Source organism: Hippocampus guttulatus, chromosome 11 (assembly GCF_054856545.1).
Source record: "Hippocampus guttulatus isolate MCC_2025c chromosome 11, RoL_Hgut_1.0, whole genome shotgun sequence".
NCBI classification, from domain to species: domain Eukaryota; kingdom Metazoa; phylum Chordata; class Actinopteri; order Syngnathiformes; family Syngnathidae; genus Hippocampus; species Hippocampus guttulatus.
Genome location: NC_141271.1, coordinates 17,018,465 through 17,134,727, shown reverse-complemented (window position 1 = coordinate 17,134,727; position 116,263 = coordinate 17,018,465). Strand labels below are relative to the sequence as shown.

Genomic DNA, 116,263 nt, shown 5'->3' with positions numbered 1-116,263 from the left:
AACTCAACACCATCGATGATTAATTGTGCGGAAGAGCTCAATGCAAATCCCCGACAGAGAAGCCACTTCATCAGACTCCGAGATACCACAGAGTCTTAAAAGCCGAAGCACCAACAACGCTTTTTTTTCTTTTTTTCTGGGCTCGCAAGAAAAGCTGCAACAAATTAAAGTCAATTTCATCACGAAAGATAAATGACCGGCATGTGGCTGCAACAGCCTGCGCCGCGACAGTGATGTATGGCGCGCCGCCATCGTGATTTGCGATTCATAAGCAAGGTCGGAACGCGGCGAGGCACGCGCGCATGATTGAAATATCGGATATTGATGCGAGCGCAAGTTTAACTGGGGATTATTTCAAACTCTGTGACACGATGCCATTACCTGATCAAACATGCCGCGGCGGCTGAATTCGTGACCCGGGTGTTTATTTAGGACGACGACAACACCGGGTTGTCGGCGAAAGGATGGATGAAAAGTAATTATCTAAATGCGCCGTCATTCAATGGATATCCTAATCCGACATGGCCGTCCTGCGGTCCGCTTACGTCTCGTCGACACAAAAATTCAACAAAGACGCCACGACGGAAACAAAGCCCGCGATCACTACCCCCGAATGGTCGAGTCCAGCTCGATCCGGAGGTGCATTTTGGGCCTGCTCGTAGATCTCGACGTGGCAATCACCGAGGGGAAAAAAAACAGAGTCGTCTACGGCTGGCAAACGATAATTAGAATGTTTTATCTCAGTGTGGCGAGACAAAGATCAGCGAGAACAAAAGCGCTCAGACGGTGACGGATGGCTCTTTGTGTCTTGGCTAGTTTGGCAACGAGTCAGGATCCCAATCGCATTCTGATTTCGCCGTTGCCCGAATAATTTAGTCGTTAGGCCTGAAGCGTTTTAACTGCATGTCAAATTTCAAGACTTGGATTGATGAAGGCAAAATTTGGAACATATTTTTTTTTTTCCTCCAATGGGGGTGTCTTTTAACCCTTTCGGGGGCAGCGGTTACTACAGTGGACAGTTTAGCATGTTTATCAAGTTACAGGGTGCAGGAAAAGGGTTGAAACACTTAAAATGTACTGAAATGGAACTTGAAATCCCCGTAGCCGAACATATTCTGAGAAAGAAAACCCATTCGGTGACAATATTTCGCAGGAGTTGCAGCTCATGTAGCTGCGGGAACAGCTGGCGGCGACTCACTTTTGGCAGCGGGGCTCGATGACGCAAAGGACGCAAACCTGTGGCACGCCGAGCGTATTGCATCTTATGTTTCGCTCGCCGCAAACAAACAGCATCTGCTCCGACTTCCGAGTTTCCCAGGAGGGCGTTTTGGAGCCATTGGAATTCTTTTATACGGCGCCGATTGTCTAATTGGTTTGGGTTAGCTGACCGGTCACACGCGGAGTCGATGATGATTTGACGTTTTCGAGGTATCCATGTCAAGGTCACAAGGGTTTTCTCCGCAAGACTCGTGTACTGCCGGTTGATCAACAGCACGACGTCGATGTGCAAAAGCTGGGGGCTGGTATTTTTCGGCCCCCCCCCCCCCCCCCCCCCTCTGATCGTCCTCCTTTCTGGCGCATCCAAGTGCGCCCAGAGAGCCGCAAATGCATCGCGGATGACTAATGCATGAAGAATGTATAACAGCACTATTAGTTTCCGGCGCTTTGAGTATCATATCGGAGCGTGACGATCACCCACGAATGTTTTTACTTACATCGAACCTGTGACTGAACAACTTGCCCATTATCCCGACAAAGAGCAGGCAAACGATTCCTACTCGAACTTGGCTGTCTGGCATCGAGGAAAACGCGGTGGCCTTACATAATATCCCGAAGAGAAGGCGTTACACAAGCATCGTAATCTGTCAGGATTTTCAAAGAGCGATGCCTCGCTTTCAACCGCTGAGGTTGAACTTTTTGTGATCTGATCCGACCTTGTTTTTGAGCTCCTTTGGTTGTGCGACTTCATCGCGGCGGCACCATTGCAGAGAGCCATTTGTCCGAGATAGTCCAACATCCCCCAAGCATGCTCAAGAGTGCCACTTTTTTTTTTTTTTTTTTTTTTTGTAACGTCCTCTGCAAAGACGAACGTCGTTATTGTTGATACGAAGCCTCGCTTGCCGCTGGCTCATTGTCCACTTTCGCACGGCTCAACTTCCACTCGTGGCTTGTCCAAAATAAATATACAACTCAAACTTATCAGGGATCGGGGAAATAGTCTGTTCTGTAACATCTCTCAGAGATAAAGATGAGAGTAAGTGAGCCCCCCCGGCAACCCGGCACATCAGTCAGCATCCACCACCTTTGACAAAAGAAAAGCAGAACGGTGGGCTGCACGGCATTCGCTCAAACCGCAACGAGAACGTTATTTGCTGCGGGGTCTTAATGGGCCGACTCGAGAGCAGCGCTGCACAATAAACAAGGAAAAAGGCAGCGTCTGTCTGGGCAGGTTTATGACTCGGTTTGAATGAATACAGATAGCGTCTCCCTAATCCCATAATATTGCTTTCTTGTCCAGGGAACGCTGGAGTTACCATCTTACATGTGACCCGCTCCAGGAAGATAATACGATTTTTTTTTTGTTTTTGTTTTCGGAGACATGTAATAAAAAAGGATGAACAGAGCACAAATGTTTACAGAGATCAATACTTACCATCTACAGTTGAATCCTGGTAGAACGTACCTCGAGGGATATAACGAATCCGGATGTGATGATGGTTGTTCGTGGTAACTATTTCCAATAAAATGGCCGCCAACTAAGACAGTATGAACATTTTATAGATGTAAAAAAATAAAATAAAAATAAAACATGAACATGTTGTACAGTATAAACGCGTCAATTACAAATACGTGTGTATACGGTATGAAGAAAACATTTGGTCAACAAATGAGAAGTGCCGTCTCCAGTTCCGGAGGTGCCGCGCCCCGAAGCCGTTTACGATAATCTTTTTTCATCTTTTGGCGTCAAACCATTGCCATGATTTTGTTGCTCAATGGATGATTATCGGAATTGTTGACCTAGCTAAGTTGTGGTCTCGGCTGAGAGACAACGGAAGAGATTCCCGCGCTGTAATTTTGTTCATAAGATAGGTCGCGGTGGAAGTTAACTTCTCACGGCTCGTTGTGACAAAGAAATTTTCACTATTTTGTTGGAAAAATCCGGTCGCGACAATGACATTTACGTTAAAAAGGCGTTTGTTGTAAGCAAAATCGGCAAATGAAAAACGTGAGATCGGGACTTCGAAATGTGAACGTTATAGTGGGTGAAAACATTGTAAACGGGCTACATTGAAAAGAGGTTCCGCTTTAGCAACATCTTCCAGAGAAGAGACCAAAGACGAGGCCGCGAGGGTCATCAGGACTGCACTGCCTTGGCGAAAAATAGTGTTCCTCGAAGATCTTAGCGAGTCTTGTCCTTTGACCTCTTTGACAAAACCCGGATCATTCGAACAGGTTTGTTTCACGTTCAAAACTCCTTCCGGCAATTTCCATTTTGCCAAGGTGATATTTCAAAGGATTTGAAAGAGGGCCTATGGCCACTTTTAATTGTTTGAATCCAAATGATGGGAGTCTCTGAAGTGCCTACCCACCAGTCAAGAGTGAAATTAAGACAAGGAAATAAATCCCGTGCCTATCTGCCTATTTCTGAAGATGCGTTTGTGAGCGAGCTGTTGTGAATTTACACCACCAAATTGGATTTTTTTTTTCCAGTCATGACGCGATCTGCTTGGCTGAGTATAAGATCCAGAGCCACGTCAAGCAAAAGACAAGAGTGGGGGGGGGGGGGGGGGGGCACTCTTGTCTTTTGCGTGGACTGTCGCAAACATTCATGCGACGGCATTCTAATGCACAAACATCCCACATCCCTCGCAGGCTGCTATCATGTCAAATCCAAAAGGTAAGCAGAGCTGCAATGATTCTTCCCATTGGCTTTCTGTGTGTTTTCCGATTCCCCCCTTTTTTTTCTATCCCTCTAGCCGTTGATGTAATCTTAAGAAAAAAAAAAAAAGAAGCAACAAGTATTTCTTAACGTTTGTGACATTCATGTCCCCAAAACAGCTGGCCATGTTGGCTAAGCAAACACCGGGTGCTTGTTACGTTACGCTCGATCTCCCAGATCGAAGCGTCCTTTTCAGGTTTACCACCAGCTGGTCGCACAAGGCGAGAGTCTATTCCCTGCGTTCTCGTCATCAGTCACAGACTTTATGGACCCGGCTAGTGGTAGCGCCGCCTCTTAAAAAGCAGTGACCTGGCAGCCCCCCCGACTGTTTTGTCTCTGGGTCAAGCTCATAATCTACGCCCCTCAGTAGCTTCACTGGGACATTTTATAGGAAAGAAAAAAAAAATCCCAGTTTAGCGGTGCCTCTAATCCCATGAAATTAACTGGCCTTGCATGAGAAAACGAGCACAGGGCCGTGCCGGAGCTCAAGCGGACAGAACTAATTGTGGCAAACTGGGTGGATCTTCCAACATGTTGTTAAGCACCAACATGAACATTTATTGGAACCCAGCCAGTTGATTTATGTTGAGGATAGTCCAGTGAAGGGCGTCTGAGGCGGATATGAAACTGGTCATTTATTCGGACGTAGGAACTCATGGGCCACAACAGGAGGTCCTACTTTGATGTCTTTACTTTTCGATGTCTTTTGTTAATGTCTTTAAATGCTCTGTCTACGCTTGTGTACGAAACGTGCTACATCCCCACGGAACCTTTTCTAAGGCTGGAAGTCAGCAGTGGTTCAATTTAAAATAACGTCAAATGATAGAGGGAAATAAAGAAAATTCCAAAATCCAATTTTTTTTTTCAGCCAAGACCGATCAGGTAAAAATCTTGGGATCGGCCCTGATTTCTAATCACATGATGGTATTGTGGTAACTCCACTGAAAAAAAATGAATATACACAGACCGAGAATGAAAAATAAATAAATAAAGCAGTGGACTGGCTATTGACATGCAGGATATTTGTTTGGATTTTTATTTTCCATTTTTTTTTTGCTTTTTCATGGCAATTATGTTATTCATAAAACTTTATTTTTAAAAAAATTCAACAAAGAATAGAAACAATGAGCATTATTTTTGTTATGGAAAGTCGGTAAGGATTCACCTTCAGAAAAGTACAGTATTTTTTGTGATTTAATTAATCTACAATTATCCCAGTTTAATTTTAAATTTTTTTTTATTAAAATGCTGAAATAAACTGCTTTTTTAAAAAAGATGCACCTATGTATACAAAATTGTACCAATTCAATTAAAAAAAAATCAGCTCTGCTTGAACTGAGCAATATAATACCATTCGACACAACTGCAGTCAAGATATTAACACTTTTCTAAATTATTCCTCCGCTGTGACACATTGCCACCGCCCAAAGTCGGCTGAGGTAGTCCAAGTCCAAACAAACATGTCAAAGTAGCCGCCTGAAAATGTTTCATCTTTGAACGTCGGGGTTACGAGATCGAGAGGCTCAATAAAAGCCAGCGGACGATATGACGAACGGTGCAACGAAGGCGCTAATGAGGGCGATCACGACGGCGAGAGAGCCAATCAATCAACACAACTGCGCTTGCAAAGACGTAATCAGTGGTCAATGCATGGGACAGGGAGGAAGGCGGGGATTGGGTGGGGGTGAGGAGACGGTGGCACGGAGGGTGGGGGGGGGCAGGTGTGCCACTGGTTGACATTGTAATGCGGTCAATGTCAGCGAGCACGCGGGGGAATGTTTTACAGCCTCTAAAAGAGCATCGTAACATTTTATATGCTGAATATGAAATCGAGGAAGAACCTACGGGATGAGGGCTGTTTTAATTAAAAAGCTGAACGGGAATGTGGTCATCATGGCAAGTCGTAGCTCACGGGAACAAAACCACCCTGGGGTCCTCGTGCTCCTATTTAACAATCGGCGCGAGTGAGCGAACGTGTCAAAGTTCAGTCGATGCACTTTTCTGCCATCAGAGTTTCCCCATCCGTTGGTTTTCGATCGTGCTTAACAAGGCCCGCATACTGCAGATAAACAAGCATTCCACCGATGGGGAAAATGGTAGCTTTGCATGGCAAAAACATGCAAACTCCCCCTGCAACATGCAAACACGGCTGAAATTTGAACCCATGACCTCCAAACTGCAAAGCAGAATTGGTAGCCACTAGCCCCCCCATCGATCAAATTGGGCCTGAAATAAACTGCACGTTGGGTTTGTGTGGAGGAGGTTCAGTGTGGATGAATATAGGTATAAATACCCTATATAAGTACATAGTAGGGCGGCCCGGTGGTCCAGTGGTTAGCGCGTCGACCTCATAGTGCAGAGGTCACGAATTCGATCCCGGCTGCGGCCTTCCCGTGTGGAATTTGCATGTTTTTCCCGGGCCTGCGTGGGTTTTCTCCGGGTACTTCGGTTTCCTCCCACACTCCCAAAACATGCATGACAGGTTAATGGAACACTCAAAATTGTCCCTGAATGTGAACACAGGCTTCGCTTTATGAAACTAACATGTCAGACGCAGCACGGTATGAGCGGCATGCAGCCAATTGTACAAATTGCATGCAAGGGAAGACAATTGTGCCGATGCAGCACAAGAGCGACTAGACTAAACCGGCCTGGCATGAATACTAATGCGAGCTGCCAATGGAGGCGACCTCCTGGAGCCTCTTTCAAAGGCCAATGCTCGGGGGGAGGGATCGGCGGAATGGAGCGCGTGTATGTGCCCGCTAGGGCTTTGCCTACCCAACACTACTGCTGTGCCTCTCTAAAGAGGAAAAAAAAAAAAAGCCATTTACTGTATTATGCTTTATAAAACCAGACAGGAATAACAAAATTGAATGGAATGTAACAGTTTGTACATCATGATCATTCAACGGGCATGGTGCTGCTCCTTCTGAGTGTGCGCCCCTTGGCCACAAGGGGGCAGAACGGAAATACATACAGAGTAAATACACAAAGAAGACGGTCACATCAGTAAGCTGCAGGAATCTTTTTTTTTTTTTTTTAAATGCCAAAGAACAGCGAAAGCTTTTATAAACCCGCAACCAACAGGGTCCAGAAAAATAGTGTCCAGTGCACTCGCAATGTAACTTTGTATGGTACCTTTCAGTCTATTAGTACCAATATTTCCAGTAAGCGGTGGTCTGGTGATATTAAGAGCTAAAAGAGTGGTTGCATGTTTCGGGGTTGCGCTTCAGTCCTGTAAAAGACAGACAGACTTTGCGGTAGACTCGAGCAGGCTAAAATGTGCGTCAATATGGCGGCCACATTGGCGGGGGCATTTAATTTTTTTTGGTCATTTTTTTAACTCGGGTGCGAAGGGTTAACATGGTAGGGCTCATAAACACGACCGGATAAACCGGTACGCTTCTCCCGTGGGTAAACTACATCAAGCTTTTCTATATTCATCTACAATATTTTTGTACTGTATTGGGCATTTTTAGACTATGGGGGGGAAAGTACAAAATAATAATTTTTTTATCGTATTGTGTGTTTTTAGGTCATGGAGAGTACTTCAAACGTAATGGTCGCCCCCTTCCCCCAACCAGTCAGTTAAATCGAGATTCTACAGCATTTCTAAATCCACCACTTGACTGGAAATTTGCCATTTCTTTGCAATCGTCATCCCGTCCAGGGCGAAAACAGTCAAAAGTAGCTGGCCAGTCACTCCTCGTTGTGATTTATCATCTCTCATCTGAGCTTCACGACTGAATAAATGAACGGCCACATTATGTGCGAACGAAATCTTCTCCTCCTTGACATTTGCATCATAATAGACGCCATCTTGAGTGGCTGCTGCGGGCAGCTTGTTCCTGTTTGGTTTGGGACACAAGCAGTCTATTTACATAATCTGAATTAAATGTAAATCGAGCTGTTTCATCTCCGTCTCCCCGGATTTGAGGGGTTAAAGCCGGTTCTGAGAAAAAAAAAGGCACTCGGCAGCTCTTCATTGTTAGCCTGCGGGCATCTTTTATTCACCAGCCTGCGCCTTTTTTTTTTTTTTTAATTTACCCCTCATGCCCCCTGAAGAAAAACAAGCAGGGTGTCGCTTCGTTTGTATTTATGACACATTTGCCTGTCAATGAGGCTGTTTGGCCTTAATCCTCGCTTAATTAAAAGTGCTGCTCCACACGGGCACACCGCTAAGGGTCAAACGCTCGCCACGTTATGGAATCAATCTGCCTGTCAGTACATCATCTGGCTGTTTTTACCTATACATTCTGTTTGTTATCTCTCATACAAAGTGTGTTGACTACGTGTGCCAATTTAAATCAAGATGAAACTGCCCCCCTACCCCCGGCTCCCAAAGCAAACATGTTATTTGTGAATGCCGTGACCCACATAGTAATGTTGGTGCGATCAGGAGCTAATCAAGCATGGCCTACTTATGCACCATCCAGAAGCGCCTTGTTGCTATTCAGAATTCAGTAAACGAGTAAATTCATATCCTAACTCATTATTATGTTGATTTGAGGTCAAATGTGTATCCGGGCATCCGTTTTTGGATCCGCTTATCCTCCCACGGGTCGTGGGCGTGCTGGAGCCTATCCCAGCCGTCTTCGGGCCGTAGGTGGGGGACACCCTGAACTGGTTGCCAGCCAATCGCAGGGCACACGTAGACGCACAGCCATTTGCGCTCACAATCACAGGGACAATTTAGAGTGTTCCATTTACCTGCCATGCATGTTTTTGGCAAGTGGGAGGAAACCGGAGTACCCGGAGAAAACCCACACAGCCACAGGGAGAACATGCAAACTCAACACAGGAAGGCCGGAGCTGGAATCAAACCGGCACTTGTGCACTGTGAGGTGGATGCGCTAACCACTCGGCCGCCTCTGTTAAAATAGGCCAACAATTTCATTTCAAGTATATTTGAGGGAAACAGGGGAACTTATTAAATTGCGTGTCATTCAACAGCAAGTGTAAACGTATCAACACTTAATTCCAGTCAAGCTATTTGTGTTGTGGAAGGTCATTCTCCTAACCATCCTGTCGACAGGAACGGTCCACTTCAGTCACACCACTCCCATACGTTTGAAGGCAGCGCCACCTGGGGGAAATTTGGTGCTAGAGCATTTCTCTCACCCGCTTAAAAAAAACAACCTTTCTATCTGGATATATATATATATATATATGTTGTTGTTGTTGTTTTTTTTAAGAGAGACAATTCACCATTGCAAGAATATTAAAAACATCTATCCACCATTCTCCGCACCACGCGGGAAGGACGAAACCGGGATTTGAACGCACGACCTCTAAACATTAACATGAAGAAACAATCAAAATGATTTTTAGTATGGAAATTCCGTCGAAATTGACCTCCTTTCCTTCGTGTTTGATGAAAAAAAAATAAATGAACGTCAGTTTTTTTTAAATGAATTACAACAATGAAATGAACTTTTTCTCTTCTAATTTCCCGAGATGCACATGAATGGACCAAAAATCTGTGGGAATGTTTGGTTTACGAGTAAAACATTTGCCACAGGGAGGGACACCACCTTTGAAATGGTCCAACAGGAAATACAGTACTTGACTTTAACTGGCTCTCATTTCTATATAAAATGCATTTCAAATTTTGTTTAAATGCTTGACGTTATGGTGCCACTGGGTGGCAGTAGACACCACAAAAAAAATGACATGAAATACTTCAAATCATTTTTTTGACTGTGGGAAAAATCCAAAGCAAGATGTTATTGTGATAGCTGTTCATATCTTGTGCAAAAAAACAAAAACAAAAAACTAGCAATATTTCTACTTCTGCCCAATTAAAAAGAAACAGAGACGAATGTAAATAGCTATATTAAAAGGTTTATTTCAACAAGTTATCAATTGAAATTGATAAAGAGAACGTTCACGAGTCACAAGTACACACTGAACACGAGATCACACCCTGGTTTAGTAGTACAACTAAAACAACGCCGCTTGATGACTTGACAGTTGACTGAAACATTGTTGAATTCTCGCAGAGAATCATAATGTCATGCAGAGAGCACAAACCCGAACAAGAAAAGAATCATCTTGGATGACTACACAGTAGTAAGCCAGTAGAGAATACATTTTAACATCAGTGTGGGACCTATTTAATTTCTGCTCGTTTTCTCGAAAATTCCGCAAAGCAAACTTTGGAACCTGTCAGCTATTAAAGAACTATGAAGCACAACACCTACAACATACAAATGTATCCGTGATGTTTTTCCCTATGTGATTTCCTTGAAAAGGAGCAACCGGAGGAGCATCATCTTGTCACGTGTGCGGCATGAAGCTATTTACACTCAACTTCAAGAGGAAAAGGAAGCCGCCCCCACTTTGTGTCAACCGACCATGTCTACCAAAACAAGAACGGGCGTTGAATCAGGAGGCCATCGCCATGATGACGCAGGCAGACAATCACAGGCAACAATCAAAGTGTGTGTGTGTGTGCGACAAAAGCTGCCACTGCTTGAAAAAAGGTAAACCCGTTGTTTCTCTAAAATGTGCAAAATACAGAAAGCAAATCAAAAACAACAACAAAAAGATAGATCGATCGCGCTGCTTTATATAATGAAATAAATACAACAAATAAAATGTGCAAACACACTTGTATTGCAACCACTTCACGAGGGATGGGCAGTGGATTATTTTCGAGACAGTAAATTAATCAGCAACGACATGACTGAATGTTCTGAACTCCCTTTTCCATGCCAGTGTCTTACCAAACAAATTGGTGCAGTTGTGTCATCTGATCTATAAGCAGTGAAGAATCCTCCAATATTTGTTGGATTTATTGAAGGATTCCTCTTCCCTAAAATTGGTCCATCAAATATATTCTTGGTTTTAGTACTCATGATTCTGCTTAATTCCTGTTTCACAAATGCAAGAATAATCAGAATCCGATGTTTTTTCAACATGTAAACATTACAGTGGTCAACAAATTTTTACTTCATGTTTTAGTCAGAGGCAAGTAACCGTTTCAAGATGATTTTTCTTTTTTTGGGGGGGGGGGGCTGATTCCGAATCTGCTCTTGTTTTTCCCCTAGCACAACAGCTTTTCAGAATAATAGTGACATAATAATAATAATACAATAAGTAATATAGTCATATAGTTAGTAATATTGACGAATTAAGGTTTAGGAATATCTTTCCGAAACGTCAGCTAAAAATTACAACGCAGAATTAAAAAAAAAAAAATCTATATTGGCCAGCATTTATAGGTCAAGCTTAAAAACAAACAAAAAAATAGCTGAAAACTAGATATGTTAGAAGGGGGAAAAAAGCGAAATCAGCTTCAAAAATACATTTGGGGACATATAAATCCAGTGGCGGGCCGTGCATTTCAACCTTAGGCCTTCAGTGACGTCACATACATTAAAACAATATAGGCTCGTCAGGCAGGACTTAATTTCAGGAGCATTTAAAACCATCAAGTCTGCATTCACAATTAAGAGCAGGTAACTAAATTTACAGATATTGTCAAAAATAAAAAGATTTAAAAAATACTAAATAAAATGCCACCCAAATTACGCTGTGTGATCAGAAACAAGTCTGTCCAATAAATTGCGCAATGTCGCAGTTTCATATAAGACACCAACCACACAATAACAAAACAAACGATTCTTTGAAAATAAAATGAACATTTGCATTTTGAGAATAGGCTATACAACAGCAAATAACTGAAAATGTTGAGCAGCTGAGATCGAACGAATTTTAGTGCACGAAGCTGACTACAATGCGCCATTATAAGTTGCAGGTGAGCTGATTTATTTGATAATTTTTTGTATCTTTGTCATTTTATTTCGTGACCATTAATACTAACGAAATAAATTAACAAGAATAAATGTAAAATAAAATTCATTTACTCACCAATGTAGTGCGAGTTCACCGAGCTGCAGATCTACGCGAGTGTCCCCAAACGTTTTTAAACGCACCGTAGCTTGTAAGTTCCCAGCCGTGCTCTGATATTTCCTCGCTGGCTTGGTAAAACAATTTAAATTCGTAATTCCAGTGGAAGGTCCGTCTTGAAAATTGTTTGGAAAGTAGTCTTGCAACCAGATCAACGTCTTCTGCTTCGGCCATTTTGGGTCAAAATGCAACAACAGCTTCCTCTAGCAATCACCGAACGCGCACGTCCAGTGTCGACGTAAGCCCTTCTAGCTGGCCCTGGTACGCAGACTCGTGATCTGATTGGCTATTGCAAGCTGACTATGCTCGTTAATTTACAGCGCATAGTCTGTTCTGAGCAAGTTTAGTTTACCTGGCAACACAAGCTATCTGAAATATGATTGGTTAAAAACTCTACCATAATAAATAAGTTATCGAGTGGCTTTCAATGTTATTTAAAATAACATTGAAAGCCACTCGACTAAGTGGAAATAATATGACGTAAAGAATACAGAGAATAATTTTGTTGACATATTTATGAAAATAAAATAAAATAAATTTATGTTATTCTCAGAAAAGTAAATTTATTAAATTTACTTTTCTGAGAATGTTTAGGCCAGCAGAGAAGGCCTTGCGGGCCCTGACGGAACGCCACTGTATAAATCCATCTCTGACTAAAATTCTCTGTCGACCAGTATTACAGTAAAGAACTTGATTTTCCTTTAAGATTAATAAATTAAGTTATAATCGCATTCCAATACAGTACTCGTAAAGTGCCATTTCCTGTTGTCTCCGTCACATCACTGTTGCCTACAGAGAATAAAATGGACCCAACGTAAGGAGAGAATAAATAAATATGACAATCGTCCAAAGTGAGGCAGGAGGACAAGCCCTTCCCCGCGTTTGTGTGGGAGACCGGGACACATCGAACAGGGGTGGGGGACATTCAGCTCCCCGAAGGCAGAGAGTTGGCGGCGCCACTCAGTGGCTGGTTGTCGTCTGTGCTGTGGTTGGACGGGGCGGGCGCCGAGGACGAGGAGGAACTGACCCCGTTGGAGGTGCTGACGGAGCTGTGCTGGATGGCCTCGCTCTGAGGGCTGCCGGGGAGCGACATCTCCTCGCAGCTCCCGTCTTTGTCGGCGACTGCAGTGAGGGGGGACAAACGTCTTGGAGGACTGCGAAAGGCGCCAAGCGGGACGCCCAAGTGCGATTGGCCAGCTCTCAAAAAGCTTTTCCGTTCGTCGCGATTACGCGGCGTCTCCGCACCCTTCCGTTTCATGAAAGCTCCCAATGTCAATTTAAATGTCTATCATGAGGGCACCCCCTCCCCGCCCCCACCTAGATCCCATTTGTTTTTAGGTTACCCTGCCAACGACTGCAGCGACAGATGATTACAGCACCTGATTTTAATGATGCTCACACTCGAGACTACGCAAGACTTGGAGTCAAAATGCCACCAGCTGTTAAGGCACTCGCCTTGAATTAATTGGATGATGATGGGGAGGAGGGAGAACGAAGGCTCGGCTCTCCGGTTTGTGCCGAAAGAAAGCGGGCTTGAGACCCCGTGCATGCAGAGGGAAATAAACATGACCGTGCGTGTGTTTGATGCTCTTATCATGTGCGGTGCAGTGGAGAAATAAAATCTATGATATGAAATATCAACACCACACCACACATAACCCAAGAAAGAAGAAGAAGAAATTGAAAAAGCCACTTTGACTGTTTTCATATTTCGGCTAATACAGGCCTGAACAATATTTATACTTAGAATTTGGGAATTATGTGTCGTTTATGGTGGGGAAAACCTTTTTACTCAATCATACACAGTACCTTTAGGTGGAAACTTTTTTTTTCTTCTTCCCGCTCACATTTAAGAAGTGAAGAAGGCAACTGTCACTGTTCTCTTTTCTTCACAGCTTAAAAAGTTATACATTTACAAATATCTCTACATGTCCTCATATCAATCAATCAACTTGCAAATCGGGAAAAACTGATCATTGCACTTGTCTCAAATTTTCCCATAGCTTTCAAAAGTGTGTGTGTGTGTTTTAAAAAAAAAAAAATCAGCTATATTAATACCTAGCAACGTCGCAACAATTTTTGAATCCGTGGTTCCCGGGATCATCTTGAAGAGAAAACCCAGCGTTGGGGCCTTTGCTTTCGTTCATCCCACGGGAAGTGAAATGCTTTATTTTGGCCCTCATTGTTGCGATAATGCGGTAGCTGTTTATTTACCCGACTTACAGAGCATAATGGAAGCTAATGCCGCTCATGAAAGGAAGCAGCTTGTTTTTGCAGCCATCTTGAGAGTGCGCGGATTGCAAATTAAGGTGCAAATGTCCTGACTTTGACCCATTCATTTCGCGGTTTCATCATCTCGAGGGTCAACCTTCTCAATATGTCGTGTTTGACCCAAGTTCAGGTGAGCATAATCTGCTCCTCCAAAAAAAAAAAAAAAAAACGTGAGGTGATGTCACGGGCCTCAAATAAGCTTCTACCTGCTCTCGCGGCGAGCAGATGGCCGGCGAGTGTGCCAAACTCAAGTTGGCTAACTGGAAGGACAGTCTTGAGTAATTTCTTCCCACTTGCCACTGCGCAAAGGCACAACCATGAAGGAGGAAGGATTATTCGGGTCTTGTGGGTGAGGCAGCCGCGGATCAGCCAGAATGAAATGAGGCACTTTACCAAATCAGTCATGCCAGAGTCTGACTGGACTCCAACTGAGATTTCGAGCCCGTTTGCTTCGCTATGCTCTATAATGAAAAGTGATTGGGTTTCATATCTAATAAGAGTTCTTATGGACAAATGAATCAAATATCACTCGCCTCAACCCTTTATTGGACATCTGTAATTTAAGGAGGTGCTGGAAAGCGTGTCATAACGGAATTATATTCATATGCTGCTGATGAGGAATTCTGCTAATTAAAAAAAGGCAAAATTTGTCACATCAATCTATTCACTCATAAACGAAGGAGTATTAGGGAAGGCAAAAAAAAAAATTAATAAAGTTGTAATATAAGAAGTCGTAATGTTTTCAAGACTAAAATGTATCATTGGGCAGAAAAGTTAAGATAATGAAGACATTTTTCTTTTCGTCACAGCCTAATGATGCAGTAAAAGATCTCAACATTTGGTAAAAAAAAAAGAAAAATTGGGTCGGCTGACCAAATATTTATTTAGGTGTCATTTAAGAAGCTTAACAATTGGTTGCTTATAGTTACACCACCTGTGGTCCCTTAGATGGATTCAACGACCGTAGCGAGGATTTGTTTCAAAGTACACCTGTCTCATAATATGTCAACCTTTGCCAAGTTGAGGGAAGACGGACGGGGGAGTGCGCGCATGTTGTCAATATCTGTTCCCATTGCTGGCTGCGATTCGACGGAGCTCTTTTTTTTTTTTTTTTTTGGAGGAGCTGGCGGCAAGAGGCCCGGGAACGGAGAATAATAGCGCATTACTCACTGTGATAGCCGGACTTCTTCTGCATGGCCGTCACAGGGCAATCTTTATGAGCCAAGAGGAGCTGCTTCAGCTGAGCCACTTCGCTTCTCAGCAGGGTGACTTCACTCTTATTCGGGAGACAGGAGACACACGGCAACGCTGTCAAATGGCGCCAGTAGTTGGACGACTGGCACAATATGCACATGTCAGAATGAGGGGGGGGGGGGCATTCTACAGTGGTACCTTGACATATGAGTTGTCCAACTTACAAAGGTTTCAAGTTACAAGCCGTGGCTTGGTTGATTTATTTTTTTTCTAACCATATTGTGTATTCTGCCCTCCCTGAGTGAGTGAGCAGTTTGATCAGTTTTCCCAAAAGATCCCCAGTGTGCTCACTTCAAGCTTTTTATGGCCACACCCAAAAAATAAAATGTCAATATTCTCCCGCCTGTTTTTTTAAGAAACCAATCTTTCATTAAAAAAAATAAATGACATTTTTTTGCATTTTTTTCTCCCCCCTGTTGTAGATTCAGTAAATACTAAATACAAAGTCATGTAAAATGTTTTTATACTCACCGAACGATTACCGGTAATCATATCTCAGACTTTTATTCTGCCATGTATCAACAGCAGCCTCAACAAATAAATAGATCCAGATGGCTTGAGCCATATATAAAATTATGCAGTGTGCTGTGAGGACGGCTGGAAGGGATCGCATGGCATTTCCGTTCATTTCGACAAGGAAAGCTAATTTGAGATCGGAGTGATTTGTTCACAGAACGAATGAAACTCAGAAGTCAAGGGATCGTACTGCCATTGTGCTCCCAAACAACTCTCTGCACATTTGACACTTCGATCGCTTAAATGTACAACAAGCTAATGGCAATCTATCTTCAATAACCCAAATCTGCAAATCCTCGGTCCGGTCAAAGCTCACTCGTGCTCTATGAGGCGAGCTCTGTAATTGTTGGTGCACCTTCGTAGATGCTGCCGTGATTTACATTCGTGCGTTAGGGCTCCCAGCGGAGCCGGGGATTTCTGCATGTTGTAAAAATGAAGAAAAAAAAACCCCAGACGTGAGGCTGAAGGTGACTTTAACTGGATTTAGAGCAAACCGGGCACGTGGAACAACCGGTGGCAGATTTTAACTTCTCTTCCCCCCTTAACTCATTCAGTACCAGTCAATTCTGGACCAACTCTGAAAAGACGTTTGAAAACGTCTTTGGGAGTGAATGAGTTAAGAAGCGGCAAGTGACTCAATCGATTAGTCGAAAAGGCAGCACTATACAGTATTTGAATCCATCTGTTTAACTAAGCTGGGGTTGGCAGGATCAAAGTATTGTAACACAGATTCAAACACAGCCGCAGTTACCGTTTGTATTACATTTGCGCCGCGACCCTGATTAATACGATACACTCACGCCGTCTCTCCACATTCAGCACGACGCACAAGGCAATGAGATCCAATACAAGGGCGGTATTGAAAACTGCCTAAGTGTTGCTTCATCAATGTTGTTCACAATTGTAAGTTTGGAAGGCAGCCAAAACATTCGAAAACAGCTCTCGGTGCGACGCGGTGAAATTCGACATCTGTGCAAACAACAATAACAGAACAATATTAGGTATTGTATTTATATAATTTTGACAAAAATCAATTCAGACTGAGGATCATTATTTTCCTAAAAGATGATTCTATTGATCAACCCATCCATAAATCAGATATAAAATAAAGTATGCTCCTCTTTGGTTACTTACGGAGGGAAAAGAGTCCCGGCACAATAACATTTATTTACGTATTACACTACATCGCAACGCAGAGCCGTAAACTTGCTTCGGACTCAAGGGCGAAACGAGTTTGGGCAAATGGGTTTTGCGCGATGCTGGGAGTCCTGAGAGCTGCTGGCTATGACCCTCGTTAAAAAGCGAGTTAACGATGATGTTTGAGTAATTGTGCCTCATTAGAGAGAGTTTTGGTGATCAGCTGGGCCGTGTCTGTTTCAAAGTGCGCTGCTCATTAATGTCTTTGTACAAAATGTTCTTTTGTACTCTTTCCATGTGTCATTTCCTTCTTTGTACTTGAGGCATAATACTATCTTAAACGTCCCTCCTATTATCCCCTTGATTTGACATCGCATTTCCTTTGTCAACTTGCTATTCACCTAAACGTCAACTAATTCGACCTTCTTGATGTCGTCCCCCCTTCTTCAGCATCTACTCCCCCTCACCTCCGCAAAGATGGCACCGCGTAAACATGATTTAATTGTCTGGAACACTGATGTGCCGAACCCCCCCCCAACAAACATATCAACAGAGACGATACATGACCTGCTTCGAACTTGTCAGCATTGCATTCTTAATTGCTTGTAGCGAAATGAAGGTTCAAGCAGACACCTTTCCCTCCGAGAGTTTTGAGGCCATTCGGTAAACTACCGAGACAGAAGCGAGGACACGCTTCTGCGCGGCTGACATCTGGAGGATACATCTTTATTGACAGCCACGTATCGATGTAAAGGCCCCCCCCAACGCATACGCTGTCGTGCGGCATCACTTATTAATGGGCTTTAATGACTTCATCACGACAGCAGGCAAAGTCTGCGCATGTTAACGGGAGAGCGCACACATGCGATGATCAGCGGCGGAGTACCTGAAGTTGTCCGTTTACGGAGTTGAGGTCGTCGGCCTTCTTCTCCAAGGATTGCACCCACACTTTCCTCTTCTGTCTGCAGCGCGAGGCTGCCGCCCTGTTGCGCTCCAGGAACTTGCGCCGCTTCTCATCTGGGTCGTCGCTCGTGGTTCTGCGCCGCCGACCGCCGGTGCTTGGAGGGTTTGACGCAGGGGGCGCCGGGGAAGCCTGCGACAAATTCATAAATCACACGCGGGGGAAAGTAAATAGTGCGAAACCCTTTGTGTTTGTTTTTGAGAGCCATGTAGGGACGTAGGCAGTCATTCATTCATTCTTTCTTTCTTTGGCTTATCCTGTTCAAGGTTGTGTGCAGTTGGGGCCGATCGCAGCTGACTCGGGACAACAAGCCATGTACACTCCGGAATGGTCACCAGGTGAATCACAAAGCACAGAGAGAGACGCCGAGTCAGAATTGAACTGACACTGCTTGCACCAAACTCAGATAAGTGAACCACTACACCGCAGGTAACAAACTCTTTGAAGGCCGGTATCCTGCATATTTTAGATGTTTTGTCAGTAAGCTCCTGATAAGGATCTGAAACATTTGAAATGAGGTGTGTTGGACATGGGAAACATCGACAACACACAAAAAAATGTATATTAGACCCGCGCGTGTGAGTACTTACGGGTGTCTCCGTGGTGGAGGTGGCTGGTTGCTGAAGGGAATGTGTGGAGAGTTCTTCACTGGTGGGTGGCGGGTTGGGGGCCAGACCGAGGGATGTGGATGGAGTCGGAATGGGGATGGAGGCCGGAGAAGCAGGAGCAGCAGTGTGCGTTATGGCGCTGCTCTGGACTTCACCGCTGTCGCCGTTGATGAGTGGAGGAAGCTGCTGGCTCGGTGAGCCTTTTGGCTTCCGAAAAAGAAGACGCATCACAAGTTTCCATGAATTTCATCGTTATTGCGTAATGTTGATGCCCCTTTGGAAGGGGCGCATCGGCACAAACGCCCGGACACCATAAAAAAGTTTTCACGTTAAGGACTTCACAGGAGCGCGAAAGCTTCATCGCTAAAATTTCACATATTCACATCCCAAGGCCTGGCCTTCATTCAGAAAAAAAAAAAAAAACATTCATAGAGAAGTTTCTGAGTGACTCAACACATGAGCTGACACCCATGTCACTCACCAGGCCAGGCCGCACCTTTTAAAGCCGTACACATACAAAAGTCACAGACGCGAAGGTTGCACATCACACGCATACTATTGTGGCGAACAATGAAAATGGAATTTTAATCCGGTGACTTGATTCATCGATGGGATGCTCAACTCTAAAACTATTTGACTGCCGCATTCCGAAACGGCGTCCATTCTTAAATGTACTTTCTGAAGCTCTCTAAGCGTACAAAAAACTGATCAGCAGGTGCGGGCAATTGCTAGCAATGATAACTCAACACAGTAGCGCCCACGAGAGCACAGGCATCAAATCAAAGCGGCAGCCAACAAGGTGAAAGAGAATGAGCCCTTCGAAACACTAACAAAGTGAGAGGCGATACATTTACATGAGAAAACAGAGGAGAGCATTATTCTAACAAGTACCTTTGCCAGCCCAATCTATCTACCAAATGGGTTTATGGTGTAATACCCTTCCAGAAGCTCTTCTGGCAGAAACAAGATATTATTCTCTTGGAATGGCCCCGAGAAAGAGGGGGAAGCCAGTCACATTCATATTTCATCTCTGCCATGGAAAGCTCATCAGTGTAATAACCCTCCCTCTCATGGGTGTTATTCAACCATCTGCTACTATATTACTTATCTTTATTTTGCAAGTAATTAACAGTATAATCTTCTAAATTCAGCAAGTTAATTATCATTATTGTGGTCTTTGCAGCATCATCAGTCCTTGTAAAGCGCAGTCGCTGCGCCGCCCTCCCTCAAGCATCCCCCCCCCCCCCCCGTTTCCCTCTCAGGTTGAGTAGGGGTCTGTTTCCTTGACGTGGGCTCATTAGGTGTTTGCTGATGAGCTGAGTGCAGTGGGAGGCGCCAGGAAAGGGAGGAGGTGGGGGATGCAGGTCAGGCAGGATTCTGCTGAACTAAAAGGTTCCATGCAGGGTGAGGGCGACTTCATGCGTCTCGCTGAGCGCGTGCCAGGATGCCCCCCTAGCTGGCTTTCGCTAGTAGCCCCCCGCAGTCCCCAGTGAAGTGTTGTACGCCATCTCCGCGTTTGTCATCTCCGCACCCCGCGATTCCAAACAACACCCCCTTAGCCGTCCTCCTCCTCCTCCTTCTCAGTCGGGATCAATTTCGCCGTGCCAACAAAAACGCCTCCTGTCCACAGTTTATCTGTTAATTTCAAGCAGCAAGGCATGCTGAGAACGCCTGATAGGTTCTGCGAAATGTGCTTCATCACAGTGTCACATATATAAAAAAAAAAATTAAAAGAAAAAAAAAATCCAAATTGAGCAACATTTTTCACATTTTTTAGACACTATTACCTAGGCGGTACCGAGCGGTTGTTCAAAAATAATAATAGAATCATTGATTTATAGCGCATGTCGTACGCAACAAAACATGCTTCACATAGTGTAAATAAAACAACATTTGAACAAACATTCAAACATTTAAAAGCAGAGTGAAAGAGCTTTAAAAGCAAAGAAATCCAAATTTGCTTACCAAAATTACTGAGTTCGATAAGAGCCACCCCCCCCCTCCCCCTCCCCCGCACCCCAAAAAATGAATAAGGCATACATTTAAATAAATAGATCTCAACAAAAAGCCTTTTAGTCTTTTGACAACTTCTTATGTGTTTTCCACTTCCAAAACATACTTTCACTCAAAATTTGGTCAGGTCATGGAGAGCGGAAGAACAAAGAATTTAACAAGTGCTTTCGCAATATAAACAAACGCCATTGAAAATATTTTCTCCTTTTGGAAGAAAATGAAGTATCTTCATCCCACCAAATGGATACTGGCGTGTATGGAATGTTATATTCAAGTGAGTCACAAATATTTGATGTAACGCAAGAACAATGATAAATACCAGCTTTGCCTCAGACTGGGCGGGCGGCGGTTGTGGCGAGGGGGGTCCGGGGATGCCGGGGACGTTAGGCACTACGGTGACAGGTCTGACAAGCTGACAGCAGACACACAGAGAGACGCAGCAGCACAAAATTAGTCTTTCCCCAGTAGAAGGCGGACTCGTGCACCCCCCCCCCCCCCCACACACACACAACACACACAGGCAGCAGAGTTCCCTCATATCTCAGCCTCATTATGTCGGATAGCCCGTTATTTTGTGGAGGCGGCGCCACATGGAGATGCCGCGTGCGTATGTGTGTGTGTGTGTGTGTGTGTGTGCTTGCTAATGAACCTCTGCCTGACTGCGTGAGAGCATATGGGCAGGGAGGCTGAAGAGGCGATGAGAGAGCCAAGTTGGAGGTCCAGAAGCAGGACTTCTCTCAGAGCCGCTGATGAGATGTTGCTGGGTCGGCGGCAGCGCTGAATGATTTTTGGTTTGATATTGCGATTTAAGATGCGATTCTGATTTTTTTTTCCAAGGTCACCTTCCCATCTTTTTTTCTTTACAAACAAGCAATATATTCATCTGTATTACGATAAACAATTTGGGATTTATGATACACAAATGGTTTGGTCTTTGGTCTACAATAAAGTGTTTTATTAGGTCTGGTGTGGATCGATGACATTTCAGGGAATGTCAATGGGGAAAACTGAGTAAATGTACAAATAAATTGAGCTTGGTCGCAAAGCAAACTAAATTCGCACGTCCAGGTAACATTTTATCGACAACCACCTTTTGCCGCACAAAATTCCCAACCTTAGCCCGAGCCGCACTTATAACGGGATTGCAAAAAACGCATTAACGCAAATCCAAGTGCTCTGCCAGAAATCAAGAACGTTGATTCGACATGAACAAGGACAAATGACAGAGTGTGTTGGACGGGTTCCTGTTGCGCTTCAGCCAATTCCCGCGTATTTGTCACGGCCATACAAAGTCCATTACTTTCCTCGCGCGCTCCACGGATCCAAATTGACTGCCAAATCTGCCGTGCCAATGTCGTAAATAGTCCCCGCTGTCCAAGAGAACGGGAGACGAGCAAGGACAAAATGTGGCATTAATCAATCACTAAGTGTTGTCTGAACAGCACTTGAGGAGCACTTGCGTTCGTTGGCACGCCGAGTCGCAACATGACCCTCATCTCCCTCACTGGCCGATCACAATTAAGAAGCGGCTCTAATGTTTTTGAAAGTATGTCGGGAGGTCAGGTGAGAGCAGCTCGCTATGCGCATTCACAGTTAACATTTTTCCTGGGAACAACAGGGAAATACAGTTGCGGTCAATGTAATTCATACAGAAAATAGTACAGGAGAATAATCCGTTTGATAAACAAAAGTAATTGTCGAGTGTGATCAGATTTTGGCAGGGAAAGGAAGAAATGCATTTGCATGCAAAAACTATGCAGATCATTTCCAGTTCTTTGAACACGGGAGTCAATACTTGAGAATTCTGACCAGCGGAGCACTCACTGGGATCGCAGTGGGAATATGTACACTGGAACTGGTAATGGCCGCCGGAATGGCAACTGGCATGGTCTGGCCGTTAGGCAGCTGTAAGAGGACTGGAAAGGTGCCAGACACTGGCCTGCAGCAGGAAACAAAAAGACACCGTGGTCAGGCTCCGCCCCCCCCCCAAAAAAGACAGTTCACAATTTAAAGAAAACACAAATTAGTGACAGTGGTGGCAAAAACGTTCTGTCACATTCAAGCACCAACTGATGAGAATGAAGAAACACCCAATAAGCTCAAGCAATGCGACTGCGTTTTGCTGGGATGTTACCGGTAAATGATATGAATGTTGATTGTGTTTAGCAAGTAAGCCTTTACACCTATTCGTTACTATCTGATCAACAAATCACACTGACACACGGCACGGCACGCCACCAACAGGCTGTTTTTCACGACATGGACTACGCACAACCTTGCATGTGAAGAGCAATTCTATTCTTGAACGGAAATACAGCCGCTTTCTTGAGCGTTTAAAATTCAAGTCAATGATAACAACACACTGGGGGTTGGCATTTTTCATTTGGAAAGAGAAAAATAATAATTATGACAGCCAAAATGAAGATTGTGTAAACTGCACTGAAATTAAAGACAGAACAAGCACATGCCCCACTAAGACAAAACTAGCACACACCAAAAAATAAAAATAAAAAATAAAGTTACAATGAAATAAGATTTGAGTAAATCAACTACGATTTTGTTCTTTCTAAAACGGACATTCTGAGTTACTTACACTATCGGCCTACTAGTGGAGGGGACCTGGGTAATAACAGAGCTAGATGTTGGCGATGGGAGCGCTTGCTGTAAAACAACATTAGCCTCTGAGGTTGCTAGGAGTACATTGGGAACTTGGAGGGATGCAGGATGGACTATAGTGGATGTTGGCAGCGAGGCGGGCTGCAAACATAAGTCCTGGAAACACCACACAACATCTCAGCTGCAACAAGAGCGGACAACACGTGTCCTTGTTTTTTGACTCGATGTTTACAAGGAAAGAGATGAAGAAGAGAGAAAATGTGATTAGTTTTCTGAATATTCGCATAACAATTCCCTATTGCTATCAGAAACATCTTTCACCCTCAGGTAGTGATGACAAATACAGTGGAAGGTCCAAAGTTGAACACGCTGGTTTGCTTTGAAATTCGTCCAAATTTCAAAAAGTGATTGTCCTTAAAACGAAAGCCCTGATTCCTCCCAACCCGCAAAATCTGATTTCCAATTTCCAGCCTAATGACTGATTATATGGACATTAGTAGGAGTGGATCAAAAGAGGCAGATTAGAAAGATATGCACTCCGTGACTTAAGTCTCGCAAAGAATAAAAGAAGTATTTCACCTTGTCGTCATCGGTTGTAGATTCCGGGTGAGGCAGAGGGCTGCCTCGATGGGCCTCGAGGGCGGCGCTTTCTTCACTTTTGTTGCGTACGACAGGGGTGGCGAGCGGTGACAAATCCAGAGGTAACTACAGAAAAGTCATGTCAATGAGCGTGTTAGGAATGAACAGCAGAGATACAAATTCCAGATGAGCTGCTGGGTTTTCAACCTTTTTAAGATCATCTTCAGCCCCCTTTTTGAAGTCGTGATCGAAGGGGCTTGTGAGTTCATTGAAGAGTCCCACCTCCTCACAGTTCTTCAAAAAGCGGGTTGGGGTGGGTGTTTGGTCTGCAATGGAAGGAAAGGTTTCAGGACATACACTGGGTGGTAAAAGAAATCGAGCACGTTTCGGTACTTTGTTAGGTTTTACCAGCAATTATGACACTGTCGGTCCTGGCTGGACCAAATTTGAGGGTCATCTCATGTTTGTGCTTGTGGACAGCCAAATGGTCTTCATTTGTAAATCTCTGGTAGAACAAACAACAGGAAAACGACATGAGGCATTCAGACAAATATGCTTTATTACTTGAAGTTAGTTCATTTGAATCATGCAAGTACGGAGGGGAACAGCTTGACTGATTCACTTCATTATTTTAACAGTTTGTGTTTTAAGAGAACATTTTTCCAAGTGTATTTTTTCATTTTTCCAATATTATAGTGAACCCTGGATTATCACAGGATATTTATTCCAGGCCCACAGGCAATAGGTGAAAATCTGTGCATTGCTTTTTCTTTGTCATTTTTTGACACTTCAAAATCTTCATCAAGGGGTATTAAGAAAAGACAGAACAGCCAATGGACTGGTTGGTTAATATAACTTCTATCATCGTTGTTAAATACATGACTATCAACCAAAATTGACCACTTTCTAAAGAGAGCTGTGTGACACCTTGTCTATCATTGTGAAATTTACTGCACAATTATTTTGTTCTACAAAGAAACAAAGTTGTATCATTAAAAGTGGAGTTACCTGTCCACAGCCAGGAGCAGTACATTGGAAAGGTTTATCATCACTCATATTAAGCGTTTCCAGTTATGTCAGCCTGTAACGGGATCAGAAAAAAAAAGTGTTTAACCAGTCATGTGGTGTGTTTATCAACGAGACTGAATGTTTCGTGTGTAGACAGAATTTTTATTGCAATTTAAATTGTAATAGACAAACGGGAAGCAGGCTGGCTAACAAAAAAAGAACAAAGATGTGGACAAAGCAAGTCAAAGATGGGCGGTTACTACAGTTGTTGACACCTATGGCTCTTTATAACACCACCACATCCTCCTCCGTCGTTATTCTTGCACAGGGCGACTGTCACATCTCGCTCCAGTCTACGTTTGAGACTAATACACTCAATTGGTCATCGTACGAAATGGTACAACCACAGCATCACACAACGGCGTAAATTCAGTTGTTTTCATGAAAATAGCCTTAGCCCCGCGTGAACATACAACCGTCGCCATATTTGGATTTAAATATTGCCTTAACAAAGGGAGTGCGTTTGTTCAATTAAATAGCAAAGATCACACATAAATTTGCATCACCCAGGCACGACGTGATGCTAGATAGCGTTCTAAACATTCCTCCATAGATGTGGACTCCACTTACCCTCACAACCAGCCACTACCCTGATAGATTTTTCCAAAATCCCACGTCTGGTGCAAACTATCGCGAGAGGTGGTCGGAAGTTTCCGCATTCGTCACAAGAATGACATCATTCACAGCAAGAAAACATCTCTCGAAACGAAGCGTTTCAAGGTTCCCATATGAGCATAACTTTCTAAAAAAAAAAAAAAAAGGCTGCGAGTCGACAGTACGCATTAAAATTTATCTTTATAATTACACAAACCGGAATGTGCTATTAGACGTAATTAAAAACATTGTATTGTATTTGGGCTCTTGGTTTCGAAGTACTGTACTACATACAGTATTGTTCCTTCCCTTCGTTTTGAGTATGCCAGTAAACCTTAAATGTCTTTTTTTTTTTTTACATTTCATTCAGAGCTGGTTTTCTTTTCATATTTCACGGATAGCTTTTCTAAAGACTTTGGCAATTCAGAGGAACTTATATATTTCAGACCCATCGTGACCAGAAGGTTTGCCAGAGCTCCTCCTTGTACAGTATAAAGACTACCATCAACTGCATTTTTTAAGCATCTGTTAATTTGTCATCATGTTTAAGGGTAGTGTTTGCATCCTTGTAAATCCTTCACACCAACTCAAATAAAACTAGAGCCAACATTCAATAAAAGGTCAAGCATTATATCCTGAGGTCATTTTAAATGTTCTAAATTTATTCAATGCCATTTACAAAAGCCACTCACCTGCTGACCAAAAGCAGAACTAATAAACCGCAACTCAACCACTGACTTATGGAGGTGAACCCAAAAAACAAAAGCTTCCATGAGATCTCTCAGGAAGCAAGGCAAGTCTTTGGCAGCTAATCACATAATAGATGACATTCAGACCAGCTGCTTTTGGTTGTTTCCAAACTATCCCCAAACACAACTTTGTTAAATAGCCAAATACATGCATTTTAATCTTGTAATGTCTTACATTTGTAAAATACATGTTTTCGCTCATCTTGACAGTGCCTGAACGACTTTGAAAATGTACATTTCCTTGACACCAACACGGAACAAATTTAGGAAGCCACAAAGTGTAGTCACATCTGTAATGAAAGTTGGACAGCAGAGTTTTACATTGCAAACAGGATCAGGAAAGCGACCATCAAACAGAACAGTCCCATGGCTTCAGACAGGGCAAATCCCAGGATGGCATAGGAGAACAGCTGCTGCTTCAGGGATGGGTTTCTTCAAAGGTGGCGAAAGAAAAAAAAAAAGAATGAATTATACTGCATACAATGTTGATCTATAGCAGGCATACATAAAACTGAGGCGCACCTAGCATAGCCAATGATCAGACTGCCGAACACTGTCCCGATTCCAGCACCAGATCCGGCAACACCGACTGTGGCGGCTCCGGCGCCGATAAACTTGGCGGCGGTGTCGATGTCCCGGCTCACTGCGCTTGTCTGGAAGCCCCTCAGTGTGACCTGAGCGAGGGGGCTCTGTGGCATCACAGCAACAGTGCTCTGCATTGAAAACGGGTGTTTACAGTGCCTCCTGCCATATTCGCAGATCAGCATACATGAATTCATAAATTTGTGGATTTGTTTTAGGGAATCCTTCTCAGGTTATTTGTGGAAAGCCACACTTATTTACTTTTAAACTTACAGATTTGCCTTTAAAAGTAAAAAAAATCATGGGAGTGATAAGCGAGTCAATTCAGAGATTTTTTTCCTCTTCACACTTGGGCGTGGTCAACTTTACTGTCAATTTGGAACTTCTGTTGTGTTACAAATAATTCATCTTCCTTTATCTATGCCAACGACAGAACAATTCAAAGCTCTTCCACTCGATCCCAAAGGGGATTCCACTATCCAATGAACCGCTGTCTTTCGTGAATTCAACCCTCCATTATTAAATAAAAATATTGCTTAACAAGTCAGACAACATTGTTTGCTATATGTTGAGGTGTTAAGTCGTGACAGGTATGGATCATGTCTATGGCTAAAATATTTTAATGATTACCTTCTTTCAATATTGTCCTTAGACATATTTTGACAAAAAATGTTTTCCTTAAACACCTCCTCAGGTTGCTGGTCACCTCTGCAAAAAGCAGCTACATCCATAGATAAACAGATCCTTCTACTTCTAAACTGAATGAGTCTACTCAGTATTTTCAAGTTCCTTCAAAAAAAAAAGGGGGCGATGGGTCTGAGGCATTATTTTTAGGAAGGTGGTGACAGTTCACATATCTTTAGTCACAGAGAGGCTACAAACAACCTGATTGAGTTCTTGCTCTTTGAGTATTAAAACCGAGGAATTTTAAATAATTTCACCAAGACAGCAGCAGAGAGGCTGGCTGTCTTGATCAAGAGCCACAAGCAAACATGCTTACCTCTGTTTTGACCTCAGGCCTGGACAGCACAGAGGCAGACAGGGGTCTATAAAGAGCCCGGGAACCAGCACGGACCTGCAACAGCACAACAGAATCACTCTGTATGACCAGCAGTATAGTACCAAGTCGGTGTCATGTGGCATATTTGTAGCAAGTGACATCAATTATGTGTCACTTGCCCATGAGGAGAAGCTAACAGTTTGAAAAAAAAAAACCCCCTCAGCAATGTTGATTAAAGCGAGCTAGAACAAGTGTAAAAACTTGTTTGATAGAAGCTTGGTGTTCTATGGTGGCATAGGCTAAATGACCTTTGCCAGTAGCTCCCCCATTGCTCATGACTGCAGCAAGCTCACAGTAAAAGCAATTTTGGAAAGTTTGTAATGAATGCAAGATTGCATTGTAGAAAAAAAACACTATGAAATGCTTGTATGACTACAACTGTCAAAGTCCGTGTTAGCATTAGCCACCTAGCAAAGCTGCAGATACCCTTGCCATTCAAGCTAGTCAAGTTCATTCAAGGCCCGCCGCGGTTTGACGGCGATATTCAAAGCGCAGGGCTTCAAACACAAACAGAGGGAAAAACTCACCAGAGCCGGCGAGGAAACGAACTTTGCACAGGCGTACATTTTCTACTTCAAGTAGTTTTTAACCGGTTCGGTCGAATCTGGTTGAAGCCCGGGTCTCTCTGAGGAGGGAAGAGCGGACAGAACTAAGGTCAAATGGGTGTTAAAATGCCACACAGAGAAAATAAAGCAACCGGTATTTAGATCAGTATATATTCTACAGCCTTTCGCACTTTGCATGCAGCAATCCTACGTTTGATGAAAGGATGATAAGGGATATCGGATTATGTTTCTCGCACGGACGACCATTTCACTTACCGACTGCAGAGGTCGAACCACAGTGACAGAGTGCGCATGCGTAGCGGGATATATCCAGAAACCCGGATGATGACAGGAAGGTCATTTTGAATACAACTTTATTTACACGTACAAATTGGCACTTAGGTCACCAATTTCGTTAACGGTAATATTGTACACGAATGCAAACAAATAAAAAAAATTGTGATTCATACAACTATAATAAATGTGTAGTAAATTATCACAATGATAATTTGTTTTAATGAGACGTTGGTCAATTAATTATTATTGGGGGTCAATTTTGCTTTGGTGGGACCTATCCAGTTGTTTTTGTTGTCATGCCAATGAAAATAATGTAGTTTTAAAGTGCTTTAATATGAAAGTTGTACACAGAAAAAAAAAACTGTTGTGGCGTCAATTTAGCACACCGTCCAGAGGGAGAGGTTTCTCACGGCAGTGTGGTTGCAGCTCAGCTGACCGGTACTTCCAGGCTGATGGTGGAACTGCAGGCTCCCGTCGTCACCAGGTGGATTTGTAATCATGACGAATGACTTGGCAGCAGCTGCTCTGTAGTGGAAAGGTAATGAGCGCAGGGGGTCACTAGTTGCCGCATGCTCACTTTTAAGGGAAGTACAATAGCTCCGCAGGTATGATTGCTTCACTTTCCCTAAAATCACGACACTATATTACACCTCACGCACAGACAGAAGAATGATTGATGCATAATAATCATCAAGGGCTAACAATCAGTTCATTTTCCAATAAAGTCACAGATTTGTGATTGAATATTTATTTGACCTTTATAATAGTTTAATATTTAAAAAATGTTGTACTCAGAAGCTACTTCGTTTCTCTGCACACATAAAAGAACTCCAGCATTTTTGTGCTCATTCATTCCCATGCATACACGAACGTGAACTGAAAGTATGACCTGCAAAAATAAGGCCATTCAAGCAAATGCCCAGTAGAGGCCGCAATAGAGTCTAATGAGCACTGCTTTTTTAATGGTGCTGGACTCCAATGGCAATTGGGCAAATGCCATCAGCAGAAAACGTTGCTTGACAGCTAGATATGTGATCCTCCTGATATTCAACTCAATAATCACCCCAAATAAATACTAACTCGACGACACCCACCCGCCAGCCTACAGACAGACAGACAGATGGTCAGATAGATACTACTAATAACACTGGTCAAGAGCAACTTTTAATCAGAGATGGCTTTTTGTGTGTTTGGATGCTGATTTCAAACGTTTTTAGCGGGCTCATCAGGTTTTGGAGACATTTTCATTTTTTTGTTTTTAATATTGACCTGTAAAAGTTTGCAAAACGGATTTTACAATGTGTTGTAAATTATAGCTGTGACGTTTCAGAAAAAAAATGCCACCTGTTGCTGAACCTAAAAATTCATCAATATTACAAACCGTTACTATATTCCATTTTATTTTATTGTTATATAATCATTCTTATGAAAACCGCAAGTGCTCGAGAAAAAGATGAGAGCAGATTCAGAATCAGTGCAAAGAAAAATTAATCTGGAAAAGTTTAAAATACTTGTTGACCATATGTATGCAAGTGTTTGAATAGAATAAAATGAAATGCAATATGAAAAAAAATCCTAATTTCCCTCACATGAATAATAAACTACTGAATATCATACAGTACATCTAAGAAACAAAACGCTTCAAATCCAAAGTATTCTACATCACATCATGTTTCAATCGATCGATCTCTCGCTCTCTGCATCCACACATCCATCCAATTTTCTGGGCCGTTTCCAAAAGCAGATTATTTTTTGAAAGTGTGCTGCTAATTTCCTACGTCTGTGAAGTGAACTCTCCACTGTAGGGCTTGCGCCAGTAGGTTCCCACTAGAGGCAGCCCCTTACAGGTCAGAGCTCACCATATGATAAAACATGAACTTTACAATGAATTAATTGCAAGGCGGCGAATATCAAAGCGGCCGTTAACTACGCCGGGTCAATGTCACACTGTCTAATTAACCGGGCCCTGGCTGTGTGGTCCTACACGGCTGTGGAAGGAAGGTGGAGAGAGGCGGCCATCGCACACTTACACCCCCCCCCCCACTCCCCCACTCAACACCTTCCACTTCCTCCCATTCAGAAGCAAGCACACACCCGCTGTCTTGACTTCTTGCATAGAACACTCGGAGACATTCCATTTGCATGCCGGCCCCATCAAGCTGGATGCACTCAGACTGGTAATAAAAGGCATTGACCCCCTTAACCTTTATGAATTACAATTTGTGCCTGCAGCGCGTCCTGTCAAGAGGCCTCAAAAAAGCAGGCACCTCGCTCGGGCGGGGTGTGCGCGTGTTGTTTTGCAGTTGTTAAGGAGAGGGGGAAAAGGTTTTTACAGCTCCTCGTCGGAGCTCCTGACAAGCCGGGGAGGGTTTGGGGTTGGGGGGGGGGGGGGGTCTGACAGCGGAAGCGGCGTTGGGGAGGGACTGCAGCCTCGCTGATGGCTCAATGCTAATCTCCATTCCTGGATGCTGCATGGAAATACACGCACGGGCTCTTTTCTTTTGTGTATCACTGGCTGTAAGGCTACACTTGATCTGTGTTCCACTTCGCCACTCTGCCTCACACATACCAAAGCAGCCTCTTTCTACTTTTCCAAGTTCAACTGCACGCAGCGAGAAGACTTCAAACCAGATAGACTGTCATGAAAGCATATGGCTGCCTTTTACGCAGCAGCTCGTCTGCATGATAGAAAATAGCAAGCGACATTTGTTTTAGATACTCCCCCCCGCAAAGAAAAGAAAATAACAGTAGTTTACTTGAAAGATATGCGCATGTTGCTCAATGACATGTTGTTCCAAAGGTCTACCACATGATTATTGTTTTTGCCGGGCCTCTATGATTTGTGGCTTCTGTTGCTCCAGTCAATTCTTTGATTTGGTGGGATTGCCAGTTGGGTGTTGACGTTTTCCTTAAAAATGATTTTTGCTGTTTGCTAAGTGTTGACAGGTTTATGAATATTTAAACATAGCACTGATCACCATGCAACTTCTTCCAGACCTTCAGACCGCATTGGAATTAAAAGTCGGGGGAAAAAAAAGACCTGTTTTATATGGCTGCTATTTTACTTTATTTTTAATATTAGTAACTTTGCATCGCTGCTTTGCTTTGTGGACAAGTCTTTTAAAAATAGTGTATCTCTATCTATCTATCGATCTATGGTTCTGCTGCTACAGAACAATTATTTGCTAAAGTAAAGCAGTTGCTAAGTAAAAGTGAAAAAATGAGCTCCAACTGAAACAACACCGGTAAGCATCACAATAACATTTTAGTACATAAATAACAGCAAATCATGTATGAAAAGTATTTTTTTCTCCTAATACTCAGTTATAATTCCAGCAAGACATTGTCTTTTGGTTTGTCCCTATTTGCAAATTATGGAGGGGAGGACTTATTGTCTGCTATTTGCGAAAAACTGACCTATTTGCTGCTTGACTACTCAGCCCAGTATTACCATAGCACCATCTGGTAGCATCTTGGTGTCAAGGAAATACGTTATATAAGTTATTTGCGGTGCTTTATTTTGCTTTATTGCCATCTAAAGGCAATTCCAAACCTTTGAAACGGCATTTATTGTATTTTGTTGCAAACAGAACCCGCTGATTCTTTTTTTTCCTTCACATTCTTCAATCTAAAGCTCAAATCCATCCATATGCGTGTATTTAAATCAGTGGCAATATGAACGATGGCAATTAAAAGGATTTCTAATGACAGGATAGCCGCTTTTAAAAGCGCGCTATGTACTGAAGCCCCCCCCCCCCCCACCCCAAACGTGAGCAGAGCTCCTCCTCCCTTCCTCTGCTCAACATCAGGAAATGCAGACAGTGACTGTGTGAACACAAGCGTGGCTGACAGGGGCAGCTGTGCGATGATTGGTTTACGGAGCGGCGCTTTCTCCGGTGTCTTCAAGGTCACCGAGATTTACAATCAAAACGCCTTATGACACTTCAGTAAAAGCTGATGACAGAATAAGAAAGCAACACGGCCCTTCCGAGGAATCTTCTTGACCTCGTAGTGGGCGCCATTACGGGGATGTGCCGTTGTCTGTTTTTATGGCGTGCCGAGCAAAGATATACACGCCGGTTTTAGCAGAAGGTTGTTAAGGCGACATATGGGGAACGGATTTGATTGACAGAAATATGACACGCGCTGGATAGCAGATTAGGAGATTGCTGTGTTTCCATCTGCAGTCAAAAATGTACTTAAGAGTCTCCTTACAAAAAGAGCAATTAAATATTAAGAACAATGTGCGATACTGGTGTGCTGCCCCATTGTTGATGGGTATTTCCTGTTCTATTGCGCTGCTGTTCAGTGTGATGCACAGCGGGCACTTGCTATGCGCATGGCTCTTATTTCCATTTTGATTTTGGTGATTTACATATTAACAGTCCAAGCAATGTAAGGATCTTGAATACAATGTAATATAAACTCGGGTTGAAACTATCTAATTGTGATTCCTAACCTAAGACCACGACCAACCAAAATGAATCGCCCCCCCCCCCCCAAATTGCAGCGTTTGCTAATTGAAAATTGCGTTCTACAAAATCTCAATGTCGATTTGAGTTCAATTGACTGTTCAGCCCCAATCTAAATGCCAAGCTGTGTTTAAAAACAAATACAGCATCAACACAGCATGTAAAGCATAAACTGATTTGTTTTTTTAATGGGAGGCATATGGTTGCAGTTTATTGCGCTCAATGAAATCATTTTAAGCGAGGATTAACTTTTTTCAATTTCTTATACTGGATGCGTTTACCTCGAGTATTGACTCCAAACGTGTCTGGAGCACATCGCAGATTTGGGGCGTCGAATATGAGGGCCGTCCCAACGATACTTAGTGGGAGAGCCCCTTCCTGCTTTTAATGGCCTGACCTACATCCCAGTTCAGAGAGCTAATAAAGGTAGTCTGGTGGAGGTCCTGGAGCTGCACAATGTCACACACAGATGCCCGACTCAGCAAGACCTGGAATGCTCAATTAGTTGCTTTTATTGGCCCCATTAATATACATTAGCTTTCTTTCAAATGGTGCTCACAGACGAACGAACGGCTTGCTGCTAGCGACTTATCAGCCAGGTAACGCTTAAAACCTTTTTGGGCAGTTAAAGATACTCAAGGAATTGTACGAGGAGAGGAAAGAAAGACCAAAAAAAAAAAAGACTGGCAACTACAAAGGTGAACACAAACATGAAGGCAGCAGGCATCAAGTATTGAGCTGTAAACACTTTTGTCATTCTTTTTCAAAATGTTTTATGACCTTGTTATTTATAATAATGATAGGGCAGATCTCTCCAATAAAAGACGATTCGATACGTATCGATATATTTTACAGCGGAATGCTGTGGTTTGGTTTAATTAAATAAAATGTTACTCCTCTTTCTGGGGGTGCGCGCCATGGCCACCGCGAGGCTGTTATAATACACACATACGGATAAACATGGAGCCCGTCACGACTGCTCACTAAGCTGCTGCAGTAATATTAGTTGTTCTTTGCAGAGGATAAAGGACACATGCCTATGATTATTGTTATTTATCTGCTCTCCAAAATAGGCCAATACGGTAGCACACAGCAACAACATTATCACTTGCCCACTATTGCTCAGCTCCAACAAATATTTCTCCTACAAGGTCTAAAAAAAAAAAAAAGCACAACATGCTAATTACAGCTGTAGCAAATATGTGGCTTGGCTCAATCACATACATGAGAGTAAAAAAAAATATTAGGATCACCAGTCCGTATGACGCAGTACCGTTCTCCAACATTGCAAGCTACGACGACATTTATACAGCAATAGTCCCGATCAAAAGTGGGAATTCTTATACAGTACTGCTCTTATCTTACGGCTGCAACAAGACAACAGAAGCCCACACACAATCTGGTATCACTCCTCCCTCACAATAAAGCGAGCTGGCACCCCGACAAGCTGAATCGATCGCGGCACTTTATTATCCTGTCACCGGTGTGCTTCCTGCAAGTGTGTTTACCCCGTCCATGGCCCGGCCCGGCGTGGCTGTTCAGTGTACATTAAGACGGACATAATTGAGATTGTGGGCGTCCCAAAGTGCAGGGCTCAACCTGTTGTCGTTAATCTGTCATATTGTGGCGACTCGCGGCAGCGGTCACCCATAGGAGGCTCCGCCTTGAAGGCGCGCATGGCGCTTTGTTGTTCAAGGCAGAGGGTCTCACCTATTTTAAGTTTACGGCTTTGCCACCAACGGAGAAGCCAAAGAAAATGTCATCAATCACCTGAGCCCAGACTTCAATTTCTCCACTGTGCTTCTAATCCGTGTTAGATGCTTTATGATTCTGTTGAAAACCCATCGGTGGTTTTCATGAAAAATATGTTGGGTGAGCGTCATTTCTTCATTCATCCTTGTCATCTGCTAAATTCTACAAGCAATCAATGTGGAATAATTGCTCACAGCAACAGTGTCACGTTCCCTTTTGTAAATGAGTTAGTGGTGCCGAAATGTACCTTCCTCACCTCACAGCAAATTACATCTCTGGGAAAGAATTTACCAAATAAGCAGGTCTAAATGAAAGCTTCGGCTCTGTTTGAAAGGATGCTTTATGGAATCACACAACTCATTAGAAATAAAAGCTCATTCTTGCCTCGGTGGCCTGCTATTAATTACCTGGTAAATGGGACCTGTCGGTTCTCAAAGTGGTGGTGAGGGATCAGCAAAGAAAAGCAAGTAGCCATCAAAATACATTTCCATCACTATAATTCTAATAGTCAGCATCACCTTTTCCAAGATTAGAATTGCATCTTTTTTATTAAGTGGCTCAATTCGCCGCCGTTTCGCATTCCTCTCCTATTATGACAGTGTCATTCATGCGGGCTTGTTAAATCCTCCCGCGCGACATGATTTACTCGACACGGAAGCCGGAGAGCCCTGCCATGAAACTGCATTTAATTGTCGGCTATAGAAAACATCTAAAAAGGTAATCTGGTGTCTTTACACTCCAAAAAAAAAAAACCAGCGGCAATAACCACAGTTGGGGTTTTTCATCTCATCATGCCAACCTTTTATCCAGTCGTGATTTAATTCACACTGAAAGAAAAAAAAAAGAGAGAGAATGTAAGACTCTGGCTCTGTGTCTTCAGAATCAGGCTACTTTTATAGCACGCTGTTATATCAGCACCGAGACTCGTACGTTATGAAATGTCAGGATCCTATGCATTCTAATTGAGTGTGGAACAGTTAATGGCTGTGGAAATTCAGCCGCTTGACATCTTATTCCCCCGTGTGCTGTTACACAGCCGAGCCCATGAGCCTCAATTAAACGACAAAATGGGCCCATTCTTGAAAATAACAATAAAAACAACTGCCTGTATGCCGATAATACCGGGATCTCACCTTGAGTCAACAATGGCTGCATGCTGCAAAATGGGGAGGAAAAAATAGGTGAGAAACAAAATGGTATCGGTGATGATAAAGTAGCTGAATGTGATAAACTGTATATTTGGTTCAATCAAACAATGTGCTGCTTTCAATTATTAAATTTATGTCAATGTGCCTTGAGATACAAGCTGGGAATTTTTCAGGATACTAGCCATCATTTGGCAGATTTTTTTGCTTCGAGCGCAACGTCGTGGCAGTGATTCATTTCACACCAAGCAGCAGTTTGGCAGAACAAATGAACAATTCTTGAAAAAAAGCGACTTCAAGCTGTTTAGTGCCACTCCCAGTTGAAGTTTACGATCAAGCGAAACATAAAACAAAGAAAATTACACGTGTTGAATTTAAAAGAACCACATTTGCCTTGGGAAATTCCACTTGGCATAAAAACTAACAATGCAGAGCACCATAGAGGAGCTCACGGATCGCATCAGTGTTGCAGTGTAAAAATTTTGAACACAAGTGGTAGAGCAACACACGTAGAAAGATACTAGAACAATATTTCCAGTCATGTATTCTTTATCCTTTGCAAACAACTAATATTACTGCAGTTTACTGAGAGCTGCGACCTTCTCTATGTATACCTGTATGTCTGTATTATACTGCAGCACAATTTCTAGTAACTTGAAGCAAAAAAGTGATGTCATTACTCTCAGGTTTTGTAAAGCATAGTATGATCCAATGCTATTTTTCTGATTAGAAAACATTACAAACATTATTGCCATTTTTACAGGGGGGTTGTGGGGGGGGGGGGTGCTGGAACAGATATGTTCATTCACTTCAATGGAGTACAAAATGTTCTGAGTTACAAACATGATCACAGAACGACGTGAACTAGCATCTCAAGGCACCACCGTATCCTCAAACTGTGACACACATACAGCAGGTAGCGCACCATTTTTCTTCCCTCAGATTGAGGCCTACTTTTTCTGCCAAAGTAGAACATCTCCCTGAATAATAAACATGAGCTACCCCCATACCTTACTGCGTACTTTTGCCTTAACTTTTAAAAACCTGGGATCACTAAAGGCCATACAATCTATAAATATACAGTAATCTGCATCAACTCTGTTAAATTCTGTCACGGGTTTTGAAACTAAAAATTGAACCTAGGATAACTCGAGTGTTTTTTTAGGAACCTTGCTTTGCGTTTTTTTAATTCTTTGACTTAACCCCTTTTACTACATGACTAATGCCATGCACCCCCCCCCCCAAAAAAAACCAAAAACAACCATTGCTTTTCAATACAGTACTTCAATTTATAGGACCCATAAATGGAATTCAAAGTACAATGCAGTTGGAAACGAACACTGACAAAGCTTTTGGCTCCAGCGTCATCGTGGTGGCCAGAAGAAGAAAAAGAATATTCATTTTACCGCTGGCTCACAATCCCATTAAAAGGCAGAAGCTCCATTTCCACGTATGCAGTATAAATGTAATGTACGAGAGTGGGAAGGAGACAGATGGTGGAGTGAAGCTCTCACGTGGCAACACCGTGTGGCCAATGAAGAAGACCACCAAGCGCCAGCTAGGGCCAGATTAGCTCTATGAATACAAGTTCATGTGCAGGCATGATGTTCCCATTCACACGTGCTCCGAGTTCACGTCGGATTGTGCCGCGTCTCAATCGTCATTTGCTGTCACGGCAAAAAAAATAAAATAAAAAATCCCTCCAAAAAAAAAACCCAATATGGCATGAATCCAGCACAGCAACGAATTACCGTCCTATTTATTTATCCCGGCTTTTCTGCCACTCACAGCAATAATCACTATAACTGATTCAAATTCGGAGAAAATGAAGGATGCTTTCCGTCCAATTTTCAATTTGGACGTGGCAACTATGGCCATGATGAATGTCTGAATAGTCCATCTTCTTCCTCTCATTTCTGCTAACCTTTCCTGACAGCTTAGATATTGCCTACCTGGTAATTTGCTCGGCAATAATTGGCATTGTGAGATTTCGCCCGCTTTTTTTTTAACAAGGATTCTTAACACCCTCTGTAGGTAAAAAAATGCAATTACAAACACAAGTGGCCTAGCGTGACTGGTCATCAGCAGCTGCCGCCTCAGTTCCCCAGTCCAAACTGGCGCCATCAATGAAAAACCAAAACGACACGTGTATAGATTTGGCTAACATTTGCAGCAACTAAAACTTTAATTAAAATATATGAAGCCATTTTATTGATTAACAGCATTGGTGATTAAAGTGAACGTCTGATCCCTTTTTTTTGGTCCCCTCTCCGAGATCATTTATTGTCGCATGGGCGTGTTTATTGATAAGCGCTTCGGATGAATACAGATGCAGCTCTCGCTGATGGAGAGATCATATTGTGCCAAACATCGGGCTGAAGCAAGAACAGCTGTTGCGGCTCTTTGCGCTTGAGAGCCCGTCTTGCGACATCATCGCAGCGCCCGAACATCTCTATGAATTTTATGACACATTACCAAAGCTCCCTCATCTCTGTCCAGCACTAAAACCTTAATCAATGGGCTAATTGCAAAGGCTATATTCGCCCTCTTTAGCTCTCCGTCCTTGGGTGATTGCATTTTGTGTTCAATAGCAGGCGTATCCTTTAATAAAAAGGATTATTACCCTTTAAGACAACCACGTGAGGGTACATGTGACCAAGGTAGCATATTCCCTTTTCAAGAAAAGATACGAATGAGGTAAAAGTATTTTCACTGGAAAAGCACACGAGAAAATGCAATTTACTTGTGAATGGCTATTAAGCGATGCTGTTGGCAAGCTCAAATTCCAGGGAAAGAAAATAATTAACCGATACGGCAAAGCATACTACAGCAATCCTCACGTCATGCTAAATCCAGGATAGAAAATCTGTAAAAAATATGCAATCTGTCAAAAATATGCAATATGTACAATGCACTCATCCTTCGAAATGTGTTTTTACCGTAAAGGTATTGAAACACACCAAATAAGACAAATAGCAAGCATAAAATGTATATAAAATATTGTACATATCGGCATGTCTGTGTATGTGACTTTAAGAGTCAGGGCCAGGTGTCGTGATGTGTGAGTGTCTGGGTGAGAGATGTGGTCGACAGCAGCTAAAAAAACTAAAAATACAAGTGACGCAGCTGGGGAATATTTATACGCACAATCGTTTTACAATTTTAAAAGATTTCATATCACATTTCATGATCAAAAGTGTCTTTTCAAGTCTGGTGTAGTACCCTGACTGACCAGCAAGCAGTAGAATGATGTCATCAAGACTGCCGCAAAATACAAAGAAGAAAGAATAGTGGTGGTCACAATAGTCGCTGTGTCGTGGTATTAGTCGTAAAAGTAGTCACGGTAGTTGATGCAGTAGTCCTGGTGATCATGATAACGTCAGCAGTAATGGATGGAGAAGAAGCTAGGCTAACCATGAGCTCATCTGGTAAAGGAGTTAAGATAGAGCAAGACGGTAAGCTAACTCCACCTAGCATGTATGTTTCTTTTTTGTTTTTTGCCACGTATCATCAAATGTTACAATTTTGTGGCAATAAAAAAAAAATGTTTACCACAGAAGCAAATTAATCGACAAATCTGTGGAAATTATTACAAAATCAGGAGTAGATGTGGTATTAAAGTTGTTTCCGTTGGCGGCACAGAAAAAAGTTTCACTATTTACTCTGCTACATTCTGTCTTGTACTCATACTGCACCCAGTTGGATATTTTTTTGCGCTCTGGTTTTACCTATGTAAGTTCTGGCGTTTTCCTGGTAGTCCTCATTTAGTCACTGGGTTGTTGGACTTTATTGGTTGCTATTGTCCTTGCTTATTTAGGAGTACTTTACGTTTTATTTGTCTTTTGGGTCTTAAACCGGACAGTGATTTTAAATTGGACCGGCAAATTCTATTTCGATGCTCCTGCAGCTTGAGGAGCCCACCAGTTGCAAATCACTACACGATTCAGTCTTATCAATGACATACCAAATACCATCAAAATCAAAACGGAGTGCCGAAAAGCTTTTCTTTTTTTAGTCAGATCATCCATAACATCCATATGTTGTTAAAATTACAGCCTACAGAATGCTGACTCGTGACACTCACAAGCATACCAACAATCACTAAGCTCTGGCTAGCAAACAGACAAGCACAAGGGGAAGCGGCCAAAGTATCAATGCTACGGAAACTAATTAGAATACAGAGAATCAAACGTTTGCCATGACTTGGCTTCAAGGACTTTCACCTTCGGATCAGATGAATTCAGAGGTCAAAGTCAACCTCAGTGGGACGTGACAGAAAATCATTGGGAATCTGGGACTAATAACAAGGAGTTTTGGGGCACTGAAGAGATAGACGGACGATGATGACGCCTCATTGATCTACACGAATACGTGCGTGCGAGAGAGAGAGAGAGAGTATATGCTCTGATTCGTATTTGAATTTATGAATATCATTTAAGCTATCAGTGTCACAGTACTGCAGCATTTTGCAGGGGTGGTAAAAGTACTCAGCAGGACTGATACTTGTGTGTTAAAAAAAAGAACTAAATCTACGGCTGTACTTGATGAAATAAAAGTACAGACTCTGAAATATACTGAAGTACAAAAATGTGATAACTGGGCACAACACCACCAAATTTCTCTGCACAAAAAGTTTGACATCGTGTTCTAAATTACATTTGTATTATGCTAGCAAAAAAACGAGTTCCCATAGCTTTGCTGACGTTGTGAACTAAAGGCTAAATTAAAAAACGATAACAGAAAATAACAGTGTATAGTATGTTTTTTTTAGTTTAAATGGCACATTTCTGAATGCGAGAAATTTCTTTTGAGGCACGAGAAAATGCATTAGCATTGTCGTCGACAACATCAAACTATTCTCTTAAAAAAAGCCACAGATGGGAATTCTCGTATTCGATATTCGTTTTCAAATGTAGAGAGTAAAAAAAAATGTCTTCAGCGTAGAAACACTCAAGCAAGGCACATATAGCTGACAAACTTATTGAAGCACGGCGATCAACACCCCCCCCCCATCACTACATGCAAACACAAACCATGTGCGCTGCTAAGCAGAGTCATGAGCTGTTTGCCCATTCCGACGCCACGCTGCAAGTGTTCATTTGAATGTCCTAATTAGTTAATTAGTTGGTGGTTAAGGACGATATGAGCCTCTCATCAATCTCTTGATCTCGAAAAATAAACACACTGCGATGGCGGTGGCGAGTCACTTGAATACTGATGACTGCAGGAAGAAGAGGACCGCATGCGACACCCCACATTTCCACGCAGCAGGCGGCTCGGAAAGAAGAAGCGTCACGGCTGTGAGCGTTGCACGGATGACAGACCAAACATGGCGTGACAGGGCTGCAATTCATGTTTTGCGGGGTTTATATTTGCTTGTTTGTAACCGATTAGGGGGGCGGCCCGGTAGTCCAGTGGTTAGCACGTCGACTTCACAGTGCAGAGGTACCGTCCAGCTCCGGCCTCCCTGTGTGGAGTTTGCATGTTCTCCCCGAGCCTGCGTGGGTTTTCTCCGGGTACTCCGGTTTCCTCCCACATTTCAAAAAACATGCATGGCAGGCTGATTGAACTCTCTAAAATTGTCCCTAGGTGTGAATGTGAGCGTGGATGGTTGTTTGTCTCTGTGTGCCCTGCGATTGGCTGGCAACCGATTCAGGGTGTCCCCCGCCTACTGCCCGAAGACAGCTGGGATAGGCTCCAGCACCCCCCGCGCCCCTAGTGAGGATTAAGCGGTTCGGAAAATGGATGGATGGATGGATGTAACCGATTAAGGGGACGGTATTGCCCCGCTAAGTCGCCGTTTATCGTTCGCACCCCTGCTAAGATGTCGTTTTTTTTTCAAGCAATCTTTTCTATGCCCTTGCCAGTGGGAAAGGAGAGCCAACGTCACCAATGCACTTTTCACCCATACCATGAGAACAGTAAACCAGTGAATTACAAAAGTGGGTTGGAACGCGTTACATTTACTCTGCTACATTTCCTTAAGTAACTTTATGGATGTACCTTTGAGTATTATTGTGAAGAAAAAAATGCTAAATTAAGCTACATTCCGCTCAAGACTTATATGTAACAAATAGATGCTACAATTAGATTATTGCACAATAAATGAGAGTTGCGCATAATGTAAAAAACAAAGAATAGAGAATAAAAATGATGGTCATTTAACTTTTAACTGCGTCCTCGTCGTTTTTTTGCCCTATTTTGTTCATGTTCTCTCTCAGAAGTGATTTTCTCCTGGCGTTTTGTAAAGAACTGATACAAGGACGTTTGCTTTTTTCAGCTTTGAACAATCTTTCGAAAATGACCATGGCAAACATCAGCATAGTGAGCGATCGTCCGACTGATGAACACTTTTTCTGAGTGACTCACATTTACGGAAAACTATTGGAGCGCCACATGGCCCGAGGGGCGAATGATGAGAATGCCGCATAGACACATGTCTATCTATCTACACAGGTCCCTCTTAGCCAATGGGATGCCAGGAAGATGCTCGGTAATAGCCAATGGCAGAGCAGCTATAAGTATGTTGCGTTCAGGAAATTCTGAGCAGCGAGTAGCATGCCATACTCTATTTTTAACTTTCGTATCTTGAAATTTCTTTCGTAACAAGAGGCAATATTTTCCTGTTGAGGCGTTTCGTGACTTGAAAATTTCATATGAAGAGATGTTCGTAAGTAGAGGTACCACTGTATATTTCATGATTTCAACGTGTTTAATTTAAAGACTGTGTTTTAATACGTTTGAAGCTCAGTATAGAAAGAAACAAAAGAAGCCATGCCTTTTTTTTTCTCCATTCCACACATTTTTCTAAGTAGCGCTTCACCCTGACTTAGATGTCGTGTAGGCTTTTAGCAATGACCTCGGGCACTGTCGCAGCGGTGGAACAGAAGACTACATTAAGAAAAGAGCAGAAGGAGAGCAGAGGAAAGGGAGAACTAACAGGTTAAAAATAGTTAGCATACGGCAGCATATGATTGAGCTCGTTGGGCTCCGAAAAGTCCCTCTAATTATTCAACGGGATCCCTATTCTCATCGCTCCCTATATGCTTTCCGTTGCGTGGAAGTGCAAGTGGCTCCAACTAATATACATAATTCTGCTACTTAATTGGCACGGATCTGGGAAGGAAGTGGGCTAAGGAATCTCCTCAGAGACCAATGGGGGGCACATATCATTGGCTCCATCAGAACAGCAGTCCCATAGGTGATAGATATCAGCAAATATTTCACGAGCAGTTCTATCAAAGTGTCGACTTCTGTGCACCATCTTGCAAAAAAGTACAAGCGAAAGACTGCTGCCGGCAGGTGCCGACCGTACATTTGTAGCAGGTCGAGCCATGACTGATGGTAATTCTGTGGGAATTATGTCGTGCGCTGTTGCTGTCACAACAGTATGTTAGGCTTAATCAGGAAGGTTAACTAAACTACTCATCTAAGTTATAAGTGGGCCACCGCTGAACAGTCGTGCTTGCAGAACTGCATTCGCTCTCCACTTTTCTTTCGTTTTTTTTTTTTAATGAGTTTGAGGCAAATTTACCCGAGTGTTGATGAAGATTGCAAAGTTCGGCAAATTACAGTGTGAGCGAAAAATCTTCAGGCTTCTGCTCGAAAGCAGGCACTATAAGCCAACTTAACAGCTGAAATTTACTGAAGGATAATCAGAGACGCTTGACTTGGTGGCAGGTATGTGCTGCCTCCCATTTAATGACTTTCGATGCGATGTTGTCATTTTATCTGTGCATCATCATTTGAATGTTGTTATAATTATTATGATTATTGCTGTTGTAAAAAAAAAAAAAAAAGAACTTTGAACAAACCAGACTTTAGATGAATGGGTAAACAGCAAAACATGTTATTGATTTAAAAACACGCTACCAACTAAAATAATTTAACTTTGCGTACACGAGGAAGACAATAGCATCCCGATATGACCCCAGAAGGACACGTAGATGTTTTCATCAAGCGTCCCATCTTGCGACAATTCCTTCAGGACAACTCCCCTTTGACCTCCCACAAATATTGAAATGACGGCTTGCTTCCTCTTTTTAAATTCACTGTAGACAGCAGGAAGCAAAACCTTTTCGAACCGCCACACTGAATAGCAAAAGCGAGGCGCGGTAAAAAGGCACACTACATCAAAACAAATTGTAGCCACTAAAAGAATCAATTGTTGACACCTCACCTCTATCTATCGAGAGTTCAGTGACCCTGGCCCATAAATATAGCGCTATGTGCGGCCTCAATCAAAGTGTTTGACAGAAGCACATTTGGCCGCAAGTTTCAGTGTAGCACGCTGCAGATCATGATACGTATGGATTTAATGGGCCCCTGAGCCCCTTACATACAGTATCTCATATCATTCATGCGGGGGGGGGACAGCTCAGCTTTCAGTGTAATAACAAGGGTGGAGATTTGTGGATCGGACCCCCCCCCCCCCCCATTTCTAATCTGAGATCTATTAAGGCGCCTCAGGATGAATCATCAGCGCCGTTGATGTCACTGCTTGTTAGTTGTTTTCCGGAGTCAATCGCAATTTGTGAGTCACAATCAGTTCCACTGTAGTGTGTATGTTGTATTTCAAAAGGAAGATTTGTGCTTCGGAAAGGTTATGGGATGTAAAGACAAGAGTTTAAAATATGATGACTAGTGTAATTGGGTATATAGTTTTTCTTTTTTTTTCCCAGAAGGTTGTGGATGATGGGAGTTAAGGCAGGAAGTGGGGAAAAGTCAGGGAATCGCACCAACAACTCTATGCTTTCTGGCAAGCTAGCTCTTTTTCTACTTCACATAAGCGATCATCTTTATCATCCGTAAGATATAGTTAATTTATCAATTTTGTAGTCCCTCTACTTTTAAAGGGACTGAGGGGGAGATGCTTTGATAGGCTGCGTTCCACCCCACAACGGCGCAAACGCCCCCTTCTACCTGCACAGGTCTCCGAAAATACCCAAAGAAAACTCCAACCATGCGAACAGTGAGACTACACTTTGCGCCGGGCACAAGAAGTGCGCTTTGAGTTGCAGTCTTGTCAACGATGACATCTTCAGAAAATTCTACCAAATAAGCACGACATAAATATGACTCGGTGAGTCAAATATAAAACAAATACGTGGCTTCATCACTTCAACTTTTCATCCAAGCAACAGCGATGGCTTCCATCATCCCGAGAAGTGGTTTGGCCCACAGAGAGTTATCATGAGCACAATATTGACTTTAAATTACAGCTATCGCTGCTGCTCATGCTGTCTCAGGACCATGCGACGGATCAAACGCAAAGATCAGACCAGGATTAGGAGAAAGCCACTGACGAGCAGCGAGCCGGCTCTCGGCTGCCACAGAGCGCGCACACTCACGCTGAACCGGCCAAATCTCGTGCTTAAGCTCCCCCCCACCACCTAAACACATGTAACACAGATCCCTCACACTTGGCTAATTTGGACTTCAAAGCCAAAATTGATCGCAACCGGAATGATCCAAGGGTGAGGTCAAAGGCAGAGGATCGCCTGTGTCGACTTTGTCAGGCTGGATCTATTCTGAGAGCTCCAAGGCTGCAGCGTTTCCTCCCTATAGGTGCATAATGTTACGTTTGCTCACAGGATGCAGCCATGTCCGTGCAATGCCTTGTAACTCGGGCTTTTAATTCCCTTTTCCTGGCAGTTGAACACAAATAACAGCACGCATGATCCGCTGGGAGCCGACATCGCTGCTCAGGGAGGGGCGCAGGATATGAGTGGAGTGATAAATGATGAGGCCTTGTGCCTGATGTGACTTCAGAAGTGCCGCGCGATCTGCATGTGCTCCATCCTCTCACCATCATTAGGTGTAATTGGGACTCAAGGCGAGGCATGTCCTCTTCCCTCTGTGGAACGAAGTGGCTATTCCTGGTAGGATAAGCCTACAAGCCATCGCTACGCTAGTGACCCGTCCTACTATCACACCGACGGGCTAGATGGGAACTCAACATGTACACTATTGTGTCAAATCACAGTCTGGTGTCAGGTAGACTATTATCACGTTGAACGAGCCTTTCTGATGCTGACCTTCACGGCTTGGCGGCATCTTATCGACGGCATCTGTCTGAGGCGGCGGCACAGGTTCCATCACATCATATTGCTTATTGAAAGAAGAAGGCAAAGGAGTAAAAAAACGAAGTTGATACTAAGCTGGTAAAGTAGGAATACACATGTGTAGGGCTGAATTATTAAAAAAAAAATCTAATTGGCACCCCCCCATATTGTGGCTGTAATTTCATATGCAATTATTTTTCACTAGGACAATAAAATTGGACTAGACCAGTATTTTGCAAATGTCAGTCAGAGAATCAGAGAGTCAAAGGACAACAATAATGCCAAATAAAACTGCAACTTTATCTGTTCAACTTTTCATGAAGAAATGATCCGTAAACATGCGGATTGCGCTTCTGAAGCACTGACCATATGAAGACACCAAATAAATAAATATTATTGATATATAAAATAAAGCCTACCATTTACCCCCCAAATGCAACCTTTGCAATTCGAAAGAAATTTGCATTCTCCTACAGTGCGATGCCGATTTGAATTTGAGTAATTGTTCAGCCCAACACGTGGGCGAATAAACGGACTTGCAAGTTGTCCATCTTGTCAGCCAAATCTAAAGGGTGGGGGGGCATATTATATTTAAAACCAGCTTCAGTCATCTTTTGTTTCGTGACCTCCGTCTGTGTACCTTTTCCCCACCTTCGTATCAACGCCCTCTCGCCATCTTTAGCATTTAGAATTAATTGCACAGTTATCCTCAAATTAATTCCTAACTGTTTTACAACACACAGAGAGAAAAGGGCAAGCCAATTATTATTCTGTTTTCACCTTACAGAGCGGGATATTATGCAAATCATCCTCACTACATGTGAGGGAAAAGGGGATTTATTTTCCTCAGCAGATGCTGCCGAGACAGTCATGCATTCCGTGGGGTGGTGGGGGGTGGCGAACAGGAAGTGAGGATGCTGTGAAGATCCGTTCACTCCGCCTGGCCTCCTACGGCCTCCTTATCCAGGCAATCATTTAAAACAAACAGTTGATTGTTTCCAAATATCGGGCATCATGATTTAATGCTGCAATCGCATTAATTGTGGTGCTCCCTCTGGAGTGCCTGCCTTGGCCACAAGGAAGCAATATAATACGACAATACTACTTCTACTATTGCTGCTGCAAGTGTCCTGGTAAAATTTTGTGATATGAAGTGATTTTTCATCAAGGACAAAGAATATGTGGCTATGAGTATTGTCGATATGTACATTATAAAGCAAACGTAAGTTGCTTCTCAACCTGTGACTGATGATGCTAGTAGGCCTATTGCATTGTCTGTTAGCATTAAGCTAAGTGGACTATCTTAACTCATTCAGTACCAGCCAATTCTAGACCAAGTCTGAAAAGACGTTTAAAAATGTCTTTGGGAGTGAATGAGTTTTAATGCAAAACTATGGTTGTTTTAAAAACACAACTTGTAACTCTTTCTTTTATGTTTACTTTGACAGTAAACTTCAACTGGCGGTGGCAAAAAAACCCAAAAAAAAAACCCAGCTTGAAGCCTCTTTTTTATTATTTGTTCGTAATTTTGCCAACGTGCTGCTTCTTGTGAAGCCGACTTGTTCACCGCCACCAGACAGTGCTCGTATCTCAACTTTGTACAACAACAAAAAAATCAGATCGATGGCTCGTACTCTCCGAAACCTCTGGGCACAACTGTGACACTTTGTGTTTTTTCGCCATTTCGCCCTGGACAACGAAGGGTAAAAAGAATGTTCCAAGCGCTGTCTGGAAGTACTTTACAACTTCTGCGCTTACGAGGTGGAGGTGTTTCGTGATGGAAGACAAAGTCCATTGGCTACACGGACCTACAAAATATTTTATTTGCTACTTTCCCAGGGAAGAAAATACATATTAAGGCCAAGCAGTCCGCCTGTTAGCCAGGCCTCAAGACGTGGCTGACAGCATGCTAACATCAGCAAAGACAGGAAAGAGGCTGAGCACACTTGTGACCGCAGCGAGCGTTGATTAATATGAGACCTCGAGACCCACGAAAGAAAAAAAACCCCCTGCAACCTTGATTGCATAGTTTCTGACTTAGTGGTAAACAGCTTGGTTTGCAACGAGACCATCTCCTTCCAAACAAAAGTGCTAATGAGCTGTAATGATGAGTTAAGGTCAAAGCACTTATCATCTTTACAAATCAGTAGAAAATGCGCTGGTGGAAATAAGCTCCCATGAGTATCCGTCACGGGCTCAAAAAACTCGACGCGGTGGCACAGCTCCAGGTGCTCGAGCAAATTGGGCTCTGCATGTAGAATGGATCAAACGCAAAGCTCAATATTCATTATTCTCCGCTCTGACTGTGATCGGCTTGCCGCGGTGCCGCGCTTGGGCGTGACGGTAATTGTGTACTTCATTGTGTGCGTATTTGGACCCGACTTAATCATGATGTCAGGCTGTTTAATAAAAGGTTATTAAAGGAACAAAGATCCAGGTTTTACATATGTTAGGCAGGGGGAGGTGTCGAGAGCCGCCGTCTCGGAGGTAAACGCGGGGCCGTCAATGACAAATGATGCCCGCGCTGAGATCAGATAGTTAACAAGCGATCCCCTTATTAACCAGGTCTGCCGAGATAATTGGCACTTGAGCCTCACGTTTTGAATCCGGCTTGAGCAGCGTCATTTATCAAGAGCCCAAGCAGGCTGTCAGGGCTCCATAATAAGCCTCCGTAACTGATGAATCAAGATTAAGCAAATAGATGGAGAGTGAGGGAGGGGGGGGGGGGGGGGGGGGACGGGACTAGCTTGGTATTCATAACATTAAAGCGGTGTTATTTCTTACCGGGACACGGATGCATGCAGCACTCAAAGCTATGGTTGTAAAACAGCTTCGGGTCGACAGCGTTGTGATGATGAGTCTGGTGGTAAATTGCTACACTTTGCTCCCATCTGCATAGACGGGCGGCAAGCTGTTCAGCCTGAAGATGGCGAATTTGGCGTTTGTTGACTTGATGGAACGTTTTTGACGCACTTTGTTGGTATTTTTAAAGCATGTGATGATTTGCACTCCTAGGTTTAGTTATTAAGAATTTTGTCAAGATTTGTCCTGATATCAACTAGCTTAACATTTAACGTAGCAAGAGTAAAGGTGAAAAATTCGAGTTTTTTTTTTTTTTAATTAACAGTCATGTATTGGGGGTGGGGGACAATTGCAGGGAACTCAATTAACCAGTACTTGTATTTGGGAACAAACTACAGAGTTAAGACAATATGTGTTTTATTAAGTGTGTTTTACATACCGGTACTTTTAATGTGTTTGACACATGTTGGAGGGGTAACACTTTTTTTTTTTTTTTTTTTTTTTTTAAAACATGGTCCCCCTACATCATGAATTTCAATTACTGTTGATAAATGTGGATTGACTACATTCCACGGAGGGAACCCAAAAAAACGGAAAAATATTCTCTCTGCTATCATCATTCGATAAAAAAACAAAATAAATGGTATCATTGTCTCAATTGGAATTGACATAAACAACATTTTCTTCGACTGCTACCCAGTTACAGCATACTTTGTAACACAACATAGGAGAGTGATGATTTACAAGGATACTAAATTGCTTTTAAACGTGTATGTCCAGACGCTTCCCCGCTCGCTGCTCGAGATAATTACAGATGATGGGCCGGTGATCAGCTGCAGGTATGGGAGCCACCTCAGGCCTGGCCCAGCCTTGCACCTGCAGCACCCCCCCCCCCCCCCGCCCCTACTCTGTCAGCCCGTTTTGGCAGTGGCTCCTCTCCCTAAGTCTCCAGCTGTCCAGCGGGGTGCGCCAAGTCACAGCAGGAGTGCCCCCGTCGCGTCATCTCGAGCCCATCTTCTCCTACCAATATATGTGTGTGTGTGTGTGTTGGGTCGGTGTGCGTTGCCTGTACTTGCATTACTCACAAGCAGACGGAGCACGTTGCCAGCGCCCAGCATGTCCATGCACACACCCCTGCCCTGCCAGTTAGACCTCACGGCTGGAGGAGATGATGGAGAGAATCTGGCATCCTTGAAGAGGAAGAGGAGGAACAGGAGGGGTAGATCCAGAGGAATCTGCAAAACAAAGTCCCGAAGTTTACATGCGTTCTACTGGCCAAAATTTGGTAAGCTCATCCTTAAAACAAAAATGTAGAAAAGCCACATGATTGTTTTAGCTTTATATTAATGTTCACAATGCAATTTGATTGCTTTAGCTTTATGATAATGTTCACAGTGCAATTTCAACTTCATAATGTCACCTATTTAGAGTACTCTGGCTTCCTGACACATTCTCCCAAAATGCAAGTTTTTAATTAAAGACTCAGAATTGTGTGAATTTGCCCAGCCTCCTGCCCGGGGGTTGGCTGGAAAAGGCTGCAGCTCACCTGTGATCTTCATACATGGAGGAACCTCTTTATGGACTTGTTAATTTTTTGAGGAGACACTAATGCAATGTTATAGAAACTATCACAGATTTGGACAACGTTTAGAAAACCAGTCACATGTCTTTTCATCCATTAGCTAAATATGGCACATCAACTGAAGATTAGCAGAGCGTAATTCTGAAATAGCTAAGAAACAATAGGAAGAGCAGTCAGATAATGACAAGCATTTGGCCAAATCATCCAAGCGGGGCTCGTTAAGCAGCAGCCGGCAATACCGCCACCTACCCAAAGGGGGCTCTAGTGTACCACATATTTTTGCAACCAAGTGTGGTGGTTGCTGCTTCAAGGAGAGAGGCACTGGCCGTGTTATAGGGAGACCTTTTGAACTGCACTGCTGTGCCATTGATACGCACATTAACCAGTCTTATACGCAAATCACAACATAAGCATGCTGTAGGAAAGCACGTAAAATGCAAAACAGGGTGAAAACAGTTCAAACGGATGCAAAAGATGGTCACGGTAGGATATACCACTGCATCGGAGAGCTTAAAGAGAGTTGATGGGACTAGTAAGTATATAGTAGACTCGTTTATGGCAGGAATAGGTCCCAGACCCACCCACCATAGCTGAAAATGTGCAATCTGACGACTACATAAAAACATTTTATCACATAGTTGTACCCCCCCCCCCACATGCTTAATTCACATTGAAACTATTAAAACACACTTCCTGAAGTATTCCTCAGCAACTGTTCTCGCAGTCCTCCAAGTGGCACCGTGTGTTTGCTTCAACCTGATTTCCACCCCCAGTTGACATTTACCGTAAAACTGACACTTCAAACGCAAGAGAATTAAACATTCGATATTTAAACGTCAAAATGGTCAACCAAACCATGTTATTTCATTTAATGAAAGTAAGCTAGCTTAATGCTAACATAATGCCAAATGCCATTTGGCAGGGTTAGCATAGAATAGCATGCTGTTGCTATTGGAGTAACGCTTGTAACTCAAAATATTAAAATTTAAAATATTTTCCGATTGAAATGAATGAAACAGCCTTTCATCCGTTCTAGCCACATACACAAAAAAAAACCCCACTCCGATTTTCTTTTTTAAAATAGTATTATGCTGTGCTGTACTTTATCAAAATTTTCATCAACTACATAGTTAACAGAATGTAAATAATAAAACAGTTTATGAATCATTATTTAAAGGTGAGGTCACAAATTTTCCCAATAATTTTGCTACTTGCTGTCGACTGAAAATGACATCACAGTGCCCCATGGTTCAGTTTGCGAATGTTATATGACTAAACCCAAAACGGGATTTGTGATGGGTCGTAACTTGAGCCCTTTGGCACTGTGATGTCATTTTCAGTCAACAACAAGTAGATGATTATAGAAAAAAAAAAATCGAAAATGTTTGACTTGACTTCCCCTTTAAAGGTTCTGACCAGCGTAACATCGATGCTTTCGTTAGCTTACGTATGGCGTTTTGTACCGTGTGTTCGCATGAAGCTTGCAGTATTTCTTTAGTTGGGTTTTCTCTCTTGGTTTAAACTTCAACTGGGAATGAAAAACAAAAAGCTTGAAGCAAGCACTTTCAAAGTCTATTTTTTTTCCACGAAATACTAATGTCAAGTTCGCTCACAACTCAAGACAGCCAAAATAAATAAGTAAATATCAACCAAGTGACATCTAGTATTGCAAAAAAATCGCAACAGGTCACAAAGTACTGCTGAATATTGTAAAACTCAATAAAAACGATCGCTTGAAAATCCTCGATAAAGCGAGGGCGTGCATTGATGAACTGATAAAGCGAATAGTTCACGCAACATACCATATCTGGTTATTTCTGACGCTGCTAGATTTTGTGTGTGGGTGTGTGAGTGTGTGTGTGTGGGCGCGCATGCGTGCATGCGTGCGTGCGTGAAATTCCAAGGTGGTGAACAGTACTTGATGAACTAGCTCTGGAGACCTCTGAATTTTAATGATGTTGGAGATGATATTGTGTGTCCTTCAGCTTGTTATACTGACACAAGCACTCCATAAATCATCATACCTAGCTATCGTAAAATCAATAGCAAAGTGCTACCTCAGCGCTAAGCTGTAATAAGTTTTTCAGCCATCTAACGGCTCAAACTTTGCTGTTAACGCCGTTTGACTTATATGTTAAGATTAGAGCACGCTTAATTTGTTTTGTAATAGAGACTTTCTGATCCTTAATGAACCCGCTATTAGGGAGGCTTTTGTTGCAATGTCGGTGATCAGTCGGTGGAACAGCCGCTGCAATTACGTTTGAATCTTTGTCCTGAAGCAAAAAAAAAAAAAAAAAAAAGGGGGGGGGGGACCAAAGCTTGAACAATTGTCAATAAATGTTAATCCAGTCAGGGGTCATCTTTGAATAGGATTCACCCTGTTTTTCCCCCTTCACATGCACTTGCTTCATCCTTGCCATCCCTTAAGGATACTGTTGGTGATCCCGACATCAGACGTCCCCTCGCTAACAAGAGCCCAGGTGTTAAGTAATTTTGTCCACATCAAACACATCAGTACCGAGCTTTGTGTAAATCATCAGCCTTAAACGTGCTTGCTGAGATAGCTCTTTAGGAAAAATACAGAGAAACCTTCATTGAGGAATTTGTTTCATTAAGTGGATGTTCAAAATGGACCCTGCATGCCTTACTGTAATAAGTGAGTTCTCACCCCCCACCCAAATAAATGCGTGGAATGAAAAGTGTAAAATACTTACGCGAACATAAAGCAATTCTCAATTGCCCCCCCCCCATAAAAATCCTATTATGCTGGACTGAAAGACCAAAGAAGGCCCAAATAGAACAAAATGTTAAATGACAAGCCCTATCTATGTCTGACGTTGGATTTTTTTTTTTTTTGTAAGAATGATAGCAATAACTGGGGCAGCAATTCTGAAATACACAACATATGTAAAAGCCTTTGCACAAGAGAGAAGCCACTGCCACAATTTCTGAAGCGTAAACACCTCATGAAAGTCAAATGGATGGTGTGGCATAATCTGACACGGAGATTCGCCGCTTCAAAAACATCTCTAACAAACCACCGTGCCACACAACAGAGACGATAGGTACACGTCCGCCCCCCACCCCACCCCACCCTCCAATTCTTTTTTTAACAGCTATCAAGCACTCACAAGTCAGCAAATGAAAGAAAGTGGCTATTTGTACTTGACGGCACAAGTTTCTCCAAAAAAATTGTTCTGAGCAGAACTGTATATTTTATGAACGCAGCCCTTCAATGTTGCGTGCCAGAGATCGGACGCTGACATGAGTCATAACCCCAAAATTTCAACTTTCAAAGCAGTGGAGCGTCATAACCCCATCGTCAGATTGTAAATCTTTTTTTGGGGGGGGCGAGAGGAACACCCACATCACCGTGAATTCGGGGGCACTGATGTTGGCTGTGATTTACATACATTAGGAGCTGGTGACCAATTGTCTGAAGTCCATTTATTTGATGTGTGCGGTCAAGACGATCGTCAAGCCGGCCGCAGCAACAGATGTTCAAGATATGCATGACGGGGAGACGCCGCTAAAGCAGTGAGAAGGCTACCTTAAAAATAGTATCTTACAAATAATACATTGCAACCACAATCAACAACAACGTCATCCTGAAATGATGTTTAATCACCACTTAAGGACGCTAAAACAATCTCAAATTAATCAACGCTGACATTGGATAATACGTTGCCTGTTACCAGCGTTACTGGCTAATGGCTACCAGCTAGACGCTAAGCGAGTGCCCAATATTAGCTGGCAAGAGCCGTCGAACTATTTCAAAAGTAAATATGATTGGCGAAATTGACTCCGCAAACTTTGATGCGGACACAAAGACAGATGTAATTCCTACTGGTAATTTTCTAACAAACCAGGCTTACTCAAATGTAATGTGTTAGTCAGCAAAATTGCTCCTGTGGTTCTTATGTCACTTGAAAAAGAAAACCAATTAGTAGTTCACTATTAATTTTGTCTACTGTCTTCATAATTGCTCTTAAAAAAACGTTTAAATTTCGCAATGATCAGATCAGATCAGTGGCTAGTTTGATAAAAACGGTCGTGACTCTTGTGGCATGTTTTGATGATGTTGGTGTTGAGTAAAAGAGGAAGTAGACGGAGGGTGATAAATTCTCACCATGAGGACGATGCACGTGTTTTGCTGAAGTTTAGATTTTTGCAGCATCGAGAGTGTGTGCCTGCCCTCCCTGCTGATGGAACCAGTCATGAACCTATAAAAAGATGTTGACATGGTGACTTTGCAGAGAAGCGCATGCTTGAATACAAGTGTAAAAGTTGAGCCGCGATCTGGCGTGGCTGTCACAAGGCTCCCATGTGGCTCTGATCGGGCTGTTAGGGACTGAAGGGGCCAAGCGGGCAAGCAGCGAGGGGGGAAGGGAAGGCTCGCACGGGGCTGACCAGAACTGGAACGCGTCAGTGTTGCACGGGGGGGGTTGGCGTGACCTGCCACCTCTGACAGAGATCTGAAAAGTGCAATCTGACCCGCACTCTGAGCAGTCGTCCCTCACTGTCACCATCACGCTGTCGACTTCGTGCACCCTGTCGTGCACATTGCTTTGGTTTAATCATACCCGAACCGATGTGCGAGAAAGGCCTTCTTAAAAACATAGCTATGCCGGCATCGCCAAGACGCCAATTAAACCAGCGCGGCATTGATGCAGTTTTTCAGAAGTGTATGACCTGCCAAAAAGTCCAGTCTCGCCCTTTGTTGAGCATCCAGAAACACAGATAATAAAGGTCTCTTTATGATGAGGCTCCTGCACACAGAGCCACACACAGAAAAAAAACTTAAAAGAAAAAAGATCCATCAAGAGGTGGGAATTACATTGGCCTGTGCTGGGGTGGGAAAAATGAAGCAGGCAATTGTGAGCTGGCTGGCAACGTAACCTTCAGAAACATCCTATTTTTCATTAGAGTTGTGTCAGACAGCTATGCTTTTAATAACATTCATCCCCGCACCAAGGAGAGGATAACTCAAGCTTTAGGCACATAATGAATGGGAGAAAAGGCCCCGGCACTGCACTGCTGCACACTGAGCGAGCCTTCACGGCACTCCATCCTTTTGCATTATCGTCATGCAAATGAAGAATCAGACGCCTCCTGTCGCGGTGCTCTACTGCGGACCTGTTAATTACAGCCATTAGAAGACTAACAAGCCACCGTGCTCATGATCTCTGCATTTGAACATCATCTCTGGTGATAAAAATATGTCAAACACACACACCCAGCCACACCCCCACCGTCTGTATGGAGATTGCAAATTGGCAAATTTGCTGACAGTGTGGAAAAAAGGACAATTCGGCTGACTCGGAGGAGCGTGCCAATGACGGATGCATTCTTGACACAGTCTCGGTGTTGAGACTGAAGAAATAATGAGTATCAATGTCCCAGGCATGCAGGATGAAAGAGCGCTGTGTGTGTTTAATTAAGGCGAGCAGAGTCAGGGGCCTGTCTCAAACAGTGACCCGACATGATCAGGTTCTTATTGCTGTCATTTCTTTGGGTGCTGAAATATGGACGATAAGGCTCAGGCAGCGCTTTAATAAGAGTCATGTCATAGCAAGTGAGTCCTGAGGCTGTGCGTGCACTGTAAATAAATGTAGCCCAAAGATATTCTTGCGTGACATTCATGTCTTGGTTCAGAAACATGTTGACATGTAGATCATTTTAATCGTGACCATACTATTTAATATATATATGTGTGTGTGTGTGTGTGTTCCACAGCAATGTAATGTCTTGAGAGATCATCGCCAGTGCAACAATTTTAGATTTTACAAACTACAAATGATTTCCAATCTATTTAGTAGTAGTAGTATTTTGTAGCGTGCGTGGTAACATTTCATGTCAGATAAATTGCAATCGTGACTTTCAGAAGAAGAAGAAAAAAAATCTCAATTAGATTACTTTTCTAAATCGCGCAACCCTATTACGAAGCACTATTGCGGTTTGCACCTGCTGAGCAAGTCTTCTACTCCATAGGTGTCCAATCGTAAGTAGCGTGTCAAAGTTGTGTCGCTGGTCTTTGAGGACGCTGCTCACGTTGAGGAGTGTTTCACAGTTTTAGTCTGCCGAATAATGAGCTGCGTTTGAGGGAGATATCACTCTATGTTGCTCTATTATGATTAGATTTCTCCTTGACAATATGAAAAGACCAAATCAATAGCTACTGAGATTTTAATGATCCGCGATCTATCCGTTGTACCCCTCCCCCGGTGCAATTGAAAGAGCATGATCTGACACCAGCATGCACCGCAACACAAGGCCTTTTGCTGTTAGTCTGCTGAAATATAACACCCGCTTCAATTGGCATGCTCGAGAGCTAAATATTTTGGATTTTTTTTCCCCCCTCCTAAATGTTACCGTCTGGTTACTGGTAAAGGGATCTGCTGCGTTTGACTGTAAAGCAATTCAATTAGGAGTCATTAGTCCTCTTGAGTGATTACCAGTGGCCTATCGATAGCTACGAAGGACACACTAATTAAAGGGCATTTAGATGCTTCTCTGTGAAGAGTAAAGAGGAGAAATGGGGCATTTAAAAGCACAGTTTGTCGGAAAATATCCTAGCACAGCAAATGACCGACATAACATGTTCACTTTGCTCTCTTCAAATTCCCTTTATAGATGTGTATAAGGGGAATGGACCCCAGAGGAATACTAAAATGTGTTCTCGCAAGAAGAGCCAAGCTGCTAGCCCTTTGCTGAAAATTCAGGTAAATATTCAGATGTGGGGTGATTTGATTTAGTAAACACGTTGAAATTGAAAGAACATTAAGGTGAATCGTTAATTGCCGGTGTGTGTATAAACAAAGTGAGTCATTTTACTTGCTATCCCGCGGAAATTTCCGTAACCTTTCATAAGGTTGCTGTTTATTTTGAATGCAGCAATATAAGTAAACTTAAGCAAAAAAAATAAAAAATAAACCCCAAATAACATTCCATTCTGTTTTAAGATGTTGACAGAAATATGTAATGTGGAAATATAGATGGCATCCTTGGAAGGTCAGAAATGTTGTATATATACAGTATGTGTATTCACCACTAATACTACTTATCCACAGAACAGGGATGCTGCGCCCTTGCATTGAAAGTGTGCTTTGTGTTAACATGGAGGGAAAAAAATATTGATTTAAGAATGATAAGAGGAAGCTCCAGTCCCAGGGCAGAGCCGCCGTGATTAAATCTGTTGCGCCAGTGTTAAGACCTACAGTATTTCTCAGCAAGGGAAGAAGCCCTCTGTAAGTATGGCAACATATGTTTACTCTGGAATGAAAAACCTGTCAGAGCCTGACATTAATTTAATAGTTCTGTGTTTTATAAATACCTATACCATTTTTTTAATCATTACAACATACAAACATAACCCCCCCCAAATTGCAGATTTTTACTCACTGTTGTCAAGTTTAAGAAATACTAATGGACAAAGTATTATAAATCAGTCAATTGTTCCGTAACTTCAGAAAATTCAACTAAAGATGTGTAGCGTAAACTTTAGTCAGTCGTAAATTTAGTCCGATTCCAACAAGAATGCAAACAAATCTCCGGCTTCAACACTTGAACTTCAAACAGGTTTCATGAAACAATAATATGTCAATATGTGGACTGCGCTTCATTTGCACCAAACTTATCTTGACACTATAGACACTAAAATAAAGTCCACATCAGAAATTCGACGATACAAGCAAATAAGTTGTTAGTTTGCTGCACAAGGTTTCATGAAGCATTTATGAACGTCAACTTTCTGGTGCACGAGAAAGCACTCTTGTGACAGACATGAAAAAGAGCCGTTTTGACGGATTGGAAGAAAAACACTATTGTGGAATATTGCTCTGGGGCGTCCCCGCCTCACTGTTTCTCCCCCTCCGCATGCCACAATAAAGTGCTTGTCCTTCGACATAAATGCCATGTTACCGACATAAAAACCTGCTGGGATCATAACAGAGTTATGCCTTTAACGTGACAATAAGTCAGTCGAAGAGAGTAGGAAGATGTTGTCCCATCTCAATTCCGAGGACGTTTTAGTCAAAAGCTCATTCGTTGCCAGACATTAAATTCCAGATGATCCAAATTGCGCGGGCCGACCGCATTGCTCAATTTGTGCTCGTCGGCCAAAACAACAGTGAGAAATGTCCCCTTGGTCTGACTTTTATTCCTCACCTCATTCCCAATGTCATTCATTTGCCACTGAAGGTAACAAGGCTTTTCCACTCGCTGCTCTGTAACGGCAGACCTTTAATAGCCATTTCCCGGTGTGGCGAGGGGAGAGAAGTGGGGAACGTGTTTATTTGTGCCTCAGCACATGCCTCTCGGGCGATTCTCTCTGCTCCACTCACCCTGCTGCTGGCTGCAGGAGTGATTCATGGGCCTGACAGATGCCTGGTGCAGCTGGATCTGTCCTTGATCATCCCAAAAGCCTGGACAGCACTGTCATTCACCATTGCCCAAATTATCTCTGTATTGACTGCAGAACCCTCTGTGACAGCACCGTAACGGCTAATTACCCAGCATGCTTAGGGTACTTTTAAACCCCAGGGTGTTCTCGTGCTGCCTTTTGCCATAAGGCTTCGGCCGTCGCCGCTGCCAACACTTGACGCTCGGAGGGCCTGCGATTTCTCTACCCCACACCCGAGTAGCTCGCTTTAAGGGACTCACAGCGCAAGACATATATGATCCTTCGGCAGAAATGTTGCTAATAACTTCAAGATCAAGTTTCACCTCTGAGCGAAGAGCAAAATTGAAGAGTTTGCATTTGGAAAGTACACATAGTAAAAAGCTGGCCGTTTTCCAAGCCCAAAAAACTAGTATTTTTTTTAACCATTGTAACCATTTCTTGGTAGATTTAACTGATCAGTATGTTGTTTTTTTTTTAACCCTATGTTGGGTCAAAATCTTGACCCGATGTGGTGAGGCAAATCCTCAACCCAATGTGTTGGGTATAAATAACCCAGAAGTAGCTACGTCCTTTTTATACCCAGCACTACGTTAGCTATTTCACCTAATTTGTGTTACTTTCAGCCCAGCAGTTTTAAGAGTGCAGATACACACTTGAAATTAAAAATTAGACGGAGATACATGTTGCCTGGACATACAAGTTCAATTCATTCGGTGACCACGCCCGTAACACAGAACGGTCTGTTTTCAAATCACCTTTTCCCATTTAAATGAATGGAAATGCCATCAATCTGTTTCATCCCCTCAACCCCTTTCAAAAAAACGGAACGACAAACATTTTTATTGCCAGTGCTAATATTAAAAACTACTACATTTCCAAGATGTGGTCAATTATGAGATGCCTTTAGGAGCGGTGTCAAAGAGAGGTGAAAGGATATGAGAGCCAAGTCAGAAAGGAGCAAGGAGAAAGTGCAGGGAATAGAGGGTACAAAATCCCATCCTGACTGTTAGAGAAGATGATGAGCTCCCTTGAGAATGAACAGAGAGAGAGAGAGAGAGAGAGAGAGAGAGAGAGAGAGAGAGAGAGAGAGAGAGAGAGAGAGAGAGAGAGAGAGAGAGAGAGAGAGAGAGAGAGAGAGAAGGAAGGAGCATTTCCTTACAAAGACTCCAATAATTTGCCTCATCCTGTCTGCGCACGCCACATGGAAGCCACTCCATCCTTAATTACCAGGCTAACAAACACATTCCCTCCCTGCTCTTTGGGTGTCGGATCTCACTTTCCTCCCAGGCAATGCTGCCGCCGCCTGGGCTTCCCGCGCTCCTCCTCCACATCAATGTCGGCGAGGGGAAATGGATGGCCTCTACCGCTGTCTGCAGACAGTGGAACGATGGACACCAAATAAAGTGATAAAAGCCCAGAGAATGGCCCTGCCTCAGTTAACGGCTCTCATCTTGATGGACAGGGGTGCTTTAATGAAACACAGGCCTCACCTGACAGCCACATACACTCGAGGCTGGCCCCCTACCACCGACGGAGCAGCAAATGATGCCATTACTGCGGAAATCTGCTGATTAGTCCTTTAGAACAATTGCAACACACCTTCGATGGGCAATCGCACGGTGCTTTACTTTACGAAATAGTCCTACATGGTTGAGTATATTAGGGCTGAACAATTAATCCCATTAACTCATTCAGTACCAGCCAATTCTAGACCAAGTCTGAAAAGACGTTTAAAAACGTCTTTGGGAGTGAATGAGTTAAAATCAACAACGCATGTGATAGAATGAAATTTACAATCACAAAGGATGCAATTTGAAAAAAATAATAATTTCAGTCGGTCGGTATACTCTATTCTTCATATATCTACACATATATTCTATTTATGGAATTTTGTGAAGTTGGTCACACCACCAGAGGAGCAGCACAAAGAATGGAATTGAAGCATTAAATCATGATGGACAAATTGTTTAATTGTGTATATTCTTTATTATTTCTCTACAATTAAATAAAGTATACTGTTAAACAGTATAGAGTTTTATTTTAGGAAGTTAGAACAGATTAATGGCCTTTCCATTGATTTCAGAGGGGACAGATGATTTGAGATACAAGTTGCTTTTTTTCCCCTTATGATTTTGCGGTCACGGAACAAATCAAAACTCAAGACGCCACTGTTTGTGTATTTCTTTGGAGTGAATCTCAAAACAGACACTGCGAGACATTACAAAGCGTATGGCGAGTAACGCTGTTCCTGTCACGAGGCAAGCCGAGTAAAGGGGCCACGGCCTTTTCGTCTGGCCGTCGTCTGTCATGCCCAAGATGGCGCTGTGTGGGGGGGGGGGGCTTTATTTGCATACGCCAGCGCTGCTGCGTGCAATATGACGGCACCAAAGCCAAACAATACAGGAGAACCAGCAGTGAGGCTACAGTTATTTCCAGGGGCTGCATTAGAGCAGCGTTTGTGTGGCTTTTACTCCAAGCAGGCAGTGGGAGGGCCGGATATTCCCCCGGGTGAAGGGGTTATTGGGGTGTGTGTGTATGTGTTAGCAGTCACCTGCTGCTAAATCCTATTAGCAAGGCCTGGGGGTTAAACCAACCATCACCATTAAAGGCCTGTCAAGGGAAAGGCTGCAAATAATAGGGCTGATTGCTACAACTCACAAATAATAAGGTGCTTTGATAGAGGATAATCAATTAGTTCAAATAAGAGCCTTGACATTTTGAGGAGGGGAGGGCGGGGAGAGTTAACAAATGCTAGAAAAGAACATGATAATAGAAGTGTTAGAAGACAATAGAAGTGTTAAATTCACTTCGTTAAGGAGCATCAGATGTTTGGCATTTTAAAATGTTTTTGGACTGGCAATGTGTTAAGGTGACAGAGAAATTGATAGTGGATAGAAGAAGCAACTGCTATTGGAACATAAATGTGGTTATTCTGACAGGAATTAGTATTTGCATATTTGTAGTATATTTTGTTCTGTGTAATGACTTGGGTATGAGTATTCTTAAATATTGTTTTATATATGGGCAATGAAATGAGGGTGTTGGAACTAATACAATTAAATTAAATCTACTCCTTTTCCAACATGTCAACAGTTTGGTTGTTTCAATGTTTTATTGTCACAAGTTACTATTTTACTGCAAAAATAATGGAGCCCAAAGTGCTGGAGAAAAATTCCTTGTGTGTGTTTTTATACATACCTACCCAGTGAAGATGATTCTGATAATACTTTTACAAGTATATTAATTGTTTGCTCTGATTGTATGATCATTTTAACTCGACATTAATAACAAAGACAAATTCTAGAGTAAAAACTTTAGTTGCCAATGCCTGGAATTGGAGAGGTTAGTATTAGACTAGATATTCAGATTTAGGGTTGAACATGATTTTAAGCATTTTTCCATTACGCGTCAGAACTATTTTGCACTTTACTCAAGTATCCGGAAATTACTTTTTTTTTTGTACTTTAAATGATAATTGGCGACTGTTTTTTTGTTTTTTTTTATGTGGGCTAGTCCTCTCAGTGACAAGTGCAGCAGTGGCAAAGCATGTACATGATGTTCATGGAGGATTAGCCTGCAGGCCCAAACATTTCCATATGTTTCCTAAAGCCAGCAAAATGATGCGAGAACAATTTGGCGACGCAAGTGTTAAATGAGATGAGAAGTGACAGCTTACATCTCCAGCCACAATTAACACATTGATGGTGTTTTTCGCCGGGCCCCCTCGCAGTGATAATGCCTGTTGTCAAATCTGTTTAGCACGCCAAATCTCCTGGAGCCTTCAACTCGGCACCAAGCTTTTGACAGATTGAAGGTTCAGAGATAGGCTATCATGGCAGATGGAAGCTGGCATCGATGTTCAGCTCTCGCCAATCACAGGGGACCTGCCCCCCTTATTCTGCGGGCGCAGCTCCACAACCTTCCCCCCCCCCCCTCTGATGGGAGCAGGGGATGGCATTGTTAAGCAGTGCATCTGTGAGACTCACTCTCCTCTGATGGAAGCATAAGGCAAAGAGCTCTCAAGCAAAAGACGGCCACTGCTGTAAGCGCATTTCAGATATGATGGGGGGCTCGCACATGGGAATAGCGGGAGAGGAAAAGTTTGAAACATTTTTGAAAAGCCAAAGAAGACCCAGGAGATGAAAGAGACAGCCTCAGATATTCGCCGGTGGCACCAGCTAAGCGCTAACAAATATAGCCACAGCACAGCAGAGCCGTGGTTAACTGATCAATATTTTGTGACAATGTTCAATGCTTAACCAACAGAATCGCACCTGGTGATACTGAAAGGTATAATCAATTTAAGTCATTGTTTCTTTCTTTTTTTTTTTACCTAGATTTAAAAGCATTTACCCTTGGGGCTAACTTCACTTCTGTTAGCATCTTATTCCATTTGTGTGAAGCATAATAGCTAAATGCTGATGCACCGTGTTTACTTTGAACTGTGGGCTCCACTAATTGACCCAAGTCTGCTGACCTCAGAACCCTGCTGGGTTGATATTCCATCAGCACTTCTTCAATGTATTCAGGAGCTAAGCCATTCAGTGACTGATAGATGAAAAGATTAAGTCCAAGTGGGAACAAGTCTAAATATAATTCATGGTTCCTTTGTTTTATGTTAGCGCAAGCCTAACATAGACCAAAACATTTCATAAATCTGATTTTGTTTATTGTATTCCAGATTAATTTATTGCTTGTGTTTGGGAAGAGGACATTGAAAAATAAAAGCATGTTAAATTGCAATCTTGAGAAAAGACATATCTGAAATGGGGGTATAAGAAAAACTCATTAGACTAGACACAGCTTGTTCTTATCAAACAGGCTTGAAAAAATTTGGGAGGCATCGGGAATCATTAAGGAGGAAAAAAAAAAAAAAAAATTTAATAAATAAAACCCGAGGCCCCTCTGAAACAGACAACGCGATAATTAACGTGCCATGCGCTGATGATATCACGCGCGTTAATGATCACTATAATGACAGTTCACACCGCACACAGTTGATTTGCAACACGCGCATTGTGGCAAACGTGGCAGCAAACAGACCCGAGTGAGAACAGGATGTTAAAAAAGCTTAAACTGAACTTGTTTTTAAATACCCCCCTCAAAAAAAAACCCCAAAAAAAAAACCACCAACTTTGAGATGCAGCTTTGTTGGTTTACTTGCAGACGGTCATTGTTGTTCGCTCTCTCCCTCCCTGTTTAGGCGAACACATTGTTGATTCAGACCCATCATGTTGAGGTTTGAGGTCACCCTGTCTCAGGCTTGGCTAGTTAGCAGCAGCCCACCTGATGGCCCAGAGGAAATCACAGCAGCCGCACTCACAGGAGAGGGCCTGACAGCCAGGCCCTGTACCAGCGAGAGGGGTCCAGTCAGGGGGGTGGAAAGTGGAGGGTCAGCATGGTTTGGGGAGGGGGCGGGGGACAGCAGGGGGTGGTGTGGTGGGGTTAATGTCTAAAGAGGGCATCGCGGATGTTTGTGGTGGTATATTTTCTTGTCAAAGCTGTTTTCAGTGAAAATGAGGCTGAATGAAGAAAGGGAACTTGAGCGATGCTAACGTGACTAATCAAACGTCACTGCTTACGAACATCTTTACACTGTGGGAGGGGAAAAAACACAGGTAAGCACTGGGAAGAACAAACACACACCCCACAGAAAGACCCCAGCTCAGGAATTGAACAAACTAACGCATTTCATCAGTGTTTATAAAAAAAAAAAAAAAAAAGTTTATTTTGGAAAATAAGGTGCTTTGCACTTTTGTACAATTCAAACTGATCATCTCGGTCAAGTGATACTATAAGCCACAAAAGTAATTAAAAGACAACACCGGATTGAAACCAAAAAGAGACATAAGTAACACACTATGTGCCCCATTACCCCAAGATGGGATCGGCTGGTTGAGCAGAAACAAGTGCAGAAACGCCCCGCGAATTACAACTAACATTCAGCGTAATGGTGAGTTGTATTTTTAATAATGCAGTTCCTATGCTCAAAATACTACAGTTACAGGAAACCCTAATGAGCGTTGTTTGGCATGAAGACACTAGCGGTATAGCCCCAATTCTCCATGTTTCCCCATACAGGATCATTATAAGTTACAGTAAATGTCCCTTTCTCATAAAAAGGAACAGATCCTCGACTTTAGGATAGGTCTCTCATGAGCGGCTTGGTCTACTTTGCGCAACACTTCACAGCAGCTTCTTCTCAAGCCAAAGCCAAAATTGCAGTGCGGGCAATGAAGAGGGGCATCAGTGCACGTTATCCTGGGGCACTGGTGCTACTCACGCACAAAAAAAGCGTGCCTCCAAAGTGGTGTGATGAACAGCAGACATTTCCAGTTCACAAGTCTCCCAGTCTCTCCTGAGAGTCTGTTTCATCCCTATTATAGCCAATAATAGACCATTGTAGTCAAATGCTCTTCCTCTTCACTGTGACTGAATGAGGGCACATTATTTACAGAGACCAGACAATGCTAATACGCGGCTGCAGGGAAAAAAAAAAAGTGCTGACAGCGAGAGGGCAAAAATCAGAGGTTTTTGCCTCCTGGAGGACGTTACGCTTGCTTATATTTATAGTTACACTGAATAACGTCACATGTGCCAACACACCTATCTCACTTTCTGCACCAAGGGCGTATTGATACTGATGCTTTCTTCCCAAATGAGAGGCAGCACATGAGGTCACACGACTCAGGGAGTTGAATGCGTTCCATGATTCCGACTACAAAAAGATGGTCTGTTTTCCTCACCCTATTCACTGGGTCGCTGTAGGTTTTGAACAGAGTGGGTTTGCATGTTTTTTGGACTATAAGTTGCTTTAGAGTAAATAAATTGCACCATAGAAAATGCACCATGAGGAAGAAAAAAAACAACATATAAGTCACTTTGGAGTGTAAGTCACATTTTGGGGGGGGGGGGGGGGGGGGGTCATTTATTTTTAAAAACTGAAACTATGTATGAGCAACAGTAGAGCTAGGACTTGCATCCAAAAGCCCTGTTCCCTAATCGTGTTGATGGCAGCGGGTGGACTGGACAAAAGTTGTTCTTTCTAGTTTAAAATGTCTTACCTTAACTAGAATAATTCGGCAAATTGTCGCCAATGGTGAATCAATTAATGTGTAATGATTTTTAAATGATGATTGATTACAGGATGAGCAACGCCCGAGTCAGAATCTGTAAAAGTGGCTAATTAGATGTAAATGAGCCCTTTAATACCCATTTATTTTGTGACCGTGTACCTTTTGTCAGAAGCGATTCAAGAGCACAGCAACCAGAAAAGGTGCGCCGAGCATGACGAAACAATCTAGTTTCCAAGTGCCTTTGAGCACAGATGCTGAAAAAGCTCCATTTTGTGCTCATGTGCGGAAACATCCCGAGATAAATGCCTGACAACAAAGTCCTACGCCATTAATGCAGTCAAGTGTTCCTGCAGCCTGAGAATCCTATTATCTAAGATAGTTCAGCCTCATTAGCTCCTCTATGCATATTAATAAATGGGAGTGTATCACTAGACCCCATTTAAGGGCGAAACACGCTCAAAGTACTCGCCGTGTGGACGTTATGGGACATAACTCACTCTGCAAATTGCTATCATCGGGCTCCTGGCAGAAGCCTGCTGTTTTCTTTACCCAAAAGCCCCCCGGTTCCCTCGCAGACTTTCATTAACCTGCACTCCATTCAGACACCATTATGGCTCTAATTATGGCACATGCTCTTGTGAGGAAATGCACAGGTTCCAAAAGACTTTAATGTCCGGCTGTCCTGTCGCCAAGTCCGGGGGGGTCACCAGCACCGCTGAAGAAGATCCAGATAAAAGGAGATGCGCTAATCTCCCAAAGCATTGAAGCTGGCTTTGTAGATTTAGACGGGCGGATTAATCTTGGTCACAATTGCGTTGGGTATAAAACCGTAAGTTAGTTGGCGCAAGACTTGAAAGGAGAGCAAATTAAATGCTTCTCATCTACCTCCTGAGCTGTGTCCAGGTTGCAACAGTATAAGAGAAGGAAGAAGAAAAAAAAAAAAACTTCAAGAACTCAGGGCTGCTACTCCAACCAAAGAAAAACGATTTTATTCTGCCTGTTCTATTGTGAAACTCGGATAAAAAAAAACAATACTGCTATTATTTGTAAAATAGATCATTTCACTGTCAGCAGTCCTGACAACAACCTGAACAAGTAATATTAGTCGTTTGATACAGAGGATAAAGAATGCATGCTAGAGTATGTGCTACTTTTGTCTTTCCATATGTTTTGCTGCACAAATTATGCTCAATTCTCCGTTCCTTCAACAATGTTATAACTCTGCAACGTAGGTGCTATTCGTTAGCCCGTCTGCGGTGTTCCCCATCACGTGTTAGCAAAAAAAAACCTCTTGGATTTAAAAGCAACGTTATATGGTTGCTTTAAATACATGACTTATTGTCTTTGTTCTACGTTCATTTTGACGGTAACTTTCAACTGAGAGGGTCACAAAAGAGCGCCACGTCTGTCGAGTTCACTGCCACCGAAAAGCGCTCGTATCGGCCGAACGACAGCTTGTAAATTGGGTCACTTGCATCTCAAGGCACCATATCTTATTGCCAGTTTTCTACAATGCAGTGACTTGGAACTTACTCAGAAACCAAATAATGAGCGCAGGATTGACACTGTGAACTCAGTTGATATACCCACAGGAAAAATGAAGACCTTAGCTTGGGAATCAAATCAAACTTTTGTCCGGTGTCTCATTATCCATCAAACTATCTCCTCTGCTTCCTCCGGCTGATATACGAGAATGAAAGTACAGGAAGGGTGTGGAAAAATTCCACCTTGAGGGAGAGTGAAATGGTTCCCCTTAGCATTGCTCACTCGTAGCTGATAGCTGAGGTAAGAACATCGTTTGGCAGGTGCTGTGTGCTGTCAGAGCTGGAGATGAGTACTGCTGCAGTATAACATCTCACCAAATTCTCCAGACTTGTCAGTTGGCAGCTTGACAGCAAGAAGGTGGACACCTACTAAGCTCTCTGAGAATGAACAAATACTTGTGGAAAAGTTTTGGGGTTATAAGTATGAAGTTTGCAAAGAGATGTTGCATTTTCATCCGGACGAGGGTACCGTGACATGTCTACAATACTTCTACGCCATGTTTAGGGGGGAAAAAGAGGCATTAATCAGCAGGCTTAAAAAAATAAAAAATAAATTTAAAAAATCAATAATAGTTGATTGTCTCACAGCGAGCTGCAAAGTCACAAAAGAGGCGTACGGGTCAACACTGGACTTTAACCAGAATGAAGAATGATGCACAGTATTATTAAAAATAGATGGGGTGGATATTTAAAGTGCAACAAGCTCCTTTGAAGGAATCGTGATTGATGAATATTTACACATCTAGATTATACCAAAGGAAAAATGGCAAAAGCCATTATGGTATTACTTTGAGTAAAATTTACACTAAACACACAAAACGTAGTGATGTCAATGTTACGTAGCAAGGACTCATTTTTAATTATGTCTGTGCTACTATTTTATTATTTTCTTCTTTTTTTTTAATGATATTAGCATTCAGAAACACCTTCAAAATCTAATCCCAACCAATCAATCAATATATTAAGGCCCATGAGTCTATTTTTCCAAACACAGAACTGACAATTGTGCAATTCCAAAAGACCAGCATTCTAAGACTGTCTTTTGGACATGTTGCTCCTCTTTTCATATACTTTTCTAACAAGCCCGATCCATTTCAATTAATGAAACATCATGAAAATAAAGTTGACACACTGCACAACACTAATACCAATAAAACAAAAATCCTATCTGAATAATTTGACTTGGACTATAAGAGCCATAACAATGAGCCACAGCGAGATAAATAAATAACTTGACTGTCCTCCCTGGAATTGTGCTGATGCGGAGGCCTGCCTAGGCATTACAAAGCTAATTAGAAGATTACTATGCAGTGTGCAAGGCTGTGGTCCAGAAAGACATCATTAGGTCTTCTGATGGGGATATGCCTTCAGCACATTGATTCTTTTTTTTTTTTTTTTTTTTTTAATCAGCTCCAAGAACAATGCAAGACTTTATAATTGGACTAGCAGGTCACTTGTGACCTCACTACTGTTAGGTGTGGCGGGCAATTTCATTCAAAGTAAAGACAATAAGCAAAAATCACAAAGACAACAATACATTCCTGCACTGTGACTCAATTAATGAACCAGGTCCCAAGGCTCTCACTCTGCCTACAAACAAATGAATTTCCCAATCTTCTTATCACTATTTCCTGAAACGTGGCAGTTGTTTTGAATAACTAAAAATACGGGTAAATAAAGCTTTTTTTTTTTGTTTCTCAGTCACACCGTAACAAACAATAGTGTCTCAATGCATTCTTTGTAATATATTAAACTGCTTGACACTGTCATTGGAAAGTAATGACATTTTTTGAGTTGGAATGCGTAACACTTACTTTTATCAAATATGGTCATAATCCAACAAACCATAACTAGTTTCGAATCATAATGCAACTCGCTTCCCAAATGCCCCGTCAAGGGCTCTGGGTAAAGGTATTTTCTTGGGGTTGCCAAAATTATAAAACAAGGCAACCAATACAAATCGCCCTGCAACCACACACACACATATATGAAAAAAACGGGGGAATGAAAAAAAAAGATGACTGTAGATGCAGAGAAACCCTGGATTATTAATGATGGCAGCACAAAAACATCCCCGGAGTGACCGAGATTTTCTTTGCTGTCGTGGCATATTTTTCTGGATCTGATCAATGACGTTCATTCGCCAAATGACATCACAACTGATCAGTGTTTTTGGAAAAAAAATGCAAAATATCCACTGATCTGATCCAGCCGATCAGATCTGTGTAAAGTCTGATTATTTTGATGTTAGATTTTAGCTAGGTCAAAGAAGGTAATGCCTGACAACTCAATGTTAAAATGAAGGAGATCAAATAAAGTGATTTTCAAAGAATAATTAGTTGAGTTACGTTCTGCTTGTGGAGAATCACCAAGCTGCATGAATAAGGGTGTACAGTACTCATGGCATGACGAAAGATTTCGGGGGTACACAAGACAAAAAAAGGCTGGGAACCATCAGCCTGGTGCATATATTATCACTCTCAAGTTCAGAATTGTGGCTTGTATGCTGAAATATATTTAAAAAATGGTGACAGCCACTATCTGTTCTAATTATATTGCGCTCACCCAGTCTCACTTGCCTCATGTTTGCGAACCTTCCATTCCTCCATGTGCTTTCAAAAGAGAGCTTGTTTAATCAACTTTGCTGCAGCCTGCCCATCTGAATTCATCAGTCCCGTCTCCCCAACCTCGTCTTTTTCTGGCCGTCGTCTGCGGCGCGGCGCCACAGCCCCATTTGAGGTATGATAATCAGCTGATTAGCCGGCGAGGTCCTTTTCCCAGAGGCTCCTTTGTGTGCAAAATCCTCGCGCTCAATTGACATGTGGACATCATCAAGCTGATGAAATGCAATTGTAATGAACAAGTGAGGCAGAGCATCTGCAGTGGGACCCTGTACGAAAAGGACCCTTTCCCTCCTGACATGCTAATGCCGAAAGCTGCACTCTGCCGGCGCTCCCCATGGGTCTTTCATGGAAATGTGAAGAGATGCATATTCAAACTACAGCCTTCTGAGGGAGCTGCATGTACGGTAAAGAGAAGGAAAAGGGAGGGAGGGATGGGTGTGGGGGGGAAACCTGTGAGGACCAAATGCTAATTCTGAGACAGATTATATTGCATCAAGCGCAGTAATGATCTGACAGTTCATTTGTGAGGAGAGTTCAGGATCCGAGGTTTAATGCTTGGGTGGACGCAGGTGCTGAGCCCGAGTTCCTCAGAGCTGTCAGAGAGAGGCAGAGGCCTGCTGTCAAATTATCCCAGTTAAAAAAAAAAAAACCGAGGCGCCTGCAAATATGAAAGACATTTAAGAAATTAATGCATTCGTATTCAACACCTATTTGCAACAGCGTTTCATTAGAGGTGCGCTAGTCATCTGAAAACTGACATCTGACCTTTCACATGTCCCCGAGGTACTTCGGGAAGATTCTCATTGCAGACATGCAAAAGTCAAAGGGAAGGTAATTGTGATAACTAGCGATAATTCAACCAACTGACATTTTAGCACCAACATTCTACCCATTACTTCTCTTAGGGCACCGTCTCCGAATAGGATACTTTGCATGAAAATATCCTCACTTGTGATTTAAAAAAAAAAAATCCGTGCTGTTGTTAAATGCTGCATAGGCGTCTGGCTCAGGTAAAGCCCTCCCATTCTCAGCAGCATTTGGGAACCGTAATCCACGCCTTCATTACATCTCGTCGAGATTACTGCAATGCACTTTATTTTGGAGTCAGCCAGCCCTCCCTCTTTGTTCCAACTGCAGTTGTTGTGAAATGCTCAATATCAAGAAAGTTGTATTGGACTGTAGAAATTGCTGAGCTCAAAGAGGGAAGTGCTAGTTTTTGTATTCTAGTGACGAGAAAAATCTTTATTTAAGGCAGTTGGTGAGGTCAAATCGGATGAACAGGCTGAACATTCTTCTATATGGATAAATGTGGATCATCACACCTCTTGCTTACAACTGAGCTACTTCGTGATGACAGCACCTCTGGGCTTGAAGCTTTGTGGCTGTGCAAATGGGCAGTCCACCCTCCCCCCCCCCATCCCCTACCTTCCCACCCCCACTTTATGACTCTTTTGGGTTGTTCAAGGTGTCAAGAGCTGATATTCGGTCAAAGACCTTGAGAACACACCTCAGCACTATCCCTAACCCGGTGCAAGCGCAACTAGACCCAAGGCTCCGAGGTGGGCTGCCTCTCACCAGGTGTTCAGACGGGCACGCATGTCTTTAGAGTATAAAGTGCCCGGGCCCGTCCACGACTACACGTGGAGTTGGGGGTCAAACATGGAGCCATGTTGGACCAGCTGTCGCTTTGTCGTTTCACCCGATGAGCGAGCCAGGCTTGGAGGAACGGGCCAGATGCGCATACTTAGTCATTCCTAATAGCTCCCCTGCACTGCTTACAGTTGGTGCCAATACCTGACCTGAGTGCTTTGGCGCAATCTTGCAAAGATAATTACCGTAATGTCGGCAAAAATGTCGTTGACGGTGAAAGCTCGGAGCTCCATCGCAGCGGTGGACACTAGTCTGCTGATTCCAAATCAAGTGGGCACAGAAAAAAAATATTGAAGATGACATTCATTTGTTCTTAGATCAAACTGTCACAATCAGAGAACGTGCAGTTCAAAGTTCGATTTTAACATTGTTAAACCTCTGGGCTCCATGTTGGACATTTGCGTTCACCTTGCTTCCTGTTTTATTTTTCGGCATGTTGGCTGTCTAATGCAAATGTAAAAGTTTTCAAAACAGCAACGTGACTACATTCCCCAAAAATGATTTGTCAAAATGTTGAGTCTGGTTGGAATAGCCGCTTCAAAAATGTTTTTGTTGTTGTTGTTGTTGGGGGTGGAAGGGGGGGGTGGGGGTTGTACTGGTTAAGGAATGTTTTGGGTGATATTGCTTACAGAAAGTGTGGTAAAAAAAAAAACACCTTCAAATTAAAGCAAAACGGTAAAACGTTATTTCTCTTTCCTTTCATCAACTCCTCGATAAACCCCCACCTCTGATTTGCTGACAAGTTTCAGTTGAAAATATGCAGTTATTTTCAGGCCAAAATTTAGACATGTCAATGGGTCAAATCTACCATTACGTTTCAAAAACTGACACTTGCCCTTTAAACTTGATTTATGGGACAATTACTGATGAGATGAGAAGGGTGGGAAATAAATCAAGTCATGTACTTTCGCATTCAATTGTTTTTTTTTGTGTAGGGAAGACTTTTAAAACTTGTCATCATGCTATTTAAAGTTCGATGTGAGTTCAGAGTCGCATTTTGCCATTTCCAACGTTCGCTTGACTTGCGGGGCTCCGCTCGAAGTTCACGTCTGAGGGTGAGCGAGCGCCTTTCAACCCATTTGGCATCATCAAGGCTTTCCATTAACATGTCAAGGCTAGCAAGCGTGCTCACGTGTGCACGCAGATCGCTGGCTTCAATCGGGTATCGCGACCAAAGCAGCACTCCATCTTACGTCTAACTGTGGCTTAAAGCTTGAAAGCACCAGTGAGATTTCATTTGGCTAAACTGACTGAAGGCACACAGGGAGCAAAGCTTGCTGGAGAGATGTGAACACTGCGTCTGATGCCTCCCCCCTTTCCCTCTTGATAAAGAACAAAAGTTTGTTGTCTCTTCCAATTACATGTGTCAAAACGCTTATTTTAAGGGCTGTGATCCTTTTTTTTTCTTTCTTCCCCTCCCCCATTTAATCTGCCAAGATAAAAGGTCTAAGCTTCATTAGCATGTGTTTTCTCCCCTCGACTCAAAATTCCCTGCAAGCATTCAGCTCAGCCTTACAGCCTATTACCCACTCCCGGGGCCATTAAGGTCTAACATTAATGATGTGTAATTAGCATATGATGACAAATAATAACAATGCACTTGCACTCAATGTAATGGCGACGGATAATAACACGGTGTCCCACTGTTTCCACTCGACATAAAGCTGACGCTATCTATGTTTTATTGCCTGCCCCGTTGTTCAAAGGTATAATAGAGTGGAGTGCCGGATGTGTGCATAAATTATTCAGGTTAACTTGTTTATCAAGAAATGTCATCACAACGATACATCAATGCGTCAAAGTGTGTAATGGGCACAAAGTGTCGTTTAATTATACTCATCTTCATATATCGTATGGGTAGTCTACTCACGCATTCCAGCTTGTTAGTCTGTTCCAAAAACACTAATAAGCAATCATTTATTTTTGGGGTCCTTTAAAGCTTACAACACAGAACTGGACTTAGTCGTTTTGCAGGACTTAGTCCTTAAAAATTTCTTTAACCGAAGCAGTGGTGCCCTGGTATCCGCTGTACATGTATTTGTGTTTAGTATTCCGCAACATTTGGGTCTCTTGTATTGTTAGTTGTGAAATGCACCACACCTTTTTTCTGATCTGTCACCAAAAAAAAAAAACCCCCCACCAATTATCCAGATGCCAAAACCTGGTTGCTTACCTCCTGTAAAGAAGAGTGCGAGGCATCTGGGAATTCAAACTAATCAAAGCAACTGAAAAGTAAACACTGGACTGATATTGACCCGCACAAAGGGGAGATGCATTTGAAAGGAACAAATATGAGATGGTTTTTTTTTTCTTAGTGAAGAGTAACGCAAAAAACTGCAATCTCTAGAAAACCATGACCAAGATCGCCATTCTTTGTGTATGCATCAAATATCTCAGAAACTATTACAGCAATCCAAAAAGTAGAAATTGCAAATAGAGAACCATAAATTTACAGCATTTGAAATTCAATTGCTGTCTGGATGCACGCATGTACGTTCTCCGTTTTTTTTGTTTTTTTTTAAACAAGCAAAGGAGCAACACTTGCAAGCCCTGTTTACAGCAACCCGATCCCAGATTGACTTGCTAATGTTAACTTTTCTTCTGTTGCCACGGGTTACCATGTCGCATGATTTGACACCCAGCTACAGACGCTGCTGATTAGTAGCATCCAGTTCTGTCCATCTCTGTGCATCACTGAACCATCTGGTCATTTATTCACTAATAAGCCCCTAATGGGCCAAATATTCAGCGGCCTGTCATTGTGGCATGGCAGAAATCGCCTCCATCTTTCAACTCGCCTTGACATGTTGCTTGTTTCACATCAAAAGTCGTCATTTACAGGAGAGAAACTCTGAGGGGGATGGGGGGGGGGGGGGGTTACTTGACCTAATCGCCAGTGTTAACATTGCGTCAAGGAGCTTTGTTATGTGCGAGACTGACGGCGAGGATGTTAATGCATTCATCCTTCGCCGCTTGGAGATCGTCTATTCAGCCACGGGCAGAACGAGGATGAGACAAGGGCTGTCAATAGCAATTTGATTATGCACACACTGATTCAAAAGGGGAGCGATTATGCACGGCGCAGACTGTGTGCTACACGCATCTTGTGCTTCCGCAACACGTGTTCGCCCCGTAATTTGTCGCCATAGCATTGACTTTCGTGCCATAAATATTTCCAGTTGAACAAAGCCAGCTGAGGGTGGTAATTGGTGACATGCGACTCGAAATGTAACCTTTCCCAGGGACACTGATGGCAACCAATTAACTATCCATTGAGCACCCCAAAATCTGCAATTATCTGTCTCATTATGGCTTTGCTGGCCTGCACACACAAAGCGCAGAGAGCAAGGAGGACAAGCTGCATGAGCCGGATCTCACTGATTTTGCCTCCTCGTGTGAAATTACACTCATTGGCTGCAACATCAGGTACACTTGCACAGTATAATGAGATCAAATATGAGATGCTGTGTTAAAAAAAAAAGGCAATTATATTGATTGATTCTTTCAGGGAGGTGTTCATTAGACGCTACTTTTTTTTAAATTCTTGGGGCTGTTGTTTGTTGTCGTGTAAAGAGATTGCGGCACAGTCATTTTCCTACAGTGTGGAATTAATCATCTGTGAATCACATCGTGAAGAAATAGAGTGCGTGCACTACTTGGCCAGCGGAGGTGCTGTTGAGTCGATCTCAACTAGTTTGTGGACAGACAAAGAACAACACGTTAGCTCAGGCCTACTTGAATGCAAACTTCCACTGGAGCACGCTCAGGCCTCATTATTCTGCTCAATATGACACTGACAAGGAAAATGGGAGTCGAAAACATTCTGGGAGGGAATCTTTCATGCATTGCAAACCTACACATTGACAGAAAGTCAATATGGCGAGTTTGCCCATGCTTGCATTTGCCGGACTGACCCTCACTCGGCTGCGTTCATGTTGATGCCCTCATAGTAATCGGAAATAGTCAGAGAAAAATGAAGGTGAATTCATTTTGTTATATACGTTCGGTTTAGTGTGAAGAAACTTCCTCTGATGACTTACTTGACCGTCTTTCCATCTGCTGTCATACTTTCCTTCTGCTATTTTCTAATATTAACATTGCAATCAAATCACTCTTAAGAGCAAAAACACTCATTTGTAAATGTTCTTCATTATCCATTAGAATAACTGTGTCCATCCCGAGTCTAAAACTTCCCTGTAAATAAAAAAAATAATAATGTTGGGTGAACTCAACATTTCAAAGCGACAACAAACTTGGATAACATTTTAAGTTGGGCAATTCAGCTCAATGCTTTGCGATTGCCAAAATTGGCTTCCCTGCATTTCGCAACAAAGAAGCAAGAGTTTGCAGCATTGTTGTCCTTTTTATTGAACCCCAAGATATGAGTCCAAAACAACTACTTGCGCTAACACTGTCACCGTGAATGTCAATAAATAATAATTACAATAATAGTGATATTATCTCCGTGACCAAGGTCATTCATTGCCCATTGTAATTAAAATGTACAATTGTTATTTTTAAAAAGGTGGAATTTTTAATTGCATTTGATTGCGCACGTGTGCCGAATAAAGTATCTGGTGACCGTATTTCCATTTTTACATTTAGACAGCCCAAGAAGCTACATGCATTGGGAGTGACCTTTTATATCACGTGTGATGTGTCCACATGCGCCGGCAGCAAATAAAGACTTTAATACGAGCGCTGTCCAAATCCGAAACCCGAAGCCGCCTCATTCTAAATCATGGGAGTGAATGAGCTTGGTGTTGACCGGCCTGCTGCAGAGGCGCTCTGTCAACTTAACTAGCAGCCCAGGGTGGCGTGAATGTATACTTAACTCCCTGTCACTTAAGCAAGGCATGCACCCTGAGTCTCCATCAAGACGAGCTAAGTAAGATGGAAGACGAGCAGGCTTTGGCCGGAGAGCAGACAGGAAATGTCACCCTTGGCGAGCCCGCCCGGGTCCCAAATGTCTCTGAATCATTTAAATGTTGGGCTCAGGGTAAAGTGGATTCGGAGAGTGTGTTTTTCACAGAGATGATGTATTTCTATTGTAAATACGTTGGGGTTTAGCTGGACCAGAGATTTGCCTTGGGCTGTCACTATCGAATATCATTAGTATCGATTCGTTCGTCGATTAATCAGATCTTCGCATACAATTTTATTTTTCATGAAAGTGAATTACAAACAGACAACAGAAATCAGACAGTTACTGTTGAGAGGCTGAAATCCAAGGATTCTGACCATTTAAAGTCCATAGCTCTAAATCATTGCTCAGTTTATTAAAATAGCTGTCGAATCAACTGATAATCGATTTGTTGTCGATTAATCGATTCTTTTTTGACACCTCTCGATTTGCCTCATACAGGCAAATCCCCATGGCGGCTACCATGCATTGTTGTAAAATAAAGCTGCAAGTAGAGAACTGAAAATGTACCGTTTGTAAATCACGCGCCCCGTGAAAAATAGACTTGAAACCCAATGAAGGGACAGAAGTGAAAGTAAAGCCGAGCACAGAGTTTTGGGTGGACTTTTTCACGCTTCTAATGAGCCTCGGTGCCCAGACAAGAGCAGTCGAGCCTGTCCGATGCCAAGGCTGCTGTGTGGGTAAAATGTATGTATACTTGTTTCATTATATTGGCTGCTAAGAGCATCATTAAGGTTTGTTTAAATCCTGAAACTCTTTTCAAGCACAACCAGCATAAAGTAGACCCAGCTCCTCTCATTTGCTCCTTGTGTTGGATGTGTACTCTAATGAACGGCTTACAACAAGGCGACGTGCCAGTGCAAATAATTAAACCCAAATGAAACCAATTACATGCTTTCCTGCCAAAAACAACCATAGGCTGCCTTGTCCTGATAAAGGAACTGCAGTTAAGTGCAGGATTCCGGACAATTCCGTCAGCAAACAAATGGACACTGAGGAGCCTCCTTATGCTACGAGTGAGATCTAAGGAGGACGAAGATCAACAACAATTATTCGGCGCTCCCCCGTCAGCGCAACTCGTCTCGGCTCAGTCCATCACAGAATGCTGCTTCGCTGGTGTTGGAATATGAAGTGCGCCCGTTTACGGCTTTTGACTGGCACTTGGAACCAAGAGGCTGCGTGTTGTGAGCTGCCTGTGAATGCAGTTGCGAGAAGAGGGGAGTCGTCGGGGGTGGGAGGGGGGGCTGGAGGGGTGTGGGCATCCAGACATAAACCTCTGCTGTCAGCATGGGCAATCATGGCACTTCATTGTCCGGTAGCATCATTACAATATGGTTATCATCTGAGCTTGAGTCTGACACCTTCTCCAGGACCTCTCCAATCACCCCCATAGTCGGCTTCAATACCAGGCAGTCAGGGCAAATCTGGGCTTTGTGCTTGTCTGCCTTAATAGAATGGATGTCACTTCTGCCTGTGGAATGTGCCTGGTCTTCAGCTGTCAGTCAGAGGCGCGGGTGTCAGGCCGGAGCGTGGCTGCAGCCGTCTGGATTAGAGGGTAGTTACCATAGCTGTCAGATTACTGACAGCCTGACGCCCCCTCTCCCAACTTCCTCTTATTGTTTCTTTGTTTCTCTCAAACATCCTCCAGATGGGAGAATTACCAGAAGGGAGAGAAGGCGAGAGAGAGGGAGAGCGAGCGAGAGAGTGATGGAAGCAGTGTGGGAGGTGGGAGAAGCCGCGGTGGGTTTTAAAAGTTCTCCGTCACGTTAGCTTTGCGATGAAGGAAAAGAAGAAGATTCCCATTGTGAGGGAAGAACGGGAAGACGGAACACGAGAGAAAGAACATTACACCTATTCCCAGCTCTCCTTGTTATCGTCGGCATTCGTGTCAAGATAGGTGATTGTGTTGGTCATTAGTGTTCCTGTCCCCAACAGGCTGTCTTAGTTAGCACCGGTGTGGAAAGCCTTCGTCTTCATTGAATATTCACCTCTACGGCTGCACCTGTCTCGTTCACCTGGAGAAATGTTGGAGATGTTCTGTAAATCCCCCCTTCTTCATTTTCGTACAAATGAATGGCCTTAATGCGGAGATGTAGACAGGCATGATAAAAATGAGTTAGATCTTATAACCCATTATGAATAATGGAATCATCCATGGATATCTGGAGGTATTTAATGATTGAGGAAGCTGAGGGGAACGCTACGGGTCAGCACTCGTCTTTACATTTCTCCCCGTTCCTCTCATTTCGGCGACCCCGTACGGGCGATACTGTCATCCCGCGGTTTCTAAATGAGCGCTGGAGCATCGGCGAGTTCTCGCATTAGAGGGACAGATGAACACGGATGTGAGAGGTGACGTGCCGTATTTTCACAGCTTCTCAAATGACAAGATAAAATTGCTTTGAAATAGGATTAAAAATCTCAACTCAGTGGGGACCTGTGTGTGTGTGTGTGTTTGGGGCTCAACACACGTTTCCTTTACGTAACGTAGAGCCTATTTTCGCAGTACTGCAATTATGAATCTCCGTAAAGGCACATATCTGGTCAGCACACTAAGTAACAATCTAATCAATTTCGCTACAAGAGCGCACTGCATCATACTGAGAGGTGGGTTAATATTTTGATGACTGTCTTGGTCCATATAAGTGCAGGTGCAAATCACATCACATGGAAACAGTTGATCGGAGATCTTTAGTCGGACTGACAGAAAAAGTGTATCTTGATACAATGGGTATCAAAGAAAATCGACATTGGTATTGATTCGATTATTGTCAACCATCTCCTCAAGATATTATGTTAATGCACCAAAGTTGGATAATCTTTGCAAAGCCCACTTAGGAAAGTAAGCAACAATGTGTACATTATGTTGCAGGAGATCCAATTAAAACAGTACCTGCACTACATCCTGGTGTACACCCAAGCGAAAATTGTTCACCGTGTTCCCTGGCCTTCTTCGGGCTAAAAGCTAACGTTTCATGAATATCCTTCGGCTGACGATAAATACGCGAGGGTTGAACTTCAGCGAAATGAGGTGTAACGTTTGTAAAGTACGGAAAGACACCCATTCCGTTCTCTGTGGCCTTTAAACCGCACCAAAGAAAGAACTGAAGGCAGATTACAATTTGCCCTGACCTCCAATCTCCTCTAACAAGCCCGGCTACTAAAATTAGCCGCACCGTCATGTTCGGGTACAGATAATGAGAGCGGCCGGCTGAGGTCCGAGCGAATGCTAAACAATTATAGTTAGTTACGGGAGCACGGGTTAACAAACTCTCATGTACCTCTTCTCCCCCATTTCCCTTTTGTTCGACATCAATCTCGGACGTTATGAGACCCGTCCGCAATGATAAGCAGCAACTCAGGCATGCTCCGTGTCAAGGCTCCCGCATGATGGCTCCCTTCGAGTCTATATTTTGCATAGCCTAAAGCATCTATTAAAATCCCCTTGTAAAATTCATAAAACAAAAAAAATGTAGCGGGTCAGGTCTAGAGGGAGCTCAAGTAAGCTGCTTATTAGCAAGGAGTCAAAAACACAGATCCAATTACAGATCCTGAACAAGGAGCACTAAGAATCGGCATTGGGGAATAAGTATTTTCTACTTTTCTCTCCCCTTCAATTGGCCAAGGTGCATGGGAGAGAATGGGCGGTATCAGAGAGCGGGATCCTGGAATGGTAATTACAGAGCGAGTGTTTAGTGCACGAAGCCAGAGTTGGAGCCATTCAAGTACAAACTCATGTAAATCTTCACTCTGCCTCAGATAGTAAATTGGTGGGGTTTAAGAGCAATCCCAGTAGGAGAGGGGCTCTGCCGAGAGGAGCCATGAGCTCCAGAGATATGTTAAGGAATCTGTCTGGAATTTAAAGGTCCACAAATTAGGCCTGATATTAGCCTCTTTTTTTTTTTTGTTACAGAGCCAGCAGAATGTGAATGAAACAGAATAAAGAAACTGAATAAATAACTGTAAGACGGCTTTCTGCCCTAGCTTCTGAGAAGATGACATTAATCCTCTCACGTGCAATGACAGCTTCCAAGGTTTGACCCGCTCCCCGGACAACCATATAAAAGCAGATTTCTCCACATTCCATCATTTTTAGTTTTTTTTTTTTTTAAATGAAAACCCCCCGCCTACCACATTTAATACCGTCGCTAATTCACACTACAAAACAAAGCTGATCAATTGCAGGCACTGGGCAACTGAAATCAATTTATTTTCAACCGGACCAGGTCCCTTTGTCCGTAACAAGCAGAGTGCACTTTTACATTCGTTTCATCCGGGCTAGTGAAGAGCGAAGTGCCTCTCAAGTGTACAATGGTGCGAGCGATTGAGCCCTTTGAAAGAAAAAGATCAAATGCGCCAAGTCCTCCCTGCCACCACCGGGTTTAAGCTGTAACCGGCACTCCACATCTGGGATGGCGCATAGTGGTGGGTGGCGAGCTGACTGATTGTCAGGAGTGTACTGTCAGCATCACTCTCTCCACCGAGTACCAATGATTGGGGGGGGGCAGCGTGCAAGCAATCTACGCGGGGCCCCTCGCACCGATAGACGGTGCCACGTCTCCCGTAATGACCTCAGTGGCTCACGGCTTACACTAATACCAAGACGGGGTAATTCATTTGCACAAATGGACAATCCATCATATTTTTTCAGACAATAAATTCTGCACTGAGTTAAATGGATGGCACATTAAGTTCCCAATACGCGGGTGGAAAAATTAATGGGTATTTTCAAGTTGGAATCAATAGCATTGCGGCGTAATTTTTTGTAAGTGATATTTAACAAGGACAAGGTGAACGTATTTCCTGCATTTAATGACTATATTTGCGCTTGGAAAGCTTATTTTGAACAAAGCGAATAATTGCGGCATTTTAATTTGAACATAAATGAATGTGCAATTAAATGAAGTCCACCCATTCATTTTCTACTGCTCATCCTGCAGAGTTAAGTTAAGGGTGAGCTGGAAGCGATACCATGCACGTTTTTGAAATGCGGAAGGAAGCTCAGCGCAGTGGAGAACACGCACAGAAAGGTCCGAGCGGAGAGACAAAACCAGACGCACGACATATGCACTGTGCTGCCCTGAAGGAAAATTTAATTTGCAATTGAAGGTATTTACCCCCAAATTAACAAGCCGCACAAAAAGTCCTGACTTCAACGCTGTCTCAAATAATACAAATGAAAAATGTCTTTCAAGTAACGGCCATTTTGTTTCTGAACAAATCACAGCAGCCCCACCTATCAACCCGTGCCCCCAGCAATTAAAGAATGCAGCACAGAGTCGAATTCATCTATTATGCAAATTAGCCAACACTTAAAGTAAGAATGGTTGCCTACCTATGCCGTGGTGCCTTTGTTAAAAAAAATTTTCCCGTGACTATGCTCTGTTCCGGTCCCTCATGAGACACCAACAAATGTTTTGTTTTGTTTTTTTTTTAAATAAGAGAATTGTACTTGTACTTAATTCAAGCATATGGTTGTTGGATCATGACTAAGATATTGTGTGGTTGTGTGCGTTTTGGTCAACAGGGCACAATATGATCGACATACAGTACATAATGCACAAAGAAGAGCTTCACAACTAAGTGACTGTGTAAATTGCAGTCAAACTATTTGCCGTTTCTTGCAAGATAAATAAGATTATTGTTTTCTTGTCTGTCTCAATGTGTCGATAAGTCACCTGTGTTTAAATATCCGCTCCGAGAGTTTTTAATCACGTGACTTTTCTGTTACTCCGCCTATGGCGGGTTTTCGTTGTGTGTTAAGCGAGGGGACCTTCCGAAGGGAAAGTGTGTCATTGTTGTTGTGTTATGTCTGGTTAGAAAGTGGATCTCAACCAAAAGGCAACAAACAGCTCAAAGCAAGCAATGGCCTCTTTGTTCTAGATCTTGCTCCCCTGTCATCTCGCGCTCTGATCTGAAATTTTTTGCTTGCAAGTCAAGGCAAAAATATCGGTCAAGTGACAAAAGCGTAAAAACTTGTTTGCCGGGTTGAGGTTCCACTGTATAGTTTCACGTGGCGACAGCTTGACTCTGGAATGCATTATTTATACTGATATGAACACACTGGATGACGAGCAGAGTTGTGGAATGGATTATGGTCAACCTTGGAGCTTCCGCTGTTACTCGGAGCATGCGGAGAGGCCAAAGGGTGTAAAATCCCCTTACATGGTCGAAAACGGGAGACGACAAGAAAACATCATTTGCATGCGTTCGTGGCTTCGCGGGGACGCTTCTTGTGGTTTCCGGGCTGGCTTGTGGCCAATGCTCTGTGCGAGCCCTCCTTTTATCGCGCTCTCTTTCTCCGCATGACCCTCTTTGTTTTAAGATACGTTTCTAAAACGACAGCCAGAGTGGGGCCCGCCCGCCGGCGTTATGTCACACGGGGGCTAAAATCGGTTGAAGGTCTTTGGACTCTTGCATAAATGTTAACACACTTGTAAAAGTTAACAGACACCGCAGTACAATTACCAGTCAGCGGTGCACCGCTGACATTATCAGGAAGGAACCGACATGACAAAGGTTCCTCCGCTTGAAACAGCAGTCAAGTGAAACTTTACATTCTCCCTGCGACGGGGGCCCCATCGTTTCCTCCTCTTTCCAATCAAAATCCCGTTTCTACCAACGGAATGATCCAAACACGACTCGTATTTGTGCATTTTGCCAAATAAAACCTACGAGGGGAGCGCCGCCCGCAGCAGCCACTTTATGCAGATTAATTGCAAGCCTTTGTGGCGCGATTCCAGTTGAGTACAGTTTGACTAACATCTTAACCTACTTAGTGCAATTAGTGCTTCATTAGAGGGGCTAACTAACTATTGCTTCCCTCCATAATGATGTGCAAGAGTGTAGACATAAAAGTACATAATCAATGCTTTCCAATTACTCCATGAGCACAACCACTATTTCAAATAAACTGGATAATAATATAATAATATGGAGCCATTACGGCGTTCAAGTTAGCAGAACCATTTAATTGCAGCGCGGTTCTTCTCAGCGCCGAGATTTTTCCACACTAATGAAGTGTCATACAAAGAGGCCGTATTGATTTTTTTTTCTTCCCCCACCACACAACCTCCTCCACAAATATGTAATTATCCTTTTTATATCTGGCAGGGGATTAAAGTAATCTATAGCATCTAGCCTTTCCGCATCCCTGACAGTGTGGAGCTTTTACCCTTTTCAAAAAAAAATATGCCGCTTCTGATGAATGAACTTTCAACAAAACGCTGCTCTGTTCTTCATTGTTTTGTCTAAAAACCTCCGGTCTGAAGACATCGTGCTGCATGTACAGCTGCCCGAGCCTTCAGTACACAATCATGGCATTTCAAGCCCTGTCATCCGCGAGTCGGCCTGTTAGCGCCGACCATCACCCCCCCCCCCTCCCTCCCCGGCGCCGGTCCGCGCGCGCTTCGAGGCTGAGCAATCAAACAAATACGCACGCGATTTCTTTGCGGATCTTGGCCGAGCTCAATAGAATTCATCACAGCTGGTTAATAAGGTTAATTTAATCCAATAACGCGGCCCTTGAAAATCACTACTTCCTCCGGCGCGCCGCACAAAAAAGCTCCCCGCTGTTCCCTGTCAAACATCCTCGGGCTTCACATAATAACAAGGCAGTCCATTTAAACGTGAAGCCGGCTACGCCTCTCATCTCTCACTCGCTTTTGCCCTCCCTTCTCCGTCCGCCTGCCTCCGCCGTCTCCAGACCTGAGATGGACGAGCAACCTTAAGACTACCCCACGCTGGGCTGCCCTTCACGATAATAAAAAGCCATTACCTTGACCACTGACACAAGGCCAAGTGTGAGGGTCAGAGTGATATTTATTGATGAAACTCTGAGCTCCCAATCTGCTGCACTCAGTGCGCATCATACAGCTGTCAGCACAGACAGGGATCAGGCAGCATGATGGCCCTCGACATGGCCCATCTATAATTTATGAACTACACAGAAAACAACCGGGAGACAACAGAGAAGCCCTGGCTGCCCAGGGATTACCCCGCAGCCCAGCTAAAGAGAACTGAGCGAGAAGCATCCGAGGGCCACCGCCGGCCACGGGTGAGATGGGGCGGGGCGGGTAAGCGCGCGGTGGCCGGCGTTCCATATTCACGAGGGTCTCGCTGGGATGCAGCTCTCTGGAGGACAACTGGTGTGAATAATAGAATAGACGGTGTTTACAGGAGGGATGTAAAGCGGGTGCGCTGGTGCATCACACAGCCCGGCGCACTTCAGCTGAGCCCGCTAAATGAGCAAACGGAGGGCCGACAGATGAAAAGTTTCATACTTATTTCACCGCCGGTGACTGCAAAGTGTTGTGAGCGAGAACTATTGACAATGGCGGAAGCCACAGAGCATTTACTTTTTTTCCCCCCCGTCACCGGCTGTTATTTAGCAAGCTTCGGCAAATAGTACTTAATGTGTTGCCATTTGCAAAAGCTGAGGCGCTATCAGTAACATGTGATTTAAAAAAAAAAATGCGAACATTGTGAAACTTTTTTTCGGCATAATAATGCAAAAATCAAAAATGGCAAATTCAACGTGCAGCAGGTGAGCACCTACGAAGGTCATTCTAATTTTTATATGGATCGTATCTTTAGCCACATCGTTTTTTTTTTGGAGGAAAACTATTTTGGGAAAACAACCAAAACTGTTTGAACAAACAATATGAGTTCAGTTGCCTCAATTCAACCTTTCGGATGACCATAACTTGGAACAAAAATATTTCATGGTAAAGTCTAATTGTAGAAAGTGGGACATGCAAAAACAAACAAAAAAAAACAAAACAAATTTTCCAGTGTTCAAGGTAGTTTAAATTAATCTTCCAATTTTGCAATTTCTTAAGTAGGATTTAATATCCTTGATACATGAAAACATTGCATTGATTCGGTGGAATGGCTCAAAAATACTTTTGGGGACTGAAACCTCTGCCTCGTTTTTGATGAATGTTAACGCCTATTAAGTGACTGTATTTTTATGTTGGTCATGTCCTTGGTACTTGATGTAAAAAGTTTAAGAGTCACTCGTGATTTGATTCCTGAAAAGTTGACATCACCGTCGGCCGTATAATCCATCTAACAATACAAAACATTTGTTTTCGGTTCAACTTTAATAACTGTGACTTCTCAAAAAAAAAAGGAAAAAAATGGTTTGCATTGGAATGCGTTTTCTCTTTTTTATTCCGAAACCCACTTGACAGTTCTTTGTGGAAACCTTTAATTGCAAATTCACCTGTGGTCCATTTTTTAACACGAGGGTATTCTGTCTCCATCCTTGAATTCCCACTTAGATCAAATGCAATCCTTCATCAGCCAATTTCCCTGACACTTTATTTTTACCCACCAAATTCATCTTTACACGCTGCAGACAGACACACATTGTTTCTGATCAATAAATAACCATATAATTGAATACCGCTGCATCCCAAATGAAGCCCTCATTTACCAGGCTTCAGTAAACAGGCTCCAATCTTCGCCTATCTAACGCTGACATTTCAGAATTCAAACACATTCAGGGCAGTCGCTGCACTGAGCCACCCGTAGCTCACTTAGGCTCTCTTTTCAATATGGAAGTATACACTGCCACCCCAATAAATTATCCCGGGCATTTTCTAAAGTCATCACACATTTATTTTGATCTTGCACCATAATTCAAAGCGTGGCGCACAATGCTTTTTCTCAAAATGCATGGTAATTCCTTAGTGCAGGGCAAAGTTAGGATTCATTTACAGCCGAGTGACAGCGGAACGCAGAGACGTCAAAATCCATTTAACTGCTGAATGTCTTGCGATTTCGTTTTAGATCCAATTGAGATTTAACCGATGGCGAAAAATATACAGTCAGGTGTGTTTACCTCACCTTTAAGGAATGTGTTAGGGTTCCAATTAATCTGTTATTCCTGTCACTAAAGGCGGTGTTTATGTCAAAACTGTCACGGCGCTCCGGGCACCGTTTCCCCGAGAATGGCATTTAATTTCCGCAGCATACTTTCATAACTGTACTCATTGAAAATGGTTATTTCGAGACACTTAAGATAAATATGCACCAACTGCCCGTCCGTTTCCTTGACCAGAGACCAAGCTAAGCGATTCATCCACGCTTTGAGAGACATTCAATTATGCCTTCCTCTGGAGAGGTGTGCGCAGAAGACAAGATGCAGGCTGAGTGGATGCGAAATTGCATTACTGCGTCCATAATGCTATCATTTAGCATTGTTAGCTTTGGAAATGTATTCCAAAGCAAAACACCGGGGCCTGATTGGTACTGTCGCGTTTCAGTGGCATGATGCCCAATAGATGCACTTAGTCAACAACTCTCAGATGTTGCATAAGGATAACGTTTGCTCGATATTGCTGTGATTTAAAAAAATATAGGCTGTACTCCAAAGCGTAAACCGGAAGGTGCATTAACTGCTAGCGCCACATGGCTGCGGTTTATACGTAGGCAAACCCAGAGGTGTACAGACTGGCGCTCGCCGCTCACTGTCTGAGATCGGGAAGGGCAGGCAGGAAGGGATTTTTTTTTCCCCCTCCCCTTTCTTGTACAAGGATTTTTTTTTTGGGTGGTGTGCAGTTATGGTCCATCATTATTAAATGTCTCTCGCTGGATGGGAGAAGCGCTTTATCAAAAACAGCCATTCATCAGGCGCCGAGCAAGACAGCTCACATCTGACCTCTGCGGCAATAATGCCGCATCAAGTAGGCCAACTACCTAGTTTAGCGGCAGAGCAGGGAGCAGGGGCCGATTCCAAGATTAAGTGTGCTGTTTCAGGTTTTCATTCCCTGGGGCTCGGCTGGCTGATGTTGTATTGATTGCAAAAGTTTACCAGTAAGTATCACAAACAACAATAGCCAGGTCAACGATCGGTGATGCCTGAACCACTATTCCCCCCGGTGAGGGTGGGGGTTGGGGGGGGCTACATGTTCAGGGCTAAAGCGCTGCCATCATCATAGGTGTGTGCATGGTGCACAGAGGGCTCTCGTGGGCTGGGAGAAGAGAAGTGCGCTACTGACATTTAGGAAAGCGATATGTCAGTGTGAAATGAGCAGGCGTCAGATAATTACGAGCTTTTGCATTATAAAAGGCTGCATCGAATACCTGTCCGCAGACTTTGTCGCTGTCCTGTGAAAAATACCTCTGTCCATTTTTATCTTTTTTTTTTTTCATTTTCATTTTAATAGGGTGCCCGCGTTTCGGACATCGCATTCACTTAAAAATTTTCCAACGACAAAAATTGACTAGGGTGTTTTTCCACAGGACTCTCATCGGCTTTAATGGTTTGGTAATTCTTCTAAAGCTTTTTGTTACTTTGTAGTTTCAGAAAGGCAAAAAGTGGTGAAGAAACAAATAAGGAACACCGAAAAATCACAGTCGGCGACTCTTCACTCCACACGAAGCAATTGAGCTGGATGTCTAAATCTCCTGATATGACGCAAAGGAAAAACTGCAACCCTGTGTCGGCTTTCGAGGCTCCACATACGACATACTGGAGTGTATTATTTCATACTGAACCACAAAAACACGGAGCGATTGTCAAGGAATGAGCGTATGGCCACAAAATAAAAATCCATTCACTAACATGCATTTGAGTGACTCATTACTTCTGTTTAGCCATGAATGAACGTGAAATTATAAATACAGTTTAGTATTGTTTTTATTGTCAGTCAACCATTTAGGGCTGTTTTTTTTTCGTGTGTATTGCAAGTTTCCCGTGAGGGACGGCTAACTCCGCACAGAGGCGGGTTAGACCAAGTATTGATATTTCTGCAAACACGGGAAAACCGGCTCAGGGTGGCAATTAAAAAAAAAAAAAGGGTGATGGTGCAATGCCGTTGACTGGTGAATCAAATTTTGAATCGCAGCAAAACCCGTGGATTACGAAAACAAGTGGCAGAGCGCCGCACAACGCATAAATCAGCATGTATTGTATTGTATAACAGTTCGGTCAGTTTCTCAGTCTACAGCGGGCATTAAAAACACGAACAGAACTGAGAGTATTTTCAGGGGGCCGCAACACTACCACACGCATAGATACATGAAAGGTCTGAGTGGAACATGATTCACCCTGAGGCCATCTGCGGCAGGCTGAATGATGGCGCATCCTTGGCCCCACGCGGAGGACAGCACACAACTCTCCATCACAGTGCTCCCGCACCATTACCCGGGGATGGCAACAGCTAGCCGCGCCAAAGCCCGCCTCCTCCACCGCCCCTGAAGCTAATCATGTGATTTGATGCAATGACAGAGTAATGACACAGATTGGTGGCGTGTTCGACTTCTCCCTGCTGGAGGCGGTAAACACGGGAGACCGCCTGGCGCAGAGATCCAACATTAGCAAAGAGGTTAAGGTGGATACCCAAGTACTCTCACAAGTGAAATCTGTTGGAATGGTACTGCCGAGGGGTTCTTTTATGTCCTTGAGTAACTAGATCTCACTTAATGAGGGACATTAGCAGCCATAAAACTACTCAGAAGTACAAGCCGTTAATTAATGCATCCACATTACTACCGAATGAGAAAAACTGAGTTGTTGGACCCATTGGACCAAATATTAAAGCTGCAATCTGTGGGACTATAATATTCTATGCCTACCAACAGCATAGCCTGCTACTAAATTTCCAAAGAAGCTAGGGTGAAACTTTGTGTCATTGCTGAATAATACACGCAGCTTCTTCAGGGTGATGTTAAAAGATACAGAATTGGTATTTGTATGTTGAGATGCAAATCGGAATTACTGCAGCATGCTATTGTATCACGTCGTAAAAAGATCTGTGCATGAAACTCAGTGGCTGTGACTTCACTTGCACCTGTTCATTGTTCTACATAACCAAATAAATACGTTTTTGTGAATCAATCCGAGTGTCATGAGTAGCCTTTATAAGTAGCAATATAGCAGGAGTTAACTGTGCTACATCCTAGTCGGTTTCATTGACATCGTTTGTTACCAAATAAATCTTACGACACATACGGGTAACAATAGACGCCAACTAAACCTACTAGTGGGTGAGCATGATGAATGGGCTTCAATTGTAAGTACGAGTAAATAAAATAATAGTCACTAAATATTAAATATAATTAAAAAAAAATAATGTTGGACAAAAAATGTATTTGGAGAGCTCCCCATCACTGAAATGCCTCTCACATAACCAGCCGAGTGCCGTTATCTGGACTGTAATCCTGGCTGTAATGTGTCCTCGTTAGCAAAGCACTGCTGGCCCACACCGGTCGCAACACTAGGAAGGCCCCGGGCACCAATGGAATTAATTACAGACAAAAGCGATGGTGTTTGCAATTGTCATGCCAAATTTATCACTAGCCACTTAACGTGCCTCATCTGAACTGATACACACTCACTGAATTGCCCCGAGGCATCTTATTCTTCCTCCTCATGGGGTGGGGTGCAGACATGGGAATGTGTGTGTGTGTGTGTGTGTGTGTGTGTGTGTGTGTGTGTGTGTGTGTGTGTGTGTGTGTGTGTGTGTGTGTGTGTGTGTGTGTAGAAGGGTCTACATCTGCTGGGGGCCTGGCCAAATCCTGGGCTGGAGGCGGTGTGTGCTAACAATGCCCCCAGCAAATACAGCGCAGAGAAGTCTATGACAAATGTTAACACCCGTCTCCACCCCCCGTCGTTCTCAACCGGGTTAGGCGAGGTCTCCGGGGAGACAAGCGGAAAGCCGATCTTGACAACTCAGATTCTGTCATTTTTGTGATGATAATCCCTGACATGTTTGGATGTGGTGTCAGTGGTTATTTTGCCTTTTGTACACCGAAGTACAACTTCAGGTATGCTAAATCAATGACGAACTCTGACTGAAATTCGTCAAGAAGTGTGTACCTGTGAAAAATGCAAGTAAATTTTTCTAGATGACTTTTGGGGGGGTTGATCCCGAATCAGTTTTCTCCAGCACATCAAGTTCTCTTATAATAACAATAATATATGTGATATAGTCATATATTTTGTACTATTTCGGAAGGAAGGATTAGGCTCAGTAACATTTGGATTTTTTTTCCTGACCCGTCATAGCTATAAATTACGACGCATGGTAAATTATGTACTGTAATTTATAGGTCAGATTCTGTCATGGTCCTTCAAACAGTTGCGAGTTTTGTATTTTTATTTGGTTTTGTATTTGTATGACAGGTTTGACCCTGGAAAACATGAGTTCAATTTGAATTATTTTCTGTGGGAAAAATTATCGAAATCCAACTAATTTTGAATTCAATCAGCATCTCTGAAAGTATCAACGTTTCGTTTCTTGGGTGTTTATATACGGCACTTTTTTGGTGTTACTTTTCCTCAGTGTTCAGTAAAATATTTTTTGACATTTTCACATTACTCAGTCGATAATAAGACCATCATGATAATGACCGACGTCTAGATTTCTGATTATTTTGATTCCATTTATTTTTACAATGATGACATTCGTAATGAAATATCAATTAAAAAAAAAAATTCTGCTTGTTTTGTTACAAATCATTATCATTTCAGTCAATGCAAAGTTGCAAGTCATGTCATACTTTACAACGTTATTTGAATGTTTCGCTGTTTCGACATCATAAAAGTAAATAGCAGCAAAAGTGACCTACATTTTGACGCGTTTTTTTTTTTTTTTAATCCGTACATTCATCCAGGTGCTGATTTCAAAGAGTCTCCCCACGTGTGCACTTCCGCATAGGCCACTATTATCTTTCTGCTTGTGTAGCTAGAAAGCAAATAGCTTAGCTCAATAATAATGCAAGGGGGCAGCCCAATGTTAGCCCGGTGGAACAACAGAATAATAGCTCCAGAGGACTCCTGCCTCACTTAAAACAAATTTGCAGGTGCTTCGGTTCAACTTACAGTTCATGCGCAGCAGCCTACCTTGTATCCACAAGTGCATAATGTCTCATCAGCACTGATCGGTTATCAATTAAAGCAAAAAAGCATCTCATTATATTAATGAATGGCTTTGGCTTGTAATAGCCCCGTCTTATTGACGTCTGACCGCGGTAAGCAAAAAGCCCCTCACGCAGCATCGGCAGCTGAGGGAGAGCGGCTTTGCAGCCGGGAAGAAAACTAAACAGGCAAAGGGAAGCTGAAGGACACACCGGGCTACTCTCGGAGGGACTGCATTCATTCCAGCAATTGTCATGCAAGCCTTGTTGTAAGTAATAATGTGGCCTTTAATGACGGAATGATGGACCTGCCAAACACTGCTTCTGCTTTCTGCTGGCTGCGTGTCCCCACCGCTCGCTTCTCACGTACCCATCTGGGGACAAATTAGCATATCCTCATCAATTCACAGGCCACTTTAACATAATCCATATTTGTTGGATAAATTCTGCGGCAAGCCTCCCCCCGTGCAGCGGTCATATGACAACTATGACACACTTCAAGGGCCCGACTCGCATGAAGCATGCTTGGGCAGCTGAGCGATTCATAAATGTAAAATAGCGAGGCATAGCGCCCCCAACTCCTTGTACCTGAAGGGACAAATCCCTTTTGGCCAGACAGCTCCAGACTGTTACCTGGCCATTTCTCCACAGCAGCCCTTTGGTTTTTAAGTCTGGGTGATCAGGAAAAAGGAGAAAATGGAACAAAAAGGAGCCCGTCTGCTGTCAAGGCTGGGAGTGTAGAATACAGTGAGGTGCTGGCACAGGGCTCGGTATGTTCGCGCCACTTATCAGAAAATAATGACATATTTTGATTTATATTTGTTTGGCTAACACTATTTTCAAACAGTCAAGTGAAACTAGTCTTTGTCATCGTCATTGTTGTTTTGTTTTTTTTTACAAAGTACTTGCATCACCATTCCCAATTCAAAATTGCTTGTTTAGTAGTACATCGATTCAGGGGGAATGTATTCCTGATTGGCCACGTATAGCTGACCTAATGAGACGTTCCTCAAGAGCTGCGCAATCTTTATTTAAATGAGTTTTCCTCAGGACTATTATCTTGACATTTGTTTGTCCGGTCATGTGTCTAAAACAGTTTATGACGGAATAAACCAAAGCTTTAATCCATCAGTGAATCCAATATGGCCAAAACAAATAATCCTTGTTAAACATTTTATTGACAGAGTAGCTTTAAAAGTCTGCCGTGTCCTGATAGATCCTTCACCCACTGAAAGCCTTGTCTGTCATGAAGCATCATCACAAGCGCCTTCTCAGATATAATCTCGTAGAATTTTTCAACCCGGGAATTTCAAGCCCTCCTGTCAGAGAGAAAGCAAAGCTCACGGGGATCATGACACGCAGCAGTCACACAGCTCTGGGCCTGATGCTTCTCAAGAGCTGCGCTGTCCGCTGTCCAACGGGGCCAGAGGCTGAATTCCACGAGACGCGGTTAAATACAAATCCTCAATGCTAGCCGCGGCTACGTGGGGCATTGCGTGAATTCATCAGGATGCACAGCATGAGGCTCCTCATCAACTGCCTCTTGCACGAAAACAGGAACCTGTTATGTTGATCTACAATCTGGTATAATATAGTTTCTCGGGCTGAAACAATCGAATAACTTGAATAATTGGTTCTGGGATCATCAAAGCAGAACTAATTATTGTACCAATTCAAGGTATCGATGTTAGCTAATTCATTTTAGCCGAGCGCCTTGAATTAGTATGTATTATAACATGTGGTCAGTTACAAACAGCGACTGGTGCACTTTTAATCGCTTTATTGAACAAATAGTAAGAAAATAAACACATTCATAAATAAGATGATATGAGCGCAAATAACATCCAGGCGGTCACTGACGAACTAAGGTTAGCCAGTTAAGAGCCAGCTGCAACGGCAAAAAAGTGGAACGGCGACAGTGGTGCTTCCCCCCCCCCCCCACTTCACTCGAGTGGTAGCATATCTGAAGTTTGATCGTAACGAAATATTGGTGATACATTTTGAAGAAAAAAAAAGAACAATAATAGAAAATAAATCGACCAAGCGACACCCAGCAACTTGAAAAAACTCAAAACAACAGAACCTTTTCAGTTTATTACAGCATGTCAGCAAGGATAGTGGAGTCTCTCAAGGCAAAAAATTGCCTTCCGGGGTTCGCAAAATCAGATGGAGCTGGAAAGTAGTCACGATTTTTCGAGCCAATCCTCACAAGGTTGTATTACGCTGCACGTCATCAACTATGTTGCCAAGCAGCAGGCTCACATGAGGCTCGGCACGAACTCCAACATGGAACACGTGTCCGCCTACACCACGAGGAGGTGAAGTAATAATTCCCAAACATCCCGATGATGGAGGGGCAGGTGTCACGCAAGCACCGCGGATGTAACAGGATGTTAAAGTGTGCGGTAAAACCTTACAAAGGGCTGTAAAAGCTCTCATTGATTGCCCCGGCAAAATCAATATGACATTACTGTGTCAATCTATCTTTATTTGGGCAAATGTTTCTCTTCAGTGCTCATTTACGGAAGAATTAAATCAGCAAGCCTTTCACGCAATAACAAGAAGAAAGAAAAAAAACATGTGTGTGTTTTGGGAGCAAGTGCAAGCCTTTGCCCTTGTAAACACAAAGCCCGCATCTGACTGGGAGAGGCCTCAGTTGGGCAGACAGCAGAGGGACTTAACAAAGCTAATTAGAAGAGGCTGACATGTTCAAGCGAGCTGCTGCTCGCGACTCGGCTCAATCACATATGTTTCCTTTGTGGCGGCTGAAGTGGCTCCTTTGTTTGGGAATTGATAGCGTTTCGCTCCACCATCCCTTTGGGTGGAGGCAGTGACCTGCGGAGGCCCCAGCAGTGCGAGGGAGGCTTCTCTCTCGGCTCCCCGATGCCGGCTGCTCCAGCTGTCCCAACTCCCTCCCCAAACCCTGCCAGAGCCACGGACGCACGGCAAGATGGGCAACACCTGTATAAAGAGTGGATACCATCCCCCTTCTACCCAGACACCTCCGAGCAGCCTGCCCACCTGCTACCGAGCTCTCTGGGCCCTGCAGCTTAAACGCTCATTTTGTGCCTCTCAGCACGGGACTTATTGATATAAATAGCTGTGCACAAAGTGCACACTCTGTTTTCTCTTGGTCTGATGCGGAAGGTGTGTGTGTCTTTGTGCGTGTGTGTGTGTGTGTGTGTATATGTGTGCGATTACACTCTACGGAGGCCTCTTTCAGGTGGGGATGAAATATGAGGACTTTGGACACTGGTTGAATGTCAATCTCTGCTCGACTTACTGAAAATGATTATTGTGCATTTCACACAGATTGAAACGGACAACAACACTCTGGCGGCGGTCTTAAACAAGGATTCGATAACTAATATGTCGCCGCAAGACGCTGCGTATTACGCATTACAGATGCTACAATAGATTTAATGATGACCTGACCATTTGTCTTGATTTAGCATGTCCTTCCTGCGCGCTGAAGCCTAGTTTCGTCCTTGAATACGATCACCAATAGTAACCTATGAAAAAAGGCGAGGAACACAAAGAGAAAGGAACGCATGCTAATCGTAATTTGACAAATAACGCTTCACTCAGATGAATTATTTGTGTTTACCGGACGTAAAAAGCACAGTGGCACATTTGAGTGTTAAACAGCTCTATAAAGGCAGAAACAAAGTTTGGAAAATAAAAGTCCATCACTTTCATTCACCTCGGCCTGCTTGGCAACAGATTAATTGTCACCCATTAAGATGACAAGACAATTTGTGGAGGAGCTGAGTGTAAATAAATACGCTGAGGAGGAGATAATACATCAGGCTGCTGACCGGGCTTTTCCATTACGGCAGCACATTTGTTTCCATACTCGGTGGAAGCGACCGGGCGAATGGCGCCTTTCCTTCATGAAGTGCGAGCGTAACTATCTTGAGGAAAATAAGGACTCCGTGACATTAACTTTCATTACAAAAGTCATCTCAGCTGCCAGACGAAAACGGGGGCTCGACTCACTTTGCGGGAGAAGACATACAGTAGTCTTGACTCCATGATGCTGCGATAAAACTATAGCAAAAATAAGGAGCCTGCATTGATTTTCTAGCAAAACACAACCGTGACAAAATATATATAGAATGAGTTATATATGCAAATTTCTATTTAGCGAACCAGTGAATTTTCAACGTGTGCAAGTACCACAAATGCTTTGACCACTTACAGTACACAAAAGCATCACTAAATTCAATTATTTAGGTACCGTACAAATGTTAATCTAATCATTATTTAAGTGCATTTCCTTCCCTATATTTAAACACAGTATTAATGTTCACATTTTCTGTTGCCTTGAAATATGAGTGCCCAGACTTACGAGTTTGTTGAAATACACCGTTAAAAAAAACAACAACATAATTTGTATTTTTTGGGCTAAAACAGTTATTTCACTTGGAAGAACTTTGTAATGCAAGTAATTGACATTTATGGCAACAATGTTAGTTAGCGCACCAAAGCAAGCAAGTTGTTGGACACTTTCTCAAGTCTCTGTGAATGTATGTATTGTACTGCCCCCAGGTGGTCGGAGATCACACACCACAAGGAGCAGCACAATGACCGTTGAATTGAAGCGAAAAAATGCTGCAAAAATTGTTGAATTCTTGACGTTATATTTAATCGTTGGCTTAAGATAATATGAATGATACTTTTTAGGAAAAGAAAAAACACCATTTTGGTGAAAACCCGCCCCGATTACGCGACTGTATTTACATGTTGCTCCTTATGATGGAACTTGGAGAGCCAAGTATTTTGTGAAGATGTACTTGGTTTAAAAAAAAAAAAAAGGTTGAAAACCACAACACTAAACGATTTCCAGGAGGTGATGAAGGGAAAGAAAGGAAAGTCCACCCGGTGTGGCTGCATTGATTCTGCAGTAATTGATCGGATGGGCCCTTGTGATAATTGACAATTATCCCTGATTACCAGACTGGGGCTTAAAATCCAGTTGAAGAAAATGAGCAACATTACGGGATGTTGTACAATGGCTGAACAAAGCTAAATCAATACACTTCAGAAAGAACAAGAGCCGAGACTAACGCGGAACCACATGGTGCTCCGCCAATAAAGGCCGCGGTTCGTACTAAACAGAATACAACACACAACAAGGGGTTGTAACGAGCACAGTAATCACGAAAGATTAGAAACACGAGCTAATGGAGGCTGCTGCGAGTGGAAGGCTCTTTTGACGCGAGGTCATTTATCCGCATGCGTCTATGCTAGCGTGTCCCCGAGTGTCTATATTTCTCCATTACTACGCGTGTGACCCCGGCTGATTGCTCCTCTTGATTCGAGCAGACAGATGCAACTCATTGCGGCTTAATAAATATCGGGGCCCTGGGGATCTCAGCTAAACAGTTCTATTAAGTTGGAAACATGTCCGCCAATATAAAAGCGGCCTGACCCACGACAAAGGTCAACTGTGACACGCGTGTTTACCCCGAGAAAACAAAAACCGGGGGCTGGGAGGTCTTGTTTTGTCGAATGTCTTCATACGTGCGAGAGAGGGGTGTGGGTGGGCAAATTGCGAGGTTTCAGCCCGTGTGTCCTTGAAACCGCAGGATAGATGTATGGAGGGGTCGGAGCTAGATGGATAGATAGATGGTGAAAAGTGCTAATCTGCCTCTACAATGTTTAATAAGCACATCAAAACACTGATGTCGAGACATTTCCATGCTTGGTGAGCATATTAGAGAGAGTCGCCGCATTAAATAGCATTGACGAACTGTTTGCTTATGCTGTAATAATTAACTTACATTACATTACTTTGTGTGATTACTTTCTTAATTGGCTGAATTATGCATCAATTTAAGATCTAATAACCAGTCGCAGGCATTAGACAGTGTTCAGACACAAATTGCGCGTAGTTTCCGAGCTTTAATTAAACACTCCAGAATAAATGAAACGATGTGGGATGGATGTCTCGCAGTGATTTCCTGGGTGCTTAAATATGCTATTTATTATCAAGGGGTATAAAAATTCACTTTCTCCTCAGGAAAGCAAACCACAAGATGCCAATTATCGGATGCAAGTTGCTTTGCCGGCTTTTTAAGAATGGAGACTTAATAAATTTGCTGCGTGGGACTCGTTAAGATATAATACAAATACATTACTATGCCATTTTTCAAGTTTCACATTTTGTGTGCAGAGCAAAATAAGGCCCCTAAAGATTACTTTAATTACAGAGCGCAGTGTGCTTTTTTGTTGTTGTTGTTGTTGTTGTTATTGCATTGAGCTGAGGAATGAGTGAGCCGGCACAAGAAGTGAGGAGTCTTTGCAGGTATTCCAATTACTCCATTAAAGGCAGCGATTAAATATGGCCAAGTATTTTTAACCCCGTATATTTTTAAAATGTTGCTTGGGGTGCCGATACAACATATGTGGCAAGCGTGTCGACTGGTTAACATGTCCGCCTCACAGCGCAGAGGTGCAGGGTTCGATTCAGGCTGCCGCGGCCTTTCTTCGGGTGCTCCCGATTTCTCCCACATTCCAAAAACATGCATGGCAGGCTGATTGAACACTCAAAATTGTCCCTAGTGGGTCAACTGGTTAACATGTCCGCCTCACAGTGCAGAGGTGCAGCGTTCGAGTCAGGCTGCGGCCTTTCTACGGGTGCTCTGGTTTCCTCCCACATTCCAAAAACATGCATGGCAGGCTGATTGAACACTCAAAATTGTTCCTAGGTGCGAGTGTGAACGCGAATGGTTGTTCGTCAATGTGTGCCCTGTGATTGGCTGGCAACCGGTTTAGGGTGTCCCCCGCCTACTGCCCGAAGACAGCTGGGATTGGCTCCAGCACGCCCCGCGACTCTCGTGAGGATAAAGCGGATCAGAAAATGGATGGATGGATGGTAGGAACATGGTTTAGCAAATGAAGAGAATGCTAATCCAGGTGAGCGGTGTTGGTGCTTGACAGGATCATTTGTCAGCTTTTGAAAAGATCTCCAAGGTTGGACAGAAAACGATGGCAGCACGCGGATGCTTCGCAGACCTCGTGATAGTTTCTGTCTGTCACTTAAATTTTCGTCTTTTACGTCTGACTAGACTCGTCATGTCAGCGACCAAGAGGAACGAACCCCCTCGCGTTCTCCGATTGCCTTTGGCATGCAGTTTGGTAAACCGTTAATTCTTTGCTTCGCTACCTTTAGGTGAAGCTTGCCCTCCCATCAGCGAGACTCAAACAGAGATCAGCTCACCTACGTGATATTACATATGCCCGTGCACTTTCCGAGGAGCTGGCACAGGAGCTTCATCGTGCAGTCAATCCTGCATCTCATTTGACTAATTGCATTAAAAACAAGCACTGGAGGATTAAAAATAAATAAATAAATACATCTACAAGAACGGCTCCTGAATAATTGCATGATGAATATTTGAAATGTTTTCTTGTTACCTTCAAGTCTTCGACAACTGTCAACATTAGTTAACCCGCCGCACTAAATAATGTGATGGCCTTTCAGGACTAATCAACGGACAAAACGCTGAAAGCAAAGCCAGAAGGCGCCCCTCGTGAGTTTTCCGACACAACATAGAAATTCATTTCACAACATTTAGTCTCAAAGCGGCAAGATGGCCATTTATCATAGCACAAGGCGTGAATCAGGTCGCACCGTAAAAATCGAACATCGATTCGCCTTATTCCCCTGTTCTGCCATCTGAGCCGCATCATGATCATTAAACTGACCACGGCATGTCCAAAAAATGGATTTATAATACACCGAGCTCAGCTTGAAACATCACAAGAATGGGATCCCGAGGACGAGGAGGAGGAGGCACCGATTTGGCTTGAACAAAAAACAAACAAAAAAAAGAAAACCATTAATTTTGTGCATCTTAGTTCCAGTCACAAAAGGAAAGGCGGCTCAGGAGCTCTTGGCTCGAGTCCATCTCGATGCCAAGCGCACGTGATCCGAGCCCGGATGAGCGTGCTTTAATGGGACTGCTTAGCCCCATCATGACCCAATGAGTGCCGGCTGTGGAGTGGACGTGCTCGGTGTATGTTCCCAGCAGGGAGACCGTGTCTTATGAAGGTCACCACTGCAGCAGTCGGTTCGGGGCTCTCTAAGTAAACTCTGGAGAGGAAAACAAGCCACATCCGACATTCTCTCTCTTTGTGCTGCCGCGGCCAGCGAGACCCGTCTAACAGGACAAGCTCAAACCCAGATTCCTGAAAAACACGTTCCTTGTAGATACAAAAAAAATATTTGTGTGCGTGCGCGCGTGTTTTTATATATATGTGCACATGCCACTTCCAATTACAAAGGCGAGGCAGCGTCATCAGTATGCATTCAAACTGAGAAACGTAGCATTTTGAAAAGCGATTCGGAGCGTCGGGCAAAATGGGAAATTAGCCTCAATGGAATTTCAGTCCAAACAGCAAGAGTGTGTGACAGCACTGGCCAGTGTTACGGTCGCCTAATGGACAACGTTGCATTAATTCCGCTTCAGATGAACAGGCAGGGCAGTCGAATCACAAATGGGAAGGGAGAGGGCTGGGAGGTGGGAAGGGGGGTGGGGGGGCAAGGTGGATGAATTATGCATATTACATTACCATAACTCTACTATATACTGTTCAGCTAAACAATGCCGTATAAATTGGGACTACGACGGAGATATTGAACAATTTCCTGCATGGTTCTTGCCTAGCTTGGGAGTGAAATTGTATTTAGTTTAGTAGCGGAGCCCATATGAGATTTGAATGTCCGGCTGTAGCGCTTATGTAAACAAGTCAGGGATAATTGAAAAGAAAGTCTCCTGACCGCTTTCCTTTCGGCCTATCATTCAAAGAGATGGCAATTTGCTGAAATAGAAGGCGAGGAGGAATTACTTTTTCCATTGATTTTCCCTTCTAACATTAAAGGCACATAAATGAAATGCAGCAATTTACTTTGTCGGGCGGTGAAATTGTGCTCAAGCAAAACATGTCAGAAACTATTATAGGCAATCATGCTGCTTTTATTAATCCCAAGGAAATCCAATGAATGAAATTTCACTGGTGCCATGGCCTTTTTTTTTCACTTTGTGTTGTGCCAGCGACGCATTCACATGTACAATTACGGATGAAATTGACCGGCAACTTTTCTACACAAATCTAATGTATAAGTACATGGATATGTATACTTGTATGGGGAAGGTAAGGAAACAATGTCAAGGTGCAAATCTTAACTCTGATAATCCCGTTTTGGCACTACTCTCCTTTGGCAATATACGGGAATGTTTTTGTTTTTTTTGCAAGAACAAGGCAAATAAAACATTTGCACGACACCACTGAAAATGAACTGCCGCTGCCTAAAACAAAACGAAGAAACAAAAAGTACTGCTTTGTTTTTCCACTGCAATAATTTAATGCTGAGAGTGCAACGCTCATTTGGCGATGACGTCCATAGTTTGCCTCGCGTTTCGCCCAAGTACACACCGGCGGCTCGCTTTGTAAAACAGCATGCGGCATCGCTAACTGCCTCTTGTTCGAGCCTTGTAATCATTACTTGGCATCTTATTGCCTGCGTGGCTTTTAAAGCCCTCGCTTCACTCCCAGAAAACAGCAGATCTTTTATTAAAACTTTAGGAGAGCGTCACCCACCCTTCCTCCCCAGCGGAGGGGGGGTGGGGGGGGGACAAAGGAGGAGTGGGACAAATTAGTGTTGACAGTAGACACTTAAAGCAGGAAAATCACAGGCCCGCTGGGAGGCGGGAGCCACATGGGGCTCGGCGCTTGTGTAAAGCACACTCCAGATTTCACTTGAGATGCAGTCACCTTTTAACAGAGCGGGGGGAATGTCAAAAGACCCTCTTGAATGAGCCAATAAAGCCACTAAAAGGGGAGGATTAACCAGCTGATATCAAGGACAGCGGTTTGTTTGGGAAGCGGACGGCCCCTTTTCTGCCGCAGCGCACGGGGCGGAACATTTGCTTTTCTAAGCACGCCACTCGCCGGGGCCAAAATTGCATTGACGTCTTAATTCCTATTGTGGTGGCGGCAGGGTTATCCAAATGCTGCTCGTGTTAACATGGAACTGATGGTCTGAATTGGTTTCTCCTGACCCCGAGCTTTTGACGCGACGAGAGCCCCTTTGGCCTCCTTTGTTTTTTTTCGCGGTGTATGGTCTTCATTGGCTTTACGGCCCATTCATCAGAGAGCGCCGCCGGTGGAAGGGAAGCCACGCGATCTCAAACACTTCATTACAAGACATCGGGGGCTTTCAATCTCCTCTTAATTTCCCAGCAGCTGTGATGAAAAACCCTTTATCCAATTAATGTGTCAACACACGACCCAACAATGTCACGGCCTCCTCGCAACCTCATAAACAGCAGATAAAAAGCGAGGCTTAAAATAGATGCATTTGAGCTCCAAGGACGATGATGGATTTCTACCTGCAAACCGGAGTGGAGCAGTTTTGTGCATGCTTGGGTTTGTTTTTCAACTTTGCAACACTGTTACTAAAAATCAAGTTTCAGATTCAAATTATACTTTTTTTTCTTCTTTTTTTCCCCTCTTGGCATGGCAAAATTTGTTAAACTTGAGCAAAACAGCTTGAGAACATTTTGGTTGATTCTCCGTAAAACTGTACACAATGCATGCAATCAATCCGCTATTTAAATTGATATTTGCACAATCTTGTGATTACTTTTTTTTTTTTTTTAATTCGCTGTGAAAATCCTGATTCTGTAAAGTCTCCCGTTAAGTTGTAGCATTATTCATAATAAAGTTGCTTTGACGTATCGATACAGTATTTTTTTCATCTTGGACGTGTCAATTGATTTATTTCGATAAGTCTGTGAATGACCAACGGAGGGCTTCGCCACATGAAATCTTGCCTCCTGTAAGTGCCACATCGAGTCTACCATATTATTTGGTCCTAATGCATTTTCAATGTGTCCTAGTGTGGTTACACAATGCATTCAAGGTGAAACCTTGATCTGGCAAAGGCCTTCCACAAATGTATTTAGTGTTGTCACGACCCCAGCTACTAAGAATTGTTAGTTTATCAGCAACGGGGTGTCACATGTCGCCCGGCGATGCCTTCCGGTGTAAGTTATCGTAGCTTCAAGACGGCGAGCGGGTAGTTTTCGGAGCGTTTTATTTTGTTGTCTGATATAGTGCTGCTCAACGCTTAAACCCCCCTTGCCAGTGATAAATCAAACAAGCAGCGTCTGCTTCTGATAACTCAATAAGCACCTGGGCTCCTCCTTAACATGTCACACCTGCACTTCTCGGGCATCACTTGGGAGGGGGCTTGAGACACCTGCCTGGTGGATTTGAGAAAGCTAGCAGCTGGGAGAGTAGCACCACGCATGCTTAATTAGGATGAACAGCAAGTCTGCACAAGGAAGGGAGTGCCGATATTTGATGTTTTAAATTGTATAAAAATCCCGTGGTTGTGTAGCTCTTGGATAGCATTTTTTCTTAAATGTTATGGGCATTTCACAGGTTAGTGGGTAAAAGGGAATCAAGATACTTCTTTTGGTTTAGCTTTGTTTGCATTACGTTTTCTTCAGGCCGCAGTGTATCATCAACCTGATTTAATGAAAAGTGAGAATATATTTTTGGTCAATATTGTACACTTTCTATCCAATCAATGACCTATATTCCTACGAGCCACTGTCAAAAGTGTTTTAGTTAAACAAAAAAATAATTGTATACTGATTCTTAAAACCCAAAGGTATTTATTAAATGATAGAAAGAAAAGGGCTCCCAATAGCTCCAACGTCAACATATTTTGAAAGCGTTGCTGCTTTTTGCCAAATGGCTCTTTGCATGTTGTTTAAAATCTTTTGTAGTGCTTTTGCAAACGCCTCACCAATGTAGTGGTTGATAAGTGGGAAAAAAAGGCAGTTAATAAACTCTAAAGTTGTAGAAGAACATTTTGTTAGTGTTAAAGAAGGACAGATGTGACCTCCCCTAAATGAAGTGTGAGAGAACATAAGGGTTATAAGTTACTTATCTAGCGGCAAATCAACAACAACAACAAAAAAATACGTAGCAGATTTCCGTGAGTGAGTTGCAAACAAGAATCCATATCATTCTGGTGACGATCTGGACAAAAATACAACGTGACTGGATTCAAAATGATCCTGCCCTCTTACATCATCTATCACATGATCATTTGCAACAGTAAGATAGGCGTCAACACACGGAAAGCTTCACCTTTTTAGGTCATAAGAAACACATTTTTTAGCCCTCCAAGATCCTGCACCGTACATTTTTTTTCTCTTTGGTCTCATTTTAAATCCATCTACGTCGCCACTAGGCTCATGCTAGCTAGCCCTAAGCTCGTTCGTCTCTCAGGTCCGGCGGCCAAGTTTGCAAACCCCCTTCCGTTGGTTGCTAGCCGGCCAAGAGGGAAATGTTAGCCAGCCAAGTATTCCCATGACTATTTCCGGGAATCTGATCGAATGAACTGTGTACGTAGCTTGCGCGCAGGTGCACTCCCCATGTAGATAAAGCCGAGGTAGGGCGACGGGATCTACCATCAAAACATTCCGACAATATGCGATGACGCATTCCGACTTGAATGGAAAATGTTGATTCCGTGTTGAACAGCCATTTCGCCACTCAATTTGAGTCAAGACCTCTTCGTATACAGCGCTACTATTTATGTTGTGTTTTAATGACACCGTTTTATGCTGCGCCGGAGTTACCGAGTTGTTAGGAGGACACCGTGTTTATGTCGGCCTTCAAAATAAAGGCCTTTCAGTGAAGGCCATCTCGATTGCTTCATTTTTGTCACACGAGAGAGTGATGTTTGCCAGAATGTGGTCGGACAAACAGACAAATATTAGTCCTCGACTATTTTTTTTTCCCCCACCATTTTTCTGAACACTTCAACCTTGGTGAAGGACTACGCGAGTTACATCCAATTCTGAGTCGAGGTCTTCCGTTGCCATGGAGGCTCAAAACCCCATCACAGTATAAAAAAGGAAGAAGCGGCTTGAGAACTCAAGAGTGTCCTTCTATAATTATGGTATTCATGAAAAGATGAAATTGAGGGTTGCCTAAATCTGTAGCCCCCGGCAAAATCTACAGCATCTGACCCCTGACTATCTGGAGGATACAGCGAACATACCAAAACTTTGCTGCTTTCCTGTTTGTTTGTTTGTTTGTTTGTTTGTTTTGTTTGTTTTTTTATTTCCAACCAAACGGTCAGGACTGCGGGAATGAAGTGCATCAATTGCTTGTGATTATTAACTAGACTGAGATAAGCCCTCTCCTTAGTATGCAGATTACTGAGGCTCCCCGCTCCAGCATGTTGTACAGATGCACGGGAGCAGATGCTCTTACAGATGGCGGGTACACGGATCTATCATTATGCCTCCATTGTCTCCACTTCAATTGTTTGAGAGACAACAGAACGGCATCAAAGAGGAATCCGACTGCAATGAATTAAGAAAGGGGAAAGGAAAACAATCAGGCAAATTTATACACCGGAGGCCACAGAATGGAGAGGAGCGTGAAGCCGAAGCCATTTCTTACATACAAGCATGGTGTCGCCCAGTCATGTATACTGCACCCAAATCTGTTGGATGCAGCACTGTGCACCAGACATATGTTGCCTTTTTCATTAACAACTGCAAATTAATTCAGCGGAACCATATTAATTCAAATGCGGGAGTTTCTTTCTTCAGAGTTGAAATTAACAATGTTTCCCTTTTCTCCAAAAGCCATTTTGATGATACATCCAGAGTCAAGATCACCATGAGGTGCCTCTGAAACATGTCTCCATTTCACCCCTCCCCCCCCCCCAAAAAAAGAAAAAAAAGTCCACTTAACTTTATAGTTAAAGTTATAGTATAGTTAAGTCGCTCTTTTGTTGAAATAATTTAGCTGTAAGATGACAATGTACAGGTCATGCAATGTTCAAAATAATGGACATTTTCGGCCAACGTTAGCATTTAAGATGCACATGGTGGACCTTCACAGAACGACATCGTTCAGTTGGCAAGCTACCTATGTCACGTTCAAAGAAAGGGTTTGATGTGAATTCAGGTTCATGACATTAGTGGACAGATGAGGATTGAAAACATCTAACGACACATAAAAAGATTTTTCATCGACATTTTATAAAAAGAATTTGGGAGAGAAGAAATGTGTCAAAATGAGTACAAAACAGACACATTTGGGGTTATTGAAAATATGTGTGCATATCTGTATATATAAAAAATATATATGTTTATTGAATATTTGCTCGATGTCTTTCATTATTTCTTGTTTAAGCCAAAACCTCTTACTGGTTTTACATTTTGGAAGATATATTCTCATATTTGTGTCAAAATATAGTTGGTGGGCAATTTTTTTGGAGAGTTTGTTTGAAGCACGGTTGCCGTTTTAGGAGTGGATTTCGAATTTGTGTCAAATTTCTTCATAACTGGACAACCACAGGGCATAAAATGCAAGCAGCTCCTGAGAATTTTACCCTGAAGGGCAACCTCTTCTGCCCATCTGAGCTGCTTTCACTGAGGCACTCCTGAGATCAGGACACGAGTAGCTCCTCTGATCAAACATGACGTTACACTCCAGAGAATTACACGCTTACATTACCCAAAGAGAAGGTCACACGCAGACTTGTAAATCACGATGAAAGTCTAACACCTTCAGACCCACTGCAAGAGCTGACATGATGTAAAGAGTGAACAATGCGCAGTCTTGTTGGAAAAAGATAAGAAGCTGAGGAGGCAATACTTCTACAAAATAATACCTTTTTTTTTATTGTGAAAATAATTTTGAATTTGAACATTGAGCTACAATATTCACCGTTGGTGGTTTTTACTTTTCACGGTCCCTATCCTTCCTAACCCGAACTTAAAACACAACCTTAATGCCAGCGAATTGATCAGACTAAACAATTGTTCTGATGAGGAAGCCGAAGACAAGGACGATGATAATGTTGCGCTAAATGCTAAACATACGGTATGTAGGATTTATGTCCACAAGAGGGTTTTTATTTGTTTTCAGGCAGCGTCAACAATCAGTAACGCTGGGTCGCTTGGTTTTTGGCTGCATTTATTTAGTTTGAAGTCAAACATTGATTACAAAGAGTCAACTCCCTTAGCGGCAAGATGCCGGCGCATCCAAACAATAAATATTTCTCTTGCTGGATTGAAATCAAAAAAAATTCTATTCTCCGGTCATGTGTCATTGGGTGGATACATTGAGCTCTTGTCAGAGCACAAAGCTCCCCCTTAGAAGTCCACGTTGGCCTGTCGGTTGTTAGGACGTGCGGGTCCACATGGGGCCACGTTTGATTGGAAAGCCCAAAGGGAGGCGTTCCACCAGTCACAAGGGCATTGTTAGCGCCGGCGAAATGACCAGAGAAGAATGACTGATTATGCAACCACAGCCAGGGTTACTAATAGGAATTCTATTTGAATTTCTAACATAACAGATGTTTGCTGGGCACCTCCATGGAGCCGCGCATACACAGTTATGCTAATTCGCCAGTGTTTCCCCACAAGTTGGCTCATAGTCATTAGAGCACACAACTAGCTGGGATCCCTCTGTCAAACTAATAATTGGCCATTATTGATATTAATTAACATTTTTGCTCTCTCTGTCCTTTTTGACCCGCTATCTGTTAGTAAATCCGGTTACTGAGACCTATTAGGGCAATAAAAACCACAGGAGTCTGTGGTAGTGGCAAGCCATTCATCAGAAAGGAGAACACAAAGCCAATTAGGAAAGGGTGCAGACAGTTGTCTTCATTCTGCACTGACTACTTCTTGATCTCCATTATAAATTGCTAATAGGACAGATACCGGTTTGAAAGGGAGGACTAGGAAAGGGCTGTTACTATTGCTCACTCCCCCCGATGACAGGCGAAAGGGACTGGTTATTGTATCCTTGTTTGATGAGGCTAAACCATCATCTTTCCCGTTTGGTCTTTTGTGTTTGTGTACAACCTCCGAGACTGTGCGATTGGTGAAAATTACCCAAATTCCAGAAGAAAATCCAATTCAAAAGGGGCCTCAAAACTTGGGAGGATAAACTGTCATCATGCGCAACCTGACACACGACGTCACCGTAGCTCACCAAATCTCAGTTCGAGTGAGCATCAGAGGATCAAATCTGTTCACGTGTTTTGCTTGTTGGGTATCAAGCCCCGGCAAGAACAGCGTCAGTCATGCACAGTTTTGTAATTAACTGAAGCCCCCCCCCAAAAAAGAGGTTTGTGCAGATGCTACAAGATGGCCGCAAAGTACTTAAAAAGGAGCGGATCATAAAGCATTTCTTTCCCTTTTTTTCTTTCTACGCTGGCTATATGAAGTGTCAGATAAGTGTATGCTCATACTTATGCACTATTGGAATAAAAATAAAAGTACACATATGTGTTTTTTGTGTGTGTTCGTGTTTACGTCTGAGATCAAATTTGCTACAGTGAAAACTCCCCTGTTGTGAAAATTTCTTGCTGCAAACATGATTTCGTTGTAGAGGAGTTCCACTGTAGCTGAGATGTTCAGCATATAACAGAGTATATAGTTCCCCCCAAAATTCCGCTAGTTATACAAATTTACAAATGCCGAACCGCGAAGACAAAAAGGTACACCGTGGGTCAGTCACAGTATTTCACGTGTGAACAGCTGACAGCAACAAAAAAAAAATTGGTAAGAGTTTAACTCTGGAACAAATGGCCTCAACATACATTATTTCTTATAAGAAACAATGAATCCCAACCCTGGTCGACCAGTTTACAGAAACGGACTGCGTTTGACCTTTCAGGTTCTACTGTATTTCCAGTGTAATGCAGGTCAATTGCATCGATTGGTCTAAAACAACGCTATTTCAGCGAGCCGCTCAAATGTTGGCGGTTCATCTTCTCAAAAGTAATAGCTGCTGCCTTCGTTGCTATTATGATGCAATGAGCATCGGAAACAGTGTACAGCGCAGCTTTATGGGCTCAGATCAAGAAATCCTAATAGGTGTATATTGACTGGTTTATTTTCCACAAAACCTCCGAGGGGACTGCTGCTTGCTGGAAAATATATCAAAGAGGCTATCAACATCACACGGGTCTTGGGTGTAAAATCAATAGTGAGCCATAGATGGCTTGAGTTTTCACACTTTTCTCTCGTCATTTAAAAAAAAAAAAAAAAAGGGGCTATTATAGGCGCTATGATGCCTATGAGAGACCCGTGAGATTGTTGTACGTTTTTGTGCACCTAATTCATACTCACCTAATGGGAGTTGACGTTGGTGAATACGCACCAGGCTTTCAGCTTGATAACAAGTTATTTCATGTTGGTAATTTGATGGAACAAAGAGCGGCGGAGGACAAAGAAAGAGTCGCGACTCGAGAGCCGCTTGCCAAATGTAACCTCAGCAAATTACAACTTTGGTTAGTGCTCCCTAAATCCAGATGCTCCCGCGATGGCGGCGGTTTATGACGAGAGGTATAGCAGCAGTACCGTAAATGAGCAACTACTTAACAGCCAAGAATCAAGTGTAAAGGCTTTTTCCCCAATGAATTGCACAAGAACCTAATTACCACTTTCATCATCAATCATGAGCATTATTTATTCAGTGAAATGAATTTCTAATTAATAACTGATGAGCATTATGGCCTCGAAGACTGTAAAGCAATTAATTATGGTTGGCAGCGGGGAATATTCCAGTAAAGAACTATCTGGCACACAGTTGCGGCACCAACAGGCTAATAATGTCCACAAAGATGAGGCTTTAGACTGTTTTTGGACCTTTACTGAGATCATTTCTTTCATGATTCCTGTCCCGGTATGTCATGCTGTTGGCAGTATTTTGTACTACAGTTTCCTAAGTGTCATCTTTGAGGTTCCGCACTGTCAGCCCCCCCGCCTTTTTTCCCCCCCCCCCACTGATGTGTTGCTCTCGATTTTTGACTTTGCAGACTGCAGGAGGGTCCAGAGAGCTCTTATGACCTAAATATAGCTATAAATCCTCGATACTATACACTCGGTTTGACTTTTATGTGACGAGCATCACACGTTATAACATCAAGGACACGAGCAATATTGGCATTTGTATGGTTTCTGGAAGAATTTCTCCTTGCAATCTAAAATAAAATTGCACTGACTAGTTTGTCTGCAACGCGCCAATCGTAAACCTAAAACCTAACATGAATCTTCTTGTTTTCAACATTCAATTTATATGGACGGTGTGACTGTTTGACAACTTCTTCAGTAAATGTTACAGGCTGTACAGAATGAACAACAATTGTATTGGATTAAATAATAATAGTATGACACAAAATCTGATCGATACGTCATTATGCATATCAAAACAATAACAAGTCATAATAAAACACAAATCTGGCTCGAGTGATGGGTGCCTTCGTTACATTCATTAGCTAGTGAATAAAGTGTATTCATTGGAATTGAGGACAGGAATGTGCATGGAGGAATTTAGCTTGTGCTAATGATGCACTGCTAGCATTCACCTGTGTTCTACTTACATGGCCTGTCGTGCCCAAGGAGTGGTCTTCTTCATTCCTTCAACGATAAAAGTCCAACATAACATAAACTACCATAAAGAGGAAACGAAACGTCACTTCTTACCGAGTCCAGTCGTCGTTTTTTGTTGTCTCCAGGCAATCTTTTCTGTTCGTTCCCAGGTCGTGACATCACGCGAACGGAAGCTAACGGCAACAGTAACGTTTGATGCTTCCGCGATCCCGCCCCCCCCATCCTTTTTTTTATTTAAAAAAAATTATTTTTTTTAATAAATTGTCCCTTTTTTTTAACCATTATTCATGAATTGGATATTTATTTCCGTGTATGTTCATCTACTTTTGCTCTTGGATTCATTTAATAATCTATTCAAAAGCTCACGAGATATTTTGTATTGATCAATATATGTTCTATCTTTTCTTTTTACTGTATCTGTTCCAGCTATCCCGTATGTGGTATTCTGACATATGTATTCTACGTTGTCCAAACAAAGTTTATCTAAAGTAGTGTTATCTCCTAGCTGCATACAACGTGTCAGTTGATAACGCCATGAAATAATTACATTTCATCCATTTTTTGAAGGGCTGAGGCAAGCCTGGCTGAGTGGAGTTTGTCACAGAAAAAAAATAAGTCCTCCAAAGTCAGCAGGTGAATTTAATATGCATTATTTCTCTCTTTTTGACGCGGCCAACTCAAAGCATATCGTGTGGCATCATTCACCAAAGATCTGGCCTATCCTATCAGGGTCCTTGTGTGCACATCTTCAACGTTACACACACACACGCACAGAAAGCTCGCATCTCTCCATGTGCTAAAGTGTTGTGATTGATTTGTGTCACAGGCTCCCCCCCCCCCCCCCCCACCCCTTTCCATTTAAGTGAAATAATGTATGGAAGCAATCTGCCAAGAGACATTTTGGAAAATCTATTTGAAATCATTTCAGCTGAAGCCCGGGCACTTTGTCTTCTTATGGCGAGAGGAGCAAAGTATAATTGTCTGCAGTCTAGTAAAAACACAGTATAACTGCCATCACACTTGACTGAGCTTATGGGCCGCTCGTCCCATGGCCTCTAGAAGATAGAGCAGTTAATGTTGCCTTTTATTTTCGAGGATATGTCACTTGTATGCCAGATTTATACCATGATACAGCAATTTTGTCCAAACAGATGGATAATGGTGTCACCGGCGAGAAAAAAATATATATCTATACTTTTTTTTCCCCCTCTTTTGGATTGAGTTTAGAGCATATTGTTTAGATAGCGGGGGCTGTTTGGAGCAGCTCCGCCTGCGCTTTTCTCTCTTCATCTCTCTAATCTCGCCTGTATTAGATTTGATCATTTTTGTTTGAGGGAGCAAAATGTGCTTGTAATGGCTCCCTAATAGCAAATGCCGAGGATACAAATCCAGGAGAGGCTGTTGTGCGGCGCTTCCATGAGCACCGCTGATTTATCGAGGTCTTTATGACAGAAAGGAAAATGATGTGCCGCAGGTATAAATCAGGTGAGGAGGAGGAAATTGAACTTAGATATCATCTTGTCAGATGCTTAATGCTCTTCCTCCTGTCACATTCGATAGGGCCAATTTAGAGAATCCTGCCGAGGTAAAAAGAAGACAATTAACAATGACAGAGCGGTAATAGATGGAGCCATAAAATGAAGCTGCTGCCTGCAGGATGCTTTGTATGATTTCCGCATGAGCTACTTATGCAGCACCTCCTCTTCCTTATGCCGCTCGTGTTTTGTAACCCTTCATAGGACACAGAACCATAATGGGTAACCTCAACTTCAGGTGAAATGGCCGCCACACGCCTCAACTATGATATGATTTCTCCCAGTTAATCAATGGAAACGGGTCATGACAATCATGACAAAGTACAAGTTTAGTGACAGAGACATAAATTTACCCGTGTATCCGGTAAGGCAGTTTATTGTAAGGCGTGAATATTTTTGTTGTTGTTAATATGTCCTATGAGGCGGCCCGCTGGTCCAGTGGTTAGCGTGTGGACCTCACAGTGCAGAGGTACCGGGTTCAGTTCCAGCTCCGGCCTCCCCTGTGTGGAGTTTGCATGTTCTCCCCGGGCCTATGTGGGTTTTCTTCGGGTCTTACGGCTGATTGAACACCTTAAATTGTCCCTCTAGGTGTGAGTGTGAGCATGGATGGTTGTTCGTCTCTGTGTGCCCTGCGATTGGCTGGCAACCGGTTCAGGGTGTCCCCCGCCTACTGCCCGAAGATGACTGAGATAGGCTCCGGCATCCCCCGCGACCCTTGTGAGGATTTTCCGGATCGGAAAATGAATGAATGAATGAATATATCCAATGAATGACTGACAGTATGAAAAAATATTGTATACCAAAAGGCTCAAAATAAGCAGTTTTGCATCACAGTTTGTGAGACAAAAGTCCTTTTTTAAAGATTTTCAGAAAAATCCAGATACCTGAGAATCTACAGAGATATAAAGCGAACCATTTTTAGCAATCGTTTGCTTTTTTGACATTGGGACACAAACTTAAAAACTGGCTAGGGAGTTATGCTACTGTGCTCATGATATGCAAAGATGCAAACAAACGTTTGACAGCAACCAAATTTGTGTTCATTTAAGGTGAATAAAGCTAATAAGTTGCTCCTCGTCAACGTCCAAATTAATGATCCTAAAAAAAATGTCATACGACTAAAACATTTCTTGTTTTTGTTCTCATTGTAGAGATGAACATAGTCCAGGGGCGCATCTTATCTTGTGGGAAACAGGGCTGCGGCCCACCCCAAAATTTCCCAATCAACTTCAACAGAAACTCGTGATGTAGTCGTATTTTTTTTTATTATTAACTACAGTTTATAAACAATATGATGTTCCTCGGTAGAGTGTTTTTTTTTTCCGCCCATATTTTATAAATAGTGAACAAAAAGTGGCCCTTCACATCCTTTTAAAAGTTTCGACACCCCTGCAATGAAACCACAGCACAACACCGACCGACCCTTCTCGCAAAAGTGAATCCCAAAATAATGTTGCAGTCACGAGTACTTAAAATGCGAGCACGCTTCACCAGCTCATTTCACGCAGCAATTCGGCGAGATTAGTTTGTAGTACGAGAGCATCCTCGCAGTTCAGTACATAATTACAATGCAGTGACATATTGTTGACAGTACTAATTGTCAAACAGCGACGTCATCGCTCTCGCGTCGTAACGACCACAAGACGGGGCAGACGATGACAATGCTCTCTGATCCCTGAATGCCATTCTGCTATATAAACAGTGTTTCATCACGCATTTGTCATTTGACAGATAGAACTTGGTTTATTTATTTATTTTTTTCCCAAAATGAATCCAATCCAATCTGCGCACGGAGCATTTAAATGGCTTGACTTTCTCAAGCTAATTTCTCGGTAGAGGCTGATGACCTTTTGCGCCGAGCTTTTTTTTTTTTTTTTGTCAAGTGGCAATCGAGGAGCGAGCGAATGCGAGTCAGCACAATAATGGAGCCCGGCTGCTCGGAACCATCACCCCTTCAGTGCTCATCAAGGCCGGCTCTCGCGTACTCTAATGTGATTTTAATGCCGCCTTCAAGGAGATGCTGCTCTTATTACGGTGTAATGATGCTGTTGTCGAGAGCCCGTTGTTACATCTCGTATCGCAGGCGCGTTAACTGCTTCCGTGACGCTCATCTCAGCATTTAGCACACCGCCTCCATCATGACTTTTGTTGTTTGCTACGAAATGATTGGGAGAATCAAGGCAAATCTTTAAAAGCCTCCTTTGCTTGATGTGCTTTTTTTTTTTTTTTAATTCAGTACAGTAGATAGAGCATAACGATAAAGGTCTCTGCTGAGATGAGGCGGGGTTGGGGGGCGGGGGGATTTTAGAAGTGTTCTCACTCGGGGGCAGCAAATGGAAAAGTGACGAGCCTGGCGCACTTGTCTATTTTACTTATTCGGAGGGCCTCTGTTTCATATTCCGCTTTGCGCGGCGGGCTTATTTTCCTCCCGGGGTTCAGGAGGGCGAGCTCTTTCATTTCTTCAGAAAATTGTTTCGCAGGATTTCAATCTTTGGCCGCGAGATATGACAGAACACAATATCAAGAACGCTTATGTTTCTTATCTGCCATTTTTTCTGGGTATAAATAAAAGATCAGTATAAATTTGAGTCAAGTGGCCTCGAACGCACGCGTGAGAGATGGGAGTGAGATAGAACTATGAACCTTGGGACGGCTCCACTGTGCCTTTTCATCGCTTGTACAAAATTACCTCGGCACTGGGGCTTTGGATTTCATCAGTCATTTTGTTTCAAGTGTACGAATCTGTTACCGTTGCCATGACAGAAATCCTGATAGAAGAAGTTTCAAGTGCAGCTTTTTCTATGATCTCCCATTATTCACACATTCTTTGAATATGTCCATTACGTCTTGACGTCTTCAAGTCCACAGCGTTATGACCACCGAAGATCCAAGGCATGAGTTATTCTACCTTGACATAGATTTTAGATTCGGACCACCTTGGGGTACAAGTTCAATTTGTTCATTGACTTTGCTCTTATCTCAAAACACTTGGAAGTCACATTTGCCGTTAATCTGTTACAGCCTCCCCCCCCCCAAAAAAAGAAAGGGAAAAACAATAGGGCTATGTATTATTATACTTTATAAAACCAAACAGTAATGACATCATTAAAAATAAGGAAACGGTTGTTGTCATACGGTCTCATTCAATAGTTTGAACGGCACACTTCTTTGGGGGATGAATTCCCCATTTCACGCAGCAATTTATATTTTCATTTTGGGGTGGGTTTAGCACACCCCTCCCCCACCCCACAGCAACACTGCCCTGCGTGGGCCGCACATAATGTCCATGCCAGAAACTGCTATTGTAATACTCCATTTTGATTAGGGTTTCAAAGGATGGAATCTTTCCCCAATTTCAATTTCAGCTCCGTCCTCCCGTGTGGAGTTTGCTGGGACGGCTGGGATAGGCTCCGGCACGCCGCGCGATCCTTGTGAGGCTAAGCGGATCGGAAAATGAATGAATGAAAAAGATGTGGAATTTTGGAAATGATGAAAATATTTCTAACATATGGGTTGCCTCATTTAACGACATGAATCAACAAATTGGAATGGGCATTTTTACGTTTCTGTAATATCATTTTCTTATTTGAAAAGTCAGGAGGCAAAGACATTGCTGAAAGAAGACAAATGTAACCCCGGGCCCAAAACAAACAATAATTTCAGTCACTGTCACAGGGCACTAAAGATGACACGCATGCACATGTGCAGCTCGCGTATGGCGGAAAATGCTCCCAGTGGTGTGAAAACATCCAAACATTGTCCTATTGATGTCCCATTTTTTTCACCCCCCCCTGTTCGACTCTTGTCAGAGGTCAACCCCAAACAGCATGCGGTGGAATCAGGCGTTACTGTGGATGTCACATTGATGCATTGCAAGGCCCCGGAGGTCACGTCTCTGTAAACATACATTATCAAAACCCATAGAAGATGTGGCGCGTTGACCTCACCCGTAGTTTACAGTGCATGTTCAGGGGGAAGAGGGGTCAGGCGGTGGCACCAGAGCAACTTTGTAGCCGCAATGACTTTCTGGTTGCAAATGAAGAGGGTCAAGCAATCAAGAGTGGTCGGGCTGGATGTCAACACCATTATGTTACGCTGTCTGAAATGATCAATGAGCGAAAATAAAATGATCACAAGCTAAAATTGGCCAGCTAATGAAAATGGAGCGTTTAAACATTGGCGGCGAGGAGCCGAAACAGGGCAGCAATTTGTACAACCTGACACACGTACGGAATACACAAGAGTTGAAGTAATCACGGCTATTTACATGCTCTCCCTTTTTCTATTCCGCATTTAATGTTTCTCTTAGAAGATGGGAGTCGATAAGTGTCTTGCTAGCTCGTGGAATCGCTCACATTGTGGCTGTGTTCGGAATCCTTCATCAACTTCAGCTGCTGGACCTTCCATCATAAACACTTAACGAATAAATGACATAAACATTGTTTGAAGGTGAACGTACTTTCCCAAATGTTCATCGATACTGCGACGGGTTGCTGTACGAGCGATGGGCGTATCGAGCGCGACGTAACCAGAAATTTGTCATCGGGGTGACCCGGTTAACAAATCATCACATTGAGGCGCATGCAAACGTTCACACGCAACACGGGATAGCATCATCGTAAACATTTCTGTCAGAGAAGTCATTGTTTATCATACCATCCA

At 43.0% G+C, this 116,263-nt stretch overlaps 2 protein-coding genes and 1 long non-coding RNA gene across 5 annotated transcripts; all 3 read right to left on the bottom strand.

The window, feature by feature from the left end:
- Window positions 1-9,764: 9,764 nt before the first annotated feature.
- atf2 (activating transcription factor 2) lies at window positions 9,765-26,346 on the bottom strand. Of its 2 annotated transcripts, none has more exons than XM_086123253.1 (12): window positions 25,093-26,346; window positions 24,818-24,890; window positions 24,218-24,314; window positions 24,017-24,135; window positions 23,810-23,935; window positions 23,208-23,386; window positions 22,439-22,553; window positions 20,934-21,026; window positions 18,584-18,808; window positions 17,919-18,125; window positions 15,296-15,401; window positions 9,765-12,976 (listed from the first exon to the last, which is right to left on the bottom strand). In XM_086123253.1, the coding sequence occupies exons 2-12, from the start codon at window positions 24,863-24,865 to the stop codon at window positions 12,780-12,782; spliced, it is 1,512 nt and encodes a 503-aa protein (XP_085979379.1). In that variant the 5' UTR covers window positions 24,866-24,890; window positions 25,093-26,346; the 3' UTR covers window positions 9,765-12,779. The 2 variants fall into 2 exon arrangements, with proteins under 2 accessions (XP_085979379.1, XP_085979378.1); XM_086123252.1 differs by having other exon boundaries at window positions 25,448-26,346.
- Window positions 26,347-26,499: 153 nt separating this feature from the next.
- On the bottom strand, window positions 26,500-28,749 carry atp5mc3a (ATP synthase membrane subunit c locus 3a). Of its 2 annotated transcripts, none has more exons than XM_086123254.1 (5): window positions 28,684-28,749; window positions 28,390-28,487; window positions 27,803-27,877; window positions 26,743-26,933; window positions 26,500-26,652 (listed from the first exon to the last, which is right to left on the bottom strand). In XM_086123254.1, the coding sequence occupies exons 2-5, from the start codon at window positions 28,426-28,428 to the stop codon at window positions 26,538-26,540; spliced, it is 420 nt and encodes a 139-aa protein (XP_085979380.1). In that variant the 5' UTR covers window positions 28,429-28,487; window positions 28,684-28,749; the 3' UTR covers window positions 26,500-26,537. The 2 variants fall into 2 exon arrangements, with proteins under 2 accessions (XP_085979380.1, XP_085979381.1); XM_086123255.1 differs by lacking the exon at window positions 28,684-28,749 and adding an exon at window positions 28,599-28,622.
- A 21,281-nt stretch (window positions 28,750-50,030) lies between these two features.
- On the bottom strand, window positions 50,031-110,192 carry LOC147198385 (uncharacterized). The gene is made up of 3 exons (XR_015102218.1): window positions 110,160-110,192; window positions 110,057-110,093; window positions 50,031-50,174 (listed from the first exon to the last, which is right to left on the bottom strand). It is a non-coding gene; the product is annotated as an uncharacterized LOC147198385 (long non-coding RNA).
- Window positions 110,193-116,263: the final 6,071 nt, after the last annotated feature.

Bases quoted from the DNA above. Each gene is read 5' to 3' on its own strand.
- atp5mc3a (XM_086123254.1), bottom strand. From the start codon at position 28,428: ATGTACGCCTGTGCAAAGTTCGTTTCCTCGCCGGCTCTG. The intron at 27,878-28,389 runs GTGAGTTTTTCC...GTGCTGTTGCAG, and splicing joins TCGTTTCCTCGCCGGCTCTG to GTCCGTGCTGGTTCCCGGGC. The intron at 26,653-26,742 runs GTGCGCCTCAGT...CCACCTTTGAAG, and splicing joins CTGATCATTGGCTATGCTAG to AAACCCATCCCTGAAGCAGC.
- atf2 (XM_086123253.1), bottom strand. From the start codon at position 24,865: ATGAGTGATGATAAACCTTTCCAATGTACTGCTCCTGGCTGTGGACAG. The intron at 23,936-24,016 runs GTTGAAAACCCA...ACTTTTCTGTAG, and splicing joins CTGAAGATGATCTTAAAAAG to TTACCTCTGGATTTGTCACC. The intron at 15,402-17,918 runs GTACTCCGCCGC...CTCCCGAATAAG, and splicing joins CCGTAAACGGACAACTTCAG to AGTGAAGTCACCCTGCTGAG.